The sequence below is a fragment of the Lissotriton vulgaris genome, chromosome 7 (genome assembly GCF_964263255.1).
Source record: "Lissotriton vulgaris chromosome 7, aLisVul1.2, whole genome shotgun sequence".
Taxonomy (NCBI): Eukaryota; Metazoa; Chordata; class Amphibia; order Caudata; family Salamandridae; genus Lissotriton; species Lissotriton vulgaris.
The window spans coordinates 1,777,232,639-1,777,376,817 of NC_141695.1; the positions used below are offsets into that span (position 1 = coordinate 1,777,232,639).

Genomic DNA, 144,179 nt, shown 5'->3' on the forward strand with positions numbered 1-144,179 from the left:
CAAAGTGCCATATTTATTACTGAAAAACACGTTCATTTCTTTTAATGGGAGACATTTTTTTCTACAAATCATTGTCTTAATGTGTTTCTCTACTTTAAATTAAGCCAATTAAGTCCTGATGTTTTTATGAAGCATGTTTCCCCACTTTAAATTCCTCACCTTTAAACAAAGGATTGTAGTTTCCTGTTATAAATATGGCACCATGTCTACAGGTCGCTGGGAGCATTATGCCTGCTTTTTGTAAAGACATTTGGACAAGGGAGAAAATTAAAAAAATTAATTGCATGCAATGTAAATCAACATAAAGTTAACTCTTGAGTTGAATTTTCTCCGTATTCAGAATCTCGCCTTGACACACAGAGGGCATCTTGCTCCCAGTGGTTGCCATATTTATAACTGAAAAATACAGTCCTTTTTTTAAATGGGAGAAATTTAAAGTGCAGAAAAATGTTCCCTCAAGTGCAGACAAATGTTTCTTTTTATGAACATTTTTGCAGAACATTTTTCAGCTCTTTAAATTTCTCCTGTATGTTTGTGTTGTACAAGTAACGGTGACTCATATGGCGTAAGGCCCTGTCCACAGGCTGTGAGTCCCCCATGCACATATATCCAATTCATTCATGCACATATTCATACATCCCCACAGACCATGCCCTCACTGTCGCACATGGCAGCCCTGTCATATTGCCCCTAGTCACAGTATTTTGTTCAAACCATAATGTCGGGCTCCCTGGCCAATGCAGCTGGTTCAGGGGTGTCTGGTATCAATGCTTGAGGTACTCACCCGTCAGAAACTCATGAGGATTTTCACTGATCAGAAGTAGCTCTCACTACAGAAAAGGTTGACGACCCCTGCCCCAGTGTAACTTGTGAGCTAACCACTAGTGTTTTGCATTGTGCATGTTTGGTGTGAAATGTCTGGGCACTAGTGAATATTACGCATTATTTCTTGAAATGCACTAAGAGGCGTTTAGTCAGCACACCTAGCGCTGGGAGGGTCGCGCCAGAGCGCTTCACAGCAGAATCAAGGTGCACCGGTTGGCAGAGGTCAGACACAGTCAGCTGAATACACAAGATCACATAGGCGAGGCTTTAGGAACTGCACCATTTGGCAACCACTGACCCCTCCCAGTGGGATGGGCTGTGAATTGAGGCCTATTTAAACTCCAGCACAGAGTCCTCTCTGTGCATCTTCTGAAGATCTTTCAGAGTGGAGAAGAAAGGTAGAAGACAGACATAAGATGAGTCCTGTGATCGCTCTGCTCCTCCTGGCTCTGCTGGGGCACAGCTCAGGTGAGTGCACTGTCTCCTCCAGGGTGAGTTGTGTATGCTCAGGTAGCTGTCACAACATGTCTCCATTCAAAGGGTCTTACCAAAAGCGGTCGCAATTACATACTGATTTTTGAAATCAACCTTTTTTATTAAGAGTTTTTTTTCACAAATTAAATAATTTTAGGGGGTCATAAAACAACATTCCTAATTAGTATAATAAATAATAATACATTAGGAGTATTGCAAATGTGTAGCCCTCCTGGGATCAGTTGCAATCACATAGAGGGCTGTGTCCAAGGGTCTGAAAACCACTCTTCCTTTGATTGCATTCTACAACAGAACAACAACAGAAACATTTAAACTCAGACCATGTTACTTACAGGAATTGAGACTACTTAAAAAAAACTATCTTGTAAACATTTCAGTAAGAGCAGACAGAGCAGGCAATCCCATTGGCAAATCATTTGGGAGTTGGTAACAGATCAATGTTTTGCAGCCAAATTACTGTCACAAACCATTGATATAGTCACAAGCCATTGACACAGGGAGAGGATGTGGCCTAACGGCTAAAGCGGTCAACCTCGAAGCTGGGAAACCTGGTTCAAGTCTTGGCATGGACGCTCAATATTGTGTGATTCTGGGCAAATCACGTAATCTCCCCGTGCCTAACAAAATGAATGTTTCCAACAGGTGCTCATGTAAAGTGCTCTGATAGCTTCGGGTGGAGTTCACTGATTTATTTTATTTGTTTAATTTATAAAGCGGAGCGCATGAATCAACCCCGAGAGGTATCTCCGCGCCAGAGGTAGCACAGCATAGAGTACAGACCCAGAGCCCTAGACGCAGAAGAGTTCTGGTTTAAGAAGGTTACTAAAGAGAAAATAGTCTGAATGTTTTCGAAGATGTACCAGTAGTTGATTCCAGTACTGGGGGGCAAATAGAAGGAAGCTTTCCCACCTGTACGGGCTTTCCTGAAATGAGGAATGACAAGCAGGAGGTTTCCTCCTGAGTGAAGGGCTCTATGAGGCTGGTAAGGGACACTTTTTCTGTTATAAAAGAAGGACCTCACCCATTCCAAGCTTTGTGTACAATACCACAAACTTGAGTTTCACTCTCTTGCGTATCTTCAGCCAATGGAGTTGATGCAGGTCGATGGGGAGGGGGGCAGTTTTATGTGGTACATTCCTAACAAGACGGGCAGCAGTGTTTTGTGCCACCTGGAGTCTATCTAAATAAGAATCATTGGCTGCAATCAGAAGGGCATTGCTCTAGTCCAGACGGCTCATCACAAGGCCCTGAATGTGTGTTTTATGCAGAGAGAGGGGAAGGAGAGGGAAAACTCTTGCGTATTTGCTTTTAGGTGCACAAGAGAAAAGCTATCACACATAGTACTGCAAGACAGAAGGCTTGTGTGCAAGATGTGACTCGTGACTGACTACGCACCATGGTCATCTCTTCAGCTTGTTGTGAAGCTAAGTGCCGCTGCCAACTGACGGCTTCAATGTGGCACCAAAGAAAGGTGCTGCCAAGAAAGTGGCTAGTGGGGAGCAGAAGAAGCAGACTTCCACCACTGGTGTGCTGAGCGCAACCTTATCCAGCAGGGCCGGACTGGCCATAGCAGACACCGGGCATTACCACAGTGGGCTGCCAGGGTTGGGGTCCGGTGTTGGGCCCCTGAGGGCCGATTTTGTTACATGGTCATTTTTGCAGCATAGCTGTAATATCGGTTGCTGTAGCGAAATTGTCCGAAACCAGCCGTGGCAAACAGTTCGGTTGCACCTTCAACCCCCGGTGGGGCCGGCCGAGCACTTTGCCAGGGCTGGATTTGGTTCCTAGTCCGGCCTTGTTTTTCAAGCAAGATGTGCCTGCCTCACCTGGAAGGGTACTTCTGCATCATCTACGCCTAGCACCACTTTGGATGATGATGATAGGGACACGGAGTGGACCCCGACAGAGAGCAGAAGGCAACATGAGAGGGATGGGAAAAGAAGTTTCAGAAATACTTAGGGGTCAGATGTACAATTGTTTTGTGCATGTGCAAACATGTTTGTGATTTGTTTGCGTATGCAAAGAACGAATGGCCCATGTACTAACCCTTTTTGGTGAGTCACAAATGACTTGCAACTCGCTAAATAGGATAAGCAACTTGCTATCCCGTTGTCCTTTAAGGAAAATGGGCTGCATCTTTAAAAAAACTGCTTTATTTAAAAGCAGTCCCAGACATGAAGGTCTGCTGAGCCCAGCAGGCCACCATACCTGGGAAGGGTAGCCTCATGAATATTAATGAGGCACTCACAATTTGCGACCCCTTTGGGAATTGCAAATAGTGTCTGAGACACTGTTATAGATGGCATTTTGCGACTCGCAAATTGCGACTAGCAATTTGTCGCAATTTGCGAGTCACAAATCACAATTGTTGTACTTCTGGCCCCTAGACTTATAGAAGGGTATGAAGAGGAGGATGAAGATGATGACGAGGTAGCTATGGTGGCAAGTGACACAGAGGAATCTGACATTTCTAGTTAACCAGCTTTAGGGATGTGCCGCAGATAGCAGGGCCACCAGATCCATATTTGCAAAGCCCCAGCTGAGACTTGCACCGTCCCCTGCTTCAGGAGAAGCAACAAAGCATTGGATGACTGGCCCGTCTGCTTCCAGCTCTAGGGATGCGCCGCAGATAGCAGGGCCACCAGATCCATATTTGCAAAGCCCCAGCTGAGACTTGCACCGTCCCCTGCTCCAGGAGAAGCAACAAAGCCTTGGATGGCTGGCCCGTCTGCTTCCAGCTCTAGGGATGCGCCGCAGATAGCAGGGCCACCAGATCCATATTTGCAAAGCCCCAGCTGAGACTTGCACCGTCCCCTGCTCCAGGAGAAGCAACAAAGCATTGGATGACTGGCCCGTCTGCTTCCAGCTCTAGGGATGCGCCGCAGATAGCAGGGCCACCAGATCCATATTTGCAAAGCCCCAGCTGAGACTTGCACCGTCCCCTGCTCCAGGAGAAGCAACAAAGCCTTGGATGGCTGGCCCGTCTGCTTCCAGCTCTAGGGATGCGCCGCAGATAGCAGGGCCACCAGATCCCATATTTGCAAAGCCCCAGCTGAGACTTGCACCGTCCCCTGCTCCAGGAGAAGCAACAAAGCCTTGGATGGCTGGCCCGTCTGCTTCCAGCTCTAGGGATGCGCCGCAGATAGCAGGGCCACCAGATCCCATATTTGCAAAGCCCCAGCTGAGACTTGCACCGTCCCCTGCTCCAGGAGAAGCAACAAAGCATTGGATGGCTGGCCCGTCTGCTTCCAGCTCTCCTTCAGGTATTTCCACTGGAGGGGGGTCATTAAATAAGAGAAATGGCGCCTATAGAGTTTGCATCAGTATTGGATCTTATTAGTCTACACGGTGCAAATGGTGAGGGGAAGCACCCTAGAGTCTCAAATCATTGGACCCTGAGGCCAATATTGTTACAATTGTTATCCTCTGCACACGCTCTATTCACGAGTGAAACTCACAAAACAGGAGGGGCAAACAATACAGAGGGGTAAAGTTCTGATGTCTTTTCTTTTAATCCAACAACTCACAGCCAAATTTCGTCCATAGGGGGAGACCTCACGACTTCTTCAGGGCTAGAAATAATATGACAATTATTTGTATCAACAGATGAACTATTGTCTATATGAATAATATTGGTGAACTGATGTCACCTTATTGTGGAAACCCAAAAGGACATATGCAAATCCATGAGTATACCGAACAGTGTATCTAGTGAAGGAAAGTATTTTTATTGCAGCACTTGTCATTATAACCACCGGGCAACAATAACTTGTGCGGAACACACTATGCATAAGGGTTCTGTTGCTGGGTGCCTGACTGCTCTTGCCAGGATAGGCGGCCATGAAAACACTACGAATAATACCTTTTTTCAGATTTTCATCATGTCCCCCCCAATCCCCCCAAAAGAACGGTATGGTAGTTTTCTTCAATCTGCCGCACACAAGTGTCTCAGTGTCAATGCTTGCTCTAAGTCTCTCCTCCCTGCCTTCTTCTGAGCGTCAGTTTACCAAGCATGTGGCTTTTCCAGAGGTTGAGAAGTGATGTGCACAAGAGATTCCAGGCAAATGTTATGAAGGGTAATGAAACCACGGGGGTTGACCCTGGGCATCAGCTGGCACCGAGGATAAACTACTAACCCATACACTTCCGAAAACTAGACACAGAATTCCATAGGGATGTGGCTGGCATGAATCCCATTTTTTACCCAGAATACACTGCAAGTGTCAAATCAAGAATGAAAAAAAAATCTTTCTTCACGTTTATGTGATTAAAATTTCCCCAATGTTCTTGAGTTTTCTGAGATTCTACCATCTAAAGTTCTCTCACTTCTCGAAATAAAAACAGTCGGCTGAATGTGTGTGAAGGCCTATTGCATGGGGCAGGAAGAGATCAAAATTGTGCAGATACCATTAACTTGACATGGCCACAGATATCAGATCCCAAGACAGCAAAGCCGAAGCGGGTGTGAGCAGCGTTCTATGCAGGGACATGACCCCAGTTTACAAGGGTGAACTGGACGTAAGGGAAGCAAAGGCGCAGCATACACGCCCGACGGATGCAACACATACTGAGAGCGGAAACTATAACAAGCGCTATATTAATGCAAACCTTTCTCCCCCTGTTATCCCTTCGCTATCCTCTCACTCCAAGTAACTGACTAATATCCACCATTGAAATTACTTTCATATTTCACCATATTAATTCACCCCTAATCCTTTATAGGCTTCCTGAATAGCGTACGTCAACAAGCGCTATATAAATACAAACCTTTGTCCTCCTCTATCCTTCTGCTATCATTCCAAATCCAAATAACTGATTAACCCATCCACCACTTAAAATGTACTTGCATGTTTCACTAAACTAATTCAACACTAATCCTCTATGGGTCCCGGAGTAGCGTGCTACCCGCTGAAAAAGCGCTTTGACGCCTCGTCGGGGGTAGTAAGCTCTATATAAATGCCATTACAATACAATACAATACATTGCAAGCTAGATATTGTGGCTTATGGTGCGAGTGGAGCGGGCTGTGCGGACACACAGGGGCACCGGTTTTCGGGTTACTGAAGGGAGACAGAACGGTGCACATGGAAAAGCTTTCCAGACAACAGAAAAGTTCAGAAAGGCCAGAAGACCCAAGAAAGAGCAGGGGGCAGCAAAGAGACCGTGAAAAAGCAAACGGCTTCAAGGAGCAGAGAGTTTATGGAGAGCCAGGGAGCTCCCATCAAGGCCGCTATGTGGATTGTAAAGCGCCGGCTCAAATACCTTCGTGCCGATTTCGCGCTATATAAAATTGCAAGAAAAAAAATAATAATAAAAAAAACACTGCTCTGCACGTGGAATGGATGTGCTTGACACCACGCTGCACGCCGGAGTGTGACAGTGAACATTTGTAAAGCTCCTGTGTGTCTACGCGTCAGCCATGCCCCCCCCTCACTGTGGCGTTCCGGCTCGGACCCTGTGGGTCAAGGGCACCAGGACAAGCTCTTGTGATGCGGCACCGACAGTTCGAGGAGTGCCGGTGCCTGGTCCACTGTGGCCGGTCCTTCCAGGGCAGCTAAAGTTACTCCCCCTGAAGAGAGGCGATTGTTGTGTCCTGCGAGACACGCTCTAGTGTCTCGACAGGCACTGGTTTAAAAACCACTCCCTCTAAGGGAGTGCACACACTGCACCCCACACCCATCCACCACCAGCATCACGAGTGACGTAACCCGGCTAATAAATAGGTGCACGTGCTTGTGGCCAGTTGATGAGCGATAGCCAAGGTGTCTGCGTCAGTCATTAATCAGCATGTGGGCCTAGGGTCCACAAGATAACAGTGATGAGCCGGTACAAGAGGGCCGGGCAACCCCAAGAGCCGGGCTCCAGAACTGCCGTGATAAGGGGACCTTTCTTCTTTGTGGTCATTTCAGCTCGATGGGGGTAGATAAAAGTCCATGTTGGCTCCTCTTAATAGCTGCTCGAGCTCTTACTGCAGCTTATTTGGACTGAGAGTCTATTTGGCGCCCTGTCCCTTTGGTGTAGAGGGGGGCCCTCTCCGGCTTTGTCTTACTGCAAGCCATTAACAAGACGCCCTGGGTGAAAAAAATCAAAGATTTTTTTCCAAACTTACCCAGAAATCAATCACACAGTACAAGAAGAAGCCTAAAAATGGGTTCAGACAACTTAGCAAAGCCCTATCAATGATCCTTTATCCTTAATATGCCCATATCCCAAAACTCGCACCCAATCGCTAGATAGGTTTAGATGTAAAAAGACACTTTTACTGGTTAATTGACCTCTGAGAAAGAGACGGAGGCTCGGCATTGAAACTTAAAATACAGCCTGCAGTCCAACTAAGCTGGGCGATCTAGTAATAGTAACTCATCCGTCACGTTAAGATAACTAACTCTGCTGTAAAGTTTCAGGAAAAGGCAGAAGCTCCTTCCACCCCCAGAGGAGGGCGCCACCTCACCTCTGTACTCGTCGCTTTTGGGGATTTCCTGATTTTCTGCCCCGAAACGATAAAAAAGGGATCTTTGCTGGTTCAAAGCTGAAAGTGAAGGCCTGTGGAGGCAAAATGCGGCCCTGCTCTGTGCAACATGCTAATCAGGTCAGACGCCATGGTTGTACAGCTGTTCCCGAAGACAGTCCCAGGGCAAAGGCACCCCAATGCCACATACTCCTGTACGGGGAGAGAGAGGGGCGCTGTCTGTAATAATCTTTATTAGCGCTATATTAGACCTGTTAGACGGACCGGGAGGGTCGGCCGAGATTACGGGGAGAGGTCTCCAGGGAGAGCCGTCTCCAACGACTGTACAGGTAAGTAACTTCCCCCCCCACAGACGGACACCACACAAGATTGAAGGTTAACGAGACTTTATATGCAATTCTTAGGTTACGTCGTTATGATACAAGGAGGTCTGGACTCAGGGGTCCCCTCGGTTCTGATCTCTGGTTGAGGAGAAAGGGTAGCGGGACAGTCTTAGTTACCAATGAGTTAAATAGCTCTCAATCCTCGAGCTCGGCGTGGTTGCTGATCGGGCCGTGGAGGAGCCAAGCAGGTCCCGAGATGGATGAAGGATGGTCGACGGGCCGTGGAGAAGCCAAGCAGGTCCCGATGAAGATGATGGTTACAACGGTCCGCGGCCTCGCCAGCAGATCCGGACGACGGTGAAGAATGAAGGTTACGACGGCTGTGGCAGCGCCAACAGGCAGGACGATGGTGCACAGGACAGAGCTACGGCAGCGCCAGTAGTCCGTCCAGGATGAGTTCCTCTTACGTCTCTCGACTCCAAGATACAACTGACTTCCTGCTCTGGAGCTGCCCCAGTTATAGGGCTGGCGTGCTTTGATGTCCGGACCCTCGCACTTGGAGGTCGGGAGGTCCGGGATGAGGGAGTCCAGACACCCAGCAGGGGGGTGGAGCCAGCGCCCGGGGAGGCGATGGGCGAGCGGCACTGGGCGGGGGGAGAGCCATCGGCACCTCTTTCTCCCATTGACTTGCCAAGTAGCCCGCTCACCTCCTGGGTGGAGGGTGGTGCCGGATTGTCTGAGGCTGGGCTAGGCCCAGGGTTGAGGTCGATCGGGGGCCAGGCGGCCTCGTGGCGAGGTGTCCAAGATGGCGGCCCGGGCTGGGTGCATGGGCCGGCAGTGGATCGGACCCACGAGGTTATCATGTTCGAGGGCAGGGGTCCCTGAGGGGACGTAGGGCGTGCAATGGTGGTGTGTGGTGCTTGCGTGACTGGGCTCGGGCCTGGTCGAGCCGGGGGAGAGCGGCCCGTCATGTGGCCTGTCCAACATGCGTCCCCCCCAGCTGAAGGCGGGGAGAGTTACCCATCCTCTTGGGGACTCTCTTCGTCGAGGCGGAAAAACCGGGACAGGCCATCGGCGTTGGCGTGGTCGGACCCAGGCCGGTGTTCGACTGTGAAGTCCATACCTTGTAAGGAGATGGACCAGCGTAGCAATTTTGGGTTTTCCCCCCGCATATGCATCAACCACTGCAGGGGTCGGTGGTCAGTCTGCACCCGAAAGTGGGTGCCAAAAAGGTAGGGCCGGAGCTTCTTGAGGGCCCATACCACAGCGAAGGCTTCCCTCTCTATGGTGCTCCAGCGTTGTTCCCGGGGTAGGAGTCTCCGGCTGATGAAGGCCACCGGTTGATCGAGGCCTTCGGTGTTCACTTGGGACAGGACCGCCCCAATGCCCTGGTCGGAGGCGTCCGTCTGGACGACGAACTCCCGGCTGTAGTCTGGGGCCTGGAGCACAGGAGCGGAACACATGGCGGCCTTTAACTGTTCGAATGCCGCTTGACACTCTGGGGTCCAGTTCACCTTCTTGGGCTGATTTTTTGACGTGAGTTCGGTGAGAGGCCCCACGATGGTACCATAGTCTTTCACGAACCTTCGGTAGTAGCCCGTGAGGCCCAGGAAGGCTCGCACCTCAGTTTGAGTGATAGGGGGTTGCCAGTTCTGGATGGCGGCAATTTTCAGCTGTAGGGGGGCCACTAGGCCGCTTCCCACCTGGTGTCCGAGGTAGGTCACCGACCCTTGTCCAATTTGGCATTTGCTGGCCTTGATCGTGAGGCCAGCTCGCTGAAGGGCTTGCAGCACTGCTTGGAGGTGGTGGAGGTGCTCGGTCCAATGGTGGCTGTACACAGCGATGTCGTCCAGGTAGGCGGCGCTGAACTCTTCGAGCCCCGCCAGGACCTGATTGACGAGCCGTTGGAACGTCGCTGGGGCATTCTTCATGCCGAAGGGCATGACCGTAAAGTGATAGTGGCCATCGGGGGTGGAGAAGGCAGAGCGTTCTTGTGCTCGGGGTGTGAGGCCGATCTGCCAATAACCTGCCGTCAGGTCGAAGATGCTGAGGTAGCGGGCAGCGCCCATTCGGTCGACCAGTTCATCTGCCCGGGGGATGGGGTGTGCGTCCGTTCTGGTGACTTCATTCAGGCCCCGGTAGTCGACACAGAACCGGAGTTCTGGTGTGGTCCCGGGGGCGGCTGCTTTGGGGACCAGTACGACCGGGCTGGCCCATGGACTGTCTGAGGGCTCGATGACCCCGAGCGTGAGCATCTTAGCTACTTCCGCCTGGATGCAGGCCCGTACCCGATCAGGTACGCGGTAGGCCCGGTGGCGGATAGGAGGGCTGTCTCCGGTGTCCACATCGTGCACACACCAGGAAGTGACACCCGGGGTGAGGGAGAACAGACTGGCGAACCGTGATAGGAGGGCTTGGCACTCTTGCCGTTGTTCTCTGGTGAGGGTCTCCGAGAGTCGGACCCCATCCACGGAGCCGTCTTGCTCCTGGGTCCGCAAGAGGTCAGGGAGAGGCTCGGAGTCGTCTTCAACCCCATTGTCTGTGGCCATCAAGAGGCTGAGTTCTGTTCGTGCAAAGTGGGGTTTCAGTCTGTTGGTGTGGAGGACTCGGAGCGGATTCCGGGCGGACTCCATATCGATCAGATAGGTGGCAGGACCCTTGCGCTCGATTACCTTGAAGGGTCCCGTCCATTTGTCTTGGAGAGCGCACGGTTCTGTGGGGGACATTACCCAGACCTGTTGCCCCGGCTCGAATTCAATGGATGAGGCGTTCTGGTCATACCATTTCTTCATGTCCTCTTGACTGGCCTCTAGGTTGGCTTTTGCTAGGTCTCTGAACCGCCGGGACTGGTTGCGGAGGGTGAGGAGGTACCGGAAGACATCTGGAGGACTCTTGGCCGGAGGCATCTCCCAGCCTTCTTTGATCAGGCTGAGTGGCCCCCGTACTGGGTGCCCATAGAGCAGCTCGAAGGGGCTGAAGCCTAGGGACTTCTGTGGGACCTCCCGGTAGGCGAAGAGGAGGCACGGCAGCAGCACGTCCCACTGGCGACGGAGGGGCTCTTCCAATCCCCCGATCATCCCTTTTAGCGTGCGATTGAACCGCTCAACAAGTCCGTTTCCTTGGGGGTGATAGGGGGTCGTGAAGCGGTAGGTGACCCCACACTGTTGCCAGAGGGACTTCATATATTTAGAAATAAAGTTCGTGCCTCTGTCACTGACGACTTCTCGGGGGAACCCCACACGGGAGAAGATCCCCATCAGGGCCCGGCCGACCACTGGGGCTGTCACGGTCCGGAGAGGAATAGCCTCAGGGTAGCGGGTGGCGTGGTCCACTAGTACCAGGATGAAGCGATGGCCTTGTCTTGTACGCGGGTCCAGGGGTCCCACAATGTCTATCCCGACCCTCTCAAAGGGGGTTGTGACTACTGGAAAGGGTTGCAGGGGAGCCTTTAATTTGCGGCCGCTCTTCCCACTGGCTTGGCACGTGGGGCAAGATCGGCAATGCTGGTGCACATCGTTTCTCATTTTGGGCCAGAAGAAGTGGGTCACTAGGCGGCTGTAGGTTTTATCCTGTCCCAGGTGCCCTGCCAGGGGGGCATCGTGGGCCAGGTTTAGCAGGAAGTCTCTAAAGCGGAGGGGCACCACTAGTACTCGGTTGGCCCCCAGCTCGGCGATTCGTTGCTCGCTGTACAATAGATCATTGTCCCAGTAGACCCAATGAGTTCCGGAGGTATCCCCGGCGCTTTGGGCGAGCGCTTGTTGTCGGAGTCCCTCAAGGGAGGGACAGGTCTTCTGTTCCTGACGAAATTGTTCTTGTGTGGGTCCCCCTTCTTGAGCCCACTGATCAAGATTAGCGAGGTCGGAAGGTTGAGCAAGTTCGAGGGGGATGCCATGGTCGGGGGTCTCGGCGGGGGCGACCGGAGGCGGTGGCGCCGGCCATTCTGGTTCTTCCGGGTGATGGTTGGCACGGGCGGCCATGGACCGGGTGGTGACGCACGCCCAGTCTGGGGCGCCCAACATCCCCAAGTGTTCTTTTCGCTCCACGGCTGCCCACGGGGAGCTTTCCAGGTCATTTCCGAGGAGGCATTCCACGGGGGCGTCGTCTCGGACCGTTACCTTCAACATGCCGGAGACCCCTCCCCACTCAAAGGGGACGCAGGCCATCCGACACAGACTTTCCGAGTTGTCGGCTGATCGCACAGGGCAGAGAACGTTCGGTAGATATTGTTCTGGGGTCACCAGATGACAGCGGACGGCTGTCACACTGGCCCCGGTGTCTCGAAGGGCTTCGGCCCGTTGTCCATTGATGCTCACCCATTGGCTGTACTTCTGGGTGTTAGCGGGTAGGGGGACCCGCGGGACCATGTCTCTTCCCCCTAAGCACGCGAGAGTCATGGCGGCTGGCTCCCACTCTTGATACTCTTGCTCGCCTGTTTCTTGTTCCTCGGAGATCTGTTCTTCCCCTAGTGCCGCGGCGGCCACCTGGCGGGGTCTTGGACTCTGATACTGCGGGCAGCTTGGGTCGTTTGCATAGTGGCCGACTCGTTGGCATCGGTGACATGTAACATTGGCTCTGTATCCCGGTCGCGCCGGGGTGCTGCCCCGGTTGGCCGGGGGGGTGGTGCTGGTAGCGGGGGCGGCCGGAGTATTGTCTCTTCCTCGTCCTTGGCCCCCTCCTCCTCCTCTGGGTCGGTAGTGACCATTGTTGTTCCTGTTCTGCTCGTAGGACCCATTCCGGCCCACTCTGGTGATCTCCCACCGGTCAGCTTCGGCTGCGAGCTGCCGGGGATCGGTTAACTTGCTGTCGAGGAGGTGTTGGCGTAGTTCAATGAAGCAATTGTTGGACAGATGCTCCCATACCATCAGATTGAACAGCTGCTCGTAGGTCGTGACGTTGTTCCCTCTGATCCAGCCTTCGAAGGCTCGGCTAAAGTACGTTACATAGTCCACCCAAGTTGTACCTGGAATGCGTGTGCAGTCTCGGAACCTCTGACGGTACATCTCGGGCGTGAGGCCATAGCGGGTGAGGAGGGCCGCTTTCATATGGTCGTAGGAGGTCATCTGGTGGTCTGGGAGCTGTAACAGAGTATCGCGGCCCTCATTGAGGAATTTGCCCCATAGGCCGGCTCCCCAGTCGGCTCTATCGATCCGGTGCGCAGTCATCGCGATTTCATAGGCCTTAAACCATTGCTGGATGTCGTCTTCTCGAAAATATTCTCGGACCACATCCTTGGGGATGTGCACTTTTTTCTCCGCGGTCCCTGGGGTGGACGGTCTGTCGGGCACCCCTAACTCTTTATTTTGTTTGCGCAGGTTGATCTCGGCTAGGTTCCGTTCGTGCTCGTACGTTAGTCTTTTTTCCTCGAGCTCCCTTTGCCTCTGTTTCTCCTCTCTTTCTTCTCGGAGGCGAAGGTGCTCTAAGTTTATTTTTTGCTCGGCCAATTTGAGTTCTATGTCCATCTTGAGTCGGGCCATTTCGAGTTCGTGTAGTCGGGCTTTTTCTCTTTCTTGGATCTCGTCTTGCGAGAGACTGGTTCTTTGCCCCTCAGGGGCCGTGTTGGTATTTTTCGCGGTGCTTTGCTCAGGGGCTTCGACATCCCCGGTCTCTGCCCAAGATTCTAGGGCATGCTTAAAATCGTCCTTGGTACTTAGTCCGGTGGTAGCGATACCTAGTTCGATGCAGAACTGCTTTAGTTCACGATGGCTGTATTCCTCTAGTTTTTCCATTTGGAACTTCTCAGTTGATCCGCTCTCTTTAGTCGACATTGTTGTTCGTTGTGGGGTGAGCTACTCTCTGTACGTTATGCGGTGATTCGGATCCCACCGCTGCCACCAATGTTAGACGGACCGGGAGGGTCGGCCGAGATTACGGGGAGAGGTCTCCAGGGAGAGCCGTCTCCAACGACTGTACAGGTAAGTAACTTCCCCCCCCACAGACGGACACCACACAAGATTGAAGGTTAACGAGACTTTATATGCAATTCTTAGGTTACGTCGTTATGATACAAGGAGGTCTGGACTCAGGGGTCCCCTCGGTTCTGATCTCTGGTTGAGGAGAAAGGGTAGCGGGACAGTCTTAGTTACCAATGAGTTAAATAGCTCTCAATCCTCGAGCTCGGCGTGGTTGCTGATCGGGCCGTGGAGGAGCCAAGCAGGTCCCGAGATGGATGAAGGATGGTCGACGGGCCGTGGAGAAGCCAAGCAGGTCCCGATGAAGATGATGGTTACAACGGTCCGCGGCCTCGCCAGCAGATCCGGACGACGGTGAAGAATGAAGGTTACGACGGCTGTGGCAGCGCCAACAGGCAGGACGATGGTGCACAGGACAGAGCTACGGCAGCGCCAGTAGTCCGTCCAGGATGAGTTCCTCTTACGTCTCTCGACTCCAAGATACAACTGACTTCCTGCTCTGGAGCTGCCCCAGTTATAGGGCTGGCGTGCTTTGATGTCCGGACCCTCGCACTTGGAGGTCGGGAGGTCCGGGATGAGGGAGTCCAGACACCCAGCAGGGGGGTGGAGCCAGCGCCCGGGGAGGCGATGGGCGAGCGGCACTGGGCGGGGGGAGAGCCATCGGCACCTCTTTCTCCCATTGACTTGCCAAGTAGCCCGCTCACCTCCTGGGTGGAGGGTGGTGCCGGATTGTCTGAGGCTGGGCTAGGCCCAGGGTTGAGGTCGATCGGGGGCCAGGCGGCCTCGTGGCGAGGTGTCCAAGATGGCGGCCCGGGCTGGGTGCATGGGCCGGCAGTGGATCGGACCCACGAGGTTATCATGTTCGAGGGCAGGGGTCCCTGAGGGGACGTAGGGCGTGCAATGGTGGTGTGTGGTGCTTGCGTGACTGGGCTCGGGCCTGGTCGAGCCGGGGGAGAGCGGCCCGTCATGTGGCCTGTCCAACAAGACCCGCCTAGGGCAAGTGATAGCACGGCATGGGAACTAGTGTCTCCTGCAACTGCTAGAGGGTGTTGCAGGTTTGTGCTACTCTTTACAATATTTGACAGGATTATAAAAACACATGTACACTTTGATGTTCCCGGGGGGATCTGACTCGCTCTATGAAGTACGGGGCTGGTATAAAAAGCTGTGTCTCAGACTGCAGGGCGACAGTCATGGAAAGGGAACTGATTAATGTCAGGAGAGTGCGCCCTTCCTAAACGCGTCGACTCCAGCTTCTTTAGACAAATTATAAATTAAGCTCAGGTGACTGATATCACGGACTACACGTTTCTTGACACATACCAGGTAGTTTTGTTTAAAGGAACCAACACCACAGAAAACAAACTATAAGACGCGCAAGCGCTGGCAGGCGCCACCGCTGAATGAAGGCAGCAGGGGGAGGGTAGAGAGGAGGGGGTGGGCGCGATTCCCTTGTGGGAGCTAGCAGCAAGGCACGATAATTGATACCATATGGCGCCAGCTGCTCGCTCCCGCAATGGAATCGCCAAACGTGCATGCGTTGCCATTGAAGGCAACGGAAAGCGTGCACGTTTTTGGCTGAAAAGCCAAAGCCATTCCAAGAGGTCTTTTGCCTTTGTAGCGCATGCGTGCTGCTAGGCGAGACCTAAAAATAATCACAAGAGGCATTTCCTCTTTCTACGTGTGCTGCAGAATGCAGCACACACAGAAAAAGGAAAAACAAGGAGAAATAAAGATATTTCTCCTCGTTGTGCTTCCTTTATGCCACCCCTAGGGAGGCGTAAGCTTTTGGCACTGCCTCAGATTTACGATTTCTCATAAATCTGGGGCAGTGTCAAAAGGTCAACGATGTTGGTGGAAACGCCCCCAGCAACACCCATTGCACGCCCCTTTAACGCAGAACACTGCGTTGAAGGGACTGACATTTATCAGGCAGCATTGAGCCAAAAGAAGTGGATAAGTGCTGCCTGATAAATATCACGCAGGCTTCTGCGCCACGGAATGTCACAAAAAGTGACGTTCCGATGGCGCAAGGGGTCTCATAAATGAGGCCCGAACTTTCTTGCTGGCTGTGGGAACGGTGGCATGATAGTCCTAAGGTTCCGAAGTACGAAACATGTGGCTGCTGTTTTGTTGATATGTGTCTCCATGGAGAGTTTATCATCAACATATACTCCTATATTACACACTGAATGTCATGTCTCTAGGTTGCCCATGCTAGTCCAAGGCGAGAAATTGCTCAGGAGCGTGTAAGGCTCTTTAGAGGGTGAGAAACATAACACTTTGGTTTTCTCTCCATTGAATTTTAAGGAGTTGTTTTTCAGCAAAACTATCATCTCTTTTAGGCATTTCTGGAATTCCTCTTTCTCATCACATTCACTTGTTCATTCCGAGCTGGAGCTGAAAAGTTGGAAAGCGAGGCAGCTTTTAAATGTTATCTCTATATATTTTTTAAAGTGCAGTATACTCAATTGCTACTATTCAGACTTCTCTGTGACAAACAGCACAAGGAAAAACGACAATTCCATTGATAAATGGGAATGCCTTTTATGACAAGCCCAAAATGTGAAGATGAGTCTCAGGGATGTGACTTAAGGAGAACAGCAAAGGACTGAGGGTTCTACTTCTGGGCGGATGGGGCCAGGCTGTCAACACTAGAAAGGGTGAAAGAAATGGTACTTTAGAACCCCTGAAGCTGTAGGAAGTCCTGCTAGAGTTCCAAGGAAGGGGAAGCTTTCAAGAAGGCAGAGCCATGTGCAGCAGAGAGCTTCTGGTGTGGCACTAAAGGAGCAATCGCTGCAGGAGCCTGAAAAAAGATGCTTGATGGGGATATTGAGGGTGGCTGGGGCGCGTCTAAGCAGAAATGAAGCAGAAGGTTCTTATTGTGATCTCCGATCAGGCGAGTGATCTTGGTGCTTTAGGATGGCCGTCTTGTAGATGATGTATTAACACATAAGTCATAGGGCTGCTTGATGGAAGATCCAGTGTTCTTCCCTGATGGGTCTCCAGTCATATGCACTCCTAAAGGAGGATCTAGTGTATTACCTAAGGGAGTTAAAGTCATGAGGATTCCTGAAGGATCCAATATACTTCTCCAAGTGGTCTCAAGTCATATGGATTCCGGAAGTTGGATCCAGTATACCGGGTCCTCAAGTCATACTGATCCTGGTGGAGAATCCAGTGTGCTTCCTAAGGGTCCTCAAGTCATGCAGATTCCTGAAGCAGGATACAGTATACTCTCCTATGGGGTCTCAAGTCACATGAATGCCTGAAGGAAGAACGAGTGTGCTTCTTAAGGGTCCTCAAGTCATATGGATCCCTGAAGAGTAAGAGGATCCAGTGTATGTCCCTAAGGGGCCTCAAGTCATATGGATTCCTGAAAGAGGATCAGTGTATGTCTCTAAGGGGCCTCAAGTCATGTGGATTCCTGAAAGAGGATCCAGTGTACTCACCTAAGGGTCCTCAGGTCATATGGATCCATGAAGAGTAAGAGGATCCAGTGTGCTTCCTAAGGGCCCTCAGATCATATGGATCCATGAAGAGTAAGAGGATCCAGTGTACTCACCTAAGGGTCCTCAGGTCATATGGATCCATGAAGAGTAAGAGGATCCAGTGTACTCACCTAAGGGTCCTCAGATCATATGGATCAATGAAGAGTAAGAGGATCCAGTGTACTCACCTAAGGGTCCTCAGATCATATGGATCCCTGAAGAGTAAGAGGATCCAGTGTATGTCCCTAAGGGGCCTCAAATCATATGGAATCCTGAAAGAGGATACAGTGTGCTTCCTAAGGGTCCTCAAGTCATATGGATCCCTGAAGAGTAAGAGGATCCAGTGTATGTCCCTAAGGGGCCTCAAGTCATGCGGATTCCTGAAAGAGGATCCAGTGTACTTCCTAAGAGTCCTCAAGACATATGGATCCATGAAGAGTAAGAGGATCCAGTGTGCTTCCTAAGGGTCCTCAGGTCATAGATCCATGAAGAGTAAGAGGATTCAGTGTACTCACCTAAGGGTCCTCAGATCATATGGATCCATGAAGAGTAAGAGGATCCAGTGTGCTTCCTAAGGGTCCTCAGGTCATATGGATACATGAAGAGTAAGAGGATCCAGTGTGCTTCCTAAGGGTTCTCAGGTCATATGGATCCATGAAGAGTAAGAAGATCCAGTGTGCTTCCTAAGGGTCCTCAGGTCATATGGATACATGAAGAGTAAGAGGATCCAGTGTGCTTCCTAAGGGTTCTCAGGTCATATGGATCCATGAAGATGTAAGAGGATCGAGTGTGCTTCCTAAGGGTCCTCAGGTCATATGGATCCATGAAGAGTAAGAGGATCCAGTGTGCTTCCTAAGGGTTCTCAGGTCATATGGATCCATGAAGATGTAAGAGGATCGAGTGTGCTTCCTAATGGTCCTCAAGTGAAATGGATTCCTGAAGAAGGATCCAGTGTCCTTCCCCAAGGGGCAGGACTTTGGTCAAGTTCTTCTGCCCTTCAGTGGATTCCACTGACAGTAGACGTGGGAGAGTCAGGAGGGCGGGAGGAGAGTCTTTCCTCTCTCTCTGTACTTTAGGATGAAGAAGTCCTAAATCATTGCTCAGACATTGGAAGCTAGGGAACAGGGCTTGCCCTTAGAGAGATGCAAGGGGTGCTACACACAGGTTAAAGTGTCTCCTTGAATCACTCTTGAAAGAAGAGTTTTTTTGTCCAAGAGAAGTGGTAGAGTGTCGTACAGTTGCGCGGTTAGGTGAAAAGTATTCTTTCTGGTGTGAACCTGGATTGAGTTCAAACTTTTCCTGGTGTCCTTAACGAAAACGAGTGCACACGTTTGAGGGACATGTGCTTGTCTCTTTCATATGGGTTTATACTGAGCTCCTCCCTGTACACTGGTCCTCTGCGATTGAAATGGGCTGATTACAATGCGGGAATATCATGGTGCAGCAGGGACCTTTATGACCCCCCTCTCATGGTATGGATGGTAGACTGCGACTTGCATGAGAGAATGGGAAACCAATTCAGGACTGTTGAAGCCTTTGCAAGGAAAAAGCAAGGCGAGTGGTGATAAATAATGGAAACGGGATGGGACTCATGGTCTCCTTGAGCGGTGAAGCTGAGGTCACCAGTCACTTCTTGAGACTGTCTCTGCGGGGACCATGAGCACACTGCACATTAGTAGACCGAGTGCAAACTACAGAGGGTTTTTGGATGATGCCCCCCCCCCCCCCGCCGCCTAAGGTGCTGCAATACCGCTGCTCCAGCTCTTGAACTACTTAGAACATGAACAACGAAGAAACACATTCAACATTTAAGACTGAAATAAGATCAAAATTGTGGCAGAAATCTGTCTTAGTTATCAATTCCAGAGCAGACTTGAAATGAGATGGTCACTGAAGAAGATGCTGCTTCTCCCAGGGGTTGTAGCTGCATCATCACTGCCCAGGAGGAAGGCCCAGCATCACCTGGAGACCAAGCCAGGGTGGAGGTATCAGAAGGATCAGAGCGCGTCCTCTCAGCGGGAGTCACACTCATGCACATGTCCCTGTGTCTCTTCATTCTGTCTTTTCGTTTGTGCTTCTCTTGACACGTGAGGTCATGGAAGAGTGCCCGCCGTCCTCTCTAATGCCTCTCGTGTCTCTTGTCCATCACTCCTCAATGAAACATGTTTCTAAGATGTTGTTCTTAGCATCTCGCTGACTTATTGAATGAAAGTTGTCTTACTGTCCTCATCTAACATGCCTTTGTCTTCTGCCATCATCTGCGTTGTTACAGATGTCCCTAAACATAGCCCCATGCTTAGAAGAATCAGTACATCTTGTGACAGGTCTGAGGAGTCTCTATGGGCTGCTTTATTGATCCCTCTCATGTGCTCACAAAGATGGAAGCTTCACCACAGTAACATGAACCATCTCTGTTCCCCTGAAGGTATCCAAATGGCCTGTGTACAAGTCCCAGGAGCGCTGGTGCAGATCGATGCTGGGAATGGACTGGTCTTTGGAGTGAATCAAGGTGCAAACATTTACACCCTCTTCAACGGCCAGTGGGTTCAACTCTCCGGAGCCCTGAAACACGTCACCGTCGGCGCCGCGGGAGTCTGGGGCGTCAACAATGCCAACCTGATCTATAAACTTGTGGGAGGAGCCTGGACCCAAACCACTGGTAAGTTCATATGTGGGAGAAGATATGTAAAATCCAGGTATCACAGTTTATTTATTGATTCGGCTCTGTGTCAATTAATCAACTAATCAATCAATCAATCAATCAATCAAACTTTATTCGACTACTTTAGCCATAAAAGTCAAATCATCATATAACACAATAATAAAACTTACAAATCAGATTTTTCTAACTATCCTTAACCTACACAAAAATTCCCATATATACAATTTTTTACATATAATTTTTCATACCCCCATCAATACATCAATATATCTCATATTCACAATATTAAAAAAACAAATATATATAGTTAAAATATATTCCTTCGTAAATCAACTTGTATCAAAGGACATGTGAGCATCCTAGTGAATGGTAAAAGACTTCCTAATTTTCTTAAACTAAATTAAAAAACGTCAAATTTGAAGAACAAATAACACAAGAGTTCAGCTGCTGCAGATAGTTCATCATGGCCGGCCTGCATTACACACAATATATAGGGTTTCAATAAGGGTGTATTACCTTTTCTCCTTGGTGCGTCGTAATAGCTACAAAAGAAGATTTCTCTGACCGAGTGTCACATGGGCAGAGGGGAAACTGCCTATTAAAATAATTTTCTTCATTGAGAGCAAAAAAATAATGTACACCATATAAACGGAATCTGGTCATTAAAAATCTGTGCTGCACATTCTGTACTATGGTAATATAAGACTATACATCAGGGCCCGTCATACAGAAACTACCCCGGGGGCACCGCGGGCATGTGCACCCGCTTTGTGCACCCCTAGGGCACTTTGGTATTACAGAAGGGGGTGCAGACCCTTGTGCGACCCCTTCTGTGCCACTAGCAGCGCTGCCGCATATGTAGCACCAGCGCTTTCTCAGGAGGGAATCACTCATTTGCACGGGGGTGTGTCCCCCATGCAAATGAGGGAATCATTTGTCCCCGTGCCCTGCCATATAATGCACGCGGGAGCAGAGGCAAACATGGGTTTAAGAGGTGCACGGAGTGAGCCAAAAAGGGTGGGGCTTTTTCAGTGCACCTCCTACAGGCACCACTCTGAAGGGCAGAAAGGGGGTACAATGGACCCCCCTGACATTCCCTTGCAGGCAGGTGGAGTCACTCAGTGCACCCGTCTGCTAGGGGGTCTCTCTCTCCTCTTGAAAGTGCAGACGGCATTGAAGCAGCCGTCCCTTCCCACTGGACCGCACTGCCCCGGGCAATGCCAGTGTGCAGCTGCCCTGGGGCAGCACCGTCACCATCACAAGGCGCACTTTTCATGTTTGTGCCCAGCACACCTGTTGTAAGGTGTTCCGTGACGCAAACAAGGAAAGTGCACCCTTATAGTAATACGGGTCATGGGGCTTTTAGGGGAAGGTCAAGAGCTGCAACTGTCACTTTGCTTAATCTCCCGCCTCCCTTCCTTCTGTTCTGATATTCAGAATCCGAGATCTAAGAGCTCTTTTGCTGATTCCCCTCTTAGATTTGGATAAAAATAAAAACTAGACACTCCTATGTTCTCACGTGATTTGTTGCTAAAATCCCCCCCTGGTGTTTGCACGGCCTCCTTCAAGCTCACACAGTCCTGTTGAATGTTCCTATTCAGAGGGGCGCCTCTTTTATCCAAACTGCTCCCCATAATAATAGACGAGCCCCATGAATGTCACCCTCAATGAACAGAACTCACAGTCCTGCTCAGGAGATGTGATTAGCGCAGCTGGAAGGGACCCCCAGCTTCTTTTTATACACTTGGGTCCAAATTTATGACCTTGCAAACCTTGACAGAATTTTGTAGCCACAAAAAAGCCACTTTGCGTGACTCTGAGGGGCTTAAAAAATATGGGGCCTCATTTATGACTTTTTGCCGTAGGGAAGCGCAGCAGGCCTTCCTGCTGTGCTTCCCTACGGCAAAAGAAAAGGGCAGAAATGCGCCGTATCTATAAGATACGGCGCATTCCTGTCCTTTTCCCCTCCGCCGGCGCACAATGGGCTGCCTGCGCCAACGCAGGCACCCTTGCACCATGGTTCCCGGGTGCCTGCGTTGCGGGGAAGATTATTTTTGTACAGGAATGTTGGACCTGGGCCTCTTGGCAGGGTCATCCCTAAACTTTTTGCCTTCCTCCAATACTCTCTCTGACCTATTTTGTTTGGTTTAATGACTCTGGGCACTTTACCACTGCTGACCAGTGCTAAAGTGCATATGCTCTCCCTACTGAAAAGTGTACATGTGATTGATGTCCATGATTGGTTCATTGGATTTACTGTTAGTCCCTAGTAGAGTGCACCAGGAGTGCCAGGGCTTGTAAATGCCAATACTGCTAGTGGGCCTGCAGCGCTGGTTGCGCCACCCACAGAAGCAGCCTTAAAATGTGTCTAGGGTCTGCCATTGCAGAACCTGCGTGCAGTCTGGTACTGTCATGCTGGCTGGGCAAGTGCACCCACTTGCCAGCCCCTAAACCTTTCCTTAACTTCATATTAGTCACCCCTATGGTAGGCCCTAGGGCAGGGTGCATTGTAAGTGTAAGGTAGGACAAGCCCTGATGTGTGTGGCATGTCCTAGTAGTGAATTACAACCAAATTCGTTTTTCACTATTGCAAGGCTACCTGCTCCCTTTAGGCCAGAATGGGCTGCTGGAATTATTACACTCTATAATCCCAGCAGGCTCAGGGAACATGGTAGAGAGTCATGTTTAGTATGCCTGAACTCAGAATAATGAGATACTTCTTTTAGTAAAGTTTATTTATTTTAATATCCTGGGTTTGCAAATGCTACTTTTAGAAAGCTAGCATTTGCTTGTCTAACCATTTCAGCCCGCCTCTGCTCTTGTGTGTATCTGACTGTCTGAGTGTGTGAGTGACAGGGTGACAGGTTGTGAATAGCAGGATGACACCTTAGTGGGTGGTGGGAGTTTCCCCTGAATGATGCATCAGGCTGTGCTCTGCCTCCACAATGCTGGCTCCGCCCTCCTGGGGAGTGACTCAGCCTGCACCTGGCCCAGGAAGGACCGAAGCTTGTCAACAAAGTGCTCAGCTGCCCCTGTCTTCACAATGCCGGCTCCGCCCCCCTGGGGAGCGGCTGATGTGCCTGCCCTCACACTGAATGCAGAAGCAGAAGTACCCACCACAAGTGCTCAGGGACTGAGAACAGTTATGCAAAGGCCCCCCCTGGCCTGTAAGAACAAAAGAAACTGGGTATAAAAGTAGGAGCCCTGCTCCTTGTAAATTAGATCCTGTTTGCGCTACAGAAGAAACTCTGCCCGAAGAGAAGGACCTGGAAGGACAAGGAGGAGTGCTGTCTCTGGCCTGTGTCTGGTGCCTTGCTGCAGAAGGAGAGGAAAGAAAAGACTACAAGAGACTTTTGCTTTTAAGTAACTTTGTGCCAAACTCTGCTGAAAGATCTCCAAGGGCTTGCCTGTGAACTTGCCCCCTGACCAGCGCCCCAGGAACAGTGGGCGCTACCCCCTGACCAAGGAACCACTGGAAGACGCTGTTTTCCTTTTGCAAGCCTCTCCAGGAAAAAGCGGAGCGCGCTGTGTCCATCGCGCTCTTCAGCAACGCTCTGGGAGCTGCCCTCCCTCTAAACAAAGTGACCGCCGCCTGCCTGGCCCAGAAGCATCGTGAAGACCAGCCCAGCTGATCCAAGCACCGTGACTGGCCCGAGCTGCAGCTCGCAACGTGAAGAAAGGTGGCGCCCGGTGCCTGCTTGCACCCCTTCGTGTCTTGTGCCCCTGAACGCGCCGCCGCTGTCCGAGAAACAGCTGTTGCGTGGGGTGCCTGAATGTCGCCTGGGTTAACAGAGGCCTGCGCCGAGGATCGCTGCCCTCTGCGTGTGCCCTCCTGGTCGGGAAATCTCAAGGCGCTCTGTCCCTGTGGCCCGGCGGGCGCCGCAACGCCAACCTCCGAGCTCGAGCCGAGCCGCCGCTCGCTCCAACCCCGGGAGGAAGACACCGCGACGCGGACCACCGCGCTGACCTGTGGCCGGACTGCCTCGACCCTTTTCACCGAAGACAAAGGTACTGTTGTTGCCCCCGCGGTGCGAGCATCTGGCCTGTTCGCTCGCACCGCCCTCTGACCTGCCGAGCCCTCGGAGCCGCGTGTGGAGTGCTCCCAGGGCCCCCGCTCTCTCCCCCGCCAGCCGCGCACAGCCGTGCGGCTCGCACAGAGAGGCGGACTCGAGCCAACCTGCCGCCGCTCCCGCTAGAAGCGTGAGCCCGGGCCGGTCGGGCCCATCCAGTCCTCGGAGGTGCGCCAAGGCCCCCAGCAGGCAACTCCGCCTTTGTTTTGATAAAACGTGAACAGAAAGGCCCCAAACAATATCGTATTTGGGGAATTGGAAGCTGATATAGAACTGTTTTGAAACGCTAAGATTGCTTATTGCTAGAAAGAACTGTGGCAACCCAACATACAGTAAACTGGAATCTGACATTTTGAAAGTGCCTAAAACTGTATTTACAAGCCTGCTTGAAATTATATAAAGAATGTATATTTTTACTACAAATACAGTTTGGTGTCATTGTGTGGTGGGTTGGTTGTGATGGTGTAATATTGCAAATGTTTAACCCTATGTGCCCCAGAGATTAGCCTAAGACTGCTTAAGCCACACTACCTAGAGGGTAAGCAGAGGTTGTCTTGGAGGTAACCCTCAGCCCTGACGAGGAAGAGAGAGTCCCTGCTTGTCGCTAGTGCTGCACTGCGCCAACTAGAGACTCCCCCTTCCTACATTGGACGCAGCGGTGGGGATCGCGAATTTACATTTGCAGTGTTTTACCTTAACTACTGACCATTGCATAGTGATTACAGTCCAGTAACTTAGCCACAGACTTTTTTTGATTTATGTTTTGCTAGAAGAGATCTCCATGTGTTTTTGAAGTCATGCCTGTGTCCGTGAAAATGGAAAAGGCACCATCCATTTCTTCTATTGACTGTGATTGGGAGAAACTAGAAAACTATACCGGGAAACAGCTCAAGAGCTTCTGCAAAAATTTGAACATTTCCATGACCGGACTCTCCAGAAGGGAGCAGTTCCAAAAGGCGCTGAGGGCCTGGGTCAAGGCAAGGAATGCCCCTGGAAAAGAAATTGAATTTGAGGATGCAGAACAGCAGCTGGAGGGACCCCTAACTCCAGAGTGGAGGGGTGCAACCTCCCCATTGGGTAGCAGTGTTTCTGGCCGAGGTCTGTCGCCAGAGGAGCTGGCGGACAGACAGGCCACCCGAGAACATGAAATGAAGTTGGCGGAGCTGAAATTGAATTGCCAACTGGAGCTAGAATCTAGGAAGTTAGCCCTGGAAGAAATGAAAATGGAGCTTGCGCATGACTTAAGAATGAGGAAACTTGACTTGGAGCTCGAGGGGCTTGAGGCCAGGCGGGCTTCAGCCCAGCAACAAGAAATATGTGTAGCTCAGAGATTGAGCTTTGCTGAGTTGGAGGTGGAGTCCAGCTCAGATGGTGGCAGCAACATTAAGGTATCTAGTGCTGACAGCATAGTGCGCGCACCTAGAGATAAGGCACCTGACTTGGAGGGGGTTAACTTACATCAGGAGGTTCAAGGGCATGAGGTAGCTCCAGTAGTGCGCAGCGTCCCTGAAGGGAATAGGGTAGCTGGCGTAGGAGTTCATGGTCCTAGTGGTGGGAGGGATTCCCCCATGGTTGAGGTCCTGGTGGGTGAGTGTAAAGACCGCCCAGAAGAGTGTGGGTTGTGTGACAGAGACAGTCCGCTACTGTCTGGCCAGTCTCAGAAGGATGGTGTGGAGTATGTGTGTGAGGCGCTGGATGGTGAGGTGAAGGATAGTTTGGTTAACCCTGCTAGGGGGCTGTGTAATCCAATTGTGGGAGAGCATACTTTAAGTCCCAGTTTTCCAGAGCTATGCCAACACCTGTTAGAGAGTGAGTTCTCTGACCCCAGGGAGCTCACATTGGAGGCAGACCTTGTGGTGGATTCCAGTGAGTCTGGAGAGGCATTGGGGTGTGATCCTGTGGGGAGTGGCTCAGGTATCTTCCAGCCCAGAGTGGTGGGAGTGGCGCAGAGTAGCCCAGCTAGGTCCTGTAGCAGTGAGAGGGGTGTAGGGCCTCACGTCCTGTCCTTGAGGGGAAGGAGTGAGAATGGGTTTTGTCCCGGTAGTGCCCAACCTCAGTCTCAGAGCCTGGATGGTTCTTTAAGGGAACACCAGGTGGGAAGCCTAGGCTGTCCGGATGAGTCACCCGCTGAGGGGGATCCCCCAGTGGCTAGAGGATGTGGAGGCTCTGTAAACAGAGCTCCAGTAGTTCTGGTGTCTGGCAGTACCACTCCAGTTGGGAGAGTGCAGAAGTCCAGAAGGAGGGGCGAGAGGGGGAAGGAGTCCCCAGTGGAAGAACCAGTGGGTCAGGGGCCAGCCAGCAGGGCTGCGTCCCCAGTGAATGACCATGGGGACACCACTTCTGTCCTGGGGGATCTTCCCGCACTGCCAGATGGACAGGGGTTGGGAGATCTGCGCCAGGCAGACTGTCGCACGGCACATGAGCTATGTGCCACCCTCAGGGGGGGCATGCGTGCTACCCGGGAAGTCCTGGTGCGCCAGGCAAGTGTTCAACTGCAGGGTTGGGTCCCTGAGTTGGAGAGCCAGGTTCAGGTGTTGTCTGACCTGGAGGGCGGGGCCACTGTAATCAGTGTCCTGACCCATGTCACTTCTAGGGGTACCACTCCAATTGGGAGTGGGCAGTACTCTGGAAGGGGGTGCAGAGGGAGGAAGTCCTCGCCTCTGACCCCGGTTCAACTAGAGGGTCTAGACCCTAGGTTTAAGGGCCAGGTGCAGGGTGTCCCCCCTGACCTGGTGCCCCAGTTGCAGGATAGCACCCCTGAACTGGTGGGCGAATTGTGCATATCACCTGCCACAGGTGCGCTGACAATTCTGGAAGGGGGTACCACTCCAGGTGGGAGGGTACAGAGCCCCAAGGAGGAGGACCGGGTGTGGGGGAGGCTACCCCAGTCTTGGGTCCAGCTGCCAGGTAGAGGCCTGGAGCTGGTGGGTCAGTGCCAGGATGAAATACCTGACCTGACAGGAGGGAGAGTGGACAAAGGGTGCCAAGCACCTGGGGCTACTGCCCCCCACCCTCTGAGGCCACAGAGGCTTGGGAGCCCTGAGAGGCCTGAGGCCTGGGTCTCAGCCCTGACTACTGTCAGTGGCCACTGTGATTTGATGACTGTCTGTTGGGACACACCTGTGAGCAAGTTATGGTTAGAGGCTGCACAGGTGGTGTCCACAGAGGAAGAGAAGGGTGCCCCATGGAGTAGCTGGGTGGACCCTGAGAGTATGTACAGAGGATTTAAAATAGGTTCTGATTGGCGTAGAACTGGAATGTGCCCCTGCTGTTGCGGGCCAGGTCCATGTTCTATCGCCCTAAGCAGGGAAGCCCATCACAGTGGTGATTGGTCTACCCTGCGTTTTGGCTGGAAGGGGGTTGTGTTGGACCTGGGCCTCTTGGCAGGGTCATCCCTAAACTTTTTGCCTTCCTCCAATACTCTCTCTGACCTCTTTTGTTTGGTTTAATGACTCTGGGCACTTTACCACTGCTGGCCAGTGCTAAAGTGCATATGCTCTCCCTACTGAAAAGTGTACATGTGATTGATGTCCATGATTGGTTCATTGGATTTACTGTTAGTCCCTAGTAGAGTGCACCAGGAGTGCCAGGGCTTGTAACTGCCAATACTGCTAGTGGGCCTGCAGCGCTGGTTGCGCCACCCACAGAAGCAGCCTTAAAATGTGTCTAGGGTCTGCCATTGCAGAACCTGCGTGCAGTCTGGTACTGTCATGCTGGCTGGGCAAGTGCACCCACTTGCCAGCCCCTAAACCTTCCCTTAACTTCATATTAGTCACCCCTATGGTAGGCCCTAGGGCAGGGTGCATTGTAAGTGTAAGGTAGGACAAGCCCTGATGTGTGTGGCATGTCCTAGTAGTGAATTGCAACCAAATTCGTTTTTCACTATTGCAAGGCTACCTGCTCCCTTTAGGCCAGAATGGGCTGCTGGAATTATTACACTCTATAATCCCAGCAGGCTCAGGGAACATGGTAGAGAGTCATGTTTAGTATGCCTGAACTCAGAATAATAAAATACTTCTTTTAGTAAAGTTTATTTTAATATCCTGGGTTTGCAAATGCTACTTTTAGAAAGCTAGCATTTGCTTGTCTAACCATTTCAGCCCGCCTCTGCTCTTGTGTGTATCTGACTGTCTGAGTGTGTGAGTGACAGGGCTGGGAGTTGACAGGTTGTGAATAGCAGGATGACACCTTAGTGGGTGGTGGGAGTTTCCCCTGAATGATGCATCAGGCTGTGCTCTGCCTCCACAATGCTGGCTCCGCCCTCCTGGGGACCGACTGATGACTCAGCCCGACACCTGGCCCAGGAAGGACCAAAGCTTGTCAACAAAGTGCTTAGGCTGCCCCTGTCTTCACAATGCCGGCTCCGCCCCCCTGGGGAGCGGCTGATGTGCCTGCCCTCACACTGAATGCAGAAGCAGAAGTACCCACCACAAGTGCTCAGGGACTGAGAACAGTTATGCAAAGGCCCCCCTGGCCTGTAAGAACAAAAGAAACTGGGTATAAAAGTAGGAGCCCTGCTCCTTGTAAATTAGATCCTGTTTGCGCTACAGAAGAAACTCTGCCAAAAGAGAAGGACCTGGAAGGACAAGGAGGAGTGCTGTCTCTGGCCTGTGTCTGGTGCCTTGCTGCAGAAGGAGAGGAAAGAAAAGACTACAAGAGACTTTTGCTTTTAAGTAACTTTGTGCCAAACTCTGCTGAAAGATCTCCAAGGGCTTGCCTGTGAACTTGCCCCCTGACCAGCGCCCCAGGAACAGTGGGCGCTACCCCCTGACCAAGGAACCACTGGAAGACGCTGTTTTCCTTTTGCAAGCCTCTCCAGGAAAAAGCGGAGCGCGCTGTGTCCATCGCGCTCTTCAGCAACGTTCTGGGAGCTGCCCTCCCTCTAAACAAAGTGACTGCCGCCTGCCTTGCCCAGAAGCATCGTGAAGACCAGCCCAGCTGATCTAAACACCGTGACTGGCCCCGAGCTGCAGCTCGCAACGTGAAGAAAGGTGGCGCCCGGTGCCTGCTTGCACCCCTTCGTGTCTTGTGCCCCTGAACGCGCCGCCGCTGTCTGAGAAACAGCTGTTGTGTGGGGTGCCTGAACGTCACCTGGGTTAACAGAGGCCTGCGCCGAGGATCGCTGCCCTCTGCGTGTGCCCTACTGGTCAGGAAATCTCAAGGCGCTCTGTCCCTGTGGCCCGGCCCGCGCCGCAACGCCAACCTCCGAGCTCGAGCCGAGCCGCCGCTCGCTCCAACCTCGGGAGGAAGACACCGCGACGCGGACCACCGCGCTGACCTGTGGCCGGACTGCCTCGACCCTGTTCACCGAAGACAAAGGTACTGTTGTTGCCCCCGCGGTGCGAGCATCTGGCCTGTTCGCTCGCACCGCCCTCTGACCTGCCGAGCCCTCGGAGCCGCGTGTGGAGCGCTCCCAGGGCCCCCGCTCTCTCCCCCGCCAGCCGCGCACAGCCGTGCGGCTCGCACAGAGAGGCGGACTCGAGCCAACCTGCCGCCGCTCCCGCTAGAAGCGTGAGCCCGGGCCGGTCGGGCCCATCCAGTCCTTGGAGGTGCGCCAAGGCCCCCAGCAGGCAACTCCGCCTTTGTTTTGATAAAACGTGAACAGAAAGGCCCCAAACAATATCATATTTGGGCAATTGGAAGCTGATAAAGAACTGTTTTGAAACGCTAAGATTGCTTATTGCTAGAAAGAACTGTGGCAACCCAACATAAAGTAAACTGGAATCTGACATTTTGAAAGTGCCTAAAACTGTATTTACAAGCCTGCTTGAAATTATATAAAGAATATATATTTTTACTACAAATACAGTTTGGTGTCATTGTGTGGTGGGTTGGTTGTGATGGTGTAATATTGCAAATGTTTAACCCTATGTGCCCCAGAGATTAGCCTAAGACTGCTTAAGCCACACTACCTAGAGGGTAAGCAGAGGTTGTCTTGGAGGTAACCCTCAGCCCTGACGAGGAAGAGAGAGTCCCTGCTTGTCGCTAGTGCTGCACTGCGCCAACTAGAGACTCCCCCTTCCTACAAGGAAGGGAAACCTTTCTGTACAAAAATAATCACAAGAGGCTTTTCCTCTTTCTACGTGTGCTGCAGAATGCAGCACACATGAAAAAAGGAAATACGAGGAGAAATAATGACATTTCTCCCAGTTGCGCATCCCTTACGCCTCCCCTTGGGAGGCGCAAGCTTTTGGCACTGCCTCAGATTTACGATTTCTCGTAAATCTGGGGCAGTGTCAAAAGGCCATGGATGTTGCTGGGAACGCCCCCAGCAACACCCATTGCACGCCCCTTTAACGCAGAACACTGCGTTAAAGGGACTGATATTTATCAGGCAGCAGTACGCCACAAAAACTGACGTACTGCTGCCTGATAAATACCACGCAGGCTTCTGCGCCACGGAACTTCATGAAAAGTGAAGTTCCGATGGCGCAAGGGGCCTCATAAATGAGGCCCCAGGAGTATAGGTATGCAACGCAGATTGCTGTGTTGTGTTACTCTGCCCTGGGAGGCGTTCCACGGGGGTTGTATGGGGTTTCCCTGCCATTCCCATGGATTTTGATGGATCCCCCAATTCACAGGACCTTGTAATTTGATGAGGCGCCAACATCTTTATAACAAGATATAGGTACAGATACTGGTCAACAGTGCTTAATTCTTTCTAAAAGCGCAATACTGTACATCGCAGAGAATATTAGTTTCTTCTGCCCAACCTTCCAACCTAGACAAGACTGCCCTTCCGACCACCGTAAGAATAGATTCCAACAGGGGCATGTGTCTACACAAACTTGGATCAGATGTTTTCTCCTTTTTAAAAATCTGCACAATTACAGACTGACTCCTGGCGGGAAAAGGAACGCACTTTGCTACCGCTTTTAAATAGGCCTGGGTGTGAAATTCGTCTCCGCTCGCAAAGTTTGTAGAGTATTTCCCACTCCATGCTCCACCTAGTACGCAGAGTTCTGAAAAACTCTGCGGGCAAAGTTTTCCCTCGCTTGCGCTCATCAGTGCCGAGTTGGCGTCTTACTCCAGACCACCTCCTGATGAGATGTTTCAGCGTGGGCGGGGGCGTGTGGTCACATCCGCTCGCGCTGAGAAACCTTCCGTTTGCGTTGAGGAAGCTACCGCTCGAGTAGAGTATACACTCCAGCAGAGGAAAGAAGCAGCGCCCTCTTACGCTGCACATAGGACAGACACCGACCGCTAAAAATCAGCACAGACGGCATGACGTCAAACACTCCTCACCTTGAAGAACCCTGCGTAGCTTGGCAGAGTTTTTGGGTCATGTGGCACTCCGCAAACTCTGCCCAGGCCTACTTCAAACACGTTTGTGACCAGTGGGGTTCAAAAGTCAATCTTTTCAATAAATAGATCTATAGGGACTCTGTCTGGAGCTGGGCTTTCCTTTTCAGGCTAGTCCTAACAGCTCTGGTCGCCTCAATGAAACAAACTCAATGGGTCCGACAGATAAACCCTCTTCCTTTTGATTAAACTCCCCCCCCACCCCCTGTTTCCCCCCCCCCCCCCCACTAGAAGTGTTTGACCAATTCTTCAGCTAGGATTATAGTCTCTATAGAAGATCCTGCCATTTCACTCAAATAAGGTGCATTTATCACTTTCTAAAAGGCAGAGTGAATTCTTGCATCTTTGAAGAGCTTCCCTTACCATCTCCTTAACCCCTTCCATGCTCATGACGAGCTCAGCTCGTCATGAGGCACAGTGGAGCTGTGCTTATGACGAGCTGACCTTGTCATGAACAATGGGGTTCAACGAGGCTCAGCACAGGAGGGGAAAACCCTTAGCAGCCAGATTTTTCGCCTGGACAAGGACATGTTCTATTTCCTCCGGCATCTCTTGAGCATCTCCGCAGCCCCTCGAGGAATCGCCCAGCGCCACATTGAGTGCTTTAGGAGCCGCACTGCAGGGTGAAGCGAACCAACTCTGACTTTTAACATGATAAGCACCTGGTTGTCGTACCAGGGCATTTCTAATACAATTTGATAAAACTCAAAGGCTGGCTCCCCCGAGTCCTCTTCCACTGCATCATCCATGCATAGAGCTCTCGACCACCCTGGATCCCAGGAAGCCATGACATTGTGTCCTCATCCAAGCCCACTTTAAGGCCATCCCATTCCTCCACCCACCCAGCCTCCTGGCTAAGCCCTGCTGGCTGGCTTCCTCCCTGAGCCTGGTTCAGAGTCAAGGTCAGTGGGCCTTGGCCGCTCATATATGATGCAAGTATTTGAGAATTGTCTATACAAGAGGTGATACAAGTCGGCAGCGCCTGATGGGGGCAGGGCATACGTCATTTATAAAGATTAGGTTTTAATTTAATAAGAAACCCATTCAGAGCCTCTCCGTAAGTCTTATGAAAGAAATGTGTTCACACCCCCTTCAGGTGTAGACATACTGCAGACCCATATTTATTTATTTATTTATTTATTTATTTATTTTGATTTGTATAGCGCTTTATAACCCAGGGGTCTCTAAGCGCTTGTCCAATAAGCACCGCAGGAAACCAAAAAAGACACTTCCCAGAAATTTATAGCCCACCCCAGGCCTTCTGGAAAAGATCAGTCTTCAACCTCTTCCGAAAGGACAGCAAATTAGATTCTTTGCGCAAGTCCGCCGGTAGACTATTCCAAGCTGCTGGGAGGGTGTTCGAGATGGCACGACCGCCCACTGTCGCCAATCTAAAACGTGGTTGCATGAGAAGAGTTGCCTCAGCAGATCTTAGCACCCTGGCAGGTTTATATGGAATCAGGCGGGTCTTAATGTATCTTGGTGCCTTACCATAAAGAGATTTATGTGCAATACATAACCCTTTGAAGAGCACCCTCTGCCTTACTGGGAGCCAATGTAGCTCACGCATAAGTGGGGACACATGCGTGCTCCTGGGTTTCTTATGAATGAGCCTAGCGGCATCATTCATCACCATCTGAAGTTTGTCCAGGAGTTTTTGGGGTAAACCCAAATAGAGCGAGTTGCCGTAGTCCAATCTTGCAAGAATCATTGCGGAAACCGCCCGTCTCAGTGTGGAATAGGACAGTAATGGCGCAATTTTTCTAAGTTGACGGAGCAGGCCAACACAAGTTCCTACCACCGTGGTAACTTGTTTCCGCATGGCAAGTTTGTCATCCACATAGATGCCTAGGCTTTTTACAGCCACTGCCGGCTCCGGGGGCGGTCCAAGTTCCCTAGGCCAGAATCCATCATGCCATGGATTGCCAGCGATGGTAATAGGTAGAACCTCCGTCTTGTCCGGATTGATTTTTAGGGAGTTCAGCGACATCCAATTAGCTGTGTGCTTCAAGATGGTTTGCAGATTTGCTGGCGCCCCAGGCGCATTATCCATTTGGATAATGATTTGGGTGTCGTCAGCATAGTTGTATACCTGACAATCCATTTGATTCAGGAGTGCAATCAATGGTTGGAGATATATATTGAATAACAGGGGCGACAAAGCCGACCCCTGTGGCACTCCACAAGAAATTGGTGTTGCAGTAGAGAGCAATTCTCCCAGCTGAACTCTTTGTGTCCTCCCTTGTAGAAAAGAAGCAAACCAGGCGTGGGCTGTGCCCTGGATGTCGAAGTCCCTCATCCGCGACAGGAGTTGTTTGTGACAAACGGTGTCAAACGCCGCGGAGAGGTCTAACAGCACCAGGGCGCCGGGTATCTTCTTGTCTGCCCTATTCCGGAGCTCATCTATGATAGACAGCATGACCAGTTCCGTGCTGTGATTAGACTCTCAATCTACATGTATGGATGTTAAACCCTCCAAACCAGATTAAACACATCTCTTTTTACATAAGCTCAATGAAGCCCTTCGGATCTTTCTCAAGACTTACAACAACACTAGCACTAGAACAATTGCAAATATTATTATAATATTGTATTGCCACTAAAGCGCTCCATCAAAATCTCACCAAATTATTTGATAATGCAGAGAATCTAAAACATTCTTTGACACCTTACCTAAATGTTTTACAAAGATGAAAATCGCGTGTCTCCCTCTTCTCTGACTTGATTTGAGCTAATAGCAGTAGAACAAAAAAATACAATAGCCATCTAAAAAAAAGGACCAACGGCCCAAGTTTCTTGCAAGCATAGGTAGTAAATATTCTCTGAATAGGTTGACCCACACTGGGTTATCTAGTTTTGACCTCACTCCCACAACATTCCAGCACCATATCCTAATCTTTTCAACCTTTGCCATAAGATTACCATCGCACAGTGATGTACCACCCTCCATACTGACCTTTCTCCTCACCTCCCTGGAGGACTTTGTCTTTCATATTTCCAGCATCTTGGGCCACCCTGCTCCTTTTGTTCCATTAGTCCTGACCCAGAAAGGCATTTAACACTGTGACCTGATTGTATGTGTACACTGATGGAGAACAGACTGGTGGACAAAGGACTGAAGAGTGTCCTCTATGTAGCCGGTGCCTATTGCCCACTCCCACACCACTTACACAATGTACCTCAGTGCCTGTGGTGTTCAGATGAATGAATGAAAGCGTGACCAAATGCCTACGGGTGTCAATGCGCTAAGAGGATCCACTAGAGGAGGGCAGGAGTATCAACCCTCTCTAAGAATTGGTTACAGGGCAAAGGGCCAGGTCTTCAAATACTTATGAAAAGAAACGTGTGACTCAAGGCAAGAGATGAACATGGGAAAAGTCACTTACTCATACAGTTACTCACTCCGGGCCCGATTCACAGAACTAATTTAAGACAAAATCCTAAACTTAATACTTTTGGTATTCACAGAAGTTAGGATTTTTTCTTAAGACAAACTTAAGACAGACTTAAGACAACATCTTAACTTAAGTCTGTCTTAAGTATGTCTTAAGTTTGTCTTAAGACAAACTTAAAACAAAATCCTACCTTCTGTGAATACCAAATGTAGTATGTTTAGGATTTTGTCTTAAGTTAGTTCTGTGAATCGGGCCCAGAGTCACACACTCACCCAAACAACTACTCATGCTCCCAGTTACTCATCCACACAGCCACTCATATACCCATTCACTCACCCATACAGTCTTTCAAGACAGCCGTTCTTTCATGCATACAAGCACTTGCACACTCACTCACAAATATAATCACTTACATACCCATTAACACATCCATTCAAGCACCTTTACATCCACTCATTCACCCATACAGCAATTCAAATATACACTTACTCTCCAATACAGCCACTAACAAAACTCACTTAACCAAACACCTACTCAAACAACCACTTACTCACACATACTGCTACTTGCACACCCAATCACTCACTCATACAGCCATTCAAACACCCTCTCACTTACCCATAGTCACTCGCACATCCAGTCACACACCCATACAGCCACTCACACAGCCACCCACTCACTCATAGAGCCATTCACATATCCACTCACTCACTAATACAGCCACTCACACAGTCCCTCACTCACCCACACAGCTACCCACACACCCACGTATACACACAAATAGCTACTCAGACACCCACTCACACATGGATACACAGAGTCATGCATCTGCGCACATACTATATGTTAGAGTCGTATCACTCATTAGTAGTGCACTTATAATACTAATCAGATTCTTGTAGTAAGTTGGTAAGTGGGTAAGTCGATGTCATTTGAGATGTCATCAGTTATGCCACTGACCATCTCAGGAATGATGCGATATGTGAGGTAATAAGCAGTGCATTGCGGGGGCGTATGTTATTGGTCGCTCAGGTAAATATAAGTGCATGTTTTTGCACAAGTGAAATCTGAGCCCAACTATGACGTCTCGGTAACCTTTGTTTTTTTGTGAATTTCCAAGTTTTTTAACTCTACTTCATAAACCTTTGTTTTTTTAAGTGAATATGTATATATTTAAACATACACATTTACAAGGCTACACCAAACCTTGTGACCCTATTTATTTTGCTCTAAGTCAGCCGCGCCTCGAAGCATTGCACTAGATTGTAGTCCAAGGGAGACTGTCAAGGGAGCTGCCTCAGAGCTTGCTCGTTGCTGGGTTCACTGGCTTTGTTTAATCTGCATGCTTGCTTTGAGCACGAAGAGGCAGGGTCTTATCATCTTTCCACCAGTGCCCTGGGAGACTTCAAAGTACCCCTAGTCATTGGGTGGCAAATGCTTCAACTAACCTCGGGCCTGCATAGCTCGGGGCCTCATGTGTATGATTGTTCATGAATGAGAAATGGCATCACAAGATGGCTGTGACTGTTGTTTCTGCGGGAGTAAGAGTCATCATCCTGCCCCTGCTCCTCTCTCTGGCAGAGTGTGTGTGATGAGAGCTGCTCCAGAGATGCTGCTGCAGTGCAGGCTGTTTGCATCCCTTCCTGCTGGAGTCTTCATGCAGCAGCCACTGAGAGTTTGTATGTGAGTGTGTGTGCGGAGTGTGTGTGTGTGTGTGATCAAGGCCTGCTCCAGAGATGCGGCTGCAGTGCAGGCTGTTTGCATCCCTTCATGCTGGAGTCTTCATGCAGCAGCCACTGAGAGTTTGTATGTGAGTGTGTGTGTCTGGAGTGTGTGCTATGAGAGCTGCTCCAGAGATGCTGCTGCAGTGCATGCTGTGTGTATTTACTCCTGCTGGAGTCTTCATGCAACAGACAAACCGAGTGTGTGTGTGTGTGTATGTGTGTGCATGCTGAGCTCCTGATGCAGAGATTCTACTGCAGTGCATGTTATGTGTACCTCCTCCTGCTAAAGGCTTCATGCAGCAGGCACTCACAGTGTGTGTTTGTGTGTTGAGTGTGTGCATGCAGAGCTCCTGCAGCAGAGATGCCGCTGCAGTGCATACTTACATTTATTCACCAGGCACTCAGAAGATGTATGTGTGTGTGAGTGGAGTGTGTGGGTATGTGTGGAGTATGTGCAATGAGAATCTGTTCTTGCTCCAGAGATGTAGTTGCAGTGCATACAGCTTGCACCTCCTTCTGCTGGAGACTTCATACAGCAGGGGCTCAGAGTGTGTGCAAGGAGTGTTTGCATGTTTGTGTGTGAACAATGAACTCCTGCTGCAGTGGGTGCATGCTGTTTTCAACCCCTCCTGCTGGAGTCTTCATGCAGAATAGAGTGTGTATGTGTGTGTGGATGATGAGCTCCGTTTGCAGTGTGTGCTGACTCACCCCCTCCTGCTGGAGTATTCATGCAGCAGACCTTGTGTGTGTGCATGTGTGTGTTGATGTTCCAGTGATGGTGCTGCAGTCCATGCTGTTTGCACCTGCCTCTTGCTGGAGTCTTCATGCTGTAGGCACTGAGAGAATGTGTAGGTGTGGGTGTGTGCATGTTTATGTGTGCATGTTGAGCTGCAGTGTGTGTTTTTACACACCGCATCCCTCTGGAGTCTTCATGCAGCATGCACTGAATGTGTGTAGTATGTGAATGTTTGTGCAGACATGTTGAACTGCGGTCCGTGTTGTTACACCCCCACCCCAATTCCTGCTGGAGACTTCATGTAGCAAGCACTGAGAGTGAGAGTGTGTGTGTGTGTGTAGCGTGCATGTATGCTGAGCTCCGGCTGCAGAGATGCTGCTGCTGTGTGAGCTGTTACACCCCAGGTCTTGCCGTAGTCTTCATGCAACAGGCATTGTGTGAGTGTGTGTGTTTGTGCATGCTTGAGCTCCTCCTCCAGAGATACACCTGCTGTGCTTGCTGTTACACATTCCTGTTGGAGTCTTCATGGAAATCCCATGCAACCCACCACCAGGACCAGGGCAGCCAAGCTACTTAGCAGAGAACACAGACCCTGCAACAGACCACACCGCAGGAAGCACCCGCAAGCACGGCTGCCTCACAACACTTTAACGACCCACTCATGGCACCCCAATGCCAGGTGTCAGAATTCAAAAAGGAGGTGGCCGAACTGGTGCGGGTGGGGTCAGAACACATGGAAGGCGAACTCTACCATATAAGTGGGTGTATATTATCCTTCAGGGACAACCTAGACCCCACAAAGGAGACCCACACTGCCATAGAGACACAGGCAGATGCACATTCCCAGTAGATAACCATGCCTAGGGGCACGCAAATATCAGTCACACACCCATGTTGGCTCTGCGTACGACAGCCCAGTTCACTTCCCTTACGAATTGAGTGGGTGACGACAAAGCTACATGTCCAAGCTCTAACCCACTGCCTGCGGTGACATGTCTGGAATCCGCTGTACACAGCACATTGTAATGTCGTAGGGCACAGGGCCCTCATGCATACAACAAGACCACAGGGACACACACAGATATTATGTTGAACTGGCTACGGCCATGCGCGCCCGGCCCCTTTACTGGCAGGGCCACATGTACAGTGACGCCTGTGCTGGATGTGTGTGGGGTGAGTGTAAGCCAGCCCGCATGGAGTGCTTGGTGCCGGCAACAACTTGAACAGTGGACACCAGTGCAATGGAAACAGAAAATACCTACATAACAGAGTCAACTTCTGAGCAACATGGAGGAAGCCGGAGCAAGTACAGAGGTCACCCAACATACAAACAGAAGTGTCTGTGAGTTACAGGGCACTGAGGTTGGGGCACTAGAGCGGAGCGCGCTCATGTGATGAAAATGACTAGGATTGTGTCCATTCGTGAGATCCCTGGTGCTGATGCAGTGGGGTGTGTTACACCTGCATCATCTTCCTCATCAACGTCCCAGGTCTCCCACACTGCATGAGGTGACATTGCTGTGCAACCTCTCCACAGCACGAAACCCAATCAGTAACGGTCCATGTGTTGCTGTGCACTGAGTCAGTGGCACCTGGAGTGCTGAGCAGGGGATCAGGAAGATGATGGCATCCACAACAGGTCTGAGCAACTCCGTTAGTCTGCCAGTACCACTGTTTTGTCTCTGGCAGATGGTGGTTGAAGTTAGCCCTGGCGATGGTGGCGGGTGCCTCCTGCAGTGATGTGACATCCGGGCCAGTCACGACTCGATTTGATGTGTGAGCCCTGGTGGTCTGCAGTTGAGGCCGGAGGCAACGGACAGCGCTGGTCCACATACACATGGCGTAGTTGACCCCAAGACCACCATCACAGAGGTCATCCAATATTCATTCAGACAGGGTCCCTGACTTGCGCTGCGCAGAGTTAGTGGCCCCGGATGCACAGCGGCCGTCACAGGCGCACTGCCACAGGATGGTGAATTGCAGTTCACTGAGGTAGGGCCACGCAGACTGAGCGGGTCCTTGTCGATGTCAAAGGTGAATGTGGATGAGGGTTGCGGGAGACAGTGGAAGGTGTCCTCCAGGGTATCATGCAGAGGGCAGAAGCTATCTGGAAGCAGCAAATGGAGGAGTGGAGTGCTACAGCCTCGTTGCCACCACCAATTCAGTATCAGCTACATGAGGATGACAACTACCCCTTAGTCCATAGACTCAAATGCCACCAATGTTCGACCAGAGAGTGTCCATGAATGTCGGGGAACAGACTTAGTGGCTCCAGGGATGAGAGGGGATGCAGCAGCGATGATGCCGGTACAATGATATGAACTCGGCCATTGCTAAATCAAGACTCAGTCCCAAATGTGTGACCTACTCAACCGCAGTGTAGGCCGGAGGCAGCGGTCAGCAGTTGCCCACAACCATGTGTTGTTTGCTCGCGATGCACTGAGTTAGTGACACCAGGGCAGTTGTCGGTAGTGTTTAATCACTTCTGTAACGATGATCCTTTTTCCCTCCTTACTGCAACTCGTCATCCTCTTACACCTCTCCTTGCGTGCAATGATATGTACTCTGCCATTAAAAAATCGATGCTCAGTTCCAATTGTGTGACCTACTCGGGCGGAGCGTAGGCCGAGGGCAGTAGTCCACGTGGACCCACAGAAACTTGTGGTTGTGATATACTACTAAGACCTGGTGGCACCACATCGAAGGGAGTATAGTGACATCAAATAAGCCATGAATAATGTTCTCTGCCATAGTGTAATAAAGACTCAGTTCAAATGTGTGACCTACTAGTCTGCTGCGTCTGCCAGTGGAGTCAACGAGAAAGGAGTACTCCCTTGGAGTAACTTCTTTACTCCAAGGGAGATTCTTTGGTCATCCAACAAAGTGTAAATAGTTGAAATTCTGGGATTCTGTAGCAGAGTTTCATCCAGGTAAATCTAAAGTCCTTTAGTCAGGGGTTCCTACTTTATACCCAAGGAAGGGGTGGGACAAACTCTGGCGACCAACCTATGGGAAGGTCAGGACAGAGGGGTGGTTACACCCATGTCCTTTGTTCAGCTTTGCACAAGAGCAGGGGCTGCAACCGGTTTGAACTGGACTATGCACAGGGACACCAAATGTGCCCCAGTGCAGACAGGACAGGGCTTACGGTTCGATCCCCGGTGGCAGCTCCGTTCAACATCATGTGACTCTGGGAAATAGCTCACTTAATTTCCACAATGGCCCCAAGCACCTTGAGACCCTTAAGGGTGAGTAGGTCATGCTTTACAAATACAGGTTTTAATTTTTATTTACAGAGGGGTGGTTACACCCATGTCCTTTGTCCAGTTTCATACCAGAGCAGGGGCTGATAGCCCCTGCAACTGGTTTGAGCTGTACTATGCACATGGACACCAAACGTGCCTTCAGTGCAGACATTAAAGCACTCTTGGAGTGCACCCACCAAGCCCCAATACACTAAAGCCTGTCTGGGAGGTGGTTATTCCTCCCTGTGACAGGAAACCTACTATCCAGCCTCCCCTGCCAGAGTTTCATCCAGCAGCAGGAGGGCAGACGCGTGTCTGTGGCTGGCAGCAACCATCTTATGATGCCAGGGTTCTGCCAAGCTGGTATGGGGTGCACCAGTGTGGTCATATTTCTCCCTCTAGGTGGGTGGAATCATACCTCCCACGCCAGGACTGGCAGGGAGGTATGATTCCAAGTTGTTTGACAACAAACACGACATGTTTCCTTGCAGCCATTTCAAAGTTAACATTCACCCCGAGGTTATAATGCACTTAAGAGTATATGGTATGGCTCAATCACAGAACAACCACGGAGGATAGATTCCAAAGGCTGCAGAAGGGACCTCCTCATGCAAAGGTACCCTCTCAGATAAAACCTAGCACCCTGCCTTCAGGATTGATAAGGCCTGCCATAGGGGTGAGTGATAGGTATATATGTGCAGTGATAAGGTAGATATAGTGAACCTATATCTAAGTAAGGGGCGCATGCACCACCTTACACAGGCTGCAGTAGCAGACCTGTGGTGTCAATCTGAGTGGCCTGTCAGGGGTGGCACAATAAATGCTGCAGCCCCTGGGAGGCCCTGGTGTACCTATGCCCTGGGTATATAGTATACCACAAACTAGGGACTTATAAGGGTACCCTAGGATCCAATTTGGAGTGTACCTAAAGTACATGCAGTCAGTAGAGAGGAAGCAGCTAGTCTGGGGTCCTGGAAAGCAGGATCTCAGCCAGAATAAAGTTGAAAAACAGTGAAACATCAGCAAAAAGTGGGGGTAACTATAAGAAGGAGATCCTACTCTCTTACAAGCCTGCACCACTGAAGCATCAAAGAAATAAAGCTCACAGTGCAGGCCTAGTTTTTAAATAACCTCCCAATTTCTTACATCTACCAATTAGCCAGTGGGGAAATAAATGGCAGAGAACATTCACTATTTACCCAGTGGTCAGCTAAATAGTCACTACCTGCAATGGAGGAACAACAAAACCCTGGAAACCGATACTACCTTCAAAGACGCCATCATCGCACACAACCTTCTCCTCAAAACCCCAAAGAAAATGGCAATCCAAGACAGAAGAAACGTCAACGCACACAACAGCAAATAACTCTTATCCATCATCAAGGTGTCCGCCACTGTGTCCAGCATTTGTGATCTCTGCAACAAACTCAACAGCTTCTTCAATCACAAAATCAAGCACACCTACGGCAGCTTCAACACCCAATACCCTCCCACCAGGCAAGACATCACCGCACCCGACCGCACCACATCCCAACATATCCTGCTCAACTGATCCCCACTCACCATAGATGACACACTCAAGACAATGAAGAACATCCACTCCAGAGCCCACTCGGACCCATGCCCACACCACATCTTCCACAGAGCAGTCCCCTTCATCAGCCCAAGCTTTACCACACTATAAACTGCTCCATCGAGACCACCACCTTCCAAGATGACTGGAAACACTCTGAGATCATTCCCCTGCTGAAGAAACCATCCGCTGACCAGACAGACCTCAAGAACTTCAGACTTATCTCTCAGCTCCCCTTCCCACCCAAGGTCATCGAGAAGGCCATCAAAGTTCATCGAACCGAACAACATCCTGGACATTTTCCAATCCGGCTTCCAATACAACCACAGCACTGAGACCACACCCTTGGCCACCATCAGCGACATCCACTCCCTCCTCAATTGGGGCAAAATCACAGCTCTCATCTTCCTGGACCTCTCTGCTGCCTTTGACAACATCTCCCACAGCACCCTAATCACAACACTCCATGACGCCGGCATCCACGACAAGGCCCTGGACTGAATCCACTCCTTCCTCACTGGTCAAACACAGCAAGTCAGACTACCATAGTTCCTCTCTGAACCCGCAGAGATCAGCTGCAGCGTGCCCAAGTGTTCCTCCCTGAGTCCCACCCTCTTCAAAGCCTAAATGGCTTTCCTGGCAGCCATCGTCAGGAACCACAGACTCAACATCGTCTCCTGCACCAACAACACCTAGCTGATCCTCCTCCCTTACCAACGAACCCACAACTGCCAGGACCAACTTCCACAGTGGAATAAGGCAGTTGCCACCTGGATGAAAGACAGTTGTGTCAAACTCGACTCGGACAAGACCAAAGTGCTCATCCTGGGACCCACCTTCTCAGTTTAGGACGAATCCTGGTGGCCCACTGCATTGGGAATCTCACGACCCCCACGGACCACGCACAAAACCTCGGCATCATACTGGATTCCTCCCTCACAATGAACCATCAGATCAACGAAGTATCCTCATCTTGCTTCCTCATGTCTCGCCTACTTCGTAAGACATTCTGAAGGATCTCCACTGAATCCAGAAAGACGGTCATCTATGCTCTCATCAGCAGTAGACTCAACTACGGCAATGCACTCTATGCAGTTGCCACCCAGAAACTCCTCAGAAAACTACAGAATGTTAGAAATGCTGTAGGTAGACTGGTCCTCAACCTGCACCGCTGCAGTCACATCACCAAACACCTTTGAGAACTCCACTGGCTCCCAGTCAACAAAATAATCACATTCAAGCTCCTAACACGAGTCTAAAAAACCATCCACAGTCAGGACCAGAATACCTGAACCACCGCCTCTCATTCCAAGTACCACAAATCCACAACACCGGAGGAAGATCCTTTTCCTACTTCCCTGTCCCAACTCAGACAATCCACATCGCTGACCCAATTCAGAAAGGATCTTAAGATCTGGCTCTTCGACTGAACCCCAGTGCCCAGACGGATCAGCAGCCCCCGCCCCAGTGCCTTGAGACCCTCGCAGGGGAGTGTTCACATTCTACAAACTCCTTATTGATTGATCACCTAATATTTGATGTTACGATCAATCTCAGTTGATCAACCTGTGAAGAATAAAAGGCTGGATAGATTGAGACATTGCAAAGATGCGCAGGGACGGCCAAACAGTGGTGGAAGTAGAGACTCAAACAGGAAATTATACATGATCTCTGCAACTTAGCTAGCGACCAGGTAAGTAGTGAAATCGCTATGCTATTTTCATGCTGTGGGCAAAGAGTACATTCTCTGCTATTTTTTCGGGGGACAGGTAAAAGTGAAGTTTCTTAGCTCTTTGTACGGTAGCTGGTGAAATAGTGTATGATCTCCTCTATTTAATTGACTGTCGAGGAAATAGCATAGTCTCTGTTATTTGCATGGTCGCTGGCCGAATAGTACATGGCCTCTGTTATCCAGCGAGCTGCTGAAATAGCACTTGATCTCTGCTATCTAGTCGGCTGCTAGGTAAATAGTGAAGATTCTTTGCTATTGTCATGGCCAAGGAGTACATCATCTCTGCTATCTAGCCAGCGGCTGGGTTAATAGTAAAGTTTCTTTGCTCGGCCGTAGGCCAAATAGCACATATTCTCTGCTTTCTAGTCAGCGGCTGGGTAAATAGTAAAGTTTCTTTGCAAGGCCGTAGACCAAATAGCACATATTCTCTGCTTTCTAGTCAGTAGCTGTGTAAATAGCTGTGGACTTTTGCTATTTATTTACCCAGCAGCATTAAATAGCCACTACCTTCAGTTTAAAGGTGACTTGAAGAAGAACAAATAATACAAAAAGATGCCAGTAAATTGAACTTAAAACACAGGACTCAGTGACCTGCAACACACCACAGTGGATGACGAAAGATGGGACTGTGTGTGTACGCTGCCACCTTTGCATTTTAGGGAGATGGCGATTACTCACTGCAGCCCACCCTACTCAGACCACCAAGCAGCCCATGGGATGGTTCACCCCCCATCCTGGGTCTCTCTCTTTCTGCTCGAAGCCTTAATGCCTGCCCACAACTCCAAGTGCAGTCAGAGGTCTGCGGGCAGCGGGGACCGCAGGAAGAGTCTTGCTGCTCCAACATGGCTGAAACTATGTGCCCTCTCTTATTTTTATGGCTAGGTTTGTGCTATACAAAAAAATAATTACAGATATATCTATGGAAAGATGTATTGTATGCACCCCAAATAAAGACCCCTGCGCATGTGATCCTTGCCTATTGCACTGGGAGAATGATCATTTATTGCACTTTTCATAAAATAAGGAGTGGTGGCTGGAGCCAGTGGCTCAGATACACAGCAGAGAGGGACGTGCAATGGCCTGGGTTCAACAGCAAGGCAGGGCTGTGCAGCATTGCTGAACACATTGCACCTGCTGGCTATCCTTTCCCGTCTTCCCATAAATAGTGAAGGAATATATTGAAGGTGTTTTTGGTCTTACCATTTCTTACCTTTGTTTCAGGGTTGCTGAAGCAGATTGATGCTGGAGGAGCGCAGTTTGTAGCCGGGGTCAACACCAATAACAACATTTACTGCCTGAGTGGAAGCGCCACGGTGGCCGCCAACGGGGGCTCTCCATTGCCCTGGGCCAGCGTCCCAGGGCTCCTGAAGTACTACAGCTGTGGCCCTCGGGGCTGCTGGGGAGTGAACTCAGGCAATGCCATCTACTACCGAGCCTCCACCACCCCAGCCTCCTGCGCTGGCACCAGCTGGACGTTCGTCAGTGGGAGCCTCGTCATGATTGAGGTTGGGAGCGATGGGTCTGTGTATGGAGTCAACAACGCAGGTGTGCTGTATCGCAGGTAAAGTCACGAGAATGGAAGAAATGGAGAATTCAAGAGAACACAGATGGTCTGCTCTTGTTGAGAGAGACAGACATGCATACTGATGGGGGGCGAGACCACCAGGCGTCGCTCGTCTGAGGGAGCATATAAAGGGCTGCCAGGAATAATGCCGGAAATGTTATCGCGTTTGAGATAAACGTTGCTAATAGCATTTTATCTCTGCGATAAAATCCGGCGATGCATGGCGATAGAAAAAATGTCACTAAGCTTAGTTAGCGATAAATATCGCTACTTGTTGATAATATGCCCCAGTTATCTTTTTTTAACTTTAAAACATAAGAACGAAAACTCTCCCATCCCATGGTGAGGTGAGCATGTAGCAGTTTTCACTGCCCATTCCTGCCAGGGTTTTCCTGACGATGACTAATGCTGTTACTCTAAATCTGGTCGTCAGAAATTCAGGCCTGCCTTTGACGGCCTTTACTCCCCAGGGCCATCGGAGGGGGTTAATGACGGCAGAGACAAAGTAGTCTCCACTCTGATTAAACCTATGGTCCACCAGCATATACATTTGGTGGGCGGACCATTTTCTTGGCGGTATATATACTCTGTTGCCATTGTGTCGGAGTATGTATACCACCAAAATGTAAATCAGGCTCTTTATTTTTACTGGGGAACCCTTGAATCTGGGGGAGGGAGGGCTTTAAATACATTTAAATTACTTGAACTCTGAATCTTATGTGCATTAAAGACAACATTTCCGTGCTCTACTTTATAAGTTTTCAATTTTGCTTAATACATTTCTGCTCTAGGTATTATTATTATTTTAAAAGTGTCGCAGTGTACAGCAAATCAAATGTTGCGTAAATCCTAGAATAAATTTAACTAAGAAACATTGTCAAATACCATTCCTACTACTGCTTGAAAGGCTCATGTAAACATAGCATACATTCCCTTCTATGAATATTCTATTAAAGTGAAATCGATTGCAAGATCAACAGTGAGTGAATTCACGTTCACCCACCTAGCCGTGAAGAAGCCAATGTGTATGAATATAGTTGCATGGCCCACTTGGTCCTGAAGGGAATGTGGTGGTCAGAAGATGTGTGGCCACCCACAACCACTGGCACGCGTTGGAATGTGGTTGTGTCCTCCTGTGAGTTATGGCTAGTTTTTCCTCACGTGCTTGATCTGTAATACACACCACTGGAACCACCAAGAATGGATAAGAAATCACAAACAGCGCTAAATAGGCGAGCTTAGTCCATATCAACCTGAAGCTAGGATACAAGTAGCACAACGTTTCTCTTTGAGAGAGGGCAGTACCCTCCATGTGCTGTGCGGTTGTGTCAACGAGAGGTAGCCGCCGTGCGTAGACACTAAAGAGGGTTAGTCATGAGAGCCTTGCGTCACTTTAGCACCATGTAAAGTGGTACATGCATCGCGCAGGGCTCTGAATCCGATGGATGATGATGCGCAAAGCCACTCTGCTCAGCTTTGAGCGGCCTCATAAATCTTCAGTAAGGTGACGCAGGCAAACGGAATGCAATGGAGGCGCCTTGCATCACGGTGCCTCAGTTGGCGCTAGGCTGAGAAACTGAGCTCATGCAGGGAGGTTTGACAGGAATGCACCATGATGCATAAATACTGTGCATTCCTGCCCTCTCACTTTGGTGTACAGCAGCACAACCAGGCGACCTACTGCGCTGCCCTACGCCAAACCCTGTCAATGATGGCCTCAAGTAGCAGAGTGTGGAAGCAGGCAGCCTTGCACCGTGGTGCCAGGGTGCGTCTGCAGGCAGCCTTGAACCGTGGTGCCAGGGTGCGGAAGCAGGCAGCCTTGCACCGTGGTGCCAGGGTGCGTCTGCTGGCAGCCTTGCACCGTGGTGCCAGGGTGCGTCTGCTGGCAGCCTTGCACCGTGGTGCCAGGGTGCGGAAGCAGGCAGCCTTGCACCGTGGTGCCAGGGTGCGTCTGCTGGCAGCCTTGCACCACGGTGCCAGGGTGCGTCTGCTGGCAGCCTTGTACCGTGGTGCCAGGGTGCGGAAGCAGGCAGCCTTGCACCGTGGTGCCAGGGTGCGGAAGCAGGCAGCCTTGCACCGTGGTGCCAGGGTGCGGAAGCAGGCAGCCTTGCACCGTGGTGCCAGGGTGCGTCTGCTGGCAGCCTTGCACCGTGGTGCCAGGGTGCATCTGCTGGCAGCCTTGCACCGTGGTGCCAGGGTGCGTCTGCTGGCAGCCTTGCACCACGGTGCCAGGGTGCGTCTGCTGGCAGCCTTGCACCGTGGTGCCAGGGTGCGGAAGCAGGCAGCCTTGCACCGTGGTGCCAGGGTGCGTCTGCTGGCAGCCTTGCACCGTGGTGCCAGGGTGCGTCTGCTGGCAGCCTTGCACCATGGTGCCAGGGTGCGTCTGCTGGCAGCCTTGCACCGTGGTGCCAGGGTGTATCTTTTGGCAGCCTTGCACCGTGGTGCCAGGGTGCGTCTGCTGGCAGCCTTGCACCGTGGTGCCAGGGTGCGTCTGCTGGCAGCCTTGCACCGTGGTGCCAGGGTGCATCTGTTGGCAGCCTTGCACCGTGGTGCCAGAGTGCGTCTGCTGGCAGCCTTGCACCGTGGTGCCAGGGTGCGTCTGCTGGCAGCCTTGCACCGTGGTGCCAGGGTGCGTCTGCAGACAGCCTTGCACTGTGGTGCAAGAGTGCGGAAGCAGGCAGCCTTGCACCGTGGTGCCAGGGTGCGTCTGCTGGCAGCCTTGCACCGTGGTGCCAGGGTGCATCTGTTGGCAGCTGTTAGACCTGGCACCTTGGCGTGAGTTTCCCTTCCACTTTTTGCTGTTGTGCCTCAGATGTTTTGCTGGTTTCCGCTACTCAGGGCACTGCGCCACGGCCAACCCGTGCCGCAGTGCAAGTGCTCCCTTCTGAAAATTGTACATGTGATTGATGTCCATGATTGGTTCATTGGATTTACTGTTAGTCCCTAGTAAAGGGCACCAGGAGTGCCAGGGCTTGTAAATGCCAGTACTGCTAGTGGGCCTGCAGCGCTGGTTGCGCCACCCACAGAAGCAGCCGAAAAATGTGTCTAGGGTCTGCCATTGCAGAACCTGCGTGCAGTCTGGTACTGTCATGCTGGCTGGGCAAGTGCACCCACTTGCCAGCCCCTAAACCTTCCCTTAACTTCATATTAGTCACCCCTATGGTAGGCCTGAGGGCAGGGTGCATTGTAAGTGTAAGGTAGGACAAGCCCTGATGTGTGTGGCATGTCCTAGTAGTGAATTACATCCAAATTCGTTTTTCACTATTGCAAGGCTACCTGCTCCCCTTAGGCCAGAATGGGCTGCTGGAATTATTACACTCTATAATCCCAGCAGGCTCAGGGAACATGGTAGAGAGTCATGTTTAGTATGCATGAACTCAGAATAATAAAATACTTCTTTTAGTAAAGTTTATTTTAATATCCTGGGTTTTCAAATGCTACTTTTAGAAAGTCAGCATTTGCTTGTCTAACCATTTCAGCCCGCCTCTGCTCTTGTGTGTATCTGACTGTCTGGGTGTGTGAGTGACAGGGCTGGGAGTTGACAGGTTGTGAATAGCAGGATGACACCTTAGTGGGTGGTGGGAATTTCCCCTGAATGATGCATCAGGATGTGCTCTGCCTCCACAATGCTGGCTCCGCCCCCCTGGGGAGCGACTGATGACTCAGCCTGCACCTGGCCCAGGAAGGACCGAAGCTTGTCAACAAAGTGCTCAAGCTGCCCCTGTCTTCACAATGCTGGCTCCGCCCCCCTGGGGAGCGGCTGATGTGCCTGCCCTCACACTGAATGCAGAAGCAGAAGTACCCACCACAAGTGCTCAGGGACTGAGAACAGTTATGCAAAGGCCCCCCTGGCCTGTAAGAACAAAAGAAACTGGGTATAAAAGTAGGAGCCCTGCTCCTTGTAAATTAGATCCTGTTTGCGCTACAGAAGGAACTCTGCCCGAAGAGAAGGACCTGGAAGGACAAGGAGGAGTGCTGTCTCTGGCCTGTGTCTGGTGCCTTGCTGCAGAAGGAGAGGAAAAGAAGAGACTACAAGAGACTTTTGCTTTTTGAACTTTGTGCCAAACTCTGCTGAAAGATCTCCAAGGGCTTGCCTGTGAACTTGCCCCCTGACCAGCGCCCCAGGAACAGTGGGCGCTACCCCTCTGAAGGAAGCTGCTGCTGGCGTGTGCTGTGTGTCTCTACAGCGCCGAGTGAAGGAGACGAGAGCGCTGTGCCCGCCGCCACGCTCTCTGACAATTCGTGCAGCCGTGTCCCTCCCCCGACCACCGTGACCGTGGCCTGATCGTGTGCCAGCTGCAAAGTGAAGACCGGCCCCACGCTGGTCCGAGCGCCGTGACTGTCCGCGCCATGCCGCGCTAACAAAGGAAAGGGAGGACCTGCCCGGTCCAAGCATCGCCGCCTGTGTGCCCCCGAGGTACAGGCTGCCCCGTAAAGATCGGCGCTGCCTAGATTGTGCCCTCGCAACTCGGGCGCTGAGACCCCCTGTCCCCCGCAGCTTGGAAGTGACTCGCTGCCGGGCCTCGCCTGATCTGTGCACCGCACTCCGTGAAGTGCACCCCCCCTCAGCCCCGCCTGCTGCAGCCTCTCCCCTTCGGAGAACGAAGTGAACCTTTTCGGAAGAGCCCGTGACCCCATCGAGCACCGCCGCCCGCCCGGGAAGCAACGCGAAGTGGGACAACTCCTCCTTGAAGCCGTCCGCTTCAGAAATCCAAGGTACTGTGCTTTTTGTCCTCACGGTGCGAGCGTCCTGCGACCTGAGCTCGCACCGCGCTGCCTGCTTCACAGCCCGAGCCGCCCCGGAAACCGAGGCTTGCACTGCTCCTGGTCCTCGAGGCCCACGCGGGAAGCGTGAGCTTTTGCCGGCCGGGCCCGATCTCCTCTCTGAAGCGACGGAGACAGCGGAAAGCGCATTGAGGCGCTACAAAACACTGAACCTTGCTAAAACTGGGCAGAAGGCCCAAAAGCTTGCATATTGCTAAGAAAGAACTGTGGCAACCTAATCTAAAGTACACTGGAACCGTTTTAAAGTGAACCAAGACTGTATTTACAAGCCTGCTTGAAATTATATAAAGAATATATATTTTTACAAATACAGTTTGGTGTCATTGTGTGGTGGGTTGGTTGTGATGGTGTAATATTGCAAATGTTTAACCCTATGTGCCCCAGAGATTAGCCTAAGACTGCTTAAGCCACACTACCTAGAGGGTAAGCAGAGGTTGTCTTGAAGGTAACCCTCAGCCCTGATGAGGAAGAGAGAGTCCCTGCTTGTCGCCAGTGCTGCACTGCGCCAACTAGAGACTCCCCCTTCCTACATTGGACGCAGCGGTGAGGATCACGAATTTACATTTGCAGTGTTTTACCTTAGCTACTGACCATTGCATAGTGATTTCAGTCCAGTAACTTAGCCACAGACTTTGTTTTTAATTTTGCCAAGAGAAGATCCCTAGTGTTGAAATCATGCCTGGCACAAACAGCGTTGATGGAGGAGAATCCATAACCTCTGGTGCGGCGGAGCTGGAATGGGATGCATCAAAACTAGACAACTACACAAGGAATGAGCTGAAGTTTTTTTGCAAGAAACTCAAGGTTCCACACACCGGGTGCAGGAACAAACCAGAGTTCTACAAGGCCCTGAAAGCCTGGATTGAATCTAGGGAGGCACCTGAGGATCAGAATGCACCTGGAGATCTGGTGGATCTTGAAAAACCAGACAGCGTGCATAGCTTTGGCAGAGGCCTGTCGCCAGAGGAGCTGGCAGACAGGAAAGAAACCAGGGATCATGAAATGAAGCTGGCAGAATTAAAAGTAAAGAGCCAACTGGAGCTTGAGAGCAAAAGACTGGCTCTGGAAGAGAGAAAACACCAAATGGATTATGAGGTGAAAATGAGGGAGATGAGTCTAAAAGAGAAAAGCTTGGATCATCCTCCCTCTGGTGGCAGCGCAACGCCGGTGCAGGTAGAGTCTAGAGTGCACATCCCCAAAGATGTAGTAAAGGAGTTCTTTAAGGGGGATGACATAGGACAGTGGTTTAGGGCATATGAGGTAGCCATGTCCTCCCACCGGGTCCCTGACAAGGATTGGGGAGCGGGGTTGTGGGGAAGGTTCCTCAGCGAAGGGCGGGTGTTAGACGGACCGGGAGGGTCGGCCGAGGTTACGGGGAGAGGTCTCCAGGGAGAGCCGTCTCCAACGACTGTACAGATAAGTAACTTCCCCCCCACAGACGGACACCACACAAGGTTGAAGGTTAACGAGACTTTATATGCAATTCTTAGGTTACGATGATGGATACAAGGAGGTCTGGACTCAGGGGTCCCCTCGGTTCTAGTCTCTGGTTTAGGAAAGGGGTAGCGGGACAGTCTTTGTTACCAACGAGTGAAAAATAGCTCTCAATCCTTGAGCTCGGCGTTCTAGATGATCGGGCCGCGGCGGAGCCAGGCAGGTCCCGAGATGGACGAAGGAAAACGACGGTCCGCGGCGGAGCCTGCAGGTCCCGGTGAAGATGACGGTTACAACGGTCCGCGGCCACGCCAGCAGGTCCCGACGACGATGAAGGTGATGAGGATTACGACGGCTGTGGCAGCGCCAACAGGCAGGACGATGGTGCACAAGACAGAGCTACGGCAGCGCCAGTAGTCCGTCCAGGATGAGTTCCTCTTTACGTCTCTCGACTCCAAGATACAACTGCCTTCCTGCTCTGGAGCTGCCCCAGTTATAGGGCTGGCGTGCTTTGATGTCCGGACCCTCGCACTTGGAGGTCGGGAGGTCCGGGATGAGGGAGTCCAGACACCCAGCAGGGGGGTGGAGCCAGCGCCCGGGGAGGCGATGGGCGAGCGGCACTTGGCGGGGGAGAGCCATCGGCACCTCTTTCTCCCATTGACTTGCCAAGTAGCCCGCTCACCTCCTGGGTGGAGGGTGGTGCCGGAATGTCTGAGGCCGGGCCAGGCCCAGGGTTGAGGTCGATCGGGGGCCAGGCGGCCTCGTGGTGGAGTGTCCAAGATGGCGCCCCAGGCTGGGCGCGTGGGCCGGCAGTGGATCGGGCCCACGAGGTCGACATGCTCGAGGGCAGGGGTCCCTGAGGGGACGGAGGACGTGCAATGGTGGTGTGTGGTACTTGCGGGACTGGACTCAGGCCTGGTTGGGCCGGGGGAGAGCGGCCCTTCATGTGGCCTGTCCAACATGCGTCCCCCCCAGCTGAAGGCGGGGAGAGTTACCCATCCTCTTTGGGACTCTCCTCGTCGAGGCGGAAAAACCGGGACAGGCCATCCGCGTTGGCGTGATCTGGCCCAGGCCGGTGTTCGACTGTGAAGTCCATACCTTGCAAGGAGATGGACCAGCGTAGCAACTTTGGGTTCTCCCCCCGCATATGCATCAGCCATTGCAGGGGTCGGTGGTCGGTCTGCACCCGAAAGTGGGTGCCAAAAAGGTAGGGCCGGAGCTTCTTGAGGGCCCATACCACAGCGAAGGCTTCCCTCTCTATGGTGCTCCAGCGTTGCTCCCGTGGTAGGAGTCTCCGGCTGATGAAGGCCACCGGTTGATCAAGGCCTTCGGTGTTCACTTGAGACAGGACTGCCCCAATGCCCTGGTCGGAGGCGTCCGTCTGGACTACGAACTCCCGGCTGTAGTCTGGGGCCTGGAGCACAGGGGCGGAACACATGGCGGCCTTCAATTGTTCAAATGCATTTTGACACTCTGGGGTCCAGGTGACTTTCTTGGGCTGGTTCTTTGACGTGAGTTCTGTGAGGGGCCCCACTATGGTACCATAGTCTTTCACGAACCTTCGGTAGTAGCCCGTGAGGCCCAGGAAGGCTCGTACCTCGGTTTGGGTGATGGGGGGCTGCCAGGCCTGGATGGCAGCAATTTTCAGCTGTAGAGGGGCCACTAGGCCGCTTCCCACCTGGTGTCCGAGGTAGGTTACAGACCCTTGCCCAATTTGACACTTGCTGGCCTTGATCGTGAGGCCAGCTCGCTGAAGGGCTTGCAGCACTGCTCGGAGGTGGTGGAGGTGTTCGGTCCAATGGTGGCTGTATACAGCGATGTCGTCTAGGTAGGCGGCGCTGAATCCTTCGAGCCCCGCCAGGACCTGATTGACGAGCCGTTGGAAGGTTGCTGGGGCATTCTTCATGCCGAAGGGCATGACCGTGAAATGGTAATGGCCATCGGGGGTGGAGAAGGCAGAACGTTCTTGCGCCCGGGGTGTGAGGCCGATCTGCCAATAGCCTGCTGTCAGGTCGAAGATGCTGAGGTAGCGGGCAGCTCCCATTCGGTCGACTAGTTCATCTGCCCGGGGGATGGGATGCGCGTCTGTTCTGGTGACCGCATTCAAGCCCCGGTAGTCCACGCAGAACCGGAGTTCTGGTGTGGTGCCGGGGGCAGCTGCTTTGGGGACCAGTACGACAGGGCTGGCCCAGGGACTGTCTGAGGGCTCGATGACCCCGAGCGTGAGCATCTTGGCTATTTCTTCCTGGATGCAGGCCCGTACCCGGTCTGGCACGCGGTAGGCCCGGTGGCGGATAGGGAGGCTGTCCCCGGTGTCCACATCGTGCACACACCAGGAAGTGACACCTGGGGTGAGGGAGAACAGGCTGGCGAACTGTGATAGGAGGGCTTGACACTCTTGGCGTTGTTCTCTGGTGAGGGCCTCTGAGAGCCGGACCCCATCCACGGAGCCGTCTTGCTCTTGAGTCCGTAGGAGGTCAGGGAGAGGCTCGGAGTCTTCTTCAACCCCAGTGTCTGTGGCCATCAGGAGGCTGAGCTCTGTTCGCACAAAGTGGGGCTTTAGTCTGTTAGCGTGGAGGACCCGGAGGGGGTTCCGGGAGGATTCCATGTCGATGAGATAGGTGGCAGGACCCTTGCGCTCTATTACTTTGAAGGGCCCCGTCCATTTGTCTTGTAGGGCGCATGGCTCAGTGGGGGACATCACCCATACCTGTTGGCCAGGTTCGAATTCAATGGATGAGGCATTCTGGTCATACCATTTTTTCATGTCCTCTTGACTGGCCTCTAGGTTGGCCTTCGCTAGTTCTCTGAACCGCCGGGTCTGGTTGCGGAGGGTGAGGAGGTACCGGAAGACATCTGGAGGGTTCTTTAACGGAGGCATCTCCCAGCCTTCTTTGACGAGACTGAGCGGCCCTCGCACTGGGTGTCCATATAGCAGTTCAAATGGGCTGAAGCCCAGGGATTTCTGGGGGACCTCTCGATACGCGAAGAGGAGGCACGGCAGCAGCACATCCCACTGGCGACGGAGGGGCTCTTCCAACCCCCCGATCATTCCCTTTAGCGTGCGGTTGAACCGCTCAACGAGTCCGTTCCCTTGAGGGTGATAGGGGGTTGTGAATCGGTAGGTGACCCCGCACTGTTGCCAGAGGGACTTCATGTATTTGGAAATAAAGTTCGTGCCTCTGTCGCTGACGACTTCTCGGGGGAAGCCCACACGGGAGAAGATCCCCATCAGAGCCCGGCCGACTACCGGGGCTGTCACAGTTCGCAGAGGAACAGCCTCAGGGTAGCGGGTGGCGTGGTCCACTAGCACCAAGATGAATCGATGGCCTTGTTTTGTGCGTGGGTCCAAGGGCCCCACAATGTCTATTCCGACTCTCTCAAACGGGGTAGTGACCACGGGAAAAGGTTGCAGGGGGGCCTTTAGTTTGCGGCCGCTCTTCCCACTGGCTTGGCACGTGGGGCAAGATCGGCAATGCTGGTGCACATCGTTCCTCATTTTGGGCCAGAAGAAGTGGGTCACTAGGCGACTGTAGGTTTTATCTTGTCCCAGATGTCCTGCCAGGGGGACATCGTGGGCCAGGTTTAACAGGAAGTCTCTGAAACGGAGGGGTACCACTAGTACTCGGTTGCTCCCCAGCTCGGCGATTCTTTGCTCGCTGTACAGCAGGTCATTGTCCCAGTAGACCCAATGAGTTCCGGAGGTATCCCCTGCGCTTTGGGCGAGCGCTTGCTGGCGGAGTCCCTCGAGGGAGGGACAGGTCTTCTGTTCTTGGCGAAATTGCTCTTGCGTGGGCCCCCCTTCTTGAGGCCACTGGTCGAGGTTAGCGAGGTCGGTAGGTTGGGCTGGTTCGGAGGGAATGTTGCGGTCGGTGTTTTCGGCTGGGGCGACCGGAGGCGGTGGCGCCGGCCATTCGGGTTCTTCTGGCCGGTGGTTGGCACGGGCGGCCATGGAACGGGTGGTGACGCACGCCCAGTCTGGGACGCCCAACATCCCCAGGTGTTCCTTTCTCTCCACGGCGGCCCATGGAGAGCTTTCCAGGTCATTGCCCAGGAGGCAGTCTACGGGGGCATCGTCTCGGACCGTTACTTTCAACATGCCGGAGACCCCCCCCCATTCGAAGGGGACGCAGGCCATCCGACACAGGCTTTCCGAGTTATCGGCTGATCGTACAGGGCAGAGAATGTTCGGTAGATACTGTTCTGGGGCCACCAGGTGACAGCGGACGGCTGTTACACTGGCCCCGGTGTCACGAAGGGCTTCGGCCTGGTGTCCATTGATGCTCACCCATTGGCTGTACTTCTGGGTGTTAGCGGGTAGGGGGACCCGCGGGACCATGTCTTTCCCCCCTAAGCAGGCTAGAGCCATGGCGGCTGGCTCCCACTCTTGATGCTCTTGTTCGTACTCTTCCTGCTCCTCGGAGATCTGTTCTTCCCCTAGGGCTGCAGCGGCCACTTGGCGGGGTCTTGGGCTCTGGTACTGCGGGCAGTTTGGGTCGTTCGCATAGTGGCCGACTCGTTGACATCGGTGACACGTGACATTGGCTCTGTACCCCGGTCGCGCTGGGGTGCTGCCCCGGTTGGCCGGGGGGGTGGTGTTGGTAGTGGGGGCGACCGGGGCGTTGTCTCTTCCTCGCCCTTGGCCCCCTCCTCCTCCTCTGGGTCGGTGCTGACCATTGTTGTTCCGGTTCTGTTCGTAGGACCCATTCCGGCCCACTCTGGTGATCTCCCACCGGTCAGCTTCGGCTGCGAGCTGCCGGGGATCCGTTAACTTGCTGTCGAGGAGGTGCTGGCGGAGTTCAATGAAGCAATTGTTCGACAGATGCTCCCATACCATCAGATTAAATAGTTGCTCGTAGGTCGTGACGTTGCTTCCTCGGATCCAGCCCTCGAAGGCTCGGCTAAAGTATGTTACATAGTCCACCCAAGTTGTACCCGGGATGCGGGTGCAGTCTCGGAACCTCTGACGGTACATCTCGGGTGTGAGACCATAGCGGGTGAGGAGTGCCGCTTTCATATGGTCGTAGGAGGTCATCTGGTGGTCCGGGAGCTGTAGCAGGGTGTCGCGGCCCTCATTGAGGAATCTTCCCCAGAGACCGGCTCCCCAGTCGCTTCTATCGATCCGGTGTGCAGTCATAGCGATTTCATAGGCTTTAAACCATTGCTGGATGTCGTCCTCTCTGAAATATTCTCGGACAACATCTTTGGGGATGTGTACCTTTTTGTCTGTGGTCCCTGAGGTGGGGGGTCGCTCGGGCACCCCTGCTTCTTTATTCTGCTTGCGTAGGTTGATCTCGGCTAGGTTCCGTTCGTGTTCGTATGCTAGTTTCTTTTCCTCGAGCTCCCTTTGTCTCTGTTTCTCCTCTCTTTCTTCTCGGAGACGCAGGTGCTCTAAATTGATTTTTTGTTCGGCCAACTTAAGTTCAACGTCCATTTTGAGTCGGGCCATTTCTAGTTTGTGTAGTCGGGTTCTTTCTCTTTCCTGGATCTCGTCTTGCGAGAGACCCGTTCTTTGCCCTTCAGGGGCCGTGGTCGTTTTTTCTACGGTGCTTTGATCAGGGGTTCCGGCAGCCCCGGTCTCTGCCCAAGATTCTAGGGCATGCTTAAAATCGTCCTTGGTACTCAGTCCGGTGGTAGCGATACCCAGTTCGATGCAGAATTGTTTTAGTTCACGATGGTTGTACTCCTCCAATTTCTCCATTTGGAATTTCTCGGTTGATCCGCTCTCTTTCGTGGTCATTGTGACTTCGTCGTGGGGTGAGCTACTCTCTGTACGTTTATGCGGTGATTCGGATCGCGCCGCTGGCCACCAATGTTAGACGGACCGGGAGGGTCGGCCGAGGTTACGGGGAGAGGTCTCCAGGGAGAGCCGTCTCCAACGACTGTACAGATAAGTAACTTCCCCCCCACAGACGGACACCACACAAGGTTGAAGGTTAACGAGACTTTATATGCAATTCTTAGGTTACGATGATGGATACAAGGAGGTCTGGACTCAGGGGTCCCCTCGGTTCTAGTCTCTGGTTTAGGAAAGGGGTAGCGGGACAGTCTTTGTTACCAACGAGTGAAAAATAGCTCTCAATCCTTGAGCTCGGCGTTCTAGATGATCGGGCCGCGGCGGAGCCAGGCAGGTCCCGAGATGGACGAAGGAAAACGACGGTCCGCGGCGGAGCCTGCAGGTCCCGGTGAAGATGACGGTTACAACGGTCCGCGGCCACGCCAGCAGGTCCCGACGACGATGAAGGTGATGAGGATTACGACGGCTGTGGCAGCGCCAACAGGCAGGACGATGGTGCACAAGACAGAGCTACGGCAGCGCCAGTAGTCCGTCCAGGATGAGTTCCTCTTTACGTCTCTCGACTCCAAGATACAACTGCCTTCCTGCTCTGGAGCTGCCCCAGTTATAGGGCTGGCGTGCTTTGATGTCCGGACCCTCGCACTTGGAGGTCGGGAGGTCCGGGATGAGGGAGTCCAGACACCCAGCAGGGGGGTGGAGCCAGCGCCCGGGGAGGCGATGGGCGAGCGGCACTTGGCGGGGGAGAGCCATCGGCACCTCTTTCTCCCATTGACTTGCCAAGTAGCCCGCTCACCTCCTGGGTGGAGGGTGGTGCCGGAATGTCTGAGGCCGGGCCAGGCCCAGGGTTGAGGTCGATCGGGGGCCAGGCGGCCTCGTGGTGGAGTGTCCAAGATGGCGCCCCAGGCTGGGCGCGTGGGCCGGCAGTGGATCGGGCCCACGAGGTCGACATGCTCGAGGGCAGGGGTCCCTGAGGGGACGGAGGACGTGCAATGGTGGTGTGTGGTACTTGCAGGACTGGACTCAGGCCTGGTTGGGCCGGGGGAGAGCGGCCCTTCATGTGGCCTGTCCAATAGCGGGACACCCTGCTAGATTTGCCCACTGAAAACCAGAGATCCTATCCCCATATGAAAGAAGCTTTAATGACCAGGTATGGGCTTACCCCTGAAATGTATAGACAGAAGTTTAGGGGGTGTACTAAGCGGCCTGGGAATACGTATGTGGAGTATGTGACTTTTTTTTGCAGAGCACTGGATGGTTGGGTGAAGGGTAGCAAAGTGAATGATTTTCAAGGTCTCTTTGATTTAATTGCATGGGAGCACTTGTCTGATCACTGTTTTCCTGAGCTACGCCAGCACCTGATTGATAGCAAGCTCCCCCACCCCCAAGGCAGAATGGGGCCCCGACAGGTAGACCTGTTCCAAAGGGGCCCTTCAATTGTTTCAAATGTGGTGACCCGGGGCACATATCCAGTGACCCCAAGTGTCGCCTGTTTGGAAAACCAGCACCCACTGGTGCTCCGCCCCGACAAGTGACTAGTGTTCACTTAGGAGAAGAAGTGATGGTCCCGGGGGGTGGAGATCCTGTTCAGATGACCCTAGTCTCACTAGGAGACAGTGAGATGGTCCCTACAAACGACCTGCCTTCTAACACTAAGAAATATGGGCAGGTGGTGACCATCAATGGTAAGAAAGCTGAGGCTCTTAGAGATACAGGAGCCAGTGTGACTGCAGTGAGGCAGCACCTGGTGTCTCAAGAGCAGGTTGTACCCCATGCCTACTGTAGGGTTATCAACGCTGATAATTCAGAGAGTCAGTGTCCGATGGCTCAAGTTCCCTTCGAGTGGGGGGGGGGTCTCTGGTACTCTGCAGGTTTGTGTGAGAACGGCCATGCCTGTAGACTGTTTGCTAGGGAATGACTTGGAGCACTCCCCTTGGGAAAAGGTGGAGAAGACGACTCACCTGAAGATGGTGGGTCTGCCTGACTGGGCGTGCGTGACCACCCGGTCAATGGCAGCCAGTAGGGGTGATCAAGAGATCCTGGGGCCTGAAGGAGAGGCCCAGGAACCGGCCTTAGGGAGAAGGCGCAGAAGGCGCAGGGGGCGTGGGAAACCGGCCCCTGAAGTTCCCACGGTCCAGGATGAAGCAGACCTTGAGGGGGATGCCCTGGAGCCTACTGGGGGACAGATTGCCGAACTGGGGGACCTGCCTGAGCTGACCCATTGGCAGCAAGAAGGAGGACCCTCCAGGGAGGAATTCTGCAGGGAGCAGAAAGAATGCCCTTCTCTCGTGGGTATGCGGCAACAGGCTGCAGACCAGGCCAATGGTGTTCAGGCCAAAACACATTATGTGTACTGGGAGAATTACCTCCTGTATTCAGAGCCTAAGGCTGCTGAACCTGGGTCAGCCCGTGTGCTGGTGGTACCCCAGAAGTTCAGAGCCTTCCTACTGGGACTGGCTCACGATGTGCCTTTAGCAGGACATTTGGGGATGGACAAGACCTATGACAGGCTTGTCACCCACTTTTACTGGCCCCAAATGCACAAGAGCTCAGATGCTCATTGTAGGACCTGTCCAACTTGCCAGGCAAGTGGGAAGAGCGGAGGGAAGAACAAGGCTCCCCTCCAACCCTTCCCTGTGGTCGGTACGCCATTCCAACGAGTGGGTATTGACATTGTTGGGCCTCTGGACCCCAAGACAGCCATTGGCAACAGGTTCATCCTGGTCTTGGTGGATCATGCCACCCGGTACCCTGAAGCCATCCCTCTGAGGACAGTGACGGCCCCCGTGGTGGGGCGTGCACTGATGGGAATTTTCTCACGAGTAGAATTCCCTCTAGAGGTGGTGAGCGACAGGGGGACCAACTTCATATCCAAGTATATGAAGTCACTTTGGCAAGAGTGTGGTGTAACCTACAAGTTCACCACACCTTACCATCCCCAAGGAAACGGGTTGTTTGAGAAATTCAACCGAACCCTGAAGGGCATGATCTTGGGCCTGGAAGGTCCAATGAGGCGTAAGTGGGACGTCCTCTTGCCATGCCTGCTCTTTGCATACCGCGAGGTGCCACAGAAGTCCCTAGGGTTCAGCCCCTTTGAACTGCTGTATGGTCACCCCGTGAGAGGACCACTGAGTTTGGTAAAGGAAGGCTGGGAGCAATCTCCCAGGAAACCTCCCCAGAATGTATATAGCTACATGCTGGCCTTCAGAAACCAAACCAGGCGCTTCAGACAACTTGCTGAAGCAAATCTGGAAGCCAGCCAGGAGGAGATGAAGCGGTGGTACGACCAGAATGCCACTCTGGTAGAGCTTCAGCCTGGACAAGAGGTGTATGTCTTGGCCCCAGTGGAACCCTGTGCCCTTCAGGATAAGTGGACAGGTCCATTTGAGGTTGTGGAGCGCAAGAGCCCAGTGACATACTTGGTGGACATGAAGACGCCTCAAGCCCCACTTGAGAAGGTCCGAAGTGGGCATGTTGTTGGCCACTGATGATGGAATGGAAGAGGAGTCTGAGCCTCTTCCTGACCTCTTAGTGGCCTGTGAGAAAGATGGGTCAGTGGATGGAGTTAACCTCTCACCCACCCTGACCCCAGAGCAACAGGAAGACTGCCGCCAATTGCTGGAGCAGTTTCCAGATCTGTTCTCCCTGGTTCCTAGTGTCACAGATTGGTGCGTCCATGATGTGGACACAGGAGACAGCTTACCTGTGAAGCATAAAGCTTACAGAGTGACTGACAGGGTCAGGGCCTGCATCAAGGAGGAGGTCTCCAAGATGCTTGCTCTTGGGGTGGTTGAGTCTTCCAGCAGTCCTTGGTCCAGCCCCGTGGTCTTGGTCCCAAAGGCTGCTGCGCCGGGAGCCACACCTGAACTCCGGTTCTGTGTGGACTACAGAGGACTCAATTCAGTCACCAAGACTGACGCGCACCCCATCCCCAGAGCTGATGAGCTCATTGATCGGCTAGGGGCTGCCCGGTTCCTCAGCACGTTTGATTTAACTTCTGGGTACTGGCAGATCGCCTTGACCGATGGGGCAAAGGAGAGGTCAGCATTCTGTACACCAGATGGGCATTTCCAGTTCCGGGTAATGCCATTTGGAATGAAGAATGCCCCTGCCACCTTTCAGAGATTGGTCAACCAGGTGTTGGCTGGGCTGGATGAGTTCAGTGCCGCCTACCTGGATGACATCGCGGTGTTCAGTGGTACCTGGCCAGAACACCTGCGACACCTCTGGGAAGTGTTGATGGCCCTGCGCAAGGCAGGCCTCACAATCGAGGCAAGCAAGTGCCAGATTGGGCAGGGTTCAGTGGTGTACTTGGGACACCAAGTGGGGAGTGGCAAGGTGGCACCCTTGCAACCCAAAATTGAGACCATCCTGGCTTGGGAACCCCCCAAGACCCAGACTGCAGTGAGAGCCTTCCTGGGGCTCACTGGGTATTACAGGAGGTTTGTCAAGGGCTATGGCACTATTGTGACCCCCTTGACAGAGCTGACTTCTAAGAAGCAGCCCAGGAATGTGATTTGGACTGACACCTGTCAGAAGGTTTTTGACACCCTGAAGACTGCCATGTGCACGGCGCCCGTGCTCCTGGCTCCTGATTTCTCCAAGGAATTCATAGTGCAAACAGACGCTTCAGAGCATGGTGTAGGGGCTGTTCTCTCACAGATGACTGAGGAGGGCTGGGACCAACCTGAAGCCTTCATCAGTAGGAGGTTACTTCCACGGGAAAGTAGGTGGAGTGCAATAGAGCGAGAAGCATTTGCTGTGGCCTGGGCGCTGAAGAAGCTAAGACCCTACTTGTTTGGGTCTCACTTCCGAGTTCAGACGGACCACAGGCCCCTCAGATGGTTGATGCAAATGAGGGGTGAGAACCCGAAACTGTTGAGGTGGTCCATTTCTCTACAGAGTATGGACTTTACGGTGGAACACCGCCCTGGCACAGATCACGCCAATGCTGATGGTCTGTCCAGATTTTTCCACCTTAGTGATGTGGACTCCCTGGGGAAGGGTAGTTCCCCCCACATTTCAGCTGGAGGGGACACGTGTTAGACCTGGCACCTTGGCGTGAGTTTCCCTTCCACTTTTTGCTGTTGTGCCTCAGATGTTTTGCTGGTTTCCGCTACTCAGGGCACTGCGCCACGGCCAACCCGTGCCGCAGTGCAAGTGCTCCCTTCTGAAAATTGTACATGTGATTGATGTCCATGATTGGTTCATTGTATTTACTGTTAGTCCCGACTAAAGGGCACCAGGAGTGCCAGGGCTTGTAAATGCCAGTACTGCTAGTGGGCCTGCAGCGCTGGTTGCGCCACCCACAGAAGCAGCCGAAAAATGTGTCTAGGGTCTGCCATTGCAGAACCTGCGTGCAGTCTGGTACTGTCATGCTGGCTGGGCAAGTGCACCTTCCCTTAACTTCATATTAGTCACCCCTATGGTAGGCCTGAGGGCAGGGTGCATTGTAAGTGTAAGGTAGGACAAGCCCTGATGTGTGTGGCATGTCCTAGTAGTGAATTACATCCAAATTCGTTTTTCACTATTGCAAGGCTACCTGCTCCCCTTAGGCCAGAATGGGCTGCTGGAATTATTACACTCTATAATCCCAGCAGGCTCAGAGAACATGGTAGAGAGTCATGTTTAGTATGCCTGAACTCAGAATAATAAAATACTTCTTTTAGTAAAGTTTATTTTAATATCCTGGGTTTGCAAATGCTACTTTTAGAAAGTCAGCATTTGCTTGTCTAACCATTTCAGCCCGCCTCTGCTCTTGTGTGTATCTGACTGTCTGGGTGTGTGAGTGACAGGGCTGGGAGTTGACAGGTTGTGAATAGCAGGATGACACCTTAGTGGGTGGTGGGAGTTTCCCCTGAATGATGCATCAGGATGTGCTCTGCCTCCACAATGCTGGCTCCGCCCCCCTGGGGAGCAACTGATGACTCAGCATGCACCTGGCCAAGGAAGGACCGAAGCTTGTCAACAAAGTGCTCAAGCTGCCCCTGTCTTCACAATGCCGGCTCCGCCCCCCTGGGGAGCGGCTGATGTGCCTGCCCTCACACTGAATGCAGAAGCAGAAGTACCCACCACAAGTGCTCAGGGACTGAGAACAGTTATGCAAAGGCCCCCCTGGCCTGTAAGAACAAAAGAAACTGGGTATAAAAGTAGGAGCCCTGCTCCTTGTAAATTAGATCCTGTTTGCGCTACAGAAGGAACTCTGCCCGAAGAGAAGGACCTGGAAGGACAAGGAGGAGTGCTGTCTCTGGCCTGTGTCTGGTGCCTTGCTGCAGAAGGAGAGGAAAAGAAGAGACTACAAGAGACTTTTGCTTTTTGGACTTTGTGCCAAACTCTGCTGAAAGATCTCCAAGGGCTTGCCTGTGAACTTGCCCCCTGACCAGCGCCCCAGGAACAGTGGGCGATGCCCCTCTGAATGAAGCTGCTGCTGGCGTGTGCTGTGTGTCTCTACAGCGCCGAGTGAAGGAGACTTGAGAGCGCTGTGCCCGCCGCCACGCTCTCTGACAATTCGTGCAGCCGTGTCCCTCCCCCGACCACCGTGACCGTGGCCTGATCGTGTGCCAGCTGCAAAGTGAAGACCGGCCCCACGCTGGTCCGAGCGCCGTGACTGTCCGCGCCGTGCCGCGCTAACAAAGGAAAGGGAGGACCTGCCCGGTCCAAGCATCGCCGCCTTTGTGCCCCCGAGGTACAGGCTGCCCCGTAAAGATCGGCGCTGCCTAGATTGTGCCCTCGCAACTCGGGCGCTGAGACCCCCTGGCCCCCGCAGCTTGGAAGTGACTCGCTGCCGGGCGTCGCCTGATCTGTGCACCGCACTCCGTGAAGTGCACCCCCCCTCAGCCCCGCCTGCTGCAGCCTCTCCCCTTCGGAGAACGAAGTGAACCTTTTCGGAAGAGCCCGTGACCCCATTGAGCACCGCCGCCCGCCCGGGAAGCAACGCGAAGTGGGACAACTCCTCCTTGAAGCCGTCCGCTTCAGAAATCCAAGGTACTGTGCTTTTTGTCCTCACGGTGCGAGCGTCCTGCGACCTGAGCTCGCACCGCGCTGCCTGCTTCACAGCCCGAGCCGCCCCGGAAACCGAGGCTTGCACTGCTCCTGGTCCTCGAGGCCCACGCGGGAAGCGTGAGCTTTTGCCGGCCGGGCCCGATCTCCTCTCTGAAGCGAGCGGAGACAGCGGAAAGCGCATTGAGGCGCTACAAAACACTGAACCTTGCTAAAACTGGGCAGAAGGCCCAAAAGCTTGCATATTGCTAAGAAAGAACTGTGGCAACCTAATCTAAAGTACACTGGAACCGTTTTAAAGTGAACCAAGACTGTATTTACAAGCCTGCTTGAAATTATATAAAGAATATATATTTTTACAAATACAGTTTGGTGTCATTGTGTGGTGGGTTGGTTGTGATGGTGTAATATTGCACATGTTTAACCCTATGTGCCCCAGAGATTAGCCTAAGACTGCTTAAGCCACACTACCTAGAGGGTAAGCAGAGGTTGTCTTGAAGGTAACCCTCAGCCCTGACGAGGAAGAGAGAGTCCCTGCTTGTCGCCAGTGCTGCACTGCGCCAACTAGAGACTCCCCCTTCCTACAGCAGCCTTGCACCGTGGTGCCAGGGTGCGTCTGCTGGCAGCATTGTACAGTGGTGCCAGGGTGCGTCTGCTGGCAGCCTTGCACCGTGGTGCCAGGGTGCGTCTGCTGGCAGCCTTGCACCGTGGTGCCAGGGTGCATCTGCAGGCAGCCTTGCACGATGGTGCCAGGGTGCGGAAGCAGGCAGCCTTGCACCGTGGTGCCAGGGTGCGTCTGCACGCAGCCTTGCACCATGGTGCCGGAGTGCGGAAGCAGGCAGCCTTGCACCATGGTGCCAGAGTGCGGAAGCAGGCAGCCTTGCACCGTGGTGCCAAAGTGCGGAAGCAGGCACCCTTGCACCATGGTGCCAGAGTGCGGAAGCAGGCAGCCTTGCACCGTGGTGCCAGAGTGCGGAAGCAGGCAGCCTTGCACCATGGTGCCAGGGTGCGGAAGCAGGCAGCCTTGCACCGTGGTTCCAGGGTGCATCTGCAGGCAGCCTTGCACCGTGGTGCCAAAGTGCAGAAGCAGGCAGCCTTGCACCATGGTGCCAGAGTGCGGAAGCAGGCAGCCTTGCACCGTGGTGCCAGAGTGCGGAAGCAGGCAGCCTTGCACCATGGTGCCAGGGTGCGGAAGCAGGCAGCCTTGCACCGTGGTGCCAGGGTGCGTCTGCAGGCAGCCTTGCACCGTGGTGCCAAAGTGCGGAAGCAGGCAGCCTTGCACCATGGTGCCAGAGTGCGGAAGCAGGCAGCCTTGCACCGTGGTGCCAGAGTGCGGAAGCAGGCAGCCTTGCACCATGGTGCCAGAGTGCGGAAGCAGGCAGCCTTGCACCATGGTGCCAGAGTGCGGAAGCAGGCAGCCTTGCACCGTGGTGCCAGGGTGCGCCTGCAGGCAGCCTTGCACCGTGGTGCCAGGGTGCGTCTGCTGGCAGCCTTGCACCGTGGTGCCAGAGTGCGGAAGCAGGCAGCCTTGCACTGTGGTGCCAGGGTGCATCTGCTGGCAGCCTTGCACCGTGGTGCCAGAGTGCGGAAGCAGGCAGCCTTGCACCGTGGTGCCAGAGTGCAGAAGCAGGCAGCCTTGCACCGTGGTGCCAGGGTGCGTCTGCAGGCAGCCTTGCACCGTGGTGCCAGGGTGCGTCTGCAGGCAGCCTTGCACCGTGGTGCCAGGGTGTGTCTGCTGGCAGCCTTGCACCGTGGTGCCAGGGTGCATCTGCTGGCAGCCTTTCACCGTGGTGCCAGAGTGCGGAAGCAGGCAGCCTTGCACCGTGGTGCCAGGGTGCGGAAGCAGGCAGCCTTGCACCGTGGTGCCAGGGTGCGTCTGCAGGCAGCCTTGCACCATGGTGCCAGAGTGCGGAAGCAGGCAGCCTTGCACCATGGTGCCAGAGTGCAGAAGCAGGCAGCCTTGCACCGTGGTGCCAGAGTGCGGAAGCAGGCAGCCTTGCACCATGGTGCCAGAGTGCGGAAGCAGGCAGCCTTGCACCATGGTGCCAGAGTGCGGAAGCAGGCAGCCATGCACCGTGGTGCCAGGATGCGTCTGCAGGCAGCCTTGCACCGTGGTGCCAGGGTGCGTCTGCTGGCAGCCTTGCACCGTGGCGCCAGGGTGCGTCTGCTGGCAGCCTTGCACCGTGGTGCCAGAGTGCGGAAGCAGGCAGCCTTGCACCGTGGTGCCAGAGTGCATAAGCAGGCAGCCTTGCACCGTGGCGCCAGGGTGTGTCTGCTGGCAGCTGGATGTTTTTTTTGAAGGAAGGGAAGGGACTCCTTATTGCACAGAAACAGTGCTTTTTGTCCTCAGTACTCCTCCTGCAGCGGCGTACGGGTTTGGCGCTTCCACAGGTTTACAAGCTCTCATAAATCTGGGGAAGCCTCAAAATCCATGGATGTTGGTTGGGTGCGCCCTCCGACCCACGGAACACCCCCCAAGCATAGAGTACGGCAACACAGCCGTTCGTTCTGCCTGGGCTTACGCACCCTCCGCAACACCCACGGAACACCTCCCAAGTACAGCGTACGGCAACGCAGCCGTTCGTTCTGCCTGGGCTTACGCACCCTCCGCAACACCCACGGAACACCTCCCAAGCACAGCGTACGTCAACGCAGCCGTTCGTTCTGCCTGAGCTTACGCACCCTCCACAACACCCACGGAACACCTCCCAAGCACAGAGTACGGCAACGCAGCCGTTCGGTCTGCCTGGGCTGACTCCATATCTATGAGGCCACGCAAAGCCAGGCAGGGCGGCTTCACCTGCACTTATAGAAATGATTTTGTAGTTTGTGCCGCTGGAGCACCACAAAGAGGAATGCTCGGGCAGCGCAAGGGGCTTATAATCTGCCCCTGAGGGCAGTTGGAGCCGTGGTGTCGGCATTGCCACAGGAGGTCGAAGCCACAGAGCTCACTCGCGGAGGCTCTGTCGAGGGCGTTCGCGACTGCCGGCGCCCCTCAGTGCACTCCCGCAGGTGGACACATGGAGCAGGGGTGGGTGTGTTCTGTCTCCAACATGTATGTTTATTCCAAGGCATGTGCCATGTGCTGGTGGGGATCTTATAATGCATAGAGTGAATTAGAAGATGTCAATATCTCTATTAAACATCATCTAACCATTTCAGGGACGGAATAACTGCAAATGCACCAACTGGAACCTCCTGGACCAGTCTGCAGTTCCAGAACCGGAAGTTCAGGCACGTCTCGGCAGACCTCGGCCTGATCTGGGCGATCACCACCGATCAAAACATCTTTAGATGTCAAGCTTAGATCAGAGGCAAGAAGAGGGATCCTGGCTCCTAAACACAGATCACAAAATCCGGAGAGCCTTTGCCGTCTGTCTTTGGGATGAGTGGGCACTTTTTGATTAAACCTCTGTTGCACTTAAATACCTCTCTTGCATCTCTCTCTCTCTCTCTCTCTCTCTCTCTCTCTCTCTCTCTCTCTCTCTCTCTCTCTCTCTCTCTCTTTATATCTCTCCCTCTCTTTCTCTCCCTCTCTCTTTCTCTCTCTCTGTGTTTGGCTGTCTCTCCCTCTCTCTCCCCCTCTCTCTCTCTCATACAAAACACACTGTCTCTATTATGTGCTTAAATACTCCTTTATGATCACTCTGTCTTGTTGTCTCTCTCTTTTGTTCTGCATCTCTGTCACTCTACAGGTCTCTGCTCTCCCTCTACACCTCTCTCTCTCTCTCTCCTTCCAGCTCTCTCGCTATCCCTCTGTCTCACTCTTCCTCTCAGCTCTGCCTTTCTACTCTCTTCGTTTCTCCCCCACATTTCTCTCTTCTGCTCTCCCTCTCCATCCCTCTGCTTTTCTGCCACCCAGCCGCGCCCTTCTCTCTCTGTCAATCTTTCTCTTTACTTCTGTTATCTTTCTTCACATGTCTTCCCTGTCCATGGCTACTCTCTTTAACATCTGTACTGCTTTGTTCATATTAATGTTCAATTTCTGTTTTTTGATCTATGCAATCAATTCAACAATGTGTCCTCGAATTCAACATCTAAGCACCTCAATGAATCATAAATAAAATTCTGCATCGCAGCCTCCTGCCGTCTCCTCACTTCCTTGCAGTCACGTCCATGGACAGATTCTAGAGCCTACCTCTGAGAAGAAACATCTCTGAACCACCTTCAACTCTGAAGAAAAATGTTTAACTCTTTCATTCCCACGTTAAAGGACCTTCTACATCAAGGGTCCACGGTGCTTAATTTGTAAAATAGGAAGTCCAGGTGCTCAAATGTTTGTCGGAGGCCCCACCCACTTTCCCCAGCTCCACTCACTTCCTGCCCTGGCTCCACCCACATACTCTATCGGCTCCACCCACATCATAAACTGGCACTGCAGAAAGTCAGATGTAATGCCCGATCTGATTTTCAGCAAGGGATCCTTCTTCCAAGGAAGGCTTTGATCGGAGGTTCCTCTGCCCCGTTAAACTTCAGAAAAAGATGAAATCAAAAGCGCATTTACAGCACATTTTTGGAATAAATTAGCTAAAATGACTAATGCATTGCAAAGGGACATGTACTGGGGTGTGTCCTATTTAACAGAGTCTGATTATGTGGCATGGGACAATTGTGGGCAAACACACACTGCAGAGGGAAACACTATTCCTGTCATTTGGAAGGGCCGGAGACTATTGCAGGCTTGGTACTCATCTATTGTCTGATTGGCACAGCTTGTCAGTGCTAATAATGGCTCATGGAAAAGAAGCAAACCCAGACTTCCAAATAGTCCATGACTGATGGGGAGGGGTTTTCTGGGGACACATGGCTCATTAGTCCTCTGAAAGGATGTTGGTATTGGGGGCGACTTTCCCTCTATTGGAATTCCTGTATTACTTTGTAGGAGAGGGACCCAAAGAGCCAAAGGGGTAGGGTACCAAAAGACAAATGTCAAAACAAAATCTCCCCTTTGGGTAAATTTTCCACAGCATCCACATTTATATACACAACATTCATTTCAAAGAGGAGCAAAGAGGAAAATATAAAAAATATAGTAGCTTCATAAAAAGTGTACAGTTTATTCAGATATGAGTTAAAAACACAATACACAATATAATTTGATAAAAATTAATACAATAGTACATGTAAAAAATATACACAATTGGGAAACAGAAAAAAGGAAAGTATGATTCCTATTAAGCTGAGGCAGATACAATAATCCAACACACAATCCAACTCTAATACATGTATGACTATCTTGGTTACAGTTGTTATTTCACAGACTTAGCGTATCGCTACTCAAGGATTGCATCATCGACGTGTTTCGGTGGGCATATATTTTAAAGAGCCAACACCTTTTTCAGGATGAATTATATGAATCCCACAAATACATTAAATATCTGAAATATAAGAACAATACAAAGTATAAGATACATATTTATAAAATTAGATAAACACAGACATTTAAAAATAAACAGAATTATATTTTTACAAAGCCTCAGCGCTCCAAACTTTATCACCCTACTCACATTCATACACATGTTCAACTTTTTGATCGCATTAGCGTATCATAGGAAATCACAGAAAACAGCATTACATTTCGGAAAGTGCATATAAACATCGTTAGACTAGATCGATGTATGTGTACCTCCTTGGTATGCTGGGTAAAATATATGCCCACCGAAACGCGTCAATGCAATCCTTGAGTAGCGATACGCTAAATCTGAGAGGGCATGAAAGAGCTAAAATTGGATCACAAACTTCAAAACTCTTCTGAAGAGGGGCCCAAAAAAATCATTTGGCCCAGGTCCCCCAACTTCCTTCAGATGTCCCTGGACTCTGACCCTTGAGCCCTGACCTGTATGGAATAGAAGTGCTGTCCTGGAACCCGCACAACATTGGACCCTTTCACTTGCACGTTTCTCGCTCACCTGTGCTGTGTCGAAGACACTGACCTATGTACATTTCACGCATGTCTGTACAGAGGAGGGTTAGTTCCTTTCTTCACAAAATGCTTTTAATTCCAGTCTCCACTCTCCAGGTACCTATATGTTTATGCATACTATCTCATGTATATAACCCGATTCTTAGATTATGTCACCATTTAAGTCATATACATCTTTCTGGGGTTAACGGTGATTGACTTATTTAATGTTATAACTTTTCAATTGTTTGTGTAAAGCACTTTTAATATATTAAAATAAAGGTGGGATGATTATGCCCTGGGTGGGAGTGGCGCTCACTCTTGCCGGTGTATATAATATAACTATTTTTTAGTATATGGTGCTCAAGAAGGGGGTAATTGTGAGAAAGTGGCTCTATATATACTGGGCTAGAATGAAGTACAGTGTGTATAGAGTCCACCAACCCAGAGGTATAACAGTGGTTTAAGTCCGCACTGACCTTACTCTCCAAAGTGGTATCTTGGTCGAGGGTATACAACCTTTAGCACGCATTTTTTACAACGCACTACCATTACCACGCATCTTTTACAACGCATGCCATTACAACGCATAGCGCTTTGGGGTGATACGACATAGGGAATGGATAGTGAATAGGTTAATTTACTATCCAATAACCTTCCCTAGTGTCCACAGGGGACTGGTGTTGGAATAGTAAATTTAACTATTCACTATCCAGCACCCAAAGAACTATGCGCTGTAAAGGTATCGCGTTGTAAAAAATGCGTGGTAATGATATGCATGGTAAAAGTGTGCATGCTAACGTCATACATCCTTGGTCGAGCAGTAAGGTAGTACCAGAGGACAGTGTAAAGCATTTGTTGTACACAATCAGTCAGCAAAAGGTTTCACACACTCAAGGACTGAACTCCAGGCCAATTGTTTTTATATCTACAGATATAGGTGTTTTATTTTTTGAACCAACAGTTTATAATATACTTTTCTTGTTATGAGTTCATCTTCACAATGTCCGACCTCGGCACCTCAGTATGGCCGTGTGGGTGACCGATGGGATACACCGATTACAAACAGGTGTCAGCGCTATCCAGTATACATAAAGCCCTGAGGAAGTCGCAGGTCTCTTGTCCTGTTTGACGAAACACGTATTGGCTGGAGCTGCAACAAGAGAACAAGAGAACATTAAATTTGTCTACATATACCATGCTTGCTTCTCCACTATAAGTGATTAACTTAGAACACTGTATGTGTGCCTGGGCCTGATCTACACTTTTAATATATTGCCCACGTTCGAGCTATAGAAAACGAACCCCAGCTTTGCCCAGCACTGTCTACTACACTCCGTCATACCCCCAAATGGGCTCAGCACATGCCCCTGTGTTTAGCCATGTCTTCTATCCTACGTGATGCCCCAGCTGTGCCCAGCACATGCCTCCATGATTAGCACTGTCTTCTAGCCTCCATCATATTCCAGCTATTTCCGGCACAAGCCTTGGTGCTTAGCACTGTCTTCTACCCTTCGTCCTACCACAGCTGTGCCTTGTACATGCCTCAGTGCTTAACACTGCCTTCTATCCTACGTGATGCCCCAGATGTGCTCCCCGTTGTGTGTGCAAATTGTTTAACTGATGTGACCATGTAGAGGGAGACCAGAGCCCTCTGCAGTCCTCTTCAGAGACTGATCCGATTGGGCTCCGCTGCAGCGTATTGGCAATGAACTAATTGGTTTGTATTCTCTACTGTCTGAAGACTCTTCATTTTTGGGAAGGCATATAGGTGGTCATGAGGGACCGAGGGACCCATTTCGGGCCACTTCCTTCATTTGGCGCCGAAACAGGGACTCCATCAGGTGTCCCTTCCTCACCTGTAATTGGGTGTAAGGAGGACGTGGCTATGTCTGGTCGGATAGGCGGATCAGGGTACCCTGTATGATAGAGCCTTGCACTCGCAGCTGCCCGCCTGTCTGTTCGGGCGAAGTCTTGTCCAGTGGTCATCCTGGCTGGGGTCCTAAAAGGCAAAACTGTTAGAGCAGACCGTTTGGTTCGTAAGAGTCAGCAGTGGAGAATAATTTTGCTTGACCTGTGTGCACCAGGTGAGTTTGTCTTGATTTTTTGGGAGCTTTTGACGCCGTACTGAATAAGTTTGAATGTGGTCCTGAGACTCTCTTCTTTGTTCAGTTTGCATCAATTTGACAGGTCTGCAGACCATTTTGAGGGGTGTGGAAATCTAAAAATAATCTACTTGTCCATGGGACAAAATGCAAAGTAAATCTACATGCCCTGTAAGACAGTCCACTTGTCCCACCTATTCCCAAATCAATATTGTGGGATGACATAAAGCCATTGATGAATTTTTGTTTTAATAAAACTGAACAGTGAAAACTTGACTTTATTGCTGACATAAGTGATATTCTCCTTAAGTACTGAAACACAACAATAATTTATCTTCAATAAATCAATCAAATGGCACTTGTTAAAGCGCACAGCTGCTTCGAAGGTAGGGTCACATCGCTCTAGCAGACAGTAAAGGCAGGCCAAAGTAACAAGAAACTAAACTGAGTCAAATAGCCAGGTTTTAAGTTGCCTTTTGAAGATTGACCGAGTCAATTAACCGTAACAGAAAAGGGAAGACTGTCCGTAATTTTGCAGTGCATACAGTAAAGGGGTTGCCGCCGTGACGAGACTTCAGAAATTTTGGAATCCGTAAAAGATAACTATTGTTGGATCTAAATGCCCTCTTTTGATTATACCGAGACAGTCTATTCAGCAGATAACATGGAGCCTCACCATGATAAGCTCTGAAAGACCACGTTAGAGCTTTGAAGTTGATTTGCTATTCTATAGGAAGCAAGTGCCGATGTCTCAAATGTGAAGAAATATGATGGAGCCTCGGAACTCTCCTGATTAGTTGTGCCACTGCATTTTGAATTAGAGGTGTGGCGCAGCGGTCAGGGCGACTGACGCTGGACGCTGGGGATCACGGTTCTATCCTGGGCTCCGGCGGCAGGGGTCTACCCAGCACCATGTAACTCCGGGCAATAGCTCGCTTAATCTTCCCGACTGCCCCAGCACCTTGACACCTTCAGGTAATTGTTCGCACTTTACAAATACTGGACATTTACATTTACATTAGCTAAAGTCTGTGTATCAAATATGCAGGAAGACCAAGGTAGAGACTGTTAAAGTAGTCCAGATGGGATGTAATTAACCCGTTGCATGCTAATTGCGAGCTCAGCTCGTCATGAGTCACGGTTGAGATGCACTCATGACGAGCTGAGCTCGTCGCAGCCGTTGGAACGGGCTGATTACCCCGCTGTGCTGAACGTTCGAAAAATGGGTGCGGGCGTGACAAGCTCAGCTCGTCATGAGTGCAGCTCTGCTGTGCCTCATGACGAGCTGAGCTCGTCGCCGCGCGCGGTCCCCCTCACCCCGCACACGAGGTGAAAACCCCCCCGCAGGGAAGGGGTTAAAGAATGAGCTGTTTTCCTAGTTTCTTCAGGAACCAGATCAAGAAACTTCTTAATCATTTTCATCTTCAAAAACAGGCGAAATCTGTTTAATTTGCGATTTAAAATAGAGGGTATAGTCAAAGATAATGCACACATTTCTTGCAGACCTGGTATGATTAGGGCAGGCTCGGCATGCCACCATATAGAAGGTGATGGGGGCCATTTTGGTAAAAAACAAAATTAAGCTTTTGTCAGACTTTAGTTCTAATCAATTTTTACCAGTCCAAGTTGCGACTGCGCTAAAACATTCTTTAAAATTGTAAAAAGCTGCACTTACTTAAGGTATGGCAGTTTGGATATACTGGTCCAAAACGCAAGCCGAACCCTATTTGCGCATCCATCCATGTTGGTTGTATGTGGAAATATCTACTGCAGAAATATCATGCTGCCAAAATATTGAGCACCAAAATGTAGTGTCTGGAGTTAAGAATAGTAAATCTTCACTTACCAATTATCTTCTCAAAAAGTTGTCCCTCAATATTTGGTATTTGATATTTGAAAGGCGTAGACAAATTTCCCAGACCAATTGATCCACAGGGCATTCCCCAGCGTTCCTGTCTGGTAGTATCTTGATGCAAAGCTTTGGCATTTTCTGTTTTATGCAGCGGCAAACAAGTCGATGCTGGGAGTACCACATTGCTGAAATAAGTCTAGTACCACATTGTTGTGCTAAACCCACTCATGATTTTCTTGCAGGAGTCCGCTTGAGTATTTTGGACACTTGGGAGGTGTACTGCTGTGATCGTCAGGCCCCTGGCAAGAATCCACTTCCAGATCACCTGAGACTCGTGGGCTAAGACTCTGGACCTTGTACCCCCCCCCCTCGCTTGTTGAGTTAGTACATTGTTGTTGTGTTGTCAGTTTGAACAAGCAGGGACGAGGTGTTGAACGAGGGAAAAAAAGCTTTTAACGGCAGATGGACTGCCCGAAGCTCCAATAGGTTGGTGTGGTACGAAGTCTCCGATTCTGACCATTTCCCCTTGATCTGGAGGTGGTCCATGTACGCTCCCCAGCCCAGCAACGATGCGTCCATAACAATAGTCTGAGGAGGAATCTCCTGATGGAAAGGAGTGCCCTGGAGTAGATTGGATGGGGAGTGCCACCATTTGAGAGACCACTCCTCTTGGAGGGATAGTTGTATCCTGTCCTCCCAGTTCCCCGTCAACTGATCCCATTGATCCTCGAGACATTCCTGCAGAGATCCCATATGCAGACGGGCATTAGGTATGAGGAATATGCACAAAGCCTTTGAGCCATGGGGGGAGGCAACTGTTGTTACTGTTGAATGAGAAGCTTTCATGAGCCTCTGACACTCTAGAAGGATCGATAAGCGTCTCTCCCCAGAAGGAAACAATTGTGCCTTTACGGTGTCGATTAAAGCACCTAGATAATGCAAGTTCTGTACTGGGGTGGAGATCGATTTGTCTCGGTTGATCTGAAGCCCCAATCTCTGTAAGAGGTTGCAAGTCCAGTTGAAAGGAAGTTGCGCCTCCAGAGGGGAGGAAGCCTTGATGAGACAGTCGTCCAGATATAGATAGACAAAAACCTTGTGAGTGCAGAGATGGGCTGCGACTACTGCCATGCATTTGGAGAATGTTCTGAGTGCTGACTTTAGCCTGAAAGGAAGGACCCAGTACTGGTAATGGTCCTGTCCCACCACGAACCTCAAGAATGTGCTATGCTTTCTGCCAATTGGAATTTGAAAGTACGCGTTTTGAAGGTCGATCAGACAAAGTCAATCTCCTTCATGTAATTGGGGGTAAATCTGGTGTAAAGCCAGCATCCTGAACTTTTCTCACCAAATCCATTTGTTGGCTGTCATGAGGTCTAGAATGGGTTTGAATTCTTGTTTTTCTTTCTTCTTGACAAGTAAGTATCTTGAATAAATTCCTTGTCCTCGTTGTTGTTGAGGAACTGGTTCCACCGCCAATTTCTGTAAAAGAATGTTGACCTCGGCTTGTAAGAGAGGAAGCTGGAAATTCGGTTGCTTTGGAGGGATGGATGGTGGAGGACTGGTGAACCACAGGCAATATCCACTGCGCACAATATTCAGCACCAAGAGCCTTTTTTTATGTTTCGCCACTCTATCAGTATCTGGGGAAAAGAAGGGGGGGAAGTAACGACTCAGGGCTCTGGCCCAGCAGGCTGTTTACTCCCTTGAGGGTGTTGCTGGGTTGGCGTCGCTGATACGACTTGTAAGGTTGTTTCTGTAGTGACTGAGGCCCACCCTGCTGTTGACTCTGGTACCATGAGGAAGAGTGACCTCTCTGGGAAGAGGACAGTTGTTGGAAGGCCAACAGACTTAAGGGTTTCCATCTCCGCTTTCATGCGAGTCATTGCATTACCCGTGAAGGATCCAAAGAGAGTAGAACCTGAGTAGGGTAAGTTCAGAATTCTTTGCTGTGCCCCTTGCTTGAGAGAGGTGAGACACAGCCACAACTGCTGTCCGAGACCTATCCCGTGGCTGCACTCGTGAGCAGCTAGTAGTGAAGTGTCCGCTGCCACACTCGCTGAACCCAAAAAAGAAATGAAAGTCTACCTAGTGGTCTTTGGTACGATTGATGCAGAAGCTGAGCAATCTTTTGGGGTCCAAGTGATGCAGTCTCTCTTCCTTAGAAGGGTAAGGTGGGGGATGAAAGCCAGCACGGTGATGGTTTGACTGACATGGAACGATTCACAACTTTCAGTAGAAAGGATGCCCTAGTTTGAAAAGCAGCTGATCAGGAAGGTGATGTATGCTAGAAGGACACACAGAGCCAGAAGCTCACTCACACACCATGCTGAGGTATGAGCAACAAGGAGAGGCGCCATAGGGAAGAGCTTGAATGGAGTCCACATCAAATAAGTGGGAAGAGAGTGAGGTCCGATTGTGCATCACAAAAGGAGAAGGGGGAACCAGATGCTGCAGCCCTTTCAAAAATCAGTGATTTAAATAATGAATGTTAGATCAGGCAATCACAGGAAGGCCGAAAGGGATGAATGATAACCTCTAACTGTGCCCAAAGCAAGACCTTGCCAGGGGAGGGACAACACAAACAGGACATCAGACAATCAAGCCTGGAGGGGATCAATTTGACGTGTACTGCTCCGAAACACAAACCTGTTAACAGCGACAGGCACACAGTCTTTGTCAATGGAATACTGGCTGCCAAGATGCTATTAACTACCTCCGCAGGTAGATCAAAGGCATTCAACTGGCACTGCTCAATCTCAAAACATGAAGGTGAAGATTGTGAAGGTCAGGGTGGAGAACCCGGCCTTTCAGCTGCAACAGCATGCCCTCCCAGAAGAGCAGCCTTATTGGAGGGCAGCTGCTCAGGCCCAGGAATCTGTAATACCATACACTCCGTGCCAAATTTAAAGAGGACATGGGCCCGGTCGGTTCTGATCTTCTTGCGAACTATGGGCAGGAGTGCAAAGTGAAAAGGCGTACGGGTTTCCAGAGTTACATCTGAGATGAAATGAGTTAGTGAGACACACCTTGCAAACTCCAATGCTCGAATTGAGCGTGCTTGCTTGTGGTAAACAGATCGAGCCACCGATGAAGGGGCGCATCTCAGAAGGAATCCGTTTTAGAGTGAGTCCCAAGGATGACAGGAGGTTCACCTTTCTTCAACAACCAGCCTGTTTGTCCAGACAGGAGAAGATTGACACCCCGGGCCTCCGAAGGTGTGCTACTACCATCACTTTCAGGAACACCCGAGGGGCGCTGGTGAGATCAAAGGGGAGAACAGTCACCCGAAAATGCTCCTGTCCAGCCACAGGTTGCACCGATGGGCCGACAGGACAGGTATGTATGTGGACATAGGCATCCTGAAGGGCTATATTCAGCTGGTTGAAGCCTGCACCACGAGGCTTTCTGGAGAAGGGTGCTGTGACAAAAAGGCCGGTTAACCTGGAAGAGGTGTGAATTGCTGTCTTTTTGCGGGGTACACATAGAAATCATTCCTCAGGGAGTTGTTGTTCTGTATTACGAAGACCCTTCAGATCTCGGGAATTAGCTTGTCCTTCCTTGAGGTTGTAGGTCTAGTTGTGCTTACGGGAAGCGGTTGGGAGGCAGGGCTTTAGTCAATTATCTTTGCATGTAGGCGCGCAGCAGGGACGCGCGCAGCCGGTGCGCCTAAGGTAAGCCTGTCTGTGCCCGTCCGCATCTGTGCCGCGGCCAGCGCTGGCCACTTTGTCAGCTGTAGCCCAGGCAAGTCGTTTTCGGTTAGTTTTCTTACATAACTGAAGGATACAGCTCCTCATGTCGACAGGCATGGGACCCTACATATTTACAAAGCCCAGTATGCTATTTGTTCTAAAAAAAAAAAAAAAGAATTTGACCTCTCTCCAGAGATTCTTTCCGATACATTCCTTACTCCTATAGTTAAACAACCTTTTCCTGAGGGCTTATAAACACCTATAAATACTTTTAACCCTTAATAAACAGTCACATGAAGTCATTGATTAAATTAAGGATTCCCAATTAGACTTTTTGTTACAGAATCCGGGTGCAACCCAGACATCTTTTCAGCTCTTCCCAAGGGGTGCACTATTATTAGTCCTGATAGGTCAGGAGGCTGTGGAGGGGGTCTGGCGATACTTTTTTGCAAACCATTTCAATGTTGTACCTTTGATATAAACTCAAAGGAGCAGAGAATTTAGGATTCTGCTTTCAGATTAGTTCACTTCATTACAATCTTTTGCGGGGGGGGGGGGGGGGGGGCTTCTATATCGTCCACCAGGCGGAGAACCCTTATTTCGAACTACTTTGGATCCCCGTCTATTGCAAAAAAAAAAAAAAGTGACCATTCTCAGAGATTTTACTTCCCATTTTAAGACTTTAGATGATTCCGAAGTAGTCACCTAATTGTATATTCTTCAAATACCCAGTCTTACGCAGTGTCTGGACACACCTTACCCGGAATCTCTTCCAATGACTCCGAGTTCATATTTGACGCGCCCATTATTCAATCCTGGACGGATCACACTTCAATTCCGTTTCAATTTAAACTCAATATCCATGATTCTGTGACGCCTAGTACGACATTTGATCTTTTTATCTTACGGAAATGGAATAAGATGAGGACTAATCCGAATCTGATGAACCAACCAGCCTCAACTGCGCCGGGTCTCACTGGAACATCGGACAATGACCGTAAGTCCTTTAACAACTGGATTCCAAACACAGCTATGGAACTAGTGCCCAAACTTCAGGCCAGTAAACACAATTTAATCCCCTCTGCTTCCTGGTTTTCCTCTAAAGTAGCAGAAATGAAGCAGCATTGTAAACAACTCGAACGTAAGTGGCGCCTGGTTTATAAACCGGAAGCCTTGCTTTGTTTTAAATCTGCTCTCAAGGCATATCACAAATTAAGGCCACTAAGAAAGTGTACTACACCAGGATAATTGAAAAAGCCCATTATGACTCAAAAACAATATTTAAAATGTCACAATCGTTCCAATACCTCAAAGCCCTGAATAGGGAAATACATCCCCCCCAAGATCTTTGTAACCAGATCTGTTTTTTTAAGGTCAAAATCCAGAAGATACAACAAGGTTTTCCGCTCCATACCTTAACCTTCGATCAAGCCTCTGACTATACTCCGATTCCGAATGCAAGTATGGACACTGTTCAGGAAATCTCTCTTGCACAGTCCCACCAAGCTATTCTTTCATGCAAGTCCAGAGCTGCTGTTGACCCCTGTCCACCGTCCTTTCTTCATAAGGCTATAGAAGTAGTTAACCTGATGATGGACCAGATTCATCATTTATCTTTGTCAACAGCAGAAGTCCCCAATACTTGGAAATTTAGCTCTGTGAAAACCCTTGCATACAAAAAGAGGTATAGCAGCTCCCACCAAGTTATCAAATCTTCGGCCTATCTCCTTACTACCCTCCCGGAGTAAAATCTTGGAAAGGATTGTTAATGGGCAGCTTACTTCATATTTGGAGGATCTGCATTTACGTCATCCCCAACAATCTGGTTTTAAGCCAAAATACTGCATGGAGTCAGCCTTGCTGGAGGTTTATGGAACTATCAAAAGGGCCCTGGATGCTGGAAAAATGCAGGCTTGATTTTAGTGGATCGCTCGGCATCATTTAACAACATTTTGTGTTGTGCATTACAAAACAGAGGAGCTGTTGGGGTCCTCTTCAGCCAATCTCCCCCACATTTCAGACTAAAGACCTCGGGAGGACGGGGGCAGGTGGGAACAACACTAAACGCCTGGAACCAACTGGCAAATGTCCTCTTGATTATAAACGCGGCAGCATTATTCCAGAAAAGTCTGAAGACTTGGCTTTTTAATGCACCTCTTTGAGCGACAGGATGCTCCTGTTTGTTGGAGTGACAGATGCACTTTACAAGAATGCCTCTCGATCATTCATTAAATGGCGCCAGGCAATCTGTCTGTCAACTGAAGGGCCAGTAAAAGCCTGAGCCCAAGCCCCTAGGAAGGCAACTGTCAGAAGCGAAGTATGGTAGGGAGCTGGAGGCCAAGGATTGCAGCTGCCTGCGCATAACCATAGTGTAGGAGGCAGATTCTTCGATGGCTGGCCCGGGAGGAAAGAAAAGAGAAGTCTACGGGGCGGTGACTACTCCATCAGCCTCCTGCAAGTCTTCATACGAATTGTCCTCAGCAGAAGGCTGATCAAACTCTGAATATTGACACATTTTTTGAGAGAGAAGAAAAATCAAGGTAAGGGTATTTGAGAGAAAAGGAGAAGCTTCGGATCCAAATCCGGTGGTGAGGAAGAAAGTAAGTTACTTGCCTGTCACTGCGGTTATCCAGTATTGGTATCTTTCATAGATGCACATGTCTGAATCATTACCAGTTGTCAAGATGGGAGTCCTGCGGGGAATGATTCAGGCATGTGAATCTATGAAGGAACCCCAATACTGGACACCCTGACACCGAGCTCCACCTGCACCGAAGACCAGCCCTCCACACTCCACGAGATCTGCGTGGCGCCCTTCTGCTTGTGTTTTGCTCGACGCATTGTCCCGGTTACTGGCCAGTTGGCTAGTAGCCCTGTGACGACAATCCTTTTGAAAATCCATCACTGGTCTGGTTGCTCCAGACTGGCACTTGCTTCCCTGAAAAGGTGAAGTACCTCAGACCCTCCTGGTCTGCACCAGAAGCTCTTTGTGTATCCTGCTTGGGTTGCCTTTGCTTAGGCTTTTTGGCTCTTGAAGTCGACCCCTCCATCTACGAGAACCTTCGTGGGACAGCTCCTCTCCAGCACCTGGTCGTCCTCAACGCCTCCTGGTCCGCGTGTCTGCAAAGACAAGCTTCACAACAGCACCTGATTGCTCCTCGAAGACGTCTGGTTCCGTCCTGGTTCAACCCGGTCACTGGCAAGTGACTTAGACTCTGTACCCTGTGCTTTCAGGTCTTCTTCAACTCCGATCCACCCTTGGATCCACCCGGACATCTTCATCGTGGTCGCCTGCAGCATCTTCTTTCAAGGCTCCATAGGAAACAACGAGAAAACCCGACACACTTTGACACCTATGCACCCGCAGCCTGTGGGTGAGGTACCGCAAGTACTTCGGTGCTCCTGTAGGGATTGACTATCCTAGTGTCTAGTTTTGTTAGTTGTGTAATCCTAGTTAGACCGGAAGTGCCCTAAATCTTCAATTACTTATTTTACGTTCCTATTGACTTTCTATTGACTCTCGCGTGAGTGTGCTGACACTGCACGCGCCACCTGTGGGCCTCCTACTCCTAACCTAAGGGTCAGATAGTGTAGCCCCAGCGATTCCCTAGGCCCTTGGCCTTCTCCTTTCACAAGTTGTGGTTCTTATACCACTTACTTAGTATATGGTTTTACGCGCCCCTAGGGCCTAACTGTAAATTGTGCTATTTAAAGTATTTCTAAGAGTAACTTGTTATGTGCTTTTGCCTCTGACCTCATAAAGAGTTCAGAGGAGTGTGTTAGTGAATAAATACATATACATTTTATATATATCCTGTGTGGTGTCCTTTCATTTGATATTCAAGGGGTTACGTATGGTAAAACAGCTGGCTTTACACGCCCTCAAGAGTCTTTTAGTCTAAGACTTTTCTGTCCACACTACCACTAGGATAGCTGGTCTATAAGGTTGACTTTACAACCATCACCATAAGGGTTGTTTGGACTGGTGCAAGGTGATCACTAGAAGTAGTGAGCACCATATACCAGGCCAACTTCTCACAGAGTGCATATCAGGGAAGAGAGCATCAAGTTAAGGTCCCACTTTGACATGATGAGGGGGGGGGGGGGGGGAGAAACAAATTATGCAACACAGTGAAAAATCGCCTAACAACTGGAGACTTAAACAAGGAAAGCTGACCAAGAATTCACAAAAAAAGCGAAAAGATAGGCTTTAACTGTATCCAGAGCAAGGCCTTGCTAGGCTACGTACAAAACACACAAAAAATGGTCAGATCATTTGGCATGGAGGGCCAATCTGCCATGTGCTGCACCAAACCACAAACTTGTCCCAACAACAGGAGTGTACAGTTTATGGAGGGTAGCCTGGCTGACAAAATGATATCAACCATCTCCGAGTAAGGTCGAAGATGTTCAGCTGTTGCCGTTCACTCCACACATGAAGGTGGAGAATGCAAATGCATGGGTGAAGAACTATGCCCTGCTGTTGTGACAGCAGATACTCCCAGTAGGGGCACTGATCAAAGGACAGATGCTCTGGTCCAGTAGTTCTGGATACCACACTGCCCGTGCCCAATGAAGAGCCACTAGGATGATTTGGGTCTGGTCAGTCCTGATCTTTTTGAGTACTTGGGTCTGGAGTCATATCATTGAAAAGACATACAGGAGTCCCAGATTTCACTCTCGGAAGAATGTGTCGGCAAGCAGGAGACCCCTTGGAAACTCCAACAAACAGAAGTGCTGACTTTCTGCGTTCCCAGATCTGGTAAAAGATCAAACCAAGGTTTTCTCAAATCGAAGAAGAAACCTTGCACCATCCCCGGATGCTATAGTCACTCATGATCCACTAGGTGCTAACGGCTTAGCTTGTCTCCCCTGGCATTCAACGATCATGTCAGCTGGACCACCAAGGAATTTTCCTGGTGGTGAACCGCCTGTTTCCAGAGGTGCAAAGCATCCTGGAACAGGGTCCATGACCCCACCCGCCCTGTTTGTTTCAGTACCACTTGGTGGTGGTCTTTTCCACAAGCATCTGTACCAGCCCTCTATTGATGGACAAAAGAAAGTCTTTCAGTAGTAAGTACCTCAGCTGCAGAACGTTCATATGAACTGGGACACCACTGGAGAGGAATCTCCACCTCTCCACCTTGGCTGCCCCAAACCAGGAGCGACTCATGGGTCACCAGTGTCTGCTCTGGCTTGGGTAAGCAGAGGAGCTTGTCACTGACCCAATAGCAGTCTATTTACAACCACTGAAGACTCCTGCGAAATATTGATGTGGTTGGACTGGTCTCCTTGATGTGGGCCCTCTGCGACTTCAAGTCCCACTGCAGTGCCCACATATGGCAAGACTGCTTATGCCTTCTTTCGTGTTCGCCAGCATGAAACCGGAGACCATCATTCCCAGTAGTCTAAATGTCCAGCTCACTGAAATCAAGGACCAAGGTTGAATGAGTGGTATTGAAGTAAAGTGGCGGGGTTCAAAGTAGCGCATCTTTTCAGTGTAATATGTGGCGCTAAGAGTGTTAGCTCATATCCTGTTAGCCGTGCACTCGTAAGGTATTGAGTCTTTGTTTGGTTTAACAGGGCATCTACTGCGTGAGGGACTAACACCAACAATTTGTGTGATAACACTATGCCCTCCCTCTGCCGTATGGCTACTGCTGTTGCTGCTACCGCTCGAAAACACCCAGGCAACCCTCGTGCTACAGGATCCAAAATGGCAGAGAAGTATGCACATGGTCTCTGCTTATCCCCGTGTAATTGCACTAACACTGACAACGCGCACCCATCATTCTCATGCACGTACAATGTGAAAAGTTTCGTGTAGTCTGGTGTACCTAACACAGGTGCGGAACAAAGGGCCTGCCTCAACTGCTCAAAAGCTTTCTGACATTCATCTGTCCACTCAAGAGGCATCGGTGTAGCTTTGGACAGTAATGCTAGCAGGGGTTTTATGATATGTGAAAAACCCATGATCCATTGTCTACAAAAGGACGTTAACCCTATGAAGGCACGCACATCTCTCTGCGTGCGGGGGACTGGTGTGTCTAAAATTGCTTGAATTCGATCAGATGTTAATGCACGCCCCTCCTTAGACAACAGATGACCGAGGTAGGTCACCTGTGGTCTGCAATATTGGAGCTTTTTCTTGGAAACCTTGTGATTGTGCTGTGCCAAAAAGGAAAGCAACGCAAGCGTACTCTGTTCACATTGCGCATAGGAGTCAGCGGCAAGCAGAAGGTCATCCACGTACTGGATGAGCGCAACGCCAGACTGCAATTTAAAGGAATCTAGTTGCCGTTTCAAAGCCTGGCTGTAGATGCTAGGGCTTTCAGTATATCCTTGGGGAACACGACAAAATCTATACGATTTATTATTGAGTGTAAAACCAAACAGGTATCTGCTATCAGGGTGAACAGGGATGGAAAAGAACGCATTCTTTAAGTCAATAACGCTAAAGGTGGTGGCCGTCGGTGGAACCAGGGTAAGCAAGGTCGTGATATCAGACACTACCGGGTATTGGGGAATGACAATTTTGTTTATCTCACGCAAATCAATAATAAATCGATAGATCTTGCCATCTGAGTCTCTCTTAAGAATCGGTAGAATAGGGCTGTTACAAACATTATAAGGGACCTCCTCCACCACCCCTGCAGAAATCAAATCCTGAACAATATGTGTCAATGCAATTTCACCTTCTCTCGAAATCTTATACTGTGGCACTCGTGGTAGAGGGGCCCCCTCCTTAACAGTAATGTGTATTGGTGGAATACGCATCTCTCCCACATCCGTATCTGAGGTCGCCCACAACTTGTGCGGTAGAGAGGCCAAAGCAGGGATGTCTAAAATGGCATAAAATCTGTCAGGGTCAGGGTAATTGTCATTCAGAATAACCCGCACTCCCTCTGGAGCGCAACGTATTGTCGCTCGAAAATATTTAAGCAAATCAATGCCCAGGATATTGTCTGGGGTATGGGGAGATAACAAAAATTGGCCAAAACTAAAGTATTTGTCAATGCATAGTGCAAGGGGCTTGGACAATGGGCTGGGGGAGGGTGTGCCATCAAACCCTACACACGTAATCATTTCGCCAGACAGGGGAGCCCTCGGAACCAAGTTTTTCGACAGAGCGCTACGAGTAGCCCCTGTGTCGACTAGAAATTGATCAGTAGAACCCAAAATACCCGCTGTTACATATGAACCTTGCTGATCTACCGGCACTTCAACTGATTCCTTACCCCATCCTACGCAATCCTATGCATGCACATAATCCTGGTGTTCCACATTCTCTCCTTCCGAAATCTGATATTGATTCCGTCTATCAAACGTATTTCGTTCGTCCTGGCCACGGCCCCTCTCCTCAACCTGTCTACGATCACCTCCGCCACCTCTCGTTCCCGTATAACCTCCTCTTGACCTTCCACTTCCTCGACCACGCTGACTACGCTGTTCACGAAGTACCGGACAATCTTCGGCCCAATGCCCGAACTCCTTACAATAAGCACACTGATCCTCCGCAATGTCCGTACGACCATACGATGCGTTTCCTCCACCTCGTCTACCTCTATCATTCCCTCTACCCTGTGTTCCCCGAACCTGCGCCAACATCACCTTCGTTTTCAATTCCTTCGCTTTTTTCTCTACACTTTCTTTAGCCTCCACTTCCTGCCGCTCATAATACTGAGCCATAGTTAACAAGGACGCAGGGGTCGCCGTGGCCCAGGAACTCTCACTCAACTTCAATCGCTTTGCAATCTCTGGTAGGAGATTAGCTACATACTTATCTACAAACAAATGCCGACCCGTATCGTCAGTTAAAGATTGACCACTGTAATCATGAAACGCCTCCTCGAAGCGTGTAAAGAAATCTGAGACCGTTTCATCGGGTTTCTGCTTGCACGACGTTAACATGGTCCAATCAATCTTTTTGGAGGGAACGAGCGTTTTTAATTTATTCAAGATAGCTGCCGGAAGGTCTAGACTTAACTGACAAGGCTTACATGCTGGTTCTCTATCCAAATCTGCAGCATTTATTTCTTTCCAAGTCCCCCCCAATATCGTTTCATCATTATTTTTACGAATTTGCCTCCACATATCAGGTGGTAAAATTAGTCCAAAAAACAAATCTATATCCACAAGAGTCATCACACAAGACGATATAGCCCCCTCCACCCCCTCATAAAATGCCGCCGGATTCTTCCGAAGATCAGGTAAAGAATTTTTCAATGCCATGACATCTGCTCTATTCCATGGCGTGTATACCCAATTATACACAAAATACCCTTTCGCATCCTTCGACAATTTATCATCATCCGTACCTTCCCCTTTTGGTGGAACATACAAAGGCGCGGCTTCACGCATAGGCATAACATGCAACGCAGAACTCTTATCTGAACCACGGAGAGAACACTCCTTAGCCCGCCCATTATTCTCCGATTCGGACTCCTTTTGCCTCCGTTTCCATTCCTCCCGCAATTGGGTTGTCTCATCCCGCAGCTTGATCAATTGCTTGAACAGGTCGTCAACATCTGAAAGATCAAAATCACCTTTAGCTAAATTCTCACGATACACTGACAACACTTTAGGCTCTAGCGTATCAGAAAGTTCACGATATGCGTTTACAACTTCATCCGCCAGACTGGACAGAAAATACATTAATTCAAGATCCGACCACCCTTTCTTTTCTGTTAACAACTGCTCCTGAGTAACACAATGCTTATTCACTTTACGAGCCCAACTGCGTAAATGAGCGGACCTCTCCGCAGTAAACCTGAGAGCCGATACCCCCTTCTGGCTCAACTGATCCTGTCCATCATCCTCGGAATCCGCAGCCGTAGCCGTCGGCGAAACGTACGGAGGCGGTGACCGATCTAACAAAGAAAAATCATCAATTTCATTATTAAGGACAGGATAAAGTGGTCGGCGAATAGGAAATTGACCAGTCGTTTGCAATTTACGTTCCCGTTCCTCCCTTTCTTTCTTCTCCTGAGCCTCCTTTTCCTCAAGCTGTAAAGCCTTATCCCGAGCAGCCTTGCGCTGCTCTTTGCCCGCCAAGGCAACCTCACGCTTCATTCGCTCACGCGCCGCTTTCTCCCACATTCGCACGCAATCAAACATATTTTGTCTAGACCTGCGTTGAAACAGACATTGCTCTACAAATTGTATTTTACTCAAATCATAGGACCCGTGTAGAGGCCACTGCAATTCAGGATCGGCCTTAGTGTATTTATGCCATAATTTACTGTACATAATAGGGGGAAGGCCAAATTTTATGTACATTTCCCTATTTGGTGTTCCCTCTGGGGGAGCCGGCTGTGATTCCGCTAACCTAATTGAGGTACCTTCTCCAAGACAACACATTCCTCGGAGTGTGCTGAAAACAGGCATGTTCAAAAAGTATCACGAAAACGTGACACCGGACAAAATGGCACTTACAGTTCTTCGCACGGTTGTGCCGCTCAAAGGAAAAAACAAAGTTAGAGAAACATCTCTACATGCCTGCCTATGTGAAGTGCACTACACATATAAGTTCAAAGATCACAAATTCACAATGTTAGCTAACTCAAATCGAAGGACGTAGATCGTAGGACTTCGGCAAGCGTCCGAGGACTACCTTACCGATCACAAAGCACAGATTTTCAGTAAGCGTCCGAAGACTACCTTACCGAACACAAATCATAGGACCTCAGTAAGCGTCCGAAGACTACCTTACCGATCACAAAGCTTACCCAAATTCCCAAATGTCCAGATTCCAACTGCCAAGGTCTTGTAAGCCAAATCAGCCAAACGGCACTTTCTCAGCGATGCAGACACTTCGAAAACTCAGTCGGAGACCGGCGCCACCTGGAAGGTCAGATCGGAAGGAAAGGAAAAAAACACCGTGGCAGCCAAGACTCGGGTCACTCGTGGCAGCGCGCGCCCATGGCGGGTTTCCAAGCCTTCGTCACGACCTCTCCTTCGGGCATCCGAGTCGCCGATGAGTCCCTTCGTGGTCGCCAATTGAAGTAATTCGGGGTTCCCAAGGCCTACACGCTCCGGAGATAACCCACTTACACTCAAGAACTGTTGGCACGGAAACTGTAAAATGCAAAGAACAAGTTTATTAAGACCCCATGGGGTGGTGGTACACTCAAACAGCACCCTTCGGTAATGCAAGAGGTATCACACCGAACATCGGTGTGACCCCGTTTATATACAGTTTTGGGGCAATAAAAGATAGGCGGCACAAGTTAAGACACATTTTAGGGACATATATGGTCATGTTTTGAAATACTGCCAGCTCATTGGAGGGGGCACAACTCCGCTGGTCAGTTTGGTGCACATTCCTGAAGGTTTACGGGTCAGTGGGAACTGCGCATGCGTGGCTTGACCAGTACTAAAAATAGCCTGTTGCTGGGCAGACAAGAGTGGTCAGTGGAACGGACAACGGACTAAAGGGCACGCCGGCCACGAGGCCGCTCATGGTCTAAGATGGCCGCCACAACATTCAAAATGGCGTTTATCGTATATAGCCAAGTTAAGGAGGACAACGTGTAGGTTCAGCTAATCGCTAATGCGGCCGGGCCAATTACGACAGTATCATAGCGTGAATGTCATGGAAACATTCCAGGGTAAAAAGCCGAAAACAGAATCATGTCCAGAAAGGCTTTGATGAAGGAGAGTTTCTGAGAAGGAGTCAGATGTGACTTCAGCACATTGATAATGAACGCCAGAGAAGAGCAGAGGTTTGCTGCAGTCTGGAGGTAGTTGATGACAGCCTAGGATGAGCCCATCATTAACAGTTTGTCGTTAAGGTAGGGTAAGACTGGCACCCCTGACCGCCGAAGATGTGCCATCACTTTAATGCACACTCGAGGGGCACTGGTGAAACTAAAGAGGAGCGCACCACACTGGAAATGCTCCTGCCCCCTTCACGAACGACAGGTAGCATCGATGTATTCGCAGCAAGGGTATCTGGAAGCAGGGTGTCTTGCAGGTCCAATGCTACCATCCAGTCTTTAGGGTCGAGGGCAGACATGACCTGGCCAAGTGCGAGAACTCTGAATTTTTCCTTCCGAGGTAGGCGTTAAGATGGCAGAGGTTAAAATTGGAAAAAAGCATCTGTCCTTCTTTGGCACCAGAAAGTAGCAGGAATAGCAACCATGACCTACTTCTTGCACAGACACTCCTTCCCTAGCCCCCTTAGCCAAAAGGGCTTGCACTTTCTGCTGCAAGATGGAGAGATGATCCACCATTAGTCATTGGGGAGACGGTGCAAGGTGTGGTGGTGCTGAAAGGAAGAGTCCATCACCACCCCCTTTTCTGAAAGGAAGAGTAGAGCATAAGCCCTACAATGAATTTGCAGGACCCATCTCTCTAATGCTGTGGACTGCCAACCTGGCAGGAATCATCGGATCTTACCTCCCACTGAGTGGCTGTGCTCCACAAAGGGCATGCTAAAGGGGTTCGGCAGGTGGGGCTACAGAGGCAGCTGAGACGAGCAGCCCTTTTACCTGGGCTGTGAAGGCAGTGGGCTCCACAACTTTACCGCACTATTGGGAGCAATGCTGTGGAGAAATTGGCTTGAGGGATGGGGCGCCTCTGCCACAAAAGGAACAGTAGGTCTGGTGCTGTTGGGGAGGTGAGCAAGTCCTAGAGAGAAAGCTGTAGCCCTGCTCTTTCTGAACCGCTCCAGAGTGGAGTCTGTCTTATCCCTGAACATGCAAGTCCCATCAAACAGCATTTCCATGAGAGAGGACTGAATGTCTACAGAAGAAAATGGGGACCACAACCACGCGGGCTGGTGAACAGCAACAGTGGTGCCAATGTCCCGCCCGATGGAATCCCGGAATTACTTGAGCCACAGAGCGATGGGAGTAGCAACCCAGGAGACTGCTGGAAATATCTGATGGGAGAACCCAGCTGGTGGAAGAAAAAACTTCCTTCTCCAACATTTCTACTCACTTGGCTTCTCTATCGAAGGAGTAGTTGGGAAAAATAAGGAGATTAGACCTCCTTGGGACGCCTGACAGCCAAACTTCCTGGGGAAGAGTGCTTAGACAGGACCTCAGAGTTGCCAGGGCAGGGTGATATCTCAATATTTGTTATTGAAAGAGTGGGTGGGGAAGGGGCAGTAGTGCAAGGCTTGGCCCAGCATCCAAAAAAGTATCTGTCAGAGTCTAATTAAATGGCAGAAGGGGTTCCGGAGAGGTTTGCTGCGGCTGGCTGATGTTGGTTAACACATTCGTTTTAAACGCTAAGGTGGGGATTTGAAGAACTTCAGGTACCCAATGCATCACTATTGCATAGGTGACGGATGCCTCGGTGGCTGGGCCAGGTGGTGAAAGAAGGCAGATTCAGGGAAAGTATTAAGACCTCTGGCCTCCTGTAATGGCTGCATCAATTGTCCTCAGTATAGGGCAGAGAGTACTCATCACATGTACCAAAATCATTATCAAAGCCTTTGCCAAAAACTGACTGTAGAGTATGTGATTTCCCTTGTGGAAATGGCAAATCAGTGGGTGGGTGCGGCCTGGGTCAAGATCACAGCAGCACCAACTGAGTCTGAGATTACTACTGGTATCTCCTTGTGCAATGTCGAAGAACTCAGCAGCTGCCTGGAACTCGGAGCCATAGTGACAAGCTTGGAGGGTCAGGCTGGTACCGAGAGCAAGCCCACAGGCGGTTCTCTAGATTAAAGATTTCTCACCTTCTTGATGCCAAATGTCACCAAGGATCTGCAGAGTCAGAGCATGGCCTCTCACTCTTCAATCTGTTTAGGAGTGGCAGGTGGCCCCGGAAACTCAGTGCCAGAACATGTTGAAGGATTGAGTTGAAGTCGACTGGCTAAGGGTTGGCGATGGAGAGGCATGATGCCACTGCCCAGCGCCTTCTCAGGTGAATGCGAGTGACCAGAGATTGGCAAGTCCCGCTTATGTTTTTTTCAATACGTACCAGACGATTTAGATCTCGACAAGGACCGACCCTCTGGAAGGGCTTCGTCCACTTCTGGAGAGAGAACAGGACCAGGACCGTACTTTAGACTTGGACCAGTCCCATCGGAGGTTGTCCTATGCTTGGTGATGTAGAATTCCACATTGGGGAGTAGAATGCCCTTTGGGTTCATTGATGTGCAGTCGCTGCAAGCCTTACATTCGTCACTTGAGCCCAGGCACCACCAGCACGCCTAGGATTGGTCATAGGCATTTGTTTGCGACAGTCCCTACAGTGCTTACAACCGTTTGTTTTTCGGGAGGTGTTCTCTTACACACTCAATTTATGATTAGAAATTATGAGGTACACACTTTGAGAAGCGATTGGGAGCTCTGGATGTGCCTCTGGTTGCACAGAAAGAAACTACTGGCCTATGTAGGCCAAGCATGTCATTTCCGGAGCAGAACAGTGTCAGTGGGAACCCGGAGGTTAAACCTACCGGTGTGCAGCGGTACGGCTGAAAAGTTTCTGAATCTAGCCTGACGCGGGGGAATATTCAAAAGGTGATAAATGTGCAGCTAGAAGTCTCTATTGGAATAAAGAGGCATCAATTAAGTCGAAAAAGGTTAAAATCTTGTGGAGGAAGAATAAACAGAGTAGAAGGGAAAAAGAAAGCAAACCTTTCTGAAAATGTGTCACTAGTGGTGAAACGTAGACAGACCTGTCACGCAGAATGTATGTTTAGCAAGTGCCAGACCATGCTGTAAAAAGGGACATTGCAAACCTTAAGGCATTGGACATGTGCGATGTGAACTGAATATTGCATCCAGACTCATTGGGCCCGATTCACAGAATGAACTTAAGACTAAATCCTAAACTTACTACTATTTGGTATTCACAGAAGGCACTTACTACTTTCGGGATTCACAGAATGAACTTACTACTTTCGGTATTCACAGAATAGATTTAAGACTACTAACTTTACATCCGCACTCGGGCTGTAAATTCTGGCCCGGAGCCGGAGTTTCCGGCTTGGGGGCGGAGATCACGGCCCGGAGGCAGAGCTTCCGGGCCGGAGGTGGAGCTTGTGGCTTGAAGGCGGAGCTTCCGGCTCGGAGGTGGGTATTTAGCCATGGCCTGGACTGTAAATGAATGTGTATTAAATCGCGCCATATTACAGGATATGCTAAAACTTGGAAAAGTAAATTGACTTGAATGGTTAAATTACATCAGAACATTCCTGATGGAAATTGACCGCTCACAATATTACGAAGATCCATCTACTATGGCACACATTCCCAGAAAAACATTGAAAAAACTATGTATGGAGTATCTGAGAGAAAAAAGACTGATCGAAGAAACTAAGAAAAAGACTGTCTCTTCACATCAGTTAATTCTAACCAGAGACAAATTACAGCCATACCTAACCCTACATATGCCTAATTATGATAGATTCCTCCTAACACGTTTCAGATTTAATATTGTTTTTAGATTATTCACTTTCCCTGAAATGAACTCTTGGTCTAATGAATTGCCTGTATGCCCATGTGATGAATTATCTGTACAATCTTATATACATGTTTTATTCTTTTGTAAATTTTATACCCTGCCCCTTAGGAAACTTATTGTCCCTATCCTAAAAGAGATGAACCTGTATAGATGTCGCCCAGCATTTTTAGAATTGCAAAAATTGGACAATGTTTCTACTGTTGCTTCATTATCTGAGTTTTTTAAACAGGTTTTTAAATATCGGAAATCAATTTGTTTAGATGAAATGTAATATTGTATATATTATGGATTACATGAACTGCGATAACTTCTCCTTTTACAAACATCTTCACTATTCAACACTGTAAATGTATTTCTTTTATCTGTTGCTTTTATGGTTATTGACTTTTTAACCGAATAAAGTACTTTTTTTTTTTAACTCTTCCCTTTTCAATCGAAATTAACAGACTAACATGTTCACTTCTCAAATTCCATATTAAACTATACTAATATACTACCCAAATAAGTGAATAACATATCCACTACTCAAATTACTTCATATTTTTTTACTATACTAATTTTCAACAGTAATCCTTTATGGGTTCCGGAGTGGCGCGCTACTCGCCAGAAAAGCACTTCAACACCCATCAGGGGTAACAAGTGCTATATGAGTGCAAATCTTTCTTCCCCTTTTATCCCTCCGCTAATCTTCTCACTCCAAGTAACTGACTAATATCCACCACTGAAATTACTTCATATTTCACCATATTAATTCACCACTAATCCTTTGTAGGCTTCCTGAATAGCGTGCGTCAACAAGGGGCTCTCAAATTAACAATAGGGACCAAAACAACGTGAGAGCCTTGCAGGCTCGAGATACAAAATACCCCCAATTCACGTTGGAGCCTCGTGGGCTCTGGACTATTGAGCAAGAACTCTGCCACACTGGGGGCCGCTCTACCCTCTGAAATGCCCCCCACGTCGGATTCCCGCTCTGGGACTCCTACCAAACCTATGTGGCCCAACGCGATGACAGCACCCGTATTTTATTTGTACCTTCTGGGGCAGATTTACAATTACTGGCGCATCCCTGCACATCAGCAGGGCTGCGCCAGTAATTGTGCGCCATGCTTCCGCCACCCATGGTGCGCCGCATTTACAATGCGGCGCACCATGGGGCGAAAACGGCACAGATGCGTGACGCATCTGTGCCGTAAAGGTGTCGCATTGCTGGAGCTGCGTCTCAAGCACGATGCAGCTCCAGCAATGCTCTGGGATGGCCCATGTTACTAATGCTGCATCAATCCTTATGCCTGCTTCAAGCAGGCGCAGGGTTTTGACGTAGCATTGGCCTAAAAGTGACTGAGGGAAATCTTGTAGATTTCACTCAGCCACTTTTAGGAGGCGTTCCTGCGCCGGAACACCCCCCCCCCCCTGTGCCGGAACGCCTCCTTATGGCGCAGGGCTTTACAACGTGACGCATCTCCCAGATGCGTCACGTTGTAGATATCCCGCACCATTGCACATCTCTTGCGCCGCAGCTGCGTCACAAAAGTGACGCAACGGCGGTGCAAAAGAGGCTCAAGGGGCTTGTAAATATGCCCCTCTGTGCTTGCTGCGTGTGAGGTTGTGTTTCTTTTGCCTGCTGTGTTTGATTCTAAGCCTGCTGCCTTTGCTTCTTCCATTCGTGTCACACTTCCCTCATGTGACGTCACTGGTTCGAGTGCTCGGCGCTCTGACACCTCCGGGTAAAGTTCGCGCTCTAAATGCATCAAGTAACATATTCTGGGCTCCTTTCATTTTCACTCACAGACATTGCGTTCAAGCTGCTCCTAACCAATCAGAGCCTCCCATTTCCTGGGTGATACGTCGAAGGAATCGTCTCCGACTGTACCACAACTGGGAGTAACAAGGGGGTGGACGGGGAGCAATTGTTTTGGCTGGTGTGTGGCATTTTTACTACAAGTCGGGGAATTGTTTTAAATACAATTTAAATGCTGACATTCAATATTCTCCCAGCTCCTTCCTCAGTGGAGGCAGCCATCTCACATGATCGGGGAAGGAGAGCAGTATATGATGTGCAAACATGGTGCACTTTGATTTTTCTCCTAGCAATATTACACCCTTTAACTGCTGGTTGAACCGGATTCTCTGCGTTAACAGTTCCAAAGTGAGCGCTTGATTTCGCATTTCATTAGTGCATAAATAGTTGTGAATAATGTTCTTCTGCAGCGAAAGGCGATTTAGAGAGTGACTGTGTGACTGCCTATATTCACTCAGTCACTCACTCATAGACTTGAGAATTCCCGGTATCACTCTCTGCGTTACTCGCTCTCAATTCGTACATTAGTAAAGCGCACACCATTCATCGACTCATTGGCTCACTCGTTCTGTTCCTCACACACTCGTTGCCAATTCTTCATATCAACGAAAAACCACTTTTCAACCATGTTACTGACATAGCGCCGACATGAGAGGATAGTGGCATTTTCTGATGCACATTGCTAAACTGCATGCTTGCTTGGGGGCATATTCACGCAATGTAGCGCTGCAAGTCGCCTTGCTGCGCTGCGCTGCGCTGCCCTGTGTGGAAAGGAAAGGGCAGGAGTGTGCTGTATGTAAGTCAACATGGCGCGTTCCTGCCTTCTACACAGCACTGCCACCCTCTGGCCAGTCCAGTGCCAATGAGACACCCTTGCACCAAGGGCGCCTCCGTTGCATGCAGGAAGGGGGACCTTCGTGCACCTATTCAAGTTCCTGAGGCATATCCCTCTTTCTATGTGCGCTACAGAATGCAGCAGACATAGAAATAGAGAAAAAATGAGGAGAAATGAAGATATTCCTCCTCATTATGCGTCCCCTGAGAAGGTGCATCTTTTTTGCGCATTTCCAGGTATCCGAATTTTGGCAAATCTCGGAATATGTCCAAATCCATGGGAGTTGCGTTGGAATCCCGTGCAGTGCCCATGGAACGCCTTCCCTGGCAGAGTAAGGCGGCGCAGGCCGATTTGCGCTGCCAGGGGCGGCCTTAGGCATGTGCAAGCTGTGCACCTGCACAGGACCACCAAAACCCAGGGGCCACGGCCACCACGCCAATATATAGGGCCCCCTACCTACGCTCCCCACCCAGGGCCGCCACGAGCCTAGAGCCGCCCCTGGCCGCTGCGTTTCATCGCTCCTGAGTTATGGAGACACTCAGGACGACGCAAAGTGGCTTTGTGGCGGCTTCGGGTGTGCGTTCCTCACTTACTTCGTTGCGTGGCGCCGATGCAAAGCAAACCAGGCCATAAATATGCCCCTTAGTGGCTATTTTATTTCCGGATTTTGATATTGAATCTTACATCACCTCCAGGAATGATTAATTAAAAATGTGAACTCATGACTTATGTTTATTGTTAGTAAACAGACACAGTTTATATGTTTTCTTAGTGAAAGCCATAAGCAAGTTATTAATATTTCCAAGAAAGTGAGACATCGAAAAGTTCGAGGCATGCGCATTCACCGACGGTGGAGTGCGAATATGAAACACTATGTAATTATGCCACATCCATAGGAATGTTCTAGCTTCTGCCGGCCATTGAAATAGTGGGTGTGAAATATGCCAGGACGGGGCAGGGGGCAAACAGTGCAGCTCATTAACCTGTCTGAAGCAATGACAGTTTCCAATTAGAAATATACTTGCCTGGCAATTTGTGAGAATATATGACGCTGCAAGGTGAACCCTGGCCTCTCATCTGCATCCACACACGTCCCTGATTGAGTGTGCCTGACGTCATTCTGCATGATGATGAGGCTGCTGGGGCTTCGTTCACTGAACCGCTTTCATCTTATACCTCCTAGGCCGAATGGCATTGATTTATAGCTTTATAATACTTGCATAAGTGTACACTTTATTAAGCAGATAGCACCTAAATGAAGACAATTGACACGTATACATTTCAGAACATGAACGTCTATCACTGGGAAAGGCTGTGTGGGGGACTTCTGGGGAGTCCCGCACAGGGGCTTAAACCTCTCAACTGGTTTCTTGAAGCAACGCTTGTCATGTAGCCTGGCATATCATTCCTGTACAACCTTCTAACCTGCATTTGATTTAAAATGTGTCCATTTACGAATCCTGAAGGAGTGGCCTCCTTTTACACAGCACCGTCTCATGTGTCCAGTCCACTCACCTGGGAAGGTCAGCAGGTTATCAGCAAATGATAAACCCAGCTGCAGAAAACACGATGCATGTTCCTTTAAATTAGTTTTGCATCTAATCTGCAGTTCGGCACTATTGAATAAATCACTTATAAGTGACCCTTCTGATGTGCTCAATATAGTGGAACGAAAGGCACCCGCACACCTGTCTATAGATGGTGCACAGCAACCTCATCCCTGGCGCCTCTCAGAGCAGAAGGGAAACCCCAAGAACGACTGAATGCCATGGGGAATTCAACAATGTGTACAACAGTTGAGTGATGGAGTCGAGTTCCACTCCAATCCCAGCGCACAGCGTCAGACGTGTTTAGTAACTTTTCACCAAATTCAGTAATTCCAACTCGTGCTCTCAAATTATTCTTCGTTCAGTTTTTATTTTTCAAATTCATTTCACACGTAATATGCGCATGTGTTAATAACTTCTCATGACACGGATATGCTCCAGGCCTTTTTCCGTGCACGTTATGTCAACAATAAACATCCTTGGTTGTGAGATTTAATATACCCAATGCATTTCGGATTGTTCAAAATCCTTCATCAGGGGTTCACTACAAAATAAAAGACATTGCTGTCACCATCTGATTCAAAATTCTCTAACATTTTAAAAAAAATTACACTTCAACAAATCCATACTTCGTTTTAGGCAAAACATATCAACAGCGCTTTCCCTCTAAACATAGGACTGAGTGCCCCCGTTATCAAACCTATCATGACTTTTATCCACCTGTACGATGTCTTTCAACCCCAATTGCATCCAATTTCTCTCATACCTGGTCTAGTGTTGCTCTCATCGTTGCTTTCACTAACGAGTCCTTCTTACAATGTGCCACGAAATGCTACTGATAAAGCACCTGCGGGACTGCCCCGCCTCTGAATTTTAACCTCTCCCGCCTTCTCAATAGCCCAGCTTATTCCCACTCGTGCCTACACTTCCCAGAATTCCCTTCAGCCGGGGACCTAATGTCCTCCATACTTCCAGTAAATCTTAACTAAACTACGCTTGTGTTTGTAACGTTCCTCGGGTCCTGCATTTCTATGCCTCGCCCTCCCTGATGGAGTTACCAATGGCACTTATACAGTGTTGATACAATTCACCATGCCAGATTTCAGATCCATTATTTAGTGACGTGTATGACATTCAAAGAAATATAACGATAGCAAAAATGTTCCAAATAGTTCAAAAGTGTTCATAAGATGTTTAGAACCAGATGTCCACTAACAAAGTTCCTTTAATTCTTTAATCCTTGGATTTGCTTATCACGTGTGTTTTAGTGTCTTTCATACTGAATAATCCATTTAGTCTTTTCAATGGCAGTCCCGCAGGTGCTTTATCAGTAGCATTTCGTGGCACATTGTAAGAAGGACTCGTTAGTGAAAGCAACGATGAGAGCAACACTAGACCAGGTATGAGAGAAATTGGATGCAATTGGGGTTGAAAGACATCGTACAGGTGGATAAAAGTCATGATAGGTTTGATAACGGGGGCACTCAGTCCTATGTTTAGAGGGAAAGCGCTGTTGATATGTTTTGCCTAAAACGAAGTATGGATTTGTTGAAGTGTAATTTTTTTTAAAATGTTAGAGAATTTTGAATCAGATGGTGACAGCAATGTCTTTTATTTTGTAGTGAACCCCTGATGAAGGATTTTGAACAATCCGAAATGCATTGGGTATATTAAATCTCACAACCAAGGATGTTTATTGTTGACATAACGTGCACGGAAAAAGGCCTGGAGCATATCCGTGTCATGAGAAGTTATTAACACATGCGCATATTACGTGTGAAATGAATTTGAAAAATAAAAACTGAACGAAGAATAATTTGAGAGCACGAGTTGGAATTACTGAATTTGGTGAAAAGTTACTAAACACGTCTGACGCTGTGCGCTGGGATTGGAGTGGAACTCGACTCCATCACTCAACTGTTGTAAACGTTTACGTGAATAAAGGGGAGGATCACGTATCCCATGGCGCACGCATTAAGCACAAAAACCAAGTTAAAAAACGAATACCTGGACTTTAAACGAGGTGTGCACGACAAACTTTTCCAATTGAATTCAACAATGTGTGCAGCGCTGTGTATAGCAGCTAGATTTCAAAGGTGTGAGCACAAATAGTGGAATCAAATGCAGTTAATTCTTTACCACGGGTATGTGCTCTTTGACGCTCCATTGTGCTTCCTGCATGAGGGACTGAATGGAATACAAGCAATGGCGAAGCCGACAGGTCTCGCCGATGCAAGAGCTGTTGGCTTGTTGTATTCCAGTGTGCCTGCTGTTCAGCATGGCTAAATGTTAGTTATGTGACATGAAGTGGAGTGAGTGGGGTAGAGTGGAATAGGGCAGACTGGTGTGGGGTGGATTAGTGTAGAATAGATTGGGGTAGATTGGGGTGGAGTGGATTGGGATATGTTGGAGTGGTTTGAGTGGGGTAGATTGTGGTAGAGTGGAGTGAGATAGATTGGATAGCTTAGAGTGGGGTACATTTGAATGGAGTGGGGGGGATTGGGGAAGAGTGGAGTTGGTGGATTGGTGCAGTTTGGAGTGGAGTAGGGTAGATTAGAGTGGAGTAGAGTAGATTGGATAGCTTAGAGTGGGGTAGAATGGAATGGAGTAGGGTAGATTGGGGTAGTTTGGAGTGGAGTAGAATGGAGTAGGGTATTTGGGATGGATTGAGGTGGGGTAGATTGGAGTGAGGTGGGGTAGATTTGTGTGAGGTGGAGTGGAGTGGATTGGGTGGGATGGGTTAGATTGGGCTAGAATGGGGTATATTTGAGTGGTGTGCGGTAGAATAGAGTGAGGTAGAGTGGGTAGAAGGGAACAGAGTGTGGTAGATTGGGGTAGAGTGGAGTTGGTGGGTTGGAGCCAGGTAGATTCCGGTAAAATGGAGAAGGTTAGTCTGTATTTGAGTGGGGTGGAATGGAGTTGGATAGATTTGAGTTGAGTCGAGACTGAAGTGGAGTGAGAGACTGGGAAAGAGTGGAGTAGAATGGAGTGGGATGGGGTGGATTAGGGTGGAGTGGAGTGGGATAGATTCGGTGGATTTAAGTAGGGTAGAATTGGAGTGTGGTAGATTGGAGTGTTGTGGGGAGAATTGAGTGGGATAGAGTGGGGTGGGTCGATTGCAGTGAAATGGGGTTGAGTTGGGTAAATTGTGAAAGAATGGGGAAGATTGGAGTGGAGTAGATAGGGGTAGATTGGGGTGGGGTAGATTGGAGTAGGGTTAAACTGGGGTGTAGTGTGGTTGGGTTGATTGGGTTAGATTGAGAAGAGTGGGGTAGTTAGGAGTGGAGTGGAGCGGATAGACTATAATGGAGTGGGGTAGATTGGATCGTAGTGGAGTGGTATGGGGCGGTTTGGAGGGAGTAGGGGAGAGTGGGGTAGATTGGAGTGGGGTGGGGTATATTGGGTTCGGGTATATTCGAGTGGGGTAGAGTGCAATCAAATCGGCTAGATTGGGTGGAGTGGGGTATATTGTAGCAAAGTGGAGTGGGGTAGATTGGAGTGGAGTGGGTTTCAGTGGAGTTGGGTACATGGTGTGAAGTAGATGAGTGTAGAGTGGAGTGGCATGTTGTGTCATAGAACGAGTTGCGTAGATTGGAGTGACGTGTGTGCCGTAGAGTGTCTTAGAGTGGAGGGGCATAGAGTGGAGGGGCATAGAGAGGAGGGGCGTAATGTGGAGTATGCATGGTGTGGTAGGACAATGCCTTTACAGACAGCACAATTTCAATTAAAATAATCATTACATTTGCACTGAAATACAGTTTTAATGCACACAAACCACAATGTGTGCAAATGCAATCAGCTAGTGTATTGATGTATTTTAATCATATTCAAATATTTGCTTCCACCACACTTCAGAATTACAAAAAAAGTGTTTCATTTGTACTAATTCTAATATATTCTGAAACATCTGCACAGTTCATTTTTTGTTTTTGTTGTATGCTTGAAAGAAAGACAACCTACACCCTCTCCTCTTATACAGGTATGTAGCAGGATGGTCACACAATTTCTCTCACTTTGAAGTCAGAGAAAGAAAAGTAAACACCATTCTCCCTTGGAAGACAGCTTGACATTTGACCTCTGTCTTTGAATGTACAGCAAATGTGGCAAGATAAGAACAAGATTTAAAGGCCTGTTTACAGAAAGTGAGTTCATAGAAGAATACAGTAAACATGGTTTGGGCAACAGGAGGGACAAGCTGGAGAGCCTACAACAAATAAAGCCAGAAAATGTGACTTAGACTCCACAAAGACAATGGTCAGCAATGGCCGGAATGCATTCCTAGGTCAGCTTTCGGAATGCCACTTGGATGTCTTTAGCAAACCAAACAGCTGTGTAGTCTGGTAGGATTCAACCTAAAAAATAGGCTAAAATTGTTGAACAGCATTTTGTTTAAACAAATTAAGGACATAACATGAGATTTATGAAGGCACAGCGAGTATTCAAGATGTTAGGCTCCAAGAGAAAAATGTTAACATGAATCCAACAACCCACCGCACTATACAAGCAAAGGGATTATAGATCTCTGGGATTAGCGGCGAAACCCGAACCGGTGCATAAATAAATTGGCTGTTCTACATCTCAGCTGACACAGCCCCTTCATCTCATGACCTTTGCTCTGCTTGCAAGTCTCTGATCTCTGTGTTTTCAAAACAACAAGCCTCTGGTTATATGACGAAATATGTGGTCAAAAACAGCCGCTGTGTTTCTCTATTATGCCTAAATGCTCGTGTCCAACCACAGAGAATAACAAGGAGCAATGTTGTTTGACCTTGCACGGGCTGTTCTGACTAGTGGTGGCTCGGGGTGGGGCGGGGAATGGGCATGGTGGGTGGGGGTAGTGGAGTCCGACATACGACGGACAGGAGTAAGGTAAGTAATTTAATAAATAAAGCAGTTGACCTTGCGCGTGCTGCATCGCCAACTCAACGATGTAGCGCGTGTAAGGTAAAATATTTTATTTATTTCATTACTTACCTTACTCCTGTCCGTCGTATGTTGGACTCCACTACCCCCACCCTGCCCCTTCCCTGCACAGCCCCGCAGCACTCCCATGGCGAGCCGCCATTGGTTCTGACTAAATCCCAGGAAAAGTTTAAAATACAAAAATCCTATGTGTGAAAAAACAATGTGGCACAAAAACAAGCATGATATTTGGTAATGTGTGCAAAGCGAATGCGGCCTATAGTGTGCATAGTTAGGCTAACAAAGGGAACATAACTTCGGGCTAAACAGGGAAAACACGACAACCTTGCATCTGCTAAGCCTGTGCTCTAGCTGAATCAAGGTAGAACATTCAGTCAGTGGGACGTTGACATACATTTTCTGTAAGAAGGAGCTGGAAGGTGCAGAGTTCCCAGCAAGAGTAGAATGGCATAATGTTCGAACTACAGAACTACAGTCTCAGCTGCCATTAATTGAAGCAATGATAACCCGCTGACTGATACTAGGGAGTTGTCCAAATCAAACATTCACTATTGCCAAAAAAGAGAGAACACAACTTACCAATGACCAGATTGATTCTGTTCTATACCATTCATTCTCTTTGAAAGGGAGAATCGGGATCACACATGAACAACCCCTAAGGTCTCATTATGATGTAGGGCGGAGTTTCGGCCGCCCAACATTGTCTCGGTCAAGGGACCAAAGGACACCCGGTCGGCAGTCCCGACCGACTAATTAGGATGTGACCGAACATTATTCGGTCGCATGACTATACTTTACATTGGGAGCATGTATTCCAGCCAGAATGCATGCTCCCATTGTAAAATAGGAGGTGCCGCTCATCCCTGCACCCCGTGGCAGGCACTGCAAGGTGCCTGCCACAGGTTCCAGGGGTCAACAGGGGGCGCCATAGGTGCCACCTCTGCCTCCAACTGGAGGCTGTGCACCCAAGGGGGCCCTGCTGGGGAACCCCAAAGTTGAGTTCCGACAGCCTTTCTGTATCATGAAGACCGGCATGGAAAGACAGCCGAAACCCAACATCGTAATCCCAGGGGCGGAAGGAGACACCCTTGGGATTACTGGCCGCATTCTGACTGGTGGGCGGTCTCTTCAAGACCGCTGGAAGCCAGTCAGACTGACCATTCGATTTCCTTTCCGGCTGCCTCCATCGTAATGAGGCGGTCGGAAAGGAATCCAACGGGCATAATACGATGCGGTTGGAAAGGCTCCGACCAATGGTCAGAGCCTTTTCTGACCACATCATAATCAGGCCCCTAGTGTGTAAAATGCATATAATTAATAACATGCTTGCAACCACTGATTCATTTGCGAACATGTATGCATAGGAACTTAGGACCTGATTAGAGTTCGGCGGACAGGTTACTCAATCACAAAGATGATGGAAGTCTCATCCACTGCAGTGCCATTGGATATAATGCACTTCTAATATGGTGGACAGGATATGCATCACATTTGTGGCAGAGCCTGTCCGTCGATCGCTAAATCAGGCACTTTATTATCAAAATCAGAAATGACAGTTTTGATGTTGATTGTGGTAGAATAAAAAAGGAACTCAGTGCTCATAAAAGATAAATTGAGGAAAGCAAGATCATACTTCACAAACACAAAGAAAAAAAACTATAATTCTAACATGCACACATCTTTATTCCTAACTACAGTTCTACATGTGTTGTATAACATTTTAGGAACCTACTGTAATTTTCCTGATTCATGCCCTTATATAGGTATAAATCACCATATCCTTATATAGGCATAGAAATCATAACCATTTTTAGACATACCTCATGCAGTCCAAATACGGCAGTGTTACTTCCACCAGTTCCGAAAATCCACAACGATTTCTTGGAAAACTCGGCTTCAGCAGCTAGGGACTTCCCCTTGCTTGAATATTGATTTATCCAAGAACTCATGGAGTTTTCAAAGAACTGAGACTCTTTGATGACGTTATTATGTCCAACTGTAAGTCAAACACAGCACCTTCAAGGTATAAATATACCCACATTTGCCCAAGCAAACACACAGTGGTTTGGAGCAGTTCGACAATCTACTTGCCCGACGCATCCTGCTATGGCAAGTGCCGAAGGAAGCCGACCCTCAGACGCACTGAGAGAGACGCTGTCTTTTCTCCTGCCGAGAAATCCAGCTCCAGTGTTCCCAAGCTACCCTTGCGGGTTGTTGGGAAATCGAGTGCTGGGCCTGACCTTCTTCATTCCAAATAAAGGTACAGAGCTGATTAGACTCTTACAAAAATCTTGGACAGATTCTTGGCAAAAGAATATTATATTTATTCTACACCTCACTAACTTCTTCCCTTGTACTAGGTAAATCGGGTCGGCGTATTTTAGAAACACCAGTTGAGTACTTTTAGCGTCTACTATTTATGTATGTATTTATCTATGGTCTAGGAGCCATACAATGCTCTTATAGTATTATTTTATTCTAGTCTTTTTACTGTATGCATTATATTTTGCAACCAGTTTTACGATTGTAGCAGTTCATTTCTTATGCTTGAGAAAGAAGACTGTTCATTAAATCCTTTTATTGAAAACGCCCATCTCTCTATTTCTCTGCACCTCTGGTGAAACGAAGCATGCACCATTGACTGAGTAAAATATCTATCTATTCTTTCCACAACTCTAAAGATACGTTTTATCTTGGGGAAACAAAGTTGTCATGTTTATGAAGTTGTAAGAAACTAATCACTTCTTGTGAACTCGAGAAAGTTTCTAGTGACCTCTGAGCTAGCTGGCACTCACAATTAAGTCAAATATATTAGATAGCGACCTAGTAGACATAAGTCCTACGTCACATCTATAGGATATATTATTCCAATGCGCTGAGCCTATTGGGAATATAGGAACTACACTACAAGGCGCCCAACGTTTGGTAAGGCACTAATATAACGCTAGATACTAGAGTAACTCAATAGTGCTTTCCACAGGGACCCCTTTATCCCGTAAAATACTCCAATAGACGTCTGGAGTGGGTTAAGTAGGACGAAAAATCTTAATTTTTAGTTTTTGGTTAGTTCAACGTTGAAGGATACAGTGTTCCAAAATAATTTGCACCTTATCTTTATTTCCTTGAAACTTTCAACAAAATGTCCGACGGTGATAATCCGGGGGGAATTGAAAATGCAGTAAATGCAAACCAACCAGGTTTTGACGTTACAGGTTTTAATAAAACCGATGCGGATGCTATAATCATCCCGGAAAATGTATGGAAAACCATAGCTATAGAGCTTATACAAAATAGCCTATCACCAAGAGGTGGTAGGGTAATTTTTGTCATAGATGCACGTGAAAATCGGCAGATATAGGTATTCTATTCATGGATTATCTTTCCACAAGCAATTCCAACAACACATGTGTTCCACTTCTCCAAGATAAAGGAACCTCCAGCGGAATATGTTCCTTTCGAGGACAAATTTATATTCCACTAACTTACCAAGAGCATCAGCTCTGGTTTAAAGGCGCCCTACAACATCAAAATCACATTACCAGGCTCGGTCCAGTAGGTAGATCAGGAGCAATTTGGCCGGTACTAGCCAGCTATACACCACGTTCTGACATTGAAAGAATGACAGATGTAGAACTATTAGCTCAGCTAAAACAATTAATTAAAATACATAGACAATTGGTTCAATATGTCATGCGGACTCTAACAGTCCAACCTGCTATAAGAATTCCACAGCACACCCCTCATCAGGGGAATACAAACAAAATAACACCACAGACTATACAACCAATCATCTGTAAATTGCCCGCAAAAAGGGGACAAATTCCATTCTGGTTAGCTAAAAAAATTACTCAGATCGAGGCAGTATTTCCCGATAGTACACCTCATGAGAAACACAGGATTTTAACAATCTGTTTACCAATTGGGATTGTACCACACGTGGAGGACTGTGACACTTGGGGCACAGTCTTTGCTTCAATCTACACAAAAACACATGGTGTTCCGTCCATGGCGGTAATACCTGACGTCCTGAAACAGATTCAAAATGAATACGGACCAGAACCTGCCTTGAATCTTGGTATGAAATTACTAAAAGATTACAAACAGGTCTCAGCTATATTATTAGCTAACATTAAAGGTGAAGCAGCGTCCCTGGCAATCCGCCAGAAATTAAAAGAACTTGATATTACTGAGCAACCGTATGAACTTGCCAGAATAATAGAAACATCCTATGAAGAACTAAGTAGAGATAGTTTGGGAGAGAAGCAAGTAAAGCCCAAACTAACAGAACATCCTGAAAAAGTTTTTATTAAAAACAAATCTCACTACTCCTAAAAAGAAGTGGGAAAACACTAGACAGACACTTCCTAAAGAGAAGCGCTCTCAGTCTAGAGGTAGATCTCCTCAAAGGAGCCCTCTGAAAAGAGGTATAAACTCAGAAACAGGGATAATTTGAGAAAACCTGATAGATATCAAGATACAGATACACGTTCCTCTCGTACCTTTCAGACTTCCTCGCAGAAATCCGAAGAAGAGGATGATTAGAGCACAAAGAAGAACGCTTACACCAAAGACGATCAACATGTGGTATTCCTATTTATGTATGTAAGCTTTAGAAGTAAGCTGTAGAACTTAGAATGTTATTATAGTTTTATGTTTGAGGTTCGGTGGGGAATCAGTTGAAGCCTTCTGCGCTTGTGGTTGTTAAGCTGTCTTATCCACATTGGAAATAAATATACTACTGGAACCTGAAACTGAGAACCTGGATTCTTTACAACATATTGGCGACCGTGGGAGTATTGTTCCTGAAGTTTTAAAGACAGCGTTCACTTCGTGGAAAAGTAAGGTATTTTACTTTACTTGAATTTGTGCATGTTAGCACTAGCGACTGCGTTATTTACAGTGCCTTGATTGCACCAGCGGCTGAGGAACATTATACTTTACTTAATTTTTTTTTATTTTAAAAAAAGGCAGAAACATTTATAGTATTCTAATTTAGCTTGGATTGCTACTAAGGCTGTTTATTATCGTGTATGTGATAGCACCTGCAGCAGTTTACTTCTATTTTATATTTAAATTGACCTTTTTCAACATTTTCTCATCAATCTTAAATTAAACAATCACGCTTTTCTTAAGCGTTTTAGTATAAGTCTAACGGCTACTCACCGAATGTCGACAACATCGCGAGCACCTTTGCGTGTTGTTGCCTGGTTGCACGATCACCTTATGTCATCATTCTAAGAATTCTGGGAGCACAGTGCATTTTGGGAGTGATGTCATCACATTATTTCACATTTTCGGCCATCTTGAATTGGGGAAAATTCTTCTTCTTCTGGATTGCAATCACAGCGAAGCACACGTCTTTTTCAGATGTAATGAGAAAAAAGATCAGATTCTTTAATTATAACAACAGCGATGCACACGCTAGTTAGTGTGCTATGAAAATAAGGTCTTCACTGGATTATACACACGCTATCTGGTGCATCCTGAGATTATTGTGTAGCATCATTACTGTGCATTTTTTTAAAAATAGTAAATAACTTTTTTTGGCGTTTTTCTAGTTAGTGCAACATATTTTCTAGGTATACATACCATTTTTTTAACATCACTTGTGTTATTTCCTATATATTTATTTCTCTACTTTCGCTCATCTCTATGTCTAACATTATGGTTCCACCTCATTTTTTACCTACAGCAGGAGAACCAAAAATGGAATGGGACTTATGGTATCCTATGTTTTTGGCATATGTAGAGGTATTGGAAGAAGATGGTTGTTCTTCCAAAAGGAAGCTTGATTTATTACGTCTGTCCTTAGGGGGTCAAGGTATCAAAGAATTATCGGAATTACCTCCATTAGAAGATTTGGATGAATCTGATGTCTTTGAGATTGCTACAACACAGCTCAGCATCAGATTTGGAAAGAAAATTAACATAGTCATGGAACGATTTAAATTTTATTCTAGAGCACAAAAGGAAAATGAATCTATTGAAAATTATATATCAGCTTTGCGTGCTCTAGCTGGGTCCTGTGCATTTGATACTATTAACTATGAACAAGTTTTAACCCCTTCCATGCTCATGACGAGCTCAGCTCGTCATGAGGCACAGTTGAGCTGTGCTGATGACGAGCTGAGCTCGTCATGAATTGAGGAGTTCACCATAAATCAGCACAGGAGGGGAAAATGCACAGCAGCCAAGGTGTTAAGGGACCAAATAATGATGAAAACAAAAAGTAAGAAAATTCAAGAAAGGTTATGGTTAGGAACTGAAACTTCTCTTAAAGCTGTAGTTAATATAGCAAAAAGAATAGAACAATCTGACAAATTTGTAAGTGAAATAAGAGGTCAAAGTCAGAACCTGTCTGTAAAAATACAAGAGTCTGTACCTGAGTGTCACGTCGTCTCGCCTGACCCCTTTGGGACAGGACAGGCGAGCAGGAAGAAGGAACAGGAAGTGGGAAACAGGAAAAGGATTTAGCCTGTAAGTCAGTCTGAGGCTGACAGGGAATAAAGGTAGACGTTCCTACAAAGCCTCTGCCTCGGTGTGTTTATTTCTAAAGAGTGATCCTGACAATGGCGACGAGGGTGGGATGTTCCTAAAACCCACTAACTTCAACATCACTCAGCCAACCAGAGTGGCCGACCACCGAGCCCAGCAGCCTGTCTTGCCGGCGGCGCAGGAAAAACAAAAAGCGCGAAATTCAAATTACCGTCGGCGCTGCCAACATCGACCCAGCGTCGGAGCTGCCGCTTTGTGCACTCACCGAGAAGCCTGAACAATCCCTGGAAGTGAGGGCCGCCAGCCAGGAGCAAGGGGAGCGGGAGCGCATATGCCAGAGCGCTGCCCCACGTGGTCCCGACGCGAGCAGCCTGAGGAGTCCGAGGCGCCCGTGCAGCGCGAGGAAGAAGCTGCCCGCATCCGCGATCGAGGAGCGAGGGTGAGTCACACCCGGCAACCTCCCAGCGACGCCAGACTCAAGCAAAGGCCCAACATACACGGCAGCAGCACCAAGTAAGGAGCAAGACGTCCCGCGCGGCGGCCATCTTAAAGTCAGGCGCCGACGCATACATAGTCCACGAATCCACGATGGCGGCCATTTTGGGGTCAGGCGCCATGTACTAAATAACACTAAATAACACCCCCAGTCAAAATAAAAGAGCGCTAAAGTCGCGCAAAGACGCAGAAAGGCCTGGAAACCTCCTCAGAAGCCTGCAATCAATGCACAACAGATCAAACCTGCCAGTCAAAACAGAGAACATGCACAGAGATGCAGAAAAACCTGGAAACTTTCTTAGGATCTCGCATTCACTGCGCAGCAAGGCAAACTCATCCACTTCTCGAAGGGGATATTACAGATGTCCAACCCGCCTCCTGATAGCTCATCTGGCGGGAATAACACGGGCCCAACTCCACAAGCAAACACAGCAGCCCCACAAGCAAACACAGGAGGGCCATCCAATCCGGGCGACGCACCTACCATGGCCAACAACCCCATTGGAGCCTCGTTCATGCGCCAACCGCAACCACTACCTCTAACACCAGGCAACAGTATGGGCCCAACGTGGAAGCGTTGGAGTGAAGATTTTGAGGACTATATGATAGGGTCCCGGGTGGAAGACTCCAAACAAAAGATAGTGGCACTGAGGAACTTGATTGGTCCAGACATTGCACAGATCATTAAAGAATTACCTGATGTAGCGACGGCCACCTATTGAGGAAATATAGGTTTTTGGTCAAGTAATGTTCCCTAACGCGTACCCCACCGTCTCCATGTACTAGCTTGAAGTGCATGTAATTTCCCTCCTGTGCCAGCTGTGAAGACGCAAATACATTTGCGTCCATCTTTAACATGTCCTCTTTCAGATCCGCCATGAACGGATTGAATATTCAGTTTCTAAATATGCTATGCCAACGTCTTTTTGTGATATACTTTTCACGTTTTTCAGCTCTGGCGAAGTAGGCCCTGATTCTGCCATCGAGCCTCTTTTTCCTGCCTTGACTCTGAGGGCCTCAGCCCAGGCTGCCCCTGTACCAGTGACCCCTGCCTTACTTCTTGCGCGGCTCACGGCGCTTAGCTCAGCCTACTGCCTGCCAAGACTGTATTCAACCTTCAATTTATCTGCTCCACTCCTCGAAAATACATTCCTGTCTCGTCGTTCAAGTAAACATCCTCCCAGCTGCAGGAGCAATGGGCCCGGCCTTTCTGTCTCCGTGCAAGTAATTCATAGACTCCGTTGCCATGGTAGGCCCATGCCCCCTCACCTCTCATGCAGACACGTAGACACTAGACGCTTATACACGCACTCACAACCAGTATAGAATAGCCCCGTCCGAGAGACCTTTCCCTTCCAGATACTACAGTTCCTTAAACATAAGATATCAGATACGATTTGGGATTAGGTTGGTCTGACATCCCAGACTTATGTCTGCACTTGTAGGGCTAAATGTCAAGTCCCCTTCACCCTCCAGTTACACGTCAGCCACACGTCATACTGCTGCGCGCGCATCTCTGCCATGTAATTCTGCTGACACTGCAGGATTCTCTTATGGATCCACCTACTTGTGACCTCATGGTGAATGACGTTTCTAGTACACGCCTTCATGCACGCCTATTGCAACGCCTTTTTCTGTTACGTATGAGCATTTTATCTCTCTTTTCAGCTGTTACGCCTTCTGCATATGTCTTACTGTAATGCATTGACTATATATATATGAATAACTGTCAATAAAATGTTGTCTGTCAGTCCCTTCCCGAACCTATGTGGTGACGGAATGGTATGCCACCTTGGCTCGAGCCAAATACCCAATTCCTTTTTAAGGAATAAAACCCTTTTGAGTAAACCTCAATATCACGGATTTTGCCTCTTATTTATCTGAGTTATTCTTATTGATTTTACCGCATAAATTAAGCATGGGTAATTAGATTTTACCACAGAACTGGCGCCCGAATAGGGACCCCTCCCCCATCTCACGCGCCGGCGGTGCGTTGCAGGCCTGGCCCCCTGCCACAGCCGGACGGACAACTACGCGTACCCGCAGGATTTCCTGTATCTCCCTCAGGCCAACGGAGGTGACTGAGGCTGCGATCGACACCCAGACGAGGCGGTGAGGAGTGCGGAGGATCCCGACCAGAGCCTAGCTGAGAGAGCAAGATCCGAGGTATACGGAGGCCCACCAGGTTCCGAAGTTCCGAAGTATCTGTGTCACGAGTCGAGTCCGAATCCAGTCCGAGTCCAGTCCAGTCTAGGGTTTCCGAGGCCTTCTGTTTCCGTGCTTCCCGGTGAGTACCGTTGCTAGGGTCGCATCTAGACGTGCGCATTAGTTTGTGCCGGTCGAGACGGGCTTGGGTACACAAGCCTGGTCTGCACTGTTTTAGCAGTGTATCTGTACTGTTTAGCAGTATATCTAGTTTGCACTGTTTACGGTGTATCTGTACCGTTTAGCGGTACATCCAGTTTTGCTCAGTTAATAGGTTATTGTTATAATTATAGTGGTTTGTTTTTGAAATGTTTCAATGTGTCATTCAAATGTCGTGGTATGAGTGAATGTTCGATCTTCTTTATTGTGATTATTGTGTTCATGTTCAGTGTGTTCATATCTGAGTAGGAACCAAGTAGCCAGGTTTCAGAATGCCGTTATTCTCCAAATTAAGACAAATAAAAACTAGAAAAGGGGTACTAGAAGAAGCCGTCCCCATTCCACCTAGGGACACTCCAGGGTACTTTATGTACCACAAGCATGGCCTAGATGCTGTTTTATTTCTCGACTTATGGGTGGATTACACTAAAGATCTATCAGAGAACCAGAGATGGCCCGCTGCTGGGACATGGGATGCAGATTGCATCATGAGAGTAGAAGAAGCATTATGGAAAAAGAAAGCCAGACAGTCACAGAAAGATGCCATTGAACTATGGCGTAAAGAATCGCATAGGCGCACAGAAAAAGCACACAGACTAGAAGAGAAACATAAGGAGGAGCCTGAAAGGACTCGAGAAAATGCATTAGTTGAGGAAGGTATCCGAGTAAAATTAGAACAAGTAGACAGACAGCGAAACACACTCATGAATGGCATGTATCCCCTCTTGATTGAGGGTTTGCCTAAAGCCACCCCGGAAGTCCCGAAAAACCTACCACCCCCACTGCTCCCGACTAAAAAGCACCAGAAAACAGCAAAGGATGTTTTCCTTTCTTCCTATCTGGACGATGTAGCTCCTGCATATGTCAATACCGTACCGCCGCGCACACCTCCGCCTGGCGGCCAAGATGGTCAGCCCCTACCTCCCCGACAAGCTACTCCTCCTCCCGCTGTTCCTCCTGGTCTTCCAATCCTCCTTCCACCTCTTCCTGCACCCCTTGATATGGTCCCAACTAACCCCTTCGGAGCCGGCGCCTCAGGAGGCGCGTCCGGAGGAGCGGTAGGTTTCCAGACCCCGCCACCCACCCATCGGATGACTTTTAGAGAACAAGCACAACAACGTACACCTAGAACAGTCGATATTACCATCTATGGGGATCGTCTTGGAGATTGTAGATATGATCCAGTACCTGGTAAAAAGAATGATGAAAGAATGTTGCTCGCATCAGTACGATTGCGGAGAGTCACGAACTTCTTATTAACACTACCTGGAATGATAGATCATCTAGATCGAATATATCGGTTTGTCCAGACAGGAGTAGGGCCTGAAAGTATTAAGGAGGCCATGGCCTACCAGAAAGCAGATACTCAAGCCAAGATATTACGGTTTCTTATAAACTGTTTCATAAGAGAAGTGGATAGGCCGGGTATGAACCCGGAGGACGTAAAGGCACTCCACAGGTGGGGCCAGAATATAGCGGATGGGAATCATGATAAACAGGCCTGTGTAGAAAATATGTACCGAAGAATCAGAACTGCAATAAATAAAATGCATGAGAAAAGACAGCCACTACCGGAAGTAGATTCAGACAAACATGAATCCTCGGAGGAGGAGGAGGACGAGCAAACAGAGACACCAGAGCACACACAGACACCGGTTAGAGAAGTGGTAGCTTATGTAGGTAAAGGAAGACCGTTCAATAATTCAATACGCCCAGTACGTCCAGAAAGTAAAAGGATTTTTCAGGAAGCCATGTGTAATCCGAGAACCCCCGAACACTTATTCCAGGCCACTGATAAAGTACTTCAAGAACGAATGGGGTACCATGTACTCGATTCTATGGACGAACAAGAATTAGCTAGGTCAGCCGTACAATGGGCTGACAAGTCTGAGAAGTATAGTGATGATGCGTTAGCACATACGTTCTTGAACCTGACACCGAGTGAACAGCGTTTAGCTGGTATATACATGATACAACACCTGCTCTTATTGTATAGAAGCCAACATTCCGATCCAGGCCCCCTTCCTGATATATTAATAGAACTGCTCATGAACAGATGGAGTGGTCTAGGTACTGATCTAATTAAAGTAATTCTAGAACATCGTTGTGAGAAGTTGGCCCGATATGCAACGTTCGCTATTCTAGCGACCGCTATGTATCGTTCCAACGACCCTTATGGTGTTTGGTTGTAAGTCAACCTATAGACCAGCTATCCTAGTAGCGTGGATACGAGCAGTCTAAGGCTAAAGACTCGAGAGGGCGCGTTAAGCCAGCTGTTTACCACACATGTACCCCTTGAACACCCAGTGAAAGGACACCACACAAGTGTTATGAAAATAAACAATATATTTATTAAGAATCACAACAGCCCTGTACTCTTTATGAGGACAGGGTACTAAGCACAAACCAAATCTCTTTAGCAAATACTTCAAGTGCACAGTTAAAAATAAGTGTCCGAGGACACGGAAAGGTTAAGGCAAGTCGGAAGCGAGGGACTCGGGACCCTAGAGTAAGGAGGCTATGCAGGCACCGAAATGCTGAGTTACCTAGCCACGAGGGCTGCGGCTGCAAGTCTTACAGGCGTCGGGGTCTTCGCTGACGAGCCAGGAGCCGGAAGAAGAGGAGTTGCTGGCCGGCGACCAGTGATGAATAGTTCGTAGAGATCCAAGCCTGGATCGGAGATTGATGGAACCTGAAAGCAGAGGGGACCAAGTTCGTACTACTAGCCAGTAGTCAGAGGGTACCAGGAAGGCACCAGTTGGCCGTCACCTCGACCAGGTGAGTGGGCGACGCTAGGCTCTGCAGTCTCACGGACCAGGAGGCGTTGTCGGCGACCACGGTGGAGGTGCGAGCTGTCCCACGACGGATGTCGCTGTCGGCGTCTTGAGTGGACCAGGAGGGTCCGGGATGCTTCTCGAAAAGATGGAAGCAAGGGCCAGTCTGGAGCAACCAGACCGGCAGTGTTGATTCTCGGATGTCGTCACAGAAGGACACAAGCCAGCGGCTAGTGACCAGACAACGTGCTGAGCAGCGAGCAGAAGGGCCCCACGCAGATCGTGGAGATGCTGGGAGACTGCACTTCGGTGCTGGAGCGGCTCAGGGTCGGGGCTTCTCGGACCCCAGAGCACTCACCAGAGGGTTACCTCGATGGTCGTGCTGGTTTTTAAGAGTGTGCAGGTTCTGATGATGGCCGGTCCCTCGAGGTCTCGTAGCACCCACAGATCACAGCTGAGCTGATGACGTGGGTAGAGGTCAGAGGTGCCAGGGAAGCCGGTTCTCGTCGAGCTGGGCCGTCGGATTCCTTGAGGAAGGACTTACAGCAAACCGCAGAGTTCTTAGATGGTGCCCGCTGATGCAGGGTGACTACTCCTTAGCCACAAGGGAGAAATCTTGAGAAGAGTCTTGAAGTCCTTTCGTAGAAAGTATTCTTGATTCAAAGATGATCTAATTTGGAAGGGTCCCCGCTCCGGCCTTTATCCTAAAGAAAGGGGTGGGTACATGACTAGGTCCTGCCCTAAGGGTGGGACCAGGAAGGGGGGTAGTTACACCCCTCTCCCCTGCCGGACTTTCCCCAGGCCAGGGCTGTCGCCCCTGGAACTGGTTCTAACCGGCAGATGCGTAGTGAGCACCGGGGTGCCACTCCGCAGTCACCTTCTCGCAAAAGCCCTACCTACCCAGAATACACAAACCCTGTCTGGGACGGTGCGAACACCGCCCTCGACAGGAAACCCTTTGTCTAAGTGCTCCTCGCTGGAAGGACTCCCAGCAGCAGGAGGTCAGACTCGTGTCTGTGGTGGCAGCATCCATTTTGTGGAGCTGAGGCTTTCGTTAACTTTAACCGGGGTTCACAGTTACGTACATGTCGTGTCCCTCTAGAAGGGCGGGATGCTAACCTCGTCGCCAGGGTTGGTGAGAGGGCAGCACCCCGATTCGTATGACACCTTACTCGACATGTCTTGATAACGCGGCACCGAAGTTACCGATGTGGTACGCGTTATCATGGAACAGCCATTGGGTCTTTTCTCCGCAAGCTGCAACCGGCTCGGCTCGGCCAGAACACAGTTCACGCGAGCCCATGCACTCTGCCTTCAGGATTGTCAAGGCCTGCCATAGGAGTGACTGATAGGGACTCGGGCGTCCATTGGAGGGTTAGATATAGAGCTACTATATCTAAAGCAAAGGGTGATTACACGACTTCGCCCCAGCTGTCATGCAGCCAGTTGTGTCAAATTTAGGAGGCCAGCCAGGGGTGGCACAATACATGCTGCAGCCCCTGGTGGCCCTGGGTACACCTATGCCCTGAGTTACAGGGTCTGATAAGGTGGCCCAGTACCAATTGGTAAATGCACCTAGGGTACATCTCATAATTTAGAAAGAGAACAGCCAGGCTGTGGGTCTGATTGGCAGGCCCGCAGCCAGAGAAAGTCGTAAACCAGTGAAACAAAAGCAAAAAATCTGGGTGATCATAGGATTGCAGACCCTACTCTCCTACATGACCCCCCCCCAAACGTCGGAACAACTAGCTAACCTTGACCAGGTGAGTCTTCTTGTTCTAAGTGGAAATATCTGGAGAGCCCATCGGCATTGCCATGATCAGTACCAGGTCTATGTTCCACTGTGAAGTCCATCCCCTGTAGGGAAATGGACCACCTAAGCAGTTTGGGGTTTTCACCCTTCATCTGATTTAGCCACAAGAGGGGCTTATGGTCGGTCTGAATCTTGAAGTGAGTGCCAAACAAGTATGGCCTCAGCTTCTTCAGGGCCCAAACCACAGCAAAGGCCTCCCTCTCAATAGCTGACCAATTCTTCTCTCTAGGGGTCAGCCGTCTGCTTATAAAAGCAATGGGCTGGTCTTGACCATCAAAATTCAGTTGAGAAAGAACAGCTCCCACACCCAACTCAGAAGCATCTGTTTGGACAATGAATGGTTTGGAGTAGTCCGGACTCTTGAGGATAGGCGCCGTGCACATGGCCTGCTTTAGGTCATCGAATGCTTTTTGACAGCTCGCTGTCCACTGAACCTTTTTTGGCATTTTCTTACTTGTCAGTTCATTTAATGGTGTCACGATGGAACCATAGTTCCTGACAAACTTCCTGTAGTAACCAGTCAGGCCCAAGAAAGCTCGAACCTGAGTCTGGGTGGTTGGAGGAGCCCAGTCCCTGATTGACTGTATCTTGCTCTCCAGTGGCTGAACCTGACCTCCACCTACAAGGTGGCCCAGGTATACAACCTGTGTCTGCCCTATCTGGCACTTGGTGGCCTTGATAGTGAGACCTGCTGCTTGCAGTGCCTCTAACGTCTTCCGCAGGTGGACCAGGTGATCCTCCCAGGTGGAGCTAAAGACAGCAATATCGTCAAGATACGCCGCACAGAAGTCATCCAGCCCAGTAAGGACGTGATTCACCAACCGTTGGAAGGTGGCAGGTGCATTTTTCAGACCAAAGGGCATCACCACAAACTGATAATGCCCACCAGGGGTTGAAAATGCGGTTTTAGGCTTGGCGTCCTCAGCTAACCTGATTTGCCAATACCCAGCTGTCAGGTCAAACGTACTTAAGTAGTTGGCCGAAGCCAATCTATCGATAAGCTCGTCTGCCCTTGGTATTGGGTGGGCGTCAGTCTTAGTGACTGCATTGAGACCCCTGTAGTCTACGCAAAACCTCATCTCTCTCTTACCACCCTGGGTGTGAGGTTTCGGCACTAGAACTACGGGACTAGCCCAAGGGCTATCCGAGGGTTCAATGACTCCCAGCTCCAACATTTTCTGCACTTCACTTTTGATGCAGTCTCTAACGTGATCAGGCTGCCTGTAGATTTTACTCTTTACGGGCAAGCTGTCACCAGTGTCGACCTCATGGGTGCACCAATCGGTCTGACTGGGTGTCAGAGAAAACAGATGTCGGAACGACTGAAGAACCTGTTTACAGTCGCTCTGTTGATGTTCGGAGAGGCTGCCACAAAAGACAACACCATCTACCGAGCCATCGTCAGGATTCTGAGAGAGCAGGTCGGGGAGAGGGTCACTCTCCTCTTCCTGTCCCTCATCTAGGGCCATGAGCAAACTCATGTCCTTCCTGTCGACATATGCTTTTAGCCTGTTGACATGAAGCACCCTGTGGGGGCTCCGGGGAGTTCCCAGGTCGACCAGGTAGGTGACCTCTCCCTTTTTCTCCAGGATGGTGTGGGGCCCGGACCATTTGTCCTTGAGTGCTGCTGGGGCCACTGGCTCCAACACCCACACCTTCTGTCCGGGCTGGTAAACAGTCAAGACAGCCTTTTGGTCATGCCAAGCTTTTTGGAGTTCTTGGCTGGCCTTAAGGTTTTCGGATGCCTTCTCCATGTATTCAGCCATCCGCGAGCGGAGGCCGAGCACATAGTCCACTATGTTGGTTGCAGGCTTTTTGAGAGGTCTCTCCCATCCTTCCTTCACCAAACACAGGGGTCCTCTTACAGGATGCCCGTACAAAAGTTCAAAAGGGCTGTAGCCAACCCCCTTCTGTGGGACTTCTCTGTAGGCGAACAAGAGGCAGGGGATCAGGACGTCCCATCTACGCCGAAGCTTTTCCGGTAGTCCATGAATCATCCCTTTTAGGGTCCTGTTGAATCTCTCAACAAGCCCATTGCATTGTGGATGATAGGGTGTAGTGAACTTGTAGTTGACACCACATTCCTTCCACATAGCAGTTAAGTAGCTCGACATAAAGTTTGCACCTCTGTCGGAGACGACCTCCTTAGGGAAGCCCACTCTGGAGAATACTCCAACTAGGGCTCTTGCCACAACAGGTGCTGTAGTGGTCCTAAGGGGAATAGCTTCAGGATACCTGGTGGCATGATCCACTACCACCAGTATAAACTTGTGCCCTGATGCTGTCGGTGGTTCCATGGGACCGACGATGTCGATCCCCACCCGTTCAAAGGGCACCCCCACCACAGGCATTGGTATAAGGGGGGCCTTTGTCGTGCCACCTGACTTACCACTGGCTTGGCAAGTGACACAGGAGCGGCAAAACTCCTTGGTATCTTCGTTCATGTGAGGCCAGTGAAAGTGCGAGACAAGCCTGTCCCACGTTTTCGTCTGGCCTAAGTGACCTGCTAAGGGAATCTCGTGGGCCAAGGTAAGTAGGAAACCACGCTGAGACAAGGGGACGACCAGCCTCCTGGTCATGCCAGGCTTGGGGTCTCTTGACTCAGTGTACAGGAGTCCATCTTCCCAGTATACCTTGTGGGTACCTGTGGCGTTCCCAGCAGCCTCAGCAGCAGCCTGCTGTCTGAGGGGTTCAAGAGAAGGGCAGTCTAACTGGTCCTTCCCCAGATCTTCCCTTGAGGGTCCCCCTGAGCCCAAGAATTCAACTTGATCAAGTTCGAACTCCCTAGGCTCAGTTTCCCTCAATTCCTGTAGGTCAGCCTCCTCTGAGACTTGATCCTCGACCTGGGGCAAGGGGGAAGGCGCAGCCTTAACCCTACTGCTCTTTTTCTTGGGAGGTGTCTGGTCCGTTGTTCCAGGATCCAGCACCTGTTCAGTGGGGCATTTCCTGACCTGTGACCTAGTCACAGCGAACACATGTGCTGGCAAACCTAACATTTCCATGTGAGTCCGGTGCTCCACTTCTGACCATTGTGACGACTCCAAATCATTGCCCAACAAACAATCCACTGGGAGGTCTGGACTAACTACAACCTTCTTTTGGCCAGTTACCCCTCCCCAGGAGAAAGCTACAATTGCCATACTGTGATTGGTAGTGACATTGCTTGCATTGGTCACCAGGAATTCTGTACCTGGCATGATCTGTCCAGGGTCCACAAAGTTAGGCGTCACCATGGTGACGCTGGCACAAGTGTCCCTATAGGCCTGAGCCATCTTTCCATTTATGAAAGGCGTCTGTCGGTATTTGCCCAAAGTATTGGGGCTTACGTCAGGGGACACGTCCACGTCCCCTGTACTGACAAGGACAGCCTGAGTGAGTGTGCCAACTAAGTTGTCACGCCCCTCAGAACCCAGGGTTAACCCTACTAAACCCTTGGGAGGTGCACTACCACTGCTGGCTGTACTAGGGGGCACAGGTGCCTTAGGGGCTGCAGTGGCAGGAGGCTGCCCTCCTCCTTTCTTGGTGCACTCACTAAACCAGTGAGATTTACTTTTACAGTACTGGCACCATCGTTTGGATTGGCCTTCTTTCTTCTTTTGGGGAGCCTGACCCCCACCCTCTTTGGGTTGTTGGGGACCTGTCGAAGACTTCTGGTCATTTTGTTCCCCCTTTGAATCTTTACCCTTCTGGTCTGCTTTCTTCTGACCACCTTGATTCTGGCCCTGGTTCTGTTTAACTCTCGTACGAACCCATTTGTCTGCCTTCTGTCCCAATTCTTGGGGAGAGGTCAGATCCGAGTTGACAAGATGCTGATGCAACAACTGGTTCTGACAATTGTTTAAAATTTGTTCTCTCATCATCAAATTGTACAATCCTTTGTAATCAGTAACCTTACTGCCCAGCAACCAGCCCTCAAAAGCCTTAGTGGCACAATCGACAAAATCAGACCAGTCTTGAGCCTGCGTTTTCTGGGTATCCCTGAACAGCACCCTGTACTGCTCAGTGGTTAGGCCGAACCCTTCAACGAGTGTATTCTTCAAGACTTGGTAATTGTTAGCGTCCTCTACCCTTGTGGTGAGAAGCTTGTCTCTTCCTTTACCTTCAAAGGAGAGCCACAAGATAGCTGCCCACTGACTCTGGGGAACACCTTGCGCAGTGCAGGCCCTCTCCAAAGCAGTAATCCATTTGTGGATGTCGTCCCCTTGTTTAAAGGGGGGCACTATCTTCCCAAGGTGTTTCGTATCGAAACTCTTTTCCCTATTACTAGGTACATTGCTGCCACCAGTGGGGACTGCCCCACTTAACTGTTGCTCTCTAGCAAAAGCAAGCTTTTCCTTGGCCAGGGCAAGTTCTTCCCTTTCGATCCTCAGATTAGCTGCCCTTTCCTTAGCTTCGTACACTCTCCTCTGAGGGGACGTCATCCCTCTTTGAGAAGAGTTGCGAGAGCCATTGGTTCGAACGGATCTGTTAGAGCCTCTTGATAGAGACCTAACTCGTCCATTCCCAATGTTAAGCGCACCTGACAGTAGCGCCGGGGGTCCCCCAGTACCACTATCATGTTTGCTTAAGTTGGACCGTGTCAGTCTGACGACTTCTACCTGTCCCTTATCTGCCTCGTCCCCAGAGAGATCCTCATCCTCATCCTCCTCGCCATCTTCGTTCTCAGTTGCGAGGTGAATGAGGTCAGGATCGTCCCGGGTTCCCTCGAGGGGAGGCATGCCTCCTTCTGGATTAGAAGGGCTAAGAAGCTTCTCAGCCTTTCTGGCATCATAAGTCTCTAGGAGACCAATCAGAAAGGAGGTGGTGGGGTTAGCCCCTTGCTTAATCTTCCTAGAGGTACATACTTGTCGTAACTCATGGAAGTTAAGCGCAGTATATCTTGACGGGATGACCTGTGGAGGGTCAACTGACACAAGGGGAGACTCAGAGTTTCCTCCTTTGTCCGACATACTGTTTCTAGTGTGGTGTAAGTGATGCACCTACCTACACTATGTGTTTACCTACTTTTCCCTTGCTAAGAGTTGTAGCCAAGGTGTGCTAAGCCTTGAGGAGCTACAACAGCTGGTTCAGTAGAACTCAGAGTATTCTAAGCTTCAGTTATATGTACTAACAGTACTTGTGCGATCTTTCAACAAGATATTCTTAGGATACGTGTGGTAAAACAACAGCAAGCTCAAATCCCAACCGCTGCTCACCAATGTGAGAAGTTGGCCCGATATGCAACGTTCGCTATTCTAGCGACCGCTATGTATCGTTCCAACGACCCTTATGGTGTTTGGTTGTAAGTCAACCTATAGACCAGCTATCCTAGTAGCGTGGATATGAGCAGTCTAAGGCTAAAGACTCGAGAGGGCGCGTTAAGCCAGCTGTTTACCACACATGTACCCCTTGAACACCCAGTGAAAGGACACCACACAAGTGTTATGAAAATAAACAATATATTTATTAAGAATCACAACAGCCCTGTACTCTTTATGAGGACAGGGTACTAAGCACAAACCAAATCTCTTTAGCAAATACTTCAAGTGCACAGTTAAAAATAAGTGTCCGAGGACACGGAAAGGTTAAGGCAAGTCGGAAGCGAGGGACTCGGGACCCTAGAGTAAGGAGGCTATGCAGGCACCGAAATGCTGAGTTACCTAGCCACGAGGGCTGCGGATGCAAGTCTTACAGGCGTCGGGGTCTTCGCTGACGAGCCAGGAGCCGGAAGAAGAGGAGTTGCTGGCCGGCGACCAGTGATGAATAGTTCGTAGAGATCCAAGCCTGGATCGGAGATTGATGGAACCTGAAAGCAGAGGGGACCAAGTTCGTACTACTAGCCAGTAGTCAGAGGGTACCAGGAAGGCACCAGTTGGCCGTCACCTCGACCAGGTGAGTGGGCGACGCTAGGCTCTGCAGTCTCACGGACCAGGAGGCGTTGTCGGCGACCACGGTGGAGGTGCGAGCTGTCCCACGACGGATGTCGCTGTCGGCGTCTTGAGTGGACCAGGAGGGTCCGGGGTGCTTCTCGAAAAGATGGAAGCAAGGGCCAGTCTGGAGCAACCAGACCGGCAGTGTTGATTCTCGGATGTCGTCACAGAAGGACACAAGCCAGCGGCTAGTGACCAGACAACGTGCTGAGCAGCGAGCAGAAGGGCCCCACGCAGATCGTGGAGATGCTGGGAGACTGCACTTCGGTGCTGGAGCGGCTCAGGGTCGGGGCTTCTCGGACCCCAGAGCACTCACCAGAGGGTTACCTCGATGGTCGTGCTGGTTTTTAAGAGTGTGCAGGTTCTGATGATGGCCGGTCCCTCGAGGTCTCGTAGCACCCACAGATCACAGCTGAGCTGATGACGTGGGTAGAGGTCAGAGGTGCCAGGGAAGCCGGTTCTCGTCGAGCTGGGCCGTCGGATTCCTTGAGGAAGGACTTACAGCAAACCGCAGAGTTCTTAGATGGTGCCCGCTGATGCAGGGTGACTACTCCTTAGCCACAAGGGAGAAATCTTGAGAAGAGTCTTGAAGTCCTTTCGTAGAAAGTATTCTTGATTCAAAGATGATCTAATTTGGAAGGGTCCCCGCTCCGGCCTTTATCCTAAAGAAAGGGGTGGGTACATGACTAGGTCCTGCCCTAAGGGTGGGACCAGGAAGGGGGGTAGTTACACCCCTCTCCCCTGCCGGACTTTCCCCAGGCCAGGGCTGTCGCCCCTGGAACTGGTTCTAACCGGCAGATGCGTAGTGAGCACCGGGGTGCCACTCCGCAGTCACCTTCTCGCAAAAGCCCTACCTACCCAGAATACACAAACCCTGTCTGGGACGGTGCGAACACCGCCCTCGACAGGAAACCCTTTGTCCAAGTGCTCCTCGCTGGAAGGACTCCCAGCAGCAGGAGGTCAGACTCGTGTCTGTGGTGGCAGCATCCATTTTGTGGAGCTGAGGCTTTCGTTAACTTTAACCGGGGTTCACAGTTACGTACATGTCGTGTCCCTCTAGAAGGGCGGGATGCTAACCTCGTCGCCAGGGTTGGTGAGAGGGCAGCACCCCGATTCGTATGACACCTTACTCGACATGTCTTGATAACGCGGCACCGAAGTTACCGATGTGGTACGCGTTATCATGGAACAGCCATTGGGTCTTTTCTCCGCAAGCTGCAACCGGCTCGGCTCGGCCAGAACACAGTTCACGCGAGCCCATGCACTCTGCCTTCAGGATTGTCAAGGCCTGCCATAGGAGTGACTGATAGGGACTCGGGCGTCCATTGGAGGGTTAGATATAGAGCTACTATATCTAAAGCAAAGGGTGATTACACGACTTCGCCCCAGCTGTCATGCAGCCAGTTGTGTCAAATTTAGGAGGCCAGCCAGGGGTGGCACAATACATGCTGCAGCCCCTGGTGGCCCTGGGTACACCTATGCCCTGAGTTACAGGGTCTGATAAGGTGGCCCAGTACCAATTGGTAAATGCACCTAGGGTACATCTCGTAATTTAGAAAGAGAACAGCCAGGCTGTGGGTCTGATTGGCAGGCCCGCAGCCAGAGAAAGTCGTAAACCAGTGAAACAAAAGCAAAAAATCTGGGTGATCATAGGATTGCAGACCCTACTCTCCTACAATCGTCACAAGTATAGTACCTTCTTATGTCCACAGATCAACCCAACACATGGCATGGAAAGAAAAATGTATTATATGGACAGACAGAATCCGTTGCGAGAAGTGCACCCAGTACAAAACGCAGACAATACGCTTAGACGCGTGTTTGTGTACACACCCATAACTAAAATGGAATTATTGGAGATGAAGAAATTAGTACCTAGTCATGACAAAGATCCCGCAGGTTTTCACCGTGAAATAAAGGATATGTTATTAATGGGCGATTACACTTTTCCAGACCTTATGAAAATATTGAAAGTATTACTGCCTCCAGGTATATACGAGAAACTGAAAGAAAAAGAGTGGGAGGTGGGAGACACAAAGATTGATTGGGCTGCATTAGAAGACGAAGAAAATACTCGAGTTCCAGGCCTAGGGCTTGGAGACAAAGTCAAGGCGTTACCAGGGTTGTTAGTACAGGTATTGCCACGTTTATTGAGTACGAAAAAGGAAGATTGGGGTGCAATCTCAGCCTGCAAACAGAAACCCGATGAAGACACTAGTGATTTCTACACCCGATTTGAGAAATGTTTTGGTATTAATAGCGGTCTGAAAGCAAGTAGCGAGTCATATCCACATCTTTTTGTAACGAAATTAGTCGAAAATTCTCTGCCCCAGGTTAAGAATAGAGTACTGAAAGTAGAAAGCACTTGGCAAGCTAATACTCCTTCACAAATGTTTCAAATGTTACAGTACCATCAGAATAGACTTAGAGAAGAACAAGAACACGAACAAAGACGTATGAAAGATACGAAAATGAAAATGTTAGTTGCTCAGTCAGTTCCAGCTGACGGTCACAAAAAGGGTGCGACCCAGCCCAGTAATTCAACGGCTCCTGTTAAAGGGGTATGTAACTATTGTAAACAGCCGGGTCATTATATAAACGAGTGTGCAGTTCTGAAACACAATATCTCCACGGGTAAGACCAAGGAGAGACCGCGTCCACCTAGACAAGATCAGGTTCAACAACAAGTACCCCAGAATATACAACATATTCCGCCTATGCCAGCTTCATCACAGACCGTAGCGATACCACAACAACAGCCTATCACCGCAACACAAAACACGACACAGCAGATGTACCAGTATGCACAAAATGATTACCCCGATTATCAACGATATACATGAAACAGCCTGGAGAGGGAGTTCCGCTTGCCTCTTATTGAGGTTCCTGTAGATCAAAGAGGTCCTTATGTACACAGTCAAGTATTAGGAAAGGACAGAAAGTTTCTCATTGATACAGGGGCAAGCAGAACCACGATAAGTCACAATGAAGTACCAGGGGCACCCCTCTCAGGCTCACAGAACGTGTCCCTTGGATTCTCAGGAAAACCCATTATTAATGAGGTATCACAACCTCTTCCTCTTGCAGTTGGTCCTTTGACACGAACTACAGATTTATTGCTTACGAACTCATGTCCAGAAAACTTGTTAGGCATAAAGACATTGAAAGCTCTAGGAGCTATTATATGCTGTTCTCCGGAAGGAGTACGATTGTTTTTGCGAGATTTCAAAGGCCATTATGTATTGAGAGACATGGATCACAGATTACAGGATGTCCCTGCACACTTGTGGGCGCGAGGCCCCACTGATGTAGGTTGTATGCGCATTACGCCATATCGAGTCACACTCAAAGCAGGAGTGATATTACCACGCATTCGACAATACAAGTTACCCCCAGATGCTGTAGTGGCTTTACTGAGAATCATTGACGAGCTCATTGCACAAGGAGTGGTTGTGGAAACTGACTCCAATGTATGTAATTCTCCTATTATTCCAGTTCTTAAACGTACTGACCAAAATGCACCACCTGTTTATCGATTAGTTATTGATCTGCGCGAATTGAATAAATGCATTGTACCACAGTATCCTGTGGTCCCAGATATCTCCTCATTACTGACAGCTATTGATTCAGAAGCGACGTTCTTCACTGTAATTGACCTCAAGAACGCCTTCTTCAGTGTCCCGATCGATCCGGAAAGCCAATACTTGTTCGGATTCAGTTTAAATGGACGATCTTTCAAATTTGCACGCGCACCTCAAGGATTCACAGAAAGCCCCAGCATTTATAGTCAAGCATTGAAAAAACAACTCGACAGTATCCACATGCCAGTTAACACTGCCCTGCTTCAATATGTCGATGATCTGCTGATCACCGCTCGAAGCGAACCTGAATGTGAACATGCCTCACTGACTGTTTTGAACTTCCTGGCTGACAAGGGACACAAGGTGTCCCCTTCGAAGCTGCAATTCTGTGTTCAGCAAGTTGTGTACCTGGGTCACTTGCTGTCCAAAGTGGGGAGACAGCTCACTCCTGATCGCATTCAGTTAATTGTAAACATGTCACCACCCAGAACACAAAAGGAGGTGCGGGCTTTCATAGGCCTCACTTCATACTGTAGACAATGGATTCCCCAATATGCATTTCTAGCAAAACCACTCATTCAGTTGACAACACAGGAGGCAGCGACTTCGACTGTCCTCCCTTGGACTCAAGAACATACACAAGCTTTTGAAGACTTAAAGAAAGCCTTATGTCAAGCACCTGTTTTAGCGACACCATGTTACAGTAAACCTTTTACACTTTTTGTGACAGAACGTGAAGGTACTGCCTTGTCAGTCCTCACTCAGGAACAAGCAGGTTCACACAAACCGTGTGCTTACTTTTCTAGCACATTAGATCCAGTAGCTCAGGCCCTTCCGGCGTGTTTGAAATCAGTTGCAGCAACAGCTTTAGCAATCAGACAGAGTGATTCCATCGTATTAGGGCATCCATTGACAGTACAGGTTCCACATTCCGTGGAAGTCCTTTTAAATCGAACTCAGACTCAACACCTGACCATAGCAAGATTGACAGGTTACGAACTGACATTGTTTCAACCACACATAGAAATCAGACGCTGCAGCACATTAAATCCTGCCACGTTATTGCCACTCAATGGAGTAGATCCATTGGCACATGATTGTATTGAAGTCATTACTATTACAACAAAACCCAGACAAGACTTGACAGATGTTCCATTATCAGATCCAGACCTGACACTTTATGTGGACGGTTCATGTATGAGAACAAAGACAGGTGAATTAGTGGCAGCCTATGCAGTCACGACAGACACCGAAGTTATTGAAACCAATTGTATCGACACCTTGTCAGCTCAAGCAGCAGAGCTCATCGCTCTGACACAAGCATGTATTCAAGCCAAGAATAAGAAAGTCAATATATACACTGATTCACGTTATGCATTCGGAGTCGTTCACGACTTTGGAGTCCTCTGGCGAGAGAGAGGTTACTTAACTTCTCACGGTGCCAACATCCAGCATGGTCCCCTCATTCAAGCTCTGTTAGATGCAATACATCTACCCACTGAAATTTCTATTATGAAATGTAAGGCACATACAAAAGTTATTGATACCATCTCCCAGGGTAACGACCTGGCAGACCGAACAGCAAAGCAAACTGCTCAAAACCGAACTCATGTAACTGACCAGACACAAATAGCAGTACCGACACACTGCATGACAGTCAGGGATCCCGCACATGATGTAATTGACATACAAACACATGCCACGCCAGACGAAATTAAGAAATGGACTGAATTAGGAGGGATCCAAACAGACCAGGGATGGATGACGAAGGGAAAATCTACATGGTTTCTCCCCGACTCCATGGTTCAGGTTATCATTAACACGATACATAGTCCTGCACACCTAGGAGAGAAAGCAATGCTAGACAGTATTCAACACATATGGTTCAATAATAACTTACGAGCAGCAGCCAAGCAGAAAGGGCGTACTTGCATGATTTGTGGTCAGTTTAATCCAGGTAAAAGCATCCCCGTAGAGAAAGGTGGATTTCAGCCTCCCGAACACCCTTTTGAAGTCCTCCAGATGGATTATATCCAGATGGAGCGTTGTCGAGGATTCAAATATGTCCTCGTAGTCGTATGTGCTCTTTCCCGATGGACAGAAGCATACCCAGTCCCAGATTATACTGCTCCGACCACTGCCAAGCAGCTGGTTCGTGAATTCTTCCCACGGTATGGTTTGCCCCGTATCGTGTACTCAGATAACGGTCAGCCATTCTCATCTGAGCTTGTGAAACACATTACACTCCTGTTAGGCTATCAGTGGAAGTTCCACTGTGTCCGGCATCCCGAGGCAGCAGGTCTCGTGGAGCGCCATAATCAGACTCTAAAAATCCGACTTTCCAAGATCTGTAGAGAGAAGGGTGTTGACTGGATAGTTGCCCTGCCGGTTGCCCTCTTCTATATGAGGATGGTGGCCCATTCTCGAACTGGGCTATCCCCGTATGAAGTGGTCTTTGGTAGGCCACCGAATATGTGGGGGACGCCTATTCCACGTAAAATTACTGATGTTGACTGTATTATGCTGACAGATTACCTTGCCTCCTTGATGTCTGCACTACAATCTTGTCGTTCACAGGTAGCTGCAGCCTTTCCCGACAACACCGAGGTGAAACCCCACGAAGTGGTCCCGGGGGATTTTGTCTTCGTGCGCAACTTCGATCGGAGAAGTCCGTTGGAGCCCCGCTGGCAAACCCCGAAATTGGTTCTTCTAACAACGAGGACAGCTATCAAGGTAGAGGGCAGGAAAGGGTGGCTGCATTCCAGCCACGTCAAGAAATTTCACGGACTTCCTTCGGACTTGGACTCTAAGCCCTGCCCTCCTACACAAACTGATTCGAAACTCCCTTTGGTTGAAAAAACCGCCTCTGAAGAATATAGACTGAAATTACGATCTAGCAAGTCAGGCAGTTTAATTGTTTAAGTCCTCCCCTAGGTGAATCGGTTAAATTAGTTTCTGACATGTATCCCCTAGATCGAGATAGAGAGAGAGATAGACAAAGACAACAAAAGAAGCGTGCATATTGTAAATCACTTCGTAGTCACTGTATAGTGACGTTACTGATTATGTTTTTCTTAAGCCTTCTGATTATTGCTGCTAGTATTGTATTGCACATATATTACCCTATATTCAAGCATGCACAATCTGCTTATAACGTCACTGCTGAACATTCCTTTAGTGAATTACCGCCCCCTGAATTGTCCTACAGACTTGCGCTGCGCAACAACACTTTCATTAGTATGTTACATCACTCCCATCAGACTAATAACGCTACCAATTGTTGGATATGTGGCCGACTCCCTCCCTACCAGAAATACAAGGGAGTTCTGCCCCTCTTTCCGTACCCGTTCACTCACAATGGTACATGTGGCGCGTGGTTTAAATTAATTAATGCCCTAGATCCTGATACTGCTGTATATGAAGGAAGCTGGGTTTGGGGAAACCTGAACTTAGTCTTGCTTAAAGCCTGCTACCCTGATAAGGAGGGACTTCCCGTTGGGACAGGAACTGATCTAGAAAATGAAGTGTATGGGTTAGGTAATTACACCGTTAATTTCATGATTCTAACTATTGAATCTGAAGCTGCACCAGTCTTACCAGCAATGTCAGTATTACCAGTCACAGGCGAATTATGTGTCCGGAAAAATGGTTCAGTACATTTAGGTCATAGCAAATGCACTACTGTGGTCGAATTCAGTGACCAAGGCAAATCTTCATTCAGAGCTTCACGTCATTCCTATTTTGTTTGCGGCCATACCGCATACATACGCTTACCTCTAGACTGGGATGGTACCTGTTACATTGCATTCCTTTTGCCACCTGTCTTCCTAGCCCCTCCTGATTATCATAGAAATACTAATCTAGTAAACCATCGACTCCGAAGAGATCTCCCGCTTGTCGATTACACTGAAACGGCATGGGAGCAATATACAGACTTCAATAAAGGTTTCTTCCCCTATCTAGGTGCTGTTTTTAATAGTAAACTGATACGCAGACTAACCAGAACTCTCGAAGCAGTAGTGAATGAGACTACTTCAGCTCTAGGTAACCTAACGGAGGAGCAGTCCGCCATGCGGGTTGTTGTTCTTCAGAATCGTCTCGTTATTGACGTCATCTTGGCAGATAGGGGTGGAGCTTGTAAGGTCATCGGGTCAAGTTGCTGTGTTTTCATTCCAGAAAACGCGCCAACTGTATATAAAGCTATCACACGTCTTCATAAAATTGCAAGTTTGATACACCAGAATCCAGGCACCTGGACTTGGTCCGGTTGGTTTTGGACAACGTTAACTGCTTGGGGATGGAAGATCCTATCCCTCCTAGGCATTGCTCTTCTCATAGTATTCAGTTGCTGCCTGTGTCTACAATGTGGGCCGGCGATTTGTGGCCTGTGCGCCACATCATGCATTCCGCATTCGAATTCTCGTTCAAAACGCGAAAAGAAGAAAGAAGAGCAAATGATGTTACGTGAACAGATTGATCGATTCATGAGGATCGATGTATCATGAAGGGTCCGTAGGGAACAAGGAGGGAATGAGGAAATATAGGTTTTTGGTCAAGTAATGTTCCCTAACGCGTACCCCACCGTCTCCATGTACTAGCTTGAAGTGCATGTAATTTCCCTCCTGTGCCAGCTGTGAAGACGCAAATACATTTGCGTCCATCTTTAACATGTCCTCTTTCAGATCCGCCATGAACGGATTGAATATTCAGTTTCTAAATATGCTATGCCAACGTCTTTTTGTGATATACTTTTCACGTTTTTCAGCTCTGGCGAAGTAGGCCCTGATTCTGCCATCGAGCCTCTTTTTCCTGCCTTGACTCTGAGGGCCTCAGCCCAGGCTGCCCCTGTACCAGTGACCCCTGCCTTACTTCTTGCGCGGCTCACGGCGCTTAGCTCAGCCTACTGCCTGCCAAGACTGTATTCAACCTTCAATTTATCTGCTCCACTCCTCGAAAATACATTCCTGTCTCGTCGTTCAAGTAAACATCCTCCCAGCTGCAGGAGCAATGGGCCTGGCCTTTCTGTCTCCGTGCAAGTAATTCATAGACTCCGTTGCCATGGTAGGCCCATGCCCCCTCACCTCTCATGCAGACACGTAGACACTAGACGCTTATACACGCACTCACAACCAGTATAGAATAGCCCCGTCCGAGAGACCTTTCCCTTCCAGATACTACAGTTCCTTAAACATAAGATATCAGATACGATTTGGGATTAGGTTGGTCTGACATCCCAGACTTATGTCTGCACTTGTAGGGCTAAATGTCAAGTCCCCTTCACCCTCCAGTTACACGTCAGCCACACGTCATACTGCTGCGCGCGCATCTCTGCCATGTAATTCTGCTGACACTGCAGGATTCTCTTATGGATCCACCTACTTGTGACCTCATGGTGAATGACGTTTCTAGTACACGCCTTCATGCACGCCTATTGCAACGCCTTTTTCTGTTACGTATGAGCATTTTATCTCTCTTTTCAGCTGTTACGCCTTCTGCATATGTCTTACTGTAATGCATTGACTATATATATATGAATAACTGTCAATAAAATGTTGTCTGTCAGTCCCTTCCCGAACCTATGTGGTGACGGAATGGTATGCCACCTTGGCTCGAGCCAAATACCTAATTCCTTTTTAAGGAATAAAACCCTTTTGAGTAAACCTCAATATCACGGATTTTGCCTCTTATTTATCTGAGTTATTCTTATTGATTTTACCGCATAAATTAAGCATGGGTAATTAGATTTTACCACACTATGATGAAGTAAAGCTCGCTCTTGACAGACGATTCCTCCACAAACGCAATGTGGATTACGAAAGACACACCTTTCATCTAGCCACTCAAGACAAAGATGAGTGCATGAGTGACTTCATCATGCGCATCAGAAGACTAGCACAGTATTGTGACTTCGACGACTGAAGATGCTCTGAGACTCCGCATCATTGGTGGGTGTCATTCTGAAACTCTCCGTCGACGACTTCTAAAGAAACCATATTCGCTGGAGGAAATCGAGGAGCTGACCCGGATAAACGATCAAGCAGAAGACTATGCCAAGCGAATGGGCACGCACAAATCTGACCAGAAGGACCACGCACTACGTGTCCAGACACACAGATCATTCAAGTCATCCAGACCGACGTCAAGCTCCCACAAATCTCATTCCTCCCGAAAAACGCCGTCCAAAGGAAGCTCACGTCACTCCAGATCTGCAAAGTCCGCGCCCACCTGCTACAGATGTGGTCAGGATTACCCACACTCAGGACAGTGTCCAGCAATTGGCCAGCGGTGCCATCGATGCGGGAGAGACAATCACTTTGAAGTGGCATGTCAAGCCAAGCAGTCAACTCACACTTCATCCACCAGAGGCCGTGACACTCGCCATCGTGACACCCGCCACCATGTAAGAGCCATTAAAGGGAGGGAAAGTCGCTCCTCCAGCTCATCAAACTCCAGCGTCCAGTCCGCCTACTCCAGCCAGTCAAGAAGTCGCTCTGAGAGCATTCATCGGACCAGACACCACGCGACCGACTCATATCGATCACGCAGGGACACATCCAGTGAGTCTTCCTCCTCACGCACCCCAACATCTCAAGACAGCGATGAATACATCTGCATGGTAGCTGATCCGGACAGTCTGAAACGATACCCGAAGTTGGACATCCTGATAGGAGAACATCCTGCAAAATTCGTCCTGGACTCAGGGGCTTCACTAAACTACATCTGTGCTCTGCAATACTATAACATGAAACAGAGGCCCAAACTAACACCTGCCGCCGTCCGCATCTTCACGTGGATGTCACGCAAACCCCTACCATGCCTGGGCCGATTCCACACTACCCTCACTTTCAAGGACCGGACAGTCGATGCGTACATCCATGTAGTAGAGGGTCCAGATGTAGCAGACTGCCTCCTCAGCTTACCCACGGCAGAAAGACTCAAGCTGGTAGAACTCCTCTACATGACGGAAGATGCTCCTGACATCGTAGCAAAATCCCCGAACCTCTTCAAGGGCCTCGGGAAACTAAATCACTTCAAAGTAAAACTCCATATCAACGAGAAGGTGACACCTATCTGGAGTTCTGGACTTTTTGGTTCCGTCCAGAGGTGTCAGGGTACAACACCCAAAGACCCCGGAGTCCCACCTGCCTTGGTGCACAAATGAACAGAAACACGGGCTTCTCGATGGTGGCGTCAAAGACCAAAGGTTTATTACTGCAGGGACACAGAAGTCACAGAATCTACACACGGGCAGAATCTAGGAGACTGTTCGATTTGTACAAAGTGGGTTGCTCCTTATATACTAAAAATTGTGCTCTAGGCAAATATTTCACATGTCGGTACATTCCCAAACCTTTGTGTCTCTAAACAATAAATATTTGGCGTTACACAGGAACTGTCGATAATATCTGATACCAAACATCACGAAGAGGGGTTCCCACCAGTCCATCACAATCCCTTGTCAATATTGCATTCAAGACCCGGACCGCCTCATCGTAAAGTTCGTTACCTCCCCCTAATAAAGGCCCAGAAGGAAAAGGAGCAGAGCCAGGTGCAGAAGATAGAAAACGGGATAAGAGATGTTTGTGGGTTGTAAATGGGCAAGGCTACCGGCTTCGGCCGCCTAATCATGATCAGGTACAATGGACAGGAAAACCAGTTCAGGTGGGCTGGCCTCGGGCAGAGGAGGCAGCCTTTGTCGAGTCATGCAGCTTCAGCGTGATCTGGTTTAAGGTGCACGTGTCATGTAAGAGGTGAATCTCCGGCTAAGGCTACGTGTCCTTAATCAAAGTGAAGTGAATGAAATGATCAGAGGCTATTGCATATGTGAGGGCAAGGAACCACAAAATGGCGGCCACGATCTAAGATGGATGCCGTGTGTATATCAGAAATGTGTCAGTGGAAGGAGTGCTCTTGCTCGTAGCGTAGCGAAAACACTAGGATATACTAAATGGATCATTTGCGGTTCGCTGATACTAATTTTATGTATTTCCGACAAACTTGAAAACACGGGTTCAAGTCGTCACGGAACCGTCACGGAACCTCAGACCCTCCTTTTGCCCTTACATAGGCAATTACTCAATCTATGTCTGAATCTAGTTCTATGCTCATCAGGTCAGTGACATGCTGTTGTATCATCATCCTTTCTCGTGTCTTTTCTCCAAATGCAGGTGGTTTCCTAAAACAGGTTGTAGCACAAAGACTACACAGAGCAGGACCACACTGGATAATCAGACAACATGAGAATAGTAATATTAAGATGACACCAATGACCATTAGAACCTTCCATCCCCACGCTGAGATCAGAGTCCAAACCCACTCCATAAAGGACCAGTTTCCCTCATCTACATGTATGGAGTCCGAAATCTTGTGCAACTTAGAGATCGCCTCGTAAACTGTTGGAGCATTATTAGGAATAAAGACACAGCAGCTCGATTGGATCATTCTGCATACCCCACCTCGATCTGCAAGTATAACATCTAGAACCATACGGTTCTGCAATGTCATGAGCCTATCCGCCTGAAGCTCAGCTGTCAGATTGCTAAGGGCACCAGCAGTTTCGGTAATAGTAGATTCAACTACCCGTGTTAGCTGACGTATGTTTCTACTATTGGCCATAGGCCCCCAGAACGGAAGGAAGCCTTTGAAGAAGTCTCCAGCTTCCTGACCAGCTGTATCTTCCTTGCTGAAGACACCTCTCGCTACTCTTGTTCTGTGGTAATCAGGTGAAGCAGTGTATGTCGGAGGCAATAATCGAGCAATATAACATGATCCTGAGAAGTCGGCAGGCAACCATGTATAAGCTCTGTCTCGACAAATGAAATAGGTACCCCTAGCAGTAAGAAAGGCAGGGGAAGAGTTAGCCGGAAACACATAAGTCTCTACGCACTCACTCCTCCCTAGCTGAGCTCTCGGATTTCTCCCATTACCTTGCAAACAGACCTGACCTCGGTGAGGTACGACCCAGATTGGAGTTGAGCTTTTACGCTTGCTTTCTCCTAAACTAAGGCGATACTCTGAAGTATTCCAACTTAAATATACTCGCAATTCGTCTCTAGGGTATGATGGAGTATTATTGACGTCTTTGACCATGTCAATAATTCCCTGGACTAAAGCTTTGTTGGCAGAGTTATATTTAGTGGAACGTGGTGGACGTGGAGGATAGGTCTCAAGAGCATAAGCAAAGATGGTTTGAAGGGCCTGAAATGATCCATTGTAGCTGAAAGGCAAAACCAGATAGGGAATACCTTTATCCATAGTGTGAGGTATCAAGCCACACACCCAACAGTCTGTCGTGTTAACTACCAGTTGGTGTTGGTGCAAGAGCTGTACAAAAGTATTATTAATGAATTCTGAGCGTCGAGCTTGCTCATGTTCCGGAAACGAGTGAAAAGAGTGTATAGAAGAAACAGTAGAAATAGCAGGATCAAGGGGAGGTACTGTAGATACTGGCACAAAAATCAATTTTATGCTAAAGACAATTCCACCCACCAATGTTGCTAAAACAATCAAAAATGTAATGGCACATTGCATCAAGAAACATTTGCTGTGAAGAATTCTATTTAGTCTGTTTCTGCGAACGTAAATCACATTCTTTCGTTGCAGCGCAGGAAGCTCCATCTTCTACAATCCGCTCGCGACCACTGATGATGTGTACGTAGATGAAAATGCCTCTGTCAGCCCTGGGAGTTCCCAGTACTAACAGAAAGATCGACCTTGTGTCAGACCCCTGCAAATTCAAACTAGGCACACAGCCACGACCCTACGGCTACCCAGACGGCAAGGCAATTTTAAAAACAATAAACAATAACAAACTTCCTGGCTGAAGGCAAAAGTTCAAAAAATATATATATATATATCAAAATCACAGTATGCAGTTGCCTGCTTTATTAGTCCTTTTTATGGCTTCTAAGGTGGTATCTTTTCTTCGCTGGTACTGTTTGATCGGAAAATAGTGTATCACTAGCAGCTGTTGCAGAGTTTACGTTCGCAGATGGCAAAGTTTCTTCTGATGCTGGAGACAAATGTTCAATGTTCAAAGTAGTCTTTTCAAGAGGAGAGTCACGTTTCAAAGTGTCAGAAATCAAATCGGCATCGCTGAAAGGGACAAATTTTGGAGTTATTTCAGATTCGGAGGCACCAATTCCCTTCTTCACCCAGTCGTCGTAGGGCAGCGGCAGTGGAACACGCTTTACGTGAGAAGCGTGGATCCAGTGCTTGCGACCAGCAACACGTACAGCTGTCCTCGTCGCCAGCAGGATTTGGAAGGGGCCGATGTAGCGAGGCTGAAGATTCTTTGTCCTCGCAAAATTTCTGACCACCACGTGGTCGCCGGGTTTCAGCCGATGCCCTGGACTCTCCGGAGGTTTTGGCAAAGCATCAAAGACCTGTTGATGAATAAGACTTAATTTAGCAGTCAAGTCGTAAAGATAGTCTATCAACATAGGATATTCAATGGAGCAGAATTGTTTAGGCCTTGGCACACCCCAGACATTTGCCGGGCGGCCAAATACAATCTCATATGGAGAAAGCCCTATTCTAGAATGCACTGTTGCTCTCGTTGATAACAAGGCCAAAGGAAGTGCGTCTGGCCAAGCCAAACCTGTGGATGCTTGAATTTTGGCTATTTTAAGCTTGAGGGTGCCATTGTAACCCTCGACTAAACCAGCAGACTGGGGATGGTTCGCACTATGAAATTTTTGTTTCAATCCTAGACCAGCACACACACTCTGCATAACTTTCCCTATAAACTCACTTCCGTTATCTGACCATACAATCCGTGGCATTCCAAACCTAGGGAAAAATTCTTTGAGAAGAATTTTGGCAGTTGATAAAGCAGTGTTGTCCTTTAGTGGGTATGCTTCTATCCACCTGGAAAAAGCACAAACCACCACCAGGACGTATTTTAAATTGTTGCAGCGTTCCATGTGAATGAAGTCTAACTGTATTACTTCAAAGGGACAGGAAGGAGGAGCAAAATGACCAGCTGGAGTTGGAGTTCCCTTGCCAGGATTATGCATCAAGCACACCATACAATTTTTCACCACTCTCTCTGCACACTTACTGATTCCCTCATTCTTCCAAACCGGAGCTAACATCTTACATATCCCTTTAGAACTTATGTGCGCCACTCCATGCGCCATCGTCACTACTGCAAGCACATACGCATCAGGCAACATCCAACGCTGCTGTTCTGTCAAATCGATCCAACATCCATTCGAGTCCAATTTGCCCGTACTTTCTCTCCATACGCGTTTCTCTTCCTCAGTCGCTTCTTTCTGAATCTCTTTCACACTTTCCATTGTGTCCTCACACATTCCAGACTCAGCAATCCATCTTGCAGACGTAGCAACATACATTCTACTCATCATGTCTCTAGCTGTTTGTTTAGCGGTTTCATCAGCAAAGGCATTTCCCCGACCAACATCATCCGTGATTGCTTTATGAGCACTGCACTTCACAATCGCAACTTCAGTCGGCAAGGTTAGAGATTCCAACAAGTCGTTAACTAGCTGACCATGTTGAATCTTAGTCCCATGGGACGTAATGAAACCCCTTTCTCTCCACAACCGGCCAAAACTATGGGCCACGCCAAATGCGTACTGACTATCTGTAAACACATTCACTCTCTTTCCCTCAGCTAAAACACACGCTCTCGTAAGAGCTATTAACTCTGCAGCTTGGGCAGAATTCTGACTCACTCTTGCAGTCTCCACAATCGTCTTCAAAGTCGTTACCGCGTAGGCAGCAGTCACATCACCATTCTCCAATTTAAAACATGACCCGTCCACATACAGCGTACCATCTGGGTCGGATAGAGGAGTATCTCTCAAGTCGATACGACCTTTTGTCTCTTCCTCCGTTTTGAAATAACAGTCATGTGGCTCAGAATCACTCGACTCTTGATCAGTCGGCAACAATGTTGCTGGGTTCAATACATTGCATCTTTTGATCTGAATATGACTCGCTAATAACGTCAGCTCGTAACCAGATAATCTCGCACTAGTAAGGTGTTGTGTCTTCGTTCGGTTCATGAGTGTGTCCACTGCATGAGGAACCATGACCACTAGCATATTGTTCATCACCAAACCAGCAGATTGTCGAATGGAAGCTGCAGCTGCCGCTGTAGCCCTCAAACAACTAGGTAACGCTCTGGCTACCGGATCTAATGTTGATGAGAAATACGCACAAGGGCGTTGTTTATCACCAAACTTCTGTGTCAAGACACTCAACGCGCAACCTTCTCTTTCGTGAACGTAGAGCGTGAATGGCTTACTGTAATCAGGTGTGCCCAATACAGGAGCTGAACACAAAGCTTTTCGTAATTCAGCAAAACTCTCTTGACATTCATCAGACCATGGCACCGGACTCGGAACATTTTTCCCAGTCAAAGCTACCAACGGTTTTGCTAAAAGTGAAAAATTTGGGATCCATTGCCTACAGTAAGAGGTAATACCTAGAAAGGCACGTACTTCCCTCTGTGTGCGTGGAACACTCATTTGCGTAATTGCTTTTATTCTCTCTGGGGTCAACTTCCTTCCCTCCTTTGACAAGAGATGACCTAAGTAGGTTACTTCTTGGCAGCAATATTGCATTTTGGAAGGTGACACCTTATGATTCAAATTAGACAAATGATGCAATAGTGAAATTGTAGCTGCTTTGCAAGTTTCCTTGTCATCGGCAGCCACCAAAAGATCATCTACGTATTGTACTAGGGCAGAACCTGGAGGAAGGACAAAAGAATCTAACTGGCTTTTTAAAGCTTGACTGTAAATAGATGGACTTTCACAGTAGCCTTGTGGAGCGCGTTTAAATCTGAAACTGTGACCTCCTAAACAGAAGCCGAAAATATCTCTGCTTTCCTCGGCTATCGGAATGCTGAAAAAGGCATTCTTCAAGTCGATGACTGAGAACCATGTAGCTGTAGCAGGAATCAATGTTAACAAAGCAGTAATGTCTGGCACTACAGGAAACTGCGGAATTACAATCTTATTAACTTCTCTAAGGTCTATGACAAACCTATAGACTGGAGGCTTTGTAGGGTCAGTTCGCTTCAGAATCGGCAATACAGGACTATTACAAACATTTCCTCGCGTTTCTTCAACCACACCTTTTTTAATCAAATCTTGCACAATCAATAAGAGTGCACGCTCACCTTCATTCGATATTTTATATTGAGGAATTCTTGGAAATTTCACATTCGCTTTCAAAGTTACTACATACGGTGGAATTTCTAGGAGACCTACATCATTGGGACCAGTCGCCCAAAGAGAATCAGGGAGTGAACGTAGCTCCGACGGGAGTTTGTCCATTGACAAGTACATCGGAGAGGTGAGTCTTTTACCCAAAGTAAGCTGTACTCCTTCCGGAGAACAGTACAATGTCGCATATAGTCGTTTTAGCAAATCTAAACCAAGCAGATTTTCATTACAACCTGTCGTCAAAATTAAGGGTGCTTTCAATTGACACGGTCCAACAGAAATAGACAAAGGACCAGATATCGGGTTGTACACAGGGGCGCCTGAAAAACCTACGGAAACATTTGTTGAGCCAGACAAAGGTGCGCCAGGGAGTTTCGCATGCATGATAGAACTTTTTGCGGCACCAGTATCCAACAGAAACGGTTCGACTACACCTGATGTTGCTACTGCGACATAAGGCCCACTCTGATCCACTGGAACTGATACTACTCCCTCTCTCTGTCTATGGCTGTCCTAGTACCCATTTTGTTGAAATCCCTCTTCAACTTCACAATAATCCTCAACAAGATATTGCTGAGATCTATTCTGTTGAGCTGACTGTACATTTCGCTGATCAAAGTGATTAGAAGGACGATCATTAGTTTGTGGAGGCATAGCACCTCGTCCCCGACCTCTAGAATTCTGTGCAAAACCACCACGACCTCTCTGAGCTGCTGCTGCATTATTTTGCGCTAAAATCTGACAATCATTTTTATAGTGACCCTCTTTCTTACAGTACGCACACTGATTCCACTGGTATTGAGGCCTGGTCGAATTATAATCTGTCTTTTGATACGAATTCTGTTGCATATTAGTCTGATTCGTGCGAGGCGGATACGCCTGCTGTAAAAGAACTTTAGTCTTTAAATCTTTCGTTTTCTTCTCTGATTTCTCCTTTTCCTCTTTATCCCTATTTTCATAGTACTGTGCAGTCGCAAGTATTTGCGCTGTCGTAGATACAGCCCACGCACTTTCTGAGTCTTTCAATTTATTGCATAATTCGGGTAACAAATTATGCACAAATTTATCGACAAACAATCTCTGTCCTCCTTCAGTGCTCATATCCTGACCACTATGGTCTACAAAAGTCTCTTCGAACCTCGTGAAGAAGTCGGAGACACTTTCGTCTTTCTTCTGCTTGCATGCGGATAATTTATCCCAATTAACACGCAATGCTGGCATCAGAGTCTTCATTAAATCTATTATTCTACCAGGAAGATTAGCAATTAGGGGTTCGGGTTTCGCACCACCTATTTGTTGAGCATCTGCTGCAGTGATAGCTGCCCAATCACCACCTAAAGCAGCCTGATGATCCTCTCTACGAATTTTAGCCCACACTGGTTGTGGAACTACATTACCAAACAACATATCAATGTCGGCTAAGTTCATTATACAAGCCTCAACTGTCTGTGTCAATTCCTTGTAATATCCGGCTGGATTCTTACGTGGATCTGGCAAGGCCTGTTTCACTGCTAACACTTCTGCTCGCTTCCACGGAATATGTATCCATACTCTTTGGAACTGTGCTGGAGCAGCTGCAATACCCGCATTATCATCACGTTGTACTGCTTCGCGCCAAATTGGAGGAACCTCCCTCATAGGATATTGGCGACTTAGCTTCATTCTACCTTTCTCTAAATCTCTCGGCGAACGAAGAGATGGATCATTCCTAAAACTCAAAATGAGTTCCATCGCTTCCTTTATATTATCGCCCACTATCATTCCAGCAGCAAACTCTTTTTGAATCTTAATTAAATCTTCCAAATCTTATTCGACATCGTCTTCTTCTATTTCCTCACGCAACAACGAGCACATCTCGTCGAAGACGTATCGCTGTGTTGGCTCTCCCCATTGCATAAATGTCTCTAACACATCTTTCGTACTATATCTTCTAACTTTTGTAATCCATCTGAGAGCCGTGGAGTCTAAAACTCCCCGTTCCTCAGTACTTGGAAGCTGACTCCGTCTCTGAACAGAGTCAGGAGTAGGAGTCTTAATCAAGGTTTTATATATAGGAGACAGCATATTAGTAACAGAATCAGTAATTCTTCGACGAACAGAAAGTGGAGTTAGTACACTCGCAGACATAGAGAACGCAGTAGAGGTAGGAATAGATGACGAAACAGTAGGAGTATCAAGGAAAATAGTTTCTGGAGCAGTAGGTACAGTGGTAGGTATAGGAGCTGGCAGTGCAGGAAGAGGAGGAGCTGTAGGAACATTTACATTCACCACAGGAGGTATAGGAACTTGGTTCTGAGGAACAAGAACACCAGGTTGTCCAGCAACCGGCAATTGAACATTCGGGATGAGTGGAGCCGCAGCACCTTGTGCATACGGTGGAGGCGACCGTAACAGATAAGATAGCAGAGGATCGTTTTCGGAATCCTCCAGTATCTTAGCCATTTTCGATGGCAAGGCAGGATAGCACTTGTCAATCGCTAAGTTACGCTCTCTAATGGCTACATCTATGGCTTTCTCACACTCGTTAGCCTGCAACTGCTTAGTCGCTTGCTCTAGAGTTAACTCTTCTAGTTCTTTTTGCTCTTTCTTCAACCTTTTCATTTCTCTCTGTTTGGATTCTTTCCGCCAATAACGAAAAGAGTCAAACATTGCCGGCCGGGCTTTCTTCCTAAACAATTTCGCTTCTAAGTTGTCGAGAATCTCTTGTTCAAAACTACCATGCAGTGGCCAACTAAGGACACCATCCTTCTTACAATAACGGACCCATATCTCATTATAAGTTATAGGACCCACACCATACTTACAATATAGGTCATATAGGGGAGTCCCAATCGGAGGAACCAGACAGGAATCCTCCAATCGTGAGTCACTGTTGCAACTAAAACAAGACAACATTTTCCGACTTACCATTCTCAGTCCGGAACACAAAACAAACAAAACACGAAACAAATTGTGCACTTGAACCAAGAACTTAGGCCTACCAAAAACGAACTGATGTATCGATACCCAAAACTGAACCAAATAGATTATCGTAACCAGAACAACTAGTGATAATCTTACAAAACCAAACCAAACCAAGAACCGATCAAGGATTTTTAACAATCCTCACAAAAGTAACCAGCTAGCTATCACTAAATACTTAACTGAGGCACTGAAGACGTCACCAAGGAGAAACCCGTCACGTTTCGCCGTACTAAGGACTGCACCACTTCGGGTCCAAGACAGGGCGACGGTCAAGGCAACGGCCCACTGCAGCCGTCCTGAACGGGAACCCTCGTGGAAGAGAACTTCAGGGCCACTTTTGCGATATGCCGGGATCGATGAAGTGGGGCGCCTCCCTCAGGAATCTTCACACGAAGCTTCTCGAACTCTTCAGGCTTTTGGACCGGTACCGAATGACGTCGCCCCACGTTGGGCGCCAATTGGAGTTCTGGACTTTTTGGTTCCGTCCAGAGGTGTCAGGGTACAACACCCAAAGACCCCGGAGTCCCACCTGCCTTGGTGCACAAATGAACAGAAACACGGGCTTCTCGATGGTGGCGTCAAAGACCAAAGGTTTATTACTGCAGGGACACAGAAGTCACAGAATCTACACACGGGCAGAATCTAGGAGACTGTTCGATTTGTACAAAGTGGGTTGCTCCTTATATACTAAAAATTGTGCTCTAGGCAAATATTTCACATGTCGGTACATTCCCAAACCTTTGTGTCTCTAAACAATAAATATTTGGCGTTACACAGGAACTGTCGATAATATCTGATACCAAACATCACGAAGAGGGGTTCCCACCAGTCCATCACAATCCCTTGTCAATATTGCATTCAAGACCCGGACCGCCTCATCGTAAAGTTCGTTACCTCCCCCTAATAAAGGCCCAGAAGGAAAAGGAGCAGAGCCAGGTGCAGAAGATAGAAAACGGGATAAGAGATGTTTGTGGGTTGTAAATGGGCAAGGCTACCGGCTTCGGCCGCCTAATCATGATCAGGTACAATGGACAGGAAAACCAGTTCAGGTGGGCTGGCCTCGGGCAGAGGAGGCAGCCTTTGTCGAGTCATGCAGCTTCAGCGTGATCTGGTTTAAGGTGCACGTGTCATGTAAGAGGTGAATCTCCGGCTAAGGCTACGTGTCCTTAATCAAAGTGAAGTGAATGAAATGATCAGAGGCTATTGCATATGTGAGGGCAAGGAACCACAAAATGGCGGCCACGATCTAAGATGGATGCCGTGTGTATATCAGAAATGTGTCAGTGGAAGGAGTGCTCTTGCTCGTAGCGTAGCGAAAACACTAGGATATACTAAATGGATCATTTGCGGTTCGCTGATACTAATTTTATGTATTTCCGACAAACTTGAAAACACGGGTTCAAGTCGTCACGGAACCGTCACGGAACCTCATATCGCCCAACATCACAGAAAAGTGCCGTTCCACCTCCAACAGGCCGTTGATGATGAATTACAAGACCTACTCCAGACTGACATTATTGAACGCACGTCAGGACCCACGCCATGGGTGTCCCCAGTTGTGGTGGTCCCCAAGAAAGGACAAAACAACAAAGTCCACTTGTGTGTCGACATGCGCGCACCCAACACCGCCATTGAGCCGGAGCGCCATCCTGGGCCGCACATCAGTGGCATGATCACGAAATTGAATGGCGCCACTGTCTTCTCCAAACTTGACCTTAATAAAGGTTACCATCAACTGGAGCTCCATGACAAATCGAGATACATCACTACGTTCACTACGCACCAAGGCCTGTTCCGTTACAAACGTTTGAATTTCGGCATCTCCTCGGCCGCCGAGATCTTCCAGGAGGCCATCAGACGGGTCATACAAGGCATCCCCAACGCCTTCAATTATAGTGACGACCTGCTAGTGTTCGGCAAAGACCAAACTGAACATGACACTGCGCTGGACAGGGTCTGCCACGCACTGTTGACCACAAACCTGACCCTCAACGCCAGTAAATGTGAATTCCACAGAGACACTTTGAAGTTCTATGGACACATCTTTTCCAAAGAGGGGATGCGACCAGATCCTGAGAAGGTAGTGGCACTTGCAGACACCCCAAAGCCTCAAGACGTGAGTGACCTTCGCTCTTTCCTCGGCATGGCGAGCTACTGTGCGCGCTACATTCGCGACTACGCCACGATCAGCTACCCCTTACGTGAACTCACTCGCCAGGGCCAAGCATTTGACTGGACTGACTCGTGCCAACAAGCATTTACCACCATCAAACAAGCTGTTGGGTCCGCCACAAACCTGGCATACTTTGACACCAAGAAAAAGACAGAAATCACAGTCGATGCCAGCCCAGTGGGCCTGGGCGCCATCCTGGCCCAATACCGTGATGACTCAGATCAGCGCCACATCATTGCATACGCAAGTCGCAGCCTCACAGACACTGAAAAGGCCTACTCCCAACCGGAGAAAGAAAGCCTGGCTGTGGTGTGGGCGTGCGAACACTTCCACTTGTTCGTATATGGCAAGCACTTCACGATCATCACGGACCACCAGGCCCTCATCACCATCTTCGGAAATCCTAACGCAAAGATGCCACCGCGCATCGAACGGTGGGGCCTGCGCCTGCAAGACTACATCTTCACAATCATACACAAACCCGGCAAAGCTGAAAACCCAGCCGATTTCATGTCGCGCCATCCCATGGCCGGGGCCCGGACTGCCCTGTCTGTGGCCGACGAATACCTTCACTTCGTCGTTGACGCGGCCTGTCCACCCACAGTTCCCATTGCCGCAATTCAAGAAGCATCCACGACTGACCCACTCATACAAGCTGTCATGGCCTGCATCCGCACAAACTCCTGGAGGGATGTGAAACACTCGCCGCAAGACTCTGACCACCTGCGCCAAGATCTCGCCGCGTTCCAACGGGTGCGTGACGAACTTTCCATCAGCGACAATGGTCTTCTCTTGTGAGGGGGAAGGATC

At 49.4% G+C, this 144,179-nt stretch overlaps 1 protein-coding gene across 1 annotated transcript; it reads left to right on the forward strand.

Annotated features, from left to right (window-relative positions):
* Positions 1-1,201: 1,201 nt before the first annotated feature.
* LOC147706661 (fish-egg lectin-like) lies at positions 1,202-68,610 on the forward strand. Its single transcript, XM_086929114.1, has 4 exons — positions 1,202-1,293; positions 19,938-20,171; positions 45,173-45,512; positions 67,690-68,610. The coding sequence occupies exons 1-4, from the start codon at positions 1,242-1,244 to the stop codon at positions 67,832-67,834; spliced, it is 771 nt and encodes a 256-aa protein (XP_086785240.1). The 5' UTR covers positions 1,202-1,241; the 3' UTR covers positions 67,835-68,610.
* The last annotated feature ends 75,569 nt before the right edge of the window (positions 68,611-144,179 follow it).

Bases quoted from the DNA above. Each gene is read 5' to 3' on its own strand.
- LOC147706661 (XM_086929114.1), top strand. From the start codon at position 1,242: ATGAGTCCTGTGATCGCTCTGCTCCTCCTGGCTCTGCTGGGGCACAGC. The intron at 20,172-45,172 runs GTAAGTTCATAT...CCTTTGTTTCAG, and splicing joins AGCCTGGACCCAAACCACTG to GGTTGCTGAAGCAGATTGAT. The intron at 45,513-67,689 runs GTAAAGTCACGA...TAACCATTTCAG, and splicing joins GCAGGTGTGCTGTATCGCAG to GGACGGAATAACTGCAAATG.